Source organism: Lepisosteus oculatus, chromosome 13 (assembly GCF_040954835.1).
Source record: "Lepisosteus oculatus isolate fLepOcu1 chromosome 13, fLepOcu1.hap2, whole genome shotgun sequence".
Classification (NCBI taxonomy): domain Eukaryota; kingdom Metazoa; phylum Chordata; class Actinopteri; order Semionotiformes; family Lepisosteidae; genus Lepisosteus; species Lepisosteus oculatus.
The window spans coordinates 13564615-13672848 of NC_090708.1; the positions used below are offsets into that span (position 1 = coordinate 13564615).

Here is a 108234-nt window from a genome sequence, read left to right on the forward strand (position 1 = left end):
CTGTACTATGACTTCTAATTAATTATGGGAAAGATAATTCATTATTTTGTGACATTTGAGGTGCTATTACAGTATAACCAAACATTAGTTTGTGTGTGTTGAATATATGAATACATGAACCTACATTTTATGTACAGTATATTGTATTCTTCTGCATACAAAGGGTGTGTGCTTTACACTTCTTACTTGGCAGTATGCAGTACTTATTTTAAAGATATGCATTCCATATTGATCCACAAACGTAACACAAATTGATTCTTCATGTTTATACTACTGGGCATTATATCACATAGGTGTGCTTTTAAGTTATTTTTCTTTTATATGAAATTTTAGATACCCTTATTTATGCAGACAATATTTCCCTATCTTTGCCTCATCTGTTTACCATATTTGATTCCATTCATGCTGTATCAGGGTATACAATTAACTGGGCAATATCACTTTAAAAATCTGCAAGGATGAAAACTGAATTAACTTTTCTTCTGTTGCTAGTTGAACAGCATATATACTGCATCTTGTTACAGAGATTTATTCCTCTCTGTAAGATATCAAAAATAAAATAAACATGTAGAAACAGACATAGACACATTGTGGATTGTGAATTCATAATTCAAAGTTATGTCTAAATAATAAAAATGAATGTTGTGCATGCCCTGAATGTTTATTTAATCCGAACATTCCTGTACTGTATATTTTATGACATCCTCTTAGAAAAAGGTTAATCAAGGAGAACAGCAATTACACACTCAATCTGAGCATTCTTCCCTTATCAGTACTCTCCATTTCCTGTCCATTCATCAATTAGCAATCCAAACAAACACATTATCTTGAATGTCTGCAAACTGAAAATGAAACTTTTTTTTTTATTAAAGGGCTTCTTAAAATCTAAATATACTTACAGTATGCTATGTGTGCATCCTTACTGTAGCCACTTCTTCATAAAAAATCTTACAAGTTATTTACTCTACTGTAAAATCCTTTTTTCATATACTGTAGATGATCTTTTACTTCAAGAAGCACTCCACAGACTGTGGGCAGGCAGCTCTTGGAAAGAAACTTTTATATTGAAATTTTAAGGAAGTTTGACTTGGATATGTCACGGATGTCGGAAGGGACGAACCGTGGAATGGCAGGAGAGTGAAAAAGACCCGTACGCGTAGCGGCGAGACGGGGGTTAGCCCGGGCTCAGGTGTTCAGGAAATGCCGTATAGAAACCTACGCCCTCAGGCCACGGACGTGGGGTGACCTGGTGCTACGCGGGTCTCAGGACATTCAAACCTCAATGCTGAGCAAGGAGGAGAGCAGAAACAGGAAGTAAATAGGCTACACAACAAGACACACCAGAAAGACATGAAAAATCACAGGGAACTAGGAACAGGACAGAAGTAGAACGCCCTCTAGGTGTACTGGACGTGACAGGATATTTTTTAAATGTGTCTTGGCAAACAAGTACAGTATGTAGCTACATTTTGTCATACAGTTTAGAGACATACAGCTGAGCCGATATTATATACAACTATTCCTGACCTCTTTCTTTATTCTTTTTTCAGGCACAGTAATGGCATTTAAGGTGTTTTTATGTATATTCAATCAAATTTCATATACTGTACAGTACTATAAGAATAAGAATAAAACAGTCTTTGAAAATAATATGCAACAACATTCATAAACTGTTAGGTGAATTAATTTCTTGAAACTGCAACCTTGATATACCGTCAAGAAGATCCTTAGGACAGAGAATTTTATCTTCAGCACTGAAACAGAAAACAATGTATTAATCAAGGAGTAAGGCAGCACACAGCAACCAACATTCACAATGTTTTCATTCTTTAAACCATTTCATCCCGAAAGGGGTCACAGGGCACCCAAACCATTTGCATAATAACAATCCCAGCTATGTGTAGTGGGATTAGTTTGAGCATGTGCCAATGTGCCATTATAGGGTAGCACAGTGGCACAGTGGTTAACATTGTTGCCTCAGCTCTGGGGCCCTGAGACCAGTTCCTGACATTCTATCTGCATTCTTTTCCTCCAGGTGCTCTGCTTTCCTCCAGCAGTCTAAAGAAATACTACTAAATTGACTTCTGGGAAAGCTCGGTCTCGTCTGGGGCGTATCCTGCCTTGGACGCGTTGCTTACTGGGACAGACTCAGGCTCCCCTATGATCACCTATGAACTGGATGAACCAGTAAGATAATAGGTTGATGAGCCATAATATTTACTTCATAAAGTGGTACAGTATGTATACAAATCAATTTTTTTATCTTTTTAAAGATTTTGGGGTCCTGCAAAATATGTGCAACTTATGTTGTGGATTCTTTTTTATCGGTGACTGCCAAGAAACTGCTTGAGTAATAATTAGCCACATGTACCAAAAAAAAGCTAATGGACCAGTCTTTTAAGTATAAATGCTTTGTTTTCACGCACAAAAAATTGTGTATTGAGGCTACAAAAAAAAATTCGAAACTACTGTAAGGAAAAACAAGAGAATGGCCAAATAAAATTTGTTTTAGATAAATATAATTCATTGTTCAGGAATTATTAGTTGATCTAACTTGGTTTTGTTGTATTTCACCTTCCAAGTAAATGATGCTCCACAAGCAATGGAACTTAATGCTTTATTTTCTTACAGTTACAGACTAAGGGAATAAACAACATTACAATTATAAGGAAACACACAACAACCTATAAACAATCTCCCAGTCTGTCGCTTCCTGAAGGAGGTTTGGTAATGATTTAAAGATGATTATTTTCTGCTGATGAAGTGCTCCACTTTGTTTGGGGGTGCAAATCATAAGATTTGCCCTGAAAAGCACACACTTGAAAATATTGATTAGACTCAAGGCCAAAGTTACTGTACATTAACATATTGTCAAGAAATGACCATGAAAAATCATACAATCTGTCATTAAATTAGCAATTTTTAAAAAACTCTGTATATTACTGCTTGGAACTCGACCAGGACAAATCACAGAAACAAAAAATGATTGGTAAGCAATATTATCAATATTTCTTTAAATAAAAATGAAAATGGATATTTGAAAAAAAACTTACGACACCTCATATTAAATTTTAAGTGTATGTTTATTTGCCTTCAATCATGGAACAGTTATGTATGGATCACATGGCTAGCCCTCAAGTAAACTTTTTTTTTCATTTGAAACTAAATCCACACCCATGAGACGTGTAATTCTAAGACTGCAGAACCAAGTCAAAAAGCAAAAAGAACTGATAAAAAATAAAGATATGTAATATTTTAGGTTACGTTGTATGAAGTGGTATTATGTAATGTTACAGTATATCTGGAAAAACATTGAAAGTTATTGTATTTTGACTTTTACAAAAATGCCGCTGGCATTCTTGTGGTAACAAATTACACTGAGTATGTTTATTTATAGCAGTTTCAGTGCAGACTCCTCACATGTGATGCGACACTTTGTTCTTATTTTAAAACTTCAAAAGATGACTTTCAGAAATAAAGGGTAAAAAAAGAAACTTACGGTTAGGGTAAAATGTATTATTGATAATGTAATAATAATAATAATAATAATAATAATAATAATAATAATAATAATAATAATAATAATGCTTTATCAACCCTATACAATTTCTTGCATAAAGAACTCATCTTTTCACATACCCCAGCTTGCTCACCATGAGACACAGACAGGGAGAGAAGCTTGGGGTCAGAGAGCAGGGTCAGCCATTGTACAGAACCCCTGGAGAAGTTGGGTTGCTGAACGCATTCAGGGTGTTGGGTTGATGAACGCATTCTTTGAAATGAGAAACACCCCCCTGAGAAACACCCCCTGGACCATCAACCCCTTCTGACTTCACACCTCTTGATTGGCCTCTCTTTCTGTCCCCTGCTCCCACCTCTCACTCCTCCTCCCAACCTTTGTTCTCCTGCTACTTTACCTTTGCCTACTGCCCTGTCTCTCTCACACCTGAAGAAGGCTCCACGGACGAAACGTTGTGTTCTCTTTCTTCTTTTTTTCAGCATGGAATAAACCTATTACTTGTTCCTTTGCAGCTTACGCATGCTGACCCAGCTACCCACCTGAACTACATCTGCATCTAGTTTGGTAATTTTTCTGATGGTGCTGGAATTAACCCTTTCACTATGTTAGAAAAACTTATTTTGACTTTTTTTTCACTCAAAGCTTACATTAGAAACCTCTCAAGACTATTTCCATTTGCATAAAACTGCCAGATGTTCTATAAAAGCTGATTTATATATTTATATTTATATTTATATTGTGCAATATACCATATTCTGGTTTGTTGTGTTCTGGACTGTGAGTAACTCTTCTTAGTGCACTTCTCACTGACTGTACTGATTGTATTGTATTATTATTGTATCATTTCGTTACACTGTTGCTGTGTTGTCTGTGTTAAGCTGCTGTTGCACTGCAATTTCCCTCATGGGATCAATAAAGTATCTGTCTATCTATTTGAGTTTATTTTTATGTTTTCCTTCTTACATAAAAGGCATAGAACTGTCTAGCTCCAGTTTACGTTAAGGACTTACATGCGAGTATTGCTGATACTTAATCTAAGATCTGCTGTCTCAGGATGCCTTATTCTACCTAAAACCAGGCTCATACAATGGGCAATAGAGCTTCATGATTGTTCATGCTGCTTTAAAACCTGCTAAAAATATTACTAAGGCTTTTGCTGTATGTTTGTATCACTTTATATCTGTACATCATATTTGTATGATCACATACTATGCATTCACACATACTATTTTATTTCTGAAAATGTATTATCATTATCATTACTATTAATCTACATCTTCTGTACAACAATAGTTGCAGGCACACGTTAAACTGGAGGGTCTTTCATCCATCTTGTGATTTATATATAATTGCACATTATGTAATAAACATCACTGACACTTTATTATCTTGCTAGTATTGTGTGAGATAATGAGCTGGCTTATTTGGACAATGAGAATAGACCTTTTGTTTGCCATTTTCCATTTATCAGCAAACAGATGGACCTGTTGCTTTAAATAATTATGAATAGAAATAGACTGAATTGTATGCAATTATATTGAATTGAGACAAGACTAATCGCACTAGCAAAATACCTAATTATTTTTTTTAATTTACTTTAGGCTGCAATAGATAAATCCTTGGTAATTATCAAGCATGCAGGCGGCATGTGCACACAAGAAACTTTTCATAAATGGATTCATCATGTTAAAGAGCAAGAATTGAGAAGATATCATTTTACTAGGGTTTTAACAGTTACTTTACCTTTTTTTTCCCCTTTAGAAGTTCTAATTTCTGTCCTCATCCTTTGGTTTGTTTCTTTGTTCCCAGAGACAATGAAGTCCACGGCCACAGGAGGGCATCTCATCTCAAAGTGTACCTGGTCCTCTGTGAAATTTTAAGATGACCTGTACTTAGTCAAGTAAAACTGGTAGCTTCACTCACACATTCTGTTTTGAATTAAGGAGAAATACCTCACTATGCATTACATCAACAGTTTTACTGACCATTGCTGACATGTTACTTTTAATTACAATTACATCTTTTGAAGCAGCAAATTTTTGCAAACAACCCCCCCCCCCCCCGCCAAAAAACCTGCAATGTGAGCACTCATGACACTCTGCCTGCTTCTTATGTGATCATGCCTTGAGAAGGATAGTCACGTGCTTCTAGCAAATGAGTACAGATACATTACATCACATTAAATGGAGTTTTTAACGAAAGTTCGGGAGGAATGAAGGCAGCCGCGCTCATTCGACACAGCTGCTGCAATTCTCACTAATCCCGACATAAGCAACCGGTCTCCATAAATATTGTAACGCAACGGGGGCTCAGGCGGGCGCCCTTGCCGCATCTGGTCGGCCCCATCCCGACTGGAGGCTCGAACCCGGGACTTCCGCGTCTCTCTGCAGCGACCTAGCCCCGTGAGCTAAAGAGAGATCTCTCCACAGCCCAGTAGCTGTGGTCCTGCTATCACAGGGAAGGGCGGTGACGTCACCCGCTCTGGTACGCCGGCTCTTACACACAGTGCTTGTCGGCCGTAAGCGTTACAATATCAAACGTCACCCTCTCCTCTTCCTCGTTCGTTTTCTGCATCCCTCCTCCACCTTTGCAGCTGCCCCATTGGCCGCATGGGGGTCCTATCCTCCCCGTCCAACGGCCGGGAGGTTGGCCCTCAGCCAAGCGGGTTACGCCAAATCTCCACATCACAATGAACGATTCTAATTTCTGCCAAGCTTTCGGCTGCTGTCATTCCTCGTGAAATAATAATTCCCAAACAATACCCACAGCCCTCGATCACCCCACTGAAGCAAATTAAAATGCTACATTTATAAAGAAATGCCTGTGTTTTCTTCCTTTCTTTTTTCCCCAAAACTGTTTTGCTATGTCATTGAACTTCCTTAAATCCATACAGCACTTTTCTTCCCAAAGATTTCAATGTGCTTTATATACAGTACAAACCCACTTCAATCATCACTGAATTTACTGCATGAATGAAAAATGGGAAAATGATATGAAAATCAGCAATGTGGGCTGAACAGACATTGTTCTTCCCATAATGTTCCTGTTCAATATTTTTGTCTAAAGGTACTGTACCTACAGAATTGCCCCTTTCAAGATAAGATCACTTTATTGGCTATATACAATTTCTTGTATTAAGAATTTGTCTTTCCACATACCCCAACTAGCTCTCCATGAAACACACAGACAGGGAGAGAAGCCTGGGGTCATAGCACAGGGTCAGTCATTTATACAGCAGTTGGGGTTAAGGGTCTTGCTCAGGGGCCCAACAGAGTAGGATTCCTCTGCCGGCTGCAGGATACAAACCGACAACCTTCCAGCCACAGGCACAGATCCTTAGCTGCAGAGCCACCATAGCACCCGGGGGCAGAGGTTCCACTGAGATGGAACCTGTGGTTCAATGTGGTTCTTTTAAGACCTAGGTCAAATTAACTTATTTATTGTTAGGTTTTTGCATCTATTTTTTCTATTCTAAGATCTATTTGTAAATGTTGGACATGAAATGAAAGTGCACACATTGTGGATCCAAGAAAATGTTGTGCATTCACCCTTTTTAGGAAAGATATCACAAGAAGACTGGTGATTTGAATGAGTCTCATGTAGTCCTGGTAGTACATTATAATACACTATCATGTCCCATAAATTTGTGATTTTGCAGGTTGCTTTTCAACCAGGTAACAGTTGTGCAGTATCTACTGAAAAATTAAAATTATTTTACCACCGTTCAGTTAATGCACTGTGCTCTTTGTATGTCCAGGTGATTTGGCAAAGTAATTACTGTCATTAAAAATGATCAACGAAAGCCAAACTGATAAACATAAATTGCTTTCCTGTATAGTGATTTCCATGACACATGAGAATTATAAATAACCACATATACCTGAAACAACATGTATTTATAGGCATTGCTGGCAATGCTTTAAATGTGTTGCATGTTCCACAATGAGGATTAGCTACTAAAATGTTACCGTTTAAAAAAAACGCATAAACATACTTAAGCAATTGTTTAGTCTTTTACTTTACCTTCACCAAAGTGGATTAAAAAGATCCTAAGAGCAAATCCAATACTGACAATGTGAAAGGTACTGTATGAGCTAGGTTTTATAACAGAGTTTAACCATCACCTCAACTGGTTCACATTACACAATTTAAAACATATGGTTATTTTTACACATTGAATTAAAAATGTGATTTTTTTGGGCTTATTGCTTACAGTATATAAAATGTCTGATCGAGGTGCGAGTGGAATCGTTTTGCGCACAATCAATTCCTTAAGCGGAGCTAATGCAGCAGAACTTAATCTACCTACTGTATGAGTGATATTCTATGAAATGCTCTCCAATCTAATCGATAAAATAGAAATAAAAACTGTCAGATATTTTCTCCCTAAAACGTTTTTGTATAAAATCACGCATTGACCGGTAATGATTTTTCATTGACCAATCGCTCAGATACACCGGCCTAATGTGAATGTGATGTTTAGAACCTTGGACAGCTTGCAGGGGCTCCTTCATCACAGGTTTGTTAAAAACAGCAATTGTCACCGAAACTGGAATTTCGATAGTTTTGCTGATAGATAGATTTGCTGTAACCTGAGCATAAAAGAAAACCACATAACTGCGACAAATTCACAGTTATTATTAAAAAAATGACGAAATTTTCGCAGTCTATCGAAAACACATGGCATAGGTGAATTTATGATGAACGTATTGTACAGTATGGGAACAAGTAATAGGTTTATTCCATGCTGAAAAAAAGAAGAAAGAGAACACAACGTTTCGGCCGTGGAGCCTTCTTCAGGTGTATTGTACAGTATGTCAGGATTGGCCATCAACCTGCAGCTCTCAACCTAACTGAAGCTCAGCAGGGTTGAGCCTGGTCAGTACCTGGATGGAGACCTCCTGGGAAGCTATGGCTGCTGCTGGAAGTGGTGTTAGTAGGACCAGCGGGTGGCGCCCCCCTGCGGTCTATGTGGGTCCTAATGCCCCAGTATAGTGGCGGGGAAACTATACTGTAGTGGGCGCCGTCTTTCGGATGAAACGTTAAACCGAGGTCCTTACTCTCAGTGGTCATTAAAGATCCCCGGGCCTTTCTCGATGAGAGTAGGGAGTTTTCCCGGTGTCCGAGCCAAATTTCCCCCCTGGGATTGGATTGGCCTATGCAGGGTCTGCAGTCAAAATTCCAGGCTTTTAGCGTCTGTGGCTATAGTTGGAGGCAGTTGTACCCGATTGTAAACGCTTACCCTGCTTTACACGACTCTTTCCGTTCAAAAAGCTCTTCCTCCGAAGAATCAATTGATTTTTCACTTGTTTTTAAAACCTATACAGTATGTTCCACACGTCCCAGTTAACCCCGCAAACGTGATAGGACTCGGGCGATCAAGGCATCCCTGGAATAGCTGTTTGATTTAATGTTTCACGAGAGATCTGTCTTTTTGATCAGATTACGGACAGCGCATCTAGAATCTGTTCTAGGAAGATATCAGCAGCCAAGATTATTCTCAAACTAGGATCCTTCAGCTCTCAATGACTTATTGCTTCCTTAAACCTTTTCATGCCTTTCAGTTTTTTACACTTCTGAAATTCTCCCCTCACATTTCCATTCGTTTGGACACTCTTTAAATATCACCGTTCTCCTTTTTTATATCATGACACCTTCTCTCTCTTTCCTTCTCACTTACAGAAGGACGTCCCAAGGCACAACAATCGGAACCCTTTTTATTTACCACTGTTCAGCGTGGAATTAACCTCTAATTGTTATGATTTCGCTCCTATGTCCAGTAGCATTTAAAGTGACTCGAATGCATCACAGTAAGTCATGAATGATCAATCAAAATGACGGCAAAAGATTTGTCAATATCCAAACAACCTATGCTTTATTATTCTAAAATCAAACATGCACAGTGATAGTTTTTTTTTAGAGATGCACAGATCTCGGTTTGCATTCTAGCACAATTAACCTCGACTCGCTTTATTATATTGCCACGATAGAGAACTGCCGCCTCGTCACCTAAAAGTTTTTTCCGAGCTAAACGTACTGCATTCACAATACTCCTATAATAGTGAACATCTGCCATACTAACGGAGCATACTGTAAGTGTAATGTCAACATATTTTATCAAAATGCGCACCTTGACAATCAATAAATGAACGGACAACTAAAACAAATTGAACACCTTTTCCTTGCACAGCCTTCATCCGAAATATAGTGGAGACTGTTACTTAAACTATACTAGTATAATAATAGCAATAGTAACACCTACGAGAGCAGCAAACAAGAAGTACACCGTACAGTATCTCCGTGATTCAATATAAATATTTATTATTGGTCCTACAACTTCTAAACAGGAACATAAAACATTAAATGGAAGGCACTTGGCACTCTCTCCTCCCCTCTAGTCCTCTTGACCTATATTCCAATTTTAGGTCAATTTCCCCAATGAAGATGTTCTCTGAAATCCTCCACCTCATACAGTACAGTACGTCAGCTGGGATGGAGTCGATATAAAAACAGACTGGAGGCACACGTTCTGCTGTTTGTGAAGAGCTGAGCCACCACATGGTGGAGCACAGCCAACTGGAATACTTTCTAAAGCTAAAGCGCCACCTGATACTTGCGGGGGGAAAAACTTTCGCAAACGATAACTGAGATTTCAAACTTCCATCCTGTAATCATCCCTGTTCTCTTTTTTATTTGTTTTCAAGGCAGTTGCTAACAATCTAGTCAAACTTAATGGATTGCAATGCTTCTAAAATTCACTGCCAAACAGTAGCTCAGTTTCTCAAAGAAAACCTACACATTTATGTGAAAGCTGTACACACGGTGAAAATCTGCGCCAAAAGAGTATCGCTATGATAGTATCCAACGTGAACCTTAGCTGCACAGAGGGTAACAGTGCTTGGTGTGTCAGCAACAATGACGGGAACGTAGAGGCACCCTCAAATAACGACCTGACCCCAACCGGACACCTGATTGTTGCCGTGTGTTTAGGTATAATTGGAAGTCTTGGCTTTTCTAGCAATTTACTTGTTCTGCTGCTGTTCTGCCGCTACAAAGTGCTGCGCTCACCCATAAACCTGCTTCTGATGAATATTTCAGTCAGTGATATGCTGGTCTGTGCGGTGGGCACTCCGTTTAGCTTCGCAGCGAGCACGCAGGGACGCTGGCTCATAGGGAAATCTGGATGCGTCTGGTATGGGTTCGTCAATTCTTGCTTGGGTAAGTTGTGACCAATCTTGCATGTCCGTTCGTTTCTGAAAGCGATTGGTCTATCAAGTTATTTTGTGTCCGCTCGCATGAAACTGAAAAAAAAAAAAACAGATATACACGTAGTATTGCACAAATTGCTTGCTCGTTTTATAGATTAAATGTTTTTTAAAGAATACTGGTTCATGTTCATAGCTTGCCTGTGGGTTTCTCCGATTTCCACTTAATTACTTAAACATTAATTGTCGTTAGCTTTCAATTGTACCTCGTTATTATACGTCGTACTGTAGCTCTGTCTATGCCTTACACCAAAATGTCCACTGTGGATTTTTTTGGATTTAGCAGATATTAATAACGTTTCATTTGTACCGCAAAAATTCCTTATTCTAGAGTGTGTTCATTTATTACACAGAAAACTTTATTTTTTTCTCTTAGAAAAGGGCCTTTGGAGACATGAGAGTACATGAATAGACAGAGGAGACATGAGTACATGAGAAGACATACTGTATATACAGTATGGTTACATTTAACTCAAAAGAAAAGCAATTCAAGTATTCCAAAATCCCTATTTATATGCAGACAGATCGTTATGCTTTACCTGCTGTACATTGCGCAAGTATTGTACAAACTGCATAATATGAAGTGGCTGCTGGATCTCTCCCTGTCTTTGTGTATTAAAATGAACTAATGCATTAATCCATTTTTTACTTATCTGGCCAGTGAAATACAATATATAGTAGGTTACCCGAAGGAATATCTAGTATTCGGTACCTGATGTGTTCCCAGCACATTAATGCCTGCGCTGTCGGCTGCTACCTTCAGTGGCAGAATGTATAATCAGAGACAAGAAATTGTTCCTCACTATTTCGCTTATATTCCCGAACGCTGTGTTGTTGCCAGAGTATCAATAAAATCATGACATGAAATACAATCCATATAATTTGATATATTTTTCTGCTTTATTGTAAAGTTTAAGTCAATCACGTTATTCAAAAACGTCTGTCTTGTTAATTGAGCAACCTTTAGAGAGAAAGAAAGTTTTTGAACGAAAAAAAGCTACTGCAATATTGGAATACACTCCTAGAACTCAAAAGGTATTTAATCCTGAATCAAAAAAGATAGCATTTCAGATGTGAGTGTAGATAATATGAGTTATAAAAATGTAATTTTTATGTAATTAGATGTAAGCACTAATAAGATTATACCTTTAGGAGCTGGCTAGGACATTAAAAAATGAAGTTATGAGTGGTGTCATCTAATTTGAAAATAACCTCTCATGGACAGCCTTCAAAAAGACAACTAATTTTCCTAAAGTGCTAGAGTTTGGCATCATAAGCAGTTACTGTTAAAACGTCACCACATGAAATGCTTGTTGGCATTTGCACTGGAATTGCTGTTGGGTATCTAAGAAGTATGTGAGTGTGAACAAAATTACTGAGTGCAATCCAAGACAGCATGGAAAACATTTTCAGAGAAACAAACCATTCAGTTTGAGTTGTCGTTTTAGGGCTACAGCCATTAAAGCAAAACCCCTGTCTGAATCTGAAGGAATAAAGTGGTAAAAGAACAATGATGTAATTCACTACACAAAGATAGCCATGAAATGTTCCAGTGATTATAAGATGCTTCAAGATGGGTTTATTGCTAAAGGGGATTCTCCCCCTTTTATATAAGGAACAATAAACCAATTGTAAAAAAAAACTAACTAGAGGATGAAATGTATAATTATTGAAAAATAACTGCAGCTAAAAAGACTGCTATTCATCACAGCATTAAAGAGGTTAGTTGTCACCAGAAAAAGCCAATCATTATAAAATGTTATAGTGACAGTTCTGCATCACTTTGTATACATGACCTACTGTATACACCGCTTGTGTCTGTTGTGTCTGCTTATACACTACATTGCCAATGGGCTTCCTTTTTAGAATGCTTAACATTGATGTAAAGGGGTGTTGTGCATTTGGATTAGGCGAAAAGTTTAAGGAAAGATGTGTTGTCCAACTAGGAAATTGTAAGGGACACATGCAGATTGAAAACCTTTTATCACCTTCTGTCTATTATTTTGAATATAAAAACGTGTGTTATGGCTCTTAGTTAAGAAAATGGCTGTTTCTTTGCAAAACTCTACAAACATATGGTGGAAGGCTTTCAGTGCAGGGTGCGTGTGTTCTCAATCTTGTTTGCACATTGAAGTCTCACTCATGCTCAAGTCCAGATACACCATTAAATACATACACTCAACACGTAATTAAGCTTTGGTATAAAAATGGTAAGAGGCACATGTAATGTGTGCAAATCTATTGTGCTGTTTGATCTAATTACCATAATACATATGTGTATTATAACACAGAAGCTGCAAGCTCTTTTCTTTTGCTACAAAGTAGCACAAGAATGCTTACCACTACAAGAGTTGAACGGGGTATCAGTTACTAAGTTACACACTTAGTTTAAATAAATAAGGGGCAACACAAGCACTGAAACCAACAACTTTGTTTTTTACTTACAGTTACAACAATCTTATGCCCGTAACAGAGACATAAAAAATGTATTTAAACAAATGTCTTTAAACCAGAATTGAAGAGATTTCGACAGGAGGGTTATTTCATTATCGCAGCTATTTATTAAACAACTTTTGCTTTAGTTCACTGGCTCCTGGTGAGAACTGTACAGTGACAGTTGCACCTAATTAAAAAGCATTTGAAATCCAAAAGTCTTTTTAAACCTTTTAAAAGATGTTGATTTTTTGTATTACTCCAGTTTAAAAGTAATCATTTATATGCTGTTACATTGATACAACAGTTCAATTCAGTCACCGGGAAGACTGTTATGATTGCAAATATTCTTTTTATTAAAGAAGTTCTACAATATAAACCTACAGTATGAATCTTTAGTCTTTATCTTTAATCTCACTGTGTGAGATAACCAAATCATGTGTAAATATTTAAAAAACCTCTATAACATGAAAGTTATAAGGTCAGCAAAAAGTTGACTTTTTTTTTGTAGATTTTTTGTGTGTCTAAAAATATTATTTGCATTTTATCTTATGGTCCAACACATTTGCCCCAGAGAAAAACATTGTGTCTGGGTTTTTGTACAGTAAGTTTACACTGCTTGTTTACACTGCTCTCCAACAACTTGGGAGCTACTGAAGGCCAGGAATATGTTACCACTTTAGGCTTTATCTTATGAGCAACTTTAAACAAACTACAGCATAGTATTCATCCATCTATTTTCTGTAACTGTTTTAACATGAAAGGGCAATAGTGTACCCAGAAATCTAACACAGGGAGCACAGGGAATTCACATTTCACCCTGGGTTAGACACTGGTTTAACACAGGGCACTCACACACATGCATTCACACATGCACACAGGGGCCAAGTTAGAGAGGCTAATAAACATGGCTCTGTGGCTAAGGATCTGTGCCTGTGACTGGAAGGTTGCTGGTTCAAATCCCGTGGCCGGCAGAGGAATCCTACTCTGTTGGGCCCCTGAGCAAGGCCCTTAACCCTAACTGCTCCAGGGGTGCCGTACAATGGGAGACCCTGTGCTCTGACCCCAAGCTTCTCTCCCTGTCTCTGTGTCTGTGTCTCCATGGAGAAAGCTGGGGTATGTGAAAAGACACATTCCTAATGCAAGAAATTGTATAGGGCTAATAAAGAAATGTTATTATTATTAAACCTGGAGAGCATGTCTCTGAACTGTGGGAGTAGACTGGAGCCCCCAGACAAAACTAAAACACCTATGGGGAGAAAACACAAAATCCATCAAACCCAGGACACCACAGTTTTGAGGCAGTAGTTCTAACTCACACAACAACTGACAATGCCCATTTCTAAACACAACATACAGTAATCTGTCCTTATAGAAACATGCAGCATGAGTCCCAAATTACAAAAAAGAAAAAGAAACCATGATATTTTATTTGATGTCTAAATCAATGGCAATCAATGGCTTCCTGTCATTCTTTTTCTCGAATGCTTTTAAAGGGATAAAACACCTTCATTGGAAATGTTTTGTGTACATGATGAGATATCATTTTTTGCATTAACTACTGAACACATCTTTACTTCAAAAATCCATCTTTAAAGGAAGAAGACGGTAAAAGCTTCTTTTTAATGTCTTAGGGCTTTAGTGATACTGCAACTTGTCACCTATAATGAAATTAAATGAAAAACCAAAAGCTTGTGTTAAGTTTCAGCACATTGTTCATATACAGCATCAAGTAAGAGAGAGAGAAAAAAAAACAAAGAAACTTAATCACCAGGATATTTCTTTGGTTTCCTGGAATCATATTTAACTTGTACATGAATCCTTTCATGTTACTGAACACTTTATATTCTTGTACAATGTTGTACTGACAAAATAACATAAACCAAAATGGTCTTCTTAAAAGATTTCTATAGATATTTTTAAATGTGAAATTAATCAGTTTCTAACAAACCTCAAAGACAGTCTGTTGGGGCGTGTTAAGAACTTTAAAATGTCAACAAGATTGTTTTTGTACCATGTGAAGATCAGAAGTTACAGTGTCTTCAAGGAAGTCTGGGTAGATACAAAAATGCCCCAAACTGGCTTCTTTAAACTACCATATCTCTATAACTATTATTATATATTAAATATATTAATACCCCAATTCGTTCCTCCACAGAACTTTATGTACCAACATTAAATGAATGTTTGAGATAGTCATGCCAAAATCAACTTGATTTCATGTCTCAGTGCTATTTAAATTTGATTATGGCTTTATGGTTAAGGGCTTTGGGCTGCTATCATTTTCTAACAGAAACAATGAAAGACTTCATTCAGATTTAATATTTATCAAGGCAGACATCTCCATTCAGCTTCTAGGGATAGCAAAAGGCGAAATTAAAAAAACAGTGAAAAAATAGTTAAGCAGAATTGTGAGAGTCATGAGGGAAAGAGGAGTAACATACAGTAGCAATTAAAGATTTTCGATTTACAGTAGGAACAGAAATGCCCTGTTCTTTATAGCTGTTTTTAATTCTTAGTAGTTTAAAAAATCCTGGAATTAGTCTGTTTTCACTGAAGGAGTGTGCAATTCTGTGTGATTCTATTCAGAGTCTGAATGGAACTACCATCACTTTGAGATTAAAGCTGTTCTGATTTAATGTTTCGAAATGCAACTTGTCTCATTATACACTGGACTTGATAAGAAACAAAAATGGTTTTCTGATTAACATGCTGGATTGTTTTTAATTTTTAGGTATGGTGTCTCTTATCTCCCTGGCTGTCCTTTCCTATGAACGGTACAGTACAATGATGGGCTCAACAGAAGCAGATGCAACCAACTACAGGAAAATTGGTGTTGGAATAATGCTGTCCTGGGGGTATTCTTTGCTGTGGACTTTGCCACCACTCTTTGGCTGGAGCAGCTATGGTCCGGAAGGACCTGGAACTACATGCTCTGTGAACTGGAAAGCAAAGGATGTGAACAATATCTCCTACATCGTGTGCCTCTTTGTTTTCTGCCTCGTTCTTCCTTTCTTTGTCATCATCTACAGTTATGGTAAGCTGTTGCTCACAGTCAAACAGGTGAGTTAAAAAAAAAACTGATCGCAGACTTTGAAAATGTACACTTCACGCGATGCACTGTTCTGGGAGTTTAAAACCAGCTTCAGGAGGATGTCAAACCCTAGTCTTTTCTACATATAAATATCACACTTCCTGCTTCCTCCTCCCCATCTTCACCCTTGCAGCAGCTCCCTGGCTTTTCCTTATAGGGACACACTGTTTTCATTCTCTACAGGTGAGTTATACCAATAAAGCTCACTATTCAAATTCAAAACTTCGGACTTCCAGTTAGTCACAGATTTAAATGGAATATATGACACAGAACTGCACATTGCCTGACATTCCTACTTTATCCCATGAAAACACACTCACTTTGCCTTCCAGCTATAAAGGTCATTATTTATGCACAATGAGTAATTGACACCACAGCTCTTAACCTGATTTTAATATTTCCTCTTCAACTTAAATGGTTTTGAGTTACTAGTTCTCTTGCTTTTGTATTCCACCGAGACATAACATGATGGGATTATTGATCCATTTGTAGACAGCTTGCTGCTTGAAAAATCCCAATGATAGTAGTGCTTGAAAGTCCCAAGAAAAATTTCAGTAGCATGTTGGCTCTCCAGTTAGGTGAGATGACTGTGCTGAAATTTTCCTAAGCAGAAGATACATTCCCCTGCTGTGCTAATGGGAACATTGGTCAGATATACAGTACTGTATTTAGTTTCTTTTAACTAAGTGATTGATTACTAAGTAGTAAAAAAAGGAAAAGAGATACAAAACTAAAGAATTAAAGCTAGCTTTGCAAAAATTCAGGGTAGGATAACAAAACCTGGAATATGACTGGAATAACTGTTGATTGCGCTGAGTGGTTCAGAAGCCTGTGTATTTCTACAGTACATCCTATTGTATCGCTGGCAGGGGAAATAAATCTGCGATACAATTTGTGTGCCAGAGATTATATGTGCATGTCTAGTGTGATAGAGTGCAGCAGCTCTGTGATGTATTAATGCACTTCTAAAGCACTTTCTTTTTAGCTATTCAGGCAGTAGTGTTAAAGATTCCCTAGTGTAACCATGAATGCATTTCCTACAATCTAATAGCAGAATAGAGAAGGTCTGATAACCTTCAGCCAGAAGTGAACTGTTCAGTCAAAAACAAAGGAAGTATTGGCAGATACCTTAAAGTTGTATTCAAGTGGAAATTATTGTTGATTAAACAATAAAACACATCTGAATATCCCTGATTTTTAGGCTGTAAAATGAAAGATAATCAACCAGATAACAACTGATTCTGACATGCACTATGCAGATATTTAAGAAGATCACTCCTTAAATAGTGTGGGTTCTGAAACACTGTACATACAGTACAACACATTTTCAAAAATGGTGCCTAACAAATTCTACATGCTTTAGACACAATTTTCTTACTTAAGCAGTTTGTCTACATTGGGTAATTGATGGAATGTTGAGGGTTAAATCAGTATTGAGCTGGTGTGGTTTTAGTGTAGCTGTAATCTTACATACAACATTTTTTTCTTCATTTTGTCATTCAAGACATGGCTCTTCAGCGACAAATCTTGCTCCCATTCAGCAGAAAATAAAACATGCGGACATGCTTCTCATACCTGCAGAGCTATTCCCTTTTCGACAGGCTACAGCCTCCCCAGGGCCTGACAGGAGAATTAATTCTGATTATCTCACATTTCTGATTAATGTCACTGCAAACCTGCAGGTTCCAGGCAACTCCCGGGGAATTGATCCTCTCCAGACAGCCAAGAGAGCCCTGGGTGTCTTAGCCTGCCCCTGCCCAGCACCACTCAGTCAGTTCTGAAGGTTGCTTGGGCATTCCCAGTCACAGCTGGCTAGAGACATTTTACTCAATCTGAGCTTGAGTGAGCACCTTGGGAGCTCCAAATAGTTATTAAATAGTTAAACTACAGTACGTTGCTGATGCGAGTGCTGCATGTTGCATTGTGACAATAAACGTATAGCACAGCAGTCTTACACTGAACTGTTGGGCTTCCAAGTGTAGAGCTTTAATTGGTCTACAGTGGCTATGAGTACACTTTTAAATTATCTGAAACAGAAACAAACATGCACACAGGTAGTTCAGGTGGGTAGCTGCGTCAGGATTTTAACACCAGTGGCCACTGTTGGATGCAATACAAGACGTACAGTACCTCTTTTCAACAGGCTTCAGGTTGTGGGATTCTATCTCACCCCATTCGTTTGTGCAGTCGGTTCACCTGTTTATGAGCCCTAGATGACACATTTTGCCCCAGCTCGTGTTCAGTTGGGCTCAGGCCTGGTGAGCCGGGCATCCATGGTGTACCTGTCAGATTCTCGCCTCACAAGAAAACCTGTTGTCACGCAGACATTATGAAGATGTGTCGTTTCCTGTATACTGTATAATAATATTTACAAAATTCTGGTCGTTGTACTGGGAAGAGGTGCAGCCATTAATGGCTGGACTAAGTATGATGGTATACTAAAATTTATTTATTATTTGTCTTCTATCAGGACAGCATGGTGGCACAGTGGTTAGCAATGATGCCTCACAATGCTGGGGCCCTGAGTTCAGTTCTAGACTTGGAGTGCTAGCTGTGTAGGATTCCTATGTTCTCCCTGTGCTCATGTGGTTTCCTCTGGGTTCTCTGTTTTTTCCCCCCACAGGCCGTGAACAGTAGAGTGAAACAGTCACAGTGGTAGGTTAATTGGTTTCTGGGAAAACTGGCCCTGGAGTGACTATGTTCACGTCTGTGTCTGTGTGTCTGCCCTGTGATGGCCTGGTGTCCAGTTCAGGGTGTATTTGACTTTCTGCCCACTGGTTGCTGGCATATGTCATGGCTCCTCTGTGACAATGAATTGGATAAAATGAAGGGAGTTACTCTTCTGATTATTAGATCTGATGTACAGTAGGATTCAGTAGTCACTAGTATGTTTCTGCATTAGCATAAGTAGTATTTCTATTAGCATAAGCATAAGTGTCAAATGTGAAATGTCTATGTCGTGCCCTCTTCCAACTGCATTAGTTAAATAATTTGTGGTTAATATGCTTTATAGGAGCAGAGTAACCAGTTGACATAAATATCATTGACAATGGTTAAGCTTTTTATTTAAATTAATAGCTTCAACTTGGGACATAGCCTTGTTGGAAAGCCTGCATGAGGAGTAGGAGCTTTAATGAATACAAGGGCATTTAAAGTGGTTTGATTAATTTCACTATGCTATTGATGTTTCCCATGTCTTTGTTTTTATCTCAACTCTGCAACTCAAGGAGCTAAATTAATTTAGATTGACCTTAGATTCTCTTTACTTTAGTAAAATGTTTTTTTATCACAAGCTGAAATTAAGTGACTGCTATTTTGTTTATTATAAATTAAATGGAAAGTCAATAGTCTTTGCAGTCTATCCATAGGATATATAAAGGATATAATGTGGTAATTAGAAAGTTGCAATGATATTCAAAAGTTTTTGCTGTGATAATAGTAGCAGAAGTATCAAATATGTATCAAACATACAGTATGTGTACTTTTCTAACAAAGAGTACTGTACATATCCTTAAGGTTGCAGCAGACGAGCTAGAATTGATCACAATTTACCTGTAGCAGGAGAAGTACTGTAGAAGTAGACTGTTTTAGCCTGGCAAAATACAAGTAAAAATACTTCTTGTTTCATCCTTCTTTTCAACTAATCTGACTAACTGCTCAAATGTGCGGGTCTTAAATACTGTATTCACAGTGCCTACACTGAACAGAAAATAAACCCTAATTTGCTTCTTTAAATTCAAATGTCTTAATAAATTAGAATCCATGATTTTAACAGGTCAATTAATATTAATCTCAAATCAATTGTCCTGAAGACATAATGTATAGGCATCTTGCTGGTATACTATATATCATATTGTTCTGTTGTTTTGCTCTAATATGAATGAATATAGACATTTTCAAAATGAAATTTGCACAGCTGGAATATTGTAGAGTATCATCACAATTGTGTATAACATTTAACTGCATCAATAGCTGCATCGTCACCAGCAGTCAGATCAGTGTGCAAAACACAGGGATACTGGGAGCGAATGCAAAGAACTACTGTTGTGTGAAACAAACTTACCTTTTAAAAAAAAAAACACATACAGTAATGTTCTGTAAAGTTACATTTTTTACCATAAACATAACATTTTGGATGAGAAATAAAATGAAAGAACTTCACGGATAATTATGTCCATCATTCAGTCTATTTCTCTCTCCTGTGTGCAGTGGTACAGTGCATACAGTCCTGTCCCCGAGAACTACCTTTGATTTTCTAAAAATGGAACAACTGATACTAGAGCAGTCACTTTTACTTCTAACATCTTCCTCTCCTGTTTGAGCAATATCAACCCTGGATTTCTTTGGGTGGCAGTTTTTTAAGATGCTAATACTTAATGACTTCTCACAGAACAATATTAAATAATGGATTCGTCCATTTAAAAAACCCATTTATTCCATAAACAGACAGTTACCGTATGTTAATGGTATATACCTTCTACTGTATTCTTATTACCTCTGCCCATCAAAACATAGTATTTCGGTTTTGGGGTGTAGTATTGACTGGGCTGAAATTAATACACTCAACAAACGTGCAGCTTTTATCCATGAGCACAACTGTTTTTTATTTCTGTACTATTTCTCATACTGTTCATTTTGGAAAATTGCTGTGAAATTACTCAATAAAAGGAGGATACCTACTGTATGAGCCCATTTCATGAGACATCAAGCCTTGATTAAAGCATATTTTTGTATTGGGCTCTCAACAATAACAGCAGCTCTATTTACTAAGTTTGTATGGGCTACAGTGAACTTTAGAGTGGTTTGGGTCATTTATTCAGCTTTGTGCTTCCAAAAGCAGCACTTATATTAAATTTCATCATGTCCAATAACATTTTAATCTTCTGGCTAGATAACTGTTCTCTTGCTTAATTCCAGTAGGACTGCAGAAAAAAACCTGTCTTAGTAATTGTTATGTTGAGACAGATGGAGGTCTTGAAATTACAATTCTTTGATTTCAGCTTTCTTTATGACCGTTAAACAGTAGTTATTGTGATATACCCTGAGTTAAAATAACACTTCTGTGCTTATATATAAAAACGTTACATTTGGGGTTCTTTTATAAGACATTTAACGGTATTATGATTTAATTAGGTTTGTTTAAAGGGTGTAATTAGTTCTGTGAATTATTTGCTTGCTTTAAATGATGTAAGTATAATACACCTTCACATTGTCAAAGTGGATATACTGTATGTATATACTGTATATTTGCCAATTTGTAGAACAAAATTACACTGGTCAAACTGAGCCAGCTAGCTTCCAAGTAGTTATTTTTCTTTCTAGACATAAGAAATAGAATTCATATATCATTCGATATGATTGAGCTATAATAATTTTCTCTTCTATTGCAATAATTTATTTTTCAATAGATAAAATGAAATCGACTCATCATTTACACAGCATATACAGTTTCAGAGAAATTGCCTTTTAAAAGTGACCTTTTAAATGTTTTTTCCTGGCTTGAGGACAGGCTATCTACAGTTCCAAGATATACAGTTATTGTGGACAGTCAAAATTCACCACAATTATGTCCAAAAGAAAGACGTATAAATGACATGATTTGCACCCATATCTTTTCAGCACATCTTCAATAAGTGCTCTGTCACTATCTGATTTTCTCCTGCCACTCATTCTAAACAGGGCTCATCATTATGTGCTCTAAGTCAAGGAGTACACCACTCAAAGACAAATGCCATTTGTACTGTATATCTCGATTTTAACCATAGCTGGACATAGAATGTTTGGGATCAAGATGTTACATACATTTCAAATCAGCAAAAACAACTTTGTATTTCCCTCCCAAAAAAAACAATGGTCTTCAAAGACTGTAGATAAGATTATATAAATAGAAAGAATTTTTAAGAAAAGCAACCATTACTTGCAAAATGTGCCAGAGGATGTTATTCGTTATGGCGTGAACCAAAAATCCCCAAGCAAAAAACACAATCAGCCTCTCAGAACAGTCTCATGGATGTCAGTCTCTGTCCTTCCATTGCATGTTATATCACCCTTGTAGTGTCATATAAAATGACAGAGTCCTGATGTTGGTGAAAGAAGAGTCATTTATTATGCTTGCAAGCGGGAGAGTAGCTTACCAAAGCCAGTCTCCCCGAACAGTTATAAAATTAGTCTTTTTATACAGTGTAACAAACAAAGTATTAGTACATAAATCATATGACTTGCTAACTGTCGGCTCAGTCCTTTCCGTTCTTACGCTGGTCCGACAGAAAAGACCTCCTTATATGGCACTTTGCCAGAACTCAGCATTCACAAAACAGGATGTTACAAGTTCCGCACAGACGTTATGTGAAATCATGAACGGACAACAGTTGCTAAACAGACTTTTAAACAAGACTTTAAAGATATAAAACCCACGAGGAAACTATGAGAAAGTGCATTTAAAACCCAGAAAAAGAGGCACTTCTTTCCCCAAAGGGTTTTGTGGGAGTAAGGAACAAGCTACCCAGCTAGTTGTTGAAGCCGGTATCCTGGGTTTCTTCAAGAAACTGCTGAATGAGATCCTTGGATCAATTAGCTACTAATTACCAAACAGGCTTGACAGGATGAATGCCCCCTCATTTGTTCTTATGAAAAGCCGGGGTCTTATCTCACTTATGTGTTTCATTCAAAATATTTGACCAACAAATTGCAGGAAAAATTAAAAAACACAGTTGAGTTCTTCTAAAAGAATTTTGGAAGTCATACCTGCTGTGCGTTTCAACAGCTGTTTTATTTGTCTTTGCTCCTTTCTTACTCTGCATAATATGAACCTGTGTTTTTTCCATGAAATAAAATTTCAGTCAGATCTGTTTGCTATTTAAATCTCAATCACTTTCCATTTACAAAGTTAACTTATTCCTTGGTCATGCACTGCCATATTCACCTTTTACCTCCAAAAGTACTTATTCTAGCACTGGTTCTGGAGTATTCATCTTTGTTCTAAAGATAAATCAGATTAAAAGACTGATAGAAGAGAATCTCACTCTCAGTCATTTGTCAATATGTATAGTATAAATTCCCTGTCACTATCTGATAGTAATACAGTGCACTTTGTCTAATTTATGATGTGACATTTTGAAATATCCACATTAATTAACATAAGGACTGAATGATCTGGGGATTTTATCTTGTCTTTTCTTGTAAGAAGCTTGAAGCTGTGAAAACATTGATGGGGAGCTTGTCCAAAACTCCTACAACTCTTCTTGTAAAAAAATGAGTTTTAAATTCACTTCTTGTAATAAAACTTATTTTAAAAATAAACTAGAACATGTCTGCTAACTGAAACAGAAGCTGGAATATAAAATTATATAAATATAGGAAATTATATAAATTATAGGAAAATAGAAAACATATTGTAGAGAACAGAAAGCCTTTTTTGAATGGCATGGTAATAGCTGGTGACTGTATAATAACTTTCACTGTTCAGTACCCCAAATATAACACATTATTACAAACATAATTTTAGAAATACCAAAAAGGTTGAATTTCTACAGAGGCATGTCATTCAACATGGTTCCTTCTGTCTTCAACATATAAAACAGTCACTGAAATGATGTAAAACACTGACGTACTGATGTGACCGGAAAGGGACGTGACCTGGGATTCTGTAGGTTTATTACTTAAAAAAGCACGAGACTCCCTTCTGGTTGGATGGAGTGTTATTCTGTTTCAAGATTGCCCGTTTATACAGCTGGGTGGACTGGATCACTAGGTAGTGGAAAATAACAGCAGATGATCTACAAAGGAACCGTGACTTCTAAAGAGTCCTCCTTGAGTTTCTCTGGAAGTGACTTCACTTATGAGCACTGCTTCACTTATGGCCCACAGAAACTTGGAATGACTAATTACAGGAAATGAACATCTGTTGTCAGAAATTAAATCTTCGTTCCGTGAATGATTTACTGTGACTAACCTCTTTGAAGAGTTATAATAGACACACTGTAACTCTTCTGAACTCTCTGATATGAACTGTATGCCAGGAATGTGCTGCTACAGTATGTGAACAAGATTTGATGAGCCACGTTGTACACAGACCAGGACTCCTCATATTTGTGCCACAGTTTTTCATAGTATCAGTATCCTGACCTTAACATACTATAGATAATCCATTGATCAGACACTCCGCTTAGGCTCGTGACTGGTGACTGTCTTTAATTTCCAACTTCACAGGTGGATGGGCATTGTTTATTTTATACCCCAATGCTTAGGTATAAACTCCATGCTCTGCATTGTACTATGTAACATCTTTATACTTTTTTCCAGTATGATCTATCACTCTGTATAAATGATAAATGTCAATGTTTTTGTATAAATTATTTTCACATTATGCCCTTTTGTATTAATAGCCATTTAAATCAGTAGGAGATTATGCGTAATAAATTAGTGCTGAAGAAGCCAATATTTATCCTTTGACACTAACAGCCAGGCAAATACAAATTAATATATTTTAACATTATTAGATCTTAATGTTATACAGTCATTCTAATTATTTCTGTGTTAATTAAAAATTATATTCACAAATATAATGTGCAGACAAATCAATCAATAATGTATTATGTTTTTACTTTGCTTTTTGGCATATAAATCATTATTATGCAGATTGGATAATATTAGAGCTTAATCGTATGAGAGCTTACTCAATTATTGCTGGTATTCAGTTTAATTGTACACTATTGGAAGAGTGTATACAATGGCACATTCAGCAGTTGTGTTCCTCAGCATGGGACAGAACCAAATTACAACAGTTATGATCTATTTTCTATTAATTTGTGTTCTGTGGGCAATATAAATTTAGCATCTCTTCCTTTTTGTCTAGACAGCTTTAATAGAAATACAAGAACAATAGAATAAAGACTAATTGGGTGATTTGTGAGCAGCATGTTACTAAAGTTACAAATAAGAGATTATCTTTCTATTAAATTTAAGTGTCTTGAGGGAAAAATAAATGTGGGTTTAAATTGTTTTGTACAATCTTTTTTTTTCCTATAAAACACCAGTATGCAATGCCCTACAAACTAAAATCTGTTGATTTTAACCATCACTGTTATTTTGAAAAAAAAAATGAAAATGATCAATTTCTTGACTGAGCTGCTGTTTTTAACATACAGTAATATCTATATTTCCCAACAAAAAAAGTTGAAAAAAGGGGAAATAATTAAGACCCAGGAATGCGTACATTTACTCTGTGTTATGCCCTAAGTCTTAATATCTTCTAAAAAAATTAACTTTAGTTCAGTAGTTCGGTTAGACCCTTATGAATGCGAGAGAAGAAGATTAAATATAAAGTATCTGACGAGGCTCGTCTAGCTAAAGGAAAGGCAGCCTATCCAAGGCCGATGCAAGATTTAAACATATAGCCAAGATAAGGCCCTAACATCCCTCCTAACTTCTATTATAACTTGTGTTATAATATAACATAAATCCATTTATGTCCCAGATTTAAACGATTTATGAAGATGAAAATTAAGGTTGTCTAAGGTAGTGATTTTTAGATTCGAAGGGTAGAGAGAACAAGGAGTTGCAATACCTGCATCTTCAGTCAGTGGCAGAGCAAAGCAGTGAATTGTAGACTTCATGATAACAAAACATTTATTAGTGGACAGTGGACCTTGTGATGTTTCTGTAACTGAAAACAATGCGCCCCCCCAGAAACTCTCAGAGGGTCTGTGAATTTGTTCTGTTAGTGGGTGTGGCACCTACTATTTTTTTGCTGGAAGTTTTCTTCCATTGTTAAAAACATCTAAGCTTGCAGTAAATATTACCATACGGTTTATTCAAAGTTATGCTCTCTGTATAGTACGTCTCTAGAGATGGGTTTAGATTCATTTCAGCTTTACATAGTTCATTCAGTTTGAATTGCACTCAACAGGAGATGATAATGATATTTAATTTTTAGTATAAGCTTTAAACTTAAAATTTGCAAATGAGACATGATAAATTATAGACTGGAAACTATGTCCTAAGATTATTTTTAATACATCTATATTATTCATTTGTAATGGACCTTTGCAAGGTACTGTTAATAACACTGCAATATGCATCTACTGGGCATATGGATGGTACAGTCTTGAAGCCTCTTTGAATGTCAAAGACAGAACCCTGGCATTCTTTAGGTTTTTGTTACGTTATGGTCTTCAAATACAGACTACTGTACAATTTCAATTTCATAAAATATATAAAGCTCTTAAAGATGTACTTTTCTATGTTTTCAGACAAATAGCTCTGAGAAGGCAGACATCCAGTGTGATAAAATTAAAAGGACTAGCTGTAACAGAAATCTGGGTAAAACATTTCAGACTCCAGTATGACACAGAAAGAAGAATCCCATAGGGTATAAGGTGGAAAAAATAATAGAAATGTCCCTTGCAGTATTAAGTGAACCATGTAAGCATCTCGCTGAAAAACTATTAACCAATGACACTTTATGCTCAAAGCATAGTGGAGCTCTTATCCAGATACTCTTAATGCAACAAAGCAGATAATCACTCAGATTTACTCAAGTTGCAAAGGTGCCAGGTGTCAAGATAGCTGTGCTTAACCATTGAAATGAAGCAGACACACTGAAAGACATGAAAAAAATGAGACAGTACTTAATGGTACAAAGATAAAAAATAAAAAGTACTTTGATCTAAAAATACTGACAACAGCATAAATCCCCCAAAAAGAATCTGCCTGATGTATATACATTTATAAATATATCATCCACTTATTTCTTGTTCCAACCAATGTATGTCTTCTAACAAAGCAAATTTTTTCACATTAAAACTAGTGACAAAGAAAAGCCATTTAATATGACAGATCATAAATCCCTGAATGTGCAAGGTGTATATCTAGTTTATTCACTGGAGCATGAGTGGTTCTGTGTGCAGAATTTACAAGAAAATGTCAAGTAAACATAAATTAATAACAAGAATATTTATCTATTCAATACACATTCATAATTACCCAGCGATGACTGGAATCAAGTACTGGGTATGCACCAAGCTGAATTTACTAACAAGCAGTTGCAAACTGTCACAGAAATCATTAGTCCAGGTCTGAGATATTACAATACTGGTCATAACATCAAAATGTAACATTGCCAGCACAAAGCAGGTAGACCTGTCAAATGGGTTCACAATCACAGTCTAACACTTGATCAGCAGCCTAGGACCCGAAGAATCCACCAGCATATAGTCATTAGCGGATGTCTCGACCATGGCACTTATGAATGACTGAGTTTGAGACGTCTGTTTATACCCTTGTATGATGTTATGCAGACCAAGAAATAATACTGTAAGAAGCTTTAAATGACTGTGGTGTACAGTATTTTAAGTTATAGGAATGTGTCAAGCATGTTTGATTTAGTTTCTTTTTGTACAGCTATTACATACATCAATAATCTACCACTTTGTCATTTGCAGTTTAGTTTATGGTACAATGTAATATTATATACTTTAAAGTGTACTGTATATTAAATAATGTTCTCCTAGCTTTGTCATACAGTATAACACTATAGCAAGATGTCTCTCTGTGAATGGTATGCCCCAAGAACCCAGAAGTACTCTATTAGACTTCATACACATGAAGGATTATACACTACAGTATATACATTATACACATTATAGGATTCTACACTGTATTCTCCACAGATTGAACAAAGCAAATATTACACAATGAAGAGAAATTATCTACATACAGTATACAGTACATTCACCCATATCATTATGCATACATGAAAAATGGCTCTCCTCTAGTCCCAATTCATCATCTCTTCTGGGCAGCATGGTGAATTATGGCCAGTTGGCTCAATATAGCAGTGGGTTTAACTGCTGTTAAAGCTATATAATATACTGTATACCAACATGTACCTCACATTATTCTTCCACCTCATCTGTCTGTCTCCAAAAGAAGGCCTTGGAAATTTGTTTTCCTTTACTTATGATTCCTCCCTGCTAAAATGTTTTTAAAAGTATAGAAAAATATGTAGCGATCATAAAATAATGCTGGTGAAAGAAAAATTAAAAGTCGGATACTAGAAAAAAAATGTTTTCAAGTAAAGACAAAAGTGAAGTGGCACACCGTGTACACGAAGTGTAACACTAAAACACAGTAAACCAGAATCACTCATGTGGATGTCTTGTGGAGGGCAGTAAACAGATAACATAATTGGCTAGATACTTATTTGCTTAATTTATTTAGTATATTATTTAAACCCAGCAATTATAAAATTAAGGAAGAGCATGTTTTCTTCTTGAAAAATTTGTTCTCACAGTGGCATTTGTTGAGCTGACATCCAGATTCTGAAACAGTGATTTGAAGAGCGCGCACAGCTCTGCTTCATTAGAGGGAAAGTACTGTATAATCGCGGTGGTATTTTCTCTAATGCCAGAGCTTCGTAGTATCATTTCAGCGGTGTTGTCGAATCCTAATGAAAGTGGAGAAACGGCGTAATTCTAATAATGAGATTTGAGAGTAGGGCTGTCTGAACCCTTGCCTCCCATTCATGAAGAGTGAGCCAGGGAGCTGGTGCAAGAGTGAAGATAGGGTGGTGGGAGGGATCCACATATAATAAGCACAAGCAAATAATGAAGAAGTGGGATATTTTACGCAGGCAGGCAAAAGTTTCTAAGTCAGGATCAGTAAGCTGCTGAGATATAAGGTACCATTCCGAGGTAAACAAACTCAAAATCATGAGAGGGAAGTGAAATGCCTAAGAGATGTACAGTAAAATGCTTTACAAACCTACTCACAAAATATTAATTTAAAACTCCATTAAGATTCGTGTTGCATTTCTTTCTTTAAACAAGGAATGTTTAGATTTACTGTATAGTAAGTTGAAGAAATGTTGGGAAACCAGTCACATCTTTTAAGTAAATGCTAATGTTCATCCTATTGACAAACCGTCCTACTGAGTTTTCCACAAGAGAAGAACTGCAGTATGCTGTCGGTTTTTCTTAGCCTTTCCTCTGAAACCTTGTTATTGCAGCTTTCTTGGCTGTTCAATAACTGAAAGATCTTCAGGGTGCAACGCTGGGTTCCACTGATAGCTATCATACAGAACAGGCTGAAATTAAGATTTCAGGGCTCTCAGATGTTTTATTTCTATAATGTTGAACTGGAGGCCTGACTTCTAAAATCTATATAGCCAAGATGGACAGAATCTGACCAGCCTGCTGGGTCTTTTACACTCATCGAAAAGTGAGAGCCATTGGATAATTAATGTCAACAAGGAAGACAGGACTTCAGTTTAATGCTTCATTTATTGGACAAGATTCTAACACCATGCTGGGGCATGTGACCAGAGGCAAACATGACACACTTCCAAGCAACAACAGTGCCTCCACTCGCACCTGCTGTTTCTTAGAGTAATCCAATCCAATTTAAAGCATGACTGTATCGTTATTACTTTATCGCATCTGACAACATAGAACATCAGTACATACCTCAGGTAAACTGGGTCACCACATCAGCAAATTCCTTTTATGGTGAAAACCGAAACAATTTTCGGTCTTTATTTTAGGATGTCTGCTGGTTGAGGGCAGTCCCAGTGTAAAACAGTTTATTAAACTATTGTTACTTTCAATACCGTTAATTGTAACCAGTGAAATAGGCAGTTATTGTAAAAAAAGGCAGTCAGGGGAGTTTTCCAACTAAAAAAGAAAAAATATGATCTACAGTATGCTACAGTAACATGCTGTTGACTCCTGTTGTACAGTGGGTGTATTTTTTTACCTGTTTTCACAAGATTTCTTTTTCACACAGAATTCTTTATACTGTATAAATATCCACTATGTTGTCCGTGTTGTTTATGATGATAAAATGAAAAGTGAAATGCATATATTCTATTATACACACAGGAAAATACACAACTACACAACTCAAGATTCATATGTTATTATGTTATACTGTATGTTATAGCAATGAATTGCTTCTTATTTTATAATTTTATTTATTTTACAGAATGTATTATGCTTTGAGAAGACCTAAATCTGTTATATACAACTCATTGAAATGTTACTGGATATACTAAAAGGTTTAAACAGAAAGCTGGGTGTTCTTTCACTAAAACCTCATTACAAAAAAAAAGTGTCACAGTCATCACAGGACAAGTTAGTATACTGTATCCCATAGCTTTCTCCTGAGTACTGCATTTTACAGGTTTCCCTATTTCTGAGTAATGTATTTTAGCCCAGAGCTGAGTGGAAAAGGACTACACTGTTTTTTTTTTATTCGTAACAACTTGTTAAAACATCTAGGTGAGGTTTAAGAATGAGCACTAAAATGCTGGACTGTATTTTATCATGTGTAACAGCTACCAGTACTGTTATTGCCATTTTACTGTGACTGACTAAATGAATGATGACAACAGACTTAATGCCAGATCATTTCCCATGCTGTAATTGCCACTGTAACAACAGCTGTGACACTTTGCAGTGGCCGTTAAATAGGAGACCATTAAGCTATGTTCCACAATTCCAATTGTGCCCTGCAGGCATGGAAATGGGACAACGGGCTGTCTTCATCATCACTGAGAAATATTTTTTAGTAAGATTTTCACTAAGGAATGATAGTTTTCTCTGCAAATCTTCAGCAGTTTTAACACTCTGCCTCAAATGGCTCTTAGGCCCCTCACACAATTATTTCCAAATAAGGGATTGATAAATAGATGTGAGTTATGATAACAAATATAAATTAGCTCTTGCCATTTCACATTTCCTGGGGGTGGAGGGAAAAGAGCTAACTAAACCACCTTTGCATATTTAACATCAAATTTCACTCTTATTAGGACACATCAGTGTGACAGCATGTTCCTTGTAGGACAGATAGGTCAGCAAAATATTTTCCAGAAGACTGCTCTTCTTCCCCAAATTTTAAACAGCATACAAAAGGCTTAGAAAATCAAGGCAACAAGGCAACATGGTGTATCAATTATTGTTTCAAAAGTGTGTTCTGAGACTCACATGACTTCATGTACTGTAGATCGTGGAAAATTCTTAGTTGAAACCCCAGGCAGGGTTAGGGTTAGGATTTACACACTACTTAGACATTTTTTAAGCTCAGTGCTGGATTTTGGAACCCAAATCAGGTTTAGGACGAGTCATTTTTGGCTCCTATATGAAATTTTGTTTCTGAAACTCTCAGTGGCCTGGATAGCGTGGTGCATCGCGCGTTCATTGTATCCCAAAACTGAGTCGGTTGGATCTAAGTTGTAACCAGGTTTAGGATGAGTGTTTTTTGCTCATATCTGATTTTTTTTTTCTGGAAACTCTCTGGGGCCTGGTGTGGTGCACCATGCCGTAATTGTATCTTAAAACTGAGTCAGTCGGATCAATTGCTGTAACCAAGCATTATTGAATCTCATTCACTTGCAAGAGCTTTGATCAATGGTCTTGATTGTTTCCCACTCATACGTTTTGGTTTGTGGAACATGTCAAAATCCAATGCCTAGAGACGTTCATATATACTGTACATGCTCTTCAGAAATCCTGCCTAGGTCTTTTCTGGAATGTATGATTTTTCAGTAAGGTTCATATGCCACCTTTTTCTTTTATGAGAATAACAGATGACAAATACATGTGAGCGTTCAAGTATTACTTTTACTACATATATACAGTACAGTGTATATCAGTGACTGCAGTTGTATTCAGAGTATTTACCAAAATGTACTTGTTACTTGAGAATTTATTTCTCAATTATAATTTAACTAAATTGATTTTAAGACTGAGTCTATGGGTGGTAGGTGTGCGCAGTGGTAAGCCTTAATGCCTCGCAATGTTAGGGCCCTGGGTTCGAGTCCTGGGGTGCAATTTATGTGGATTATCGTATCTGTTACTCTATGTTTTTTAAGTGTTCATGTGTGTTTCTTCTGCGTGCTCCCACAGTCCAAAATCATGCTGAGTTCTGGGAAAATTGGCCCTGGTGTGAGTGCATGTGTGTCTGTCAGTATGTGCCCTGCGATGGACTGGCATCCTTTCTAGGGTGTATCCAGCCTTGTGCTTGTCGCTGGCGGAGACAGGCTCCGGCTCTCCCATGACCATGTATTGGATAAAGCGCTTAGAAAATGCGAAGATGGGAATATTGTACATCCTAATTATGGTATTTAATATATCATTTGCTTACTGTATAATTACACATATGCAATTATTTACAATTACCTGGTAAAGTTAAAAATTGCATGTGTATAATGTAGTGTATAAAATAGGATAGTGTCTTTGTAATTACAATAATAATTGTAATTGAACAATACCATGTCAGTATTTGATTCCAAGTTATATTTTAAAGTGTGGTTGAAATTATAAGCATTAAGTTGTGTTTCTTGTCAGATACAGATACTGTACATGGCCAGGAAGACTTACTACACAGTACTTTAGCCGAGAGGGGTCAGTACCGATCAGTGAAACTAAAGGTGTTAAGAAACCTTATACAACTTGTCAAGCTTCAAATTACAGTACTGACTCCATTTTGTAGCAACACTAGCATGCTTATTGCCTCAGGCAGCAGGTTGAAATGGTGCTCCTGTGCCAATTAGAAGGTACTGTAGTTTATGATGCCTCTGCCAGTGCTGACAGCTCTAAATGTTATATATAATTTCATTCAGTTGTCCTTCCAGATCGAAACATTAAAAAATAAAATTGATCATGCTATGACAATATTATTTTAACTCCAGTTAATAATTCTTTGTACTGCAAGCCATTTTGGAATATTATCATTTTATTGATATTTTTACCACTGACGTTTTGATAATAGGGTAATGGATAATAATTTCAAGCCATTGGTAGCTGAATAAGGCATTTAAAATACAAGAGCAAGGACATTATATTTTTTGCTAATGATCAGTTTAGAAAGGACAGCAATAGGTTATGAACACAATTTGTTTAAAAAATGCATTTTTTTCAAGAAGCAGAATTCATGATGCAGATGACTTAAAAAAAAAAAGTATCATATCAAATTTACACATACAAAATAATCAGTATTGCACCGTCTATTGAAACAGTAAAATGACAGCCATCAACAGCTCACACTGTTGGTATTTCTCACTGTTGTATGTACTCAAATGTCACCAGTTTTGTTGGCAAAAAGTGAGGCATTTGTCAGTTAGAGAGCTGCCTTGAAAACGTCAGTCCGTGGTTAGCATTCTGAAAAACCTATCTTCAACTTCTGAGTTAGTGGGCAAACATTCTTTATTTCGGAGTCCTTCCAAAATAAAGTTGTTCTTACTTTTTCCCAATGCGTGTCAGCACCATCCTTCAGTGTTTTGGTTCCCTCGATGTGATTGATATATTTTTTTCCACAGGCAGTCAGACTCTTCAACAAGCTCCTGGTACCTATTGCACCTACATGTACTCCAAATCTGGAAACTTAGTTCTTTTTTGCCTAATGGCAGGCATACTGTCTGATGTATTCTTTGCACAATCCTGTAAAGTAAATTGCACTGTGCACATTGCACTTCATGTACCCTGTACCCTGTCAGAAATGTCTGTGTTTACATTGTCTATCTATAGCATTGTTTTGTCAGTGCCTTGTCTGTATTCGCACCATAGACCTGGAGAACGATATCTCGCCCCTCTGTATATGGCTGGAATGACAAATAAACTTGAACTTGATATTGATGTGGCAGAGGAAAGCCTTCAAGGAAAGGACTGACTGTACTTAAAGGCAGCAGCAGTTTCTTAATCTCTGTTTTTTGTTAATGGGGCTTTTTTTTTCCTGCATTTTTTTCTCGAAGGTCAGTGTCATCAGCACCGTTGTGGGACGTTCCCGGGAGCAGCGCATTCTCTTCATGGTGCTAGCCATGGTGATTTGCTTCCTGCTGTGCTGGCTGCCCTATGGGATTGTCGCCCTCCTGGCCACTTTCGGGAAGTCTGGCCTTGTGACTCCAGAGGCCAGCATCATCCCATCCCTTCTCGCAAAGTCCAGCACAGTTTTCAACCCTATCATATACATATTCTTGAACAAGCAGGTGAGTGACTGGTGCTCTTAAGTCATATGGGATAAGAAACTACTTAAATAAGATAAAATAAACTTTCAAGGTACTGTATCAGTCAGACTTCTGAACTGAAGAACTGAATTCTTGGGAAAAGTTTTAGGCTGCTAAAATTGCCGCTTACTGAGGAAATGTGCAACACTGAACTGATATTGATTGGGCGAGATGTATTTTGACGATCATGATGAACATGATCTCATGGTTTATGAAAAGCCCTTTTAATTAATATAACTTTTCCCTCCTTTAGTTTTCTTTTCTGTGTGTTCTTTTAGAAAAAAAAAGATGTACATTAGCTTCCTTTTGCCTAGGTTTTAGCCAGGTTTTATTTAACTGAAATGTCACACATGGTACAAAAATGAACAGAACTAAATAGGGTTTCTGCAGTGTCAAGGAGTGCTGGAGATAAAAATGTTTTTGATGGAACCTGTATTCTCACTTTGTGTTTTATGCTATGTTTTACTATCAATAATGTGAAGTAGTCTCCATCAGATTTGTGCTCCTGTAGTTATTAATGGAAACAAAAAGAGCATGACTGACAGGGAAAATACAGACAGCTGCCGAGGGGCATAGTAGAACTTTATCAAGCTGACACCAAAGGCATCCTCCAGGACATGAAAAATCACTTTGGTGACAGCAATTAGCTCTTCTAATCTGCAAATAGTCAAAGACTTCAGAACCTGACCATATTCTTATACTTTTCCTTCCAAATAGTTTTTATTGTTATTTTTTATTACTGTGGTTATACTGTATTTATTTTTATTAAATGATTTATTTATTATATGATGTCCACAGCATAAAACTGGGACATGACATGACACTTCTTCCTTTGTACAAAAACACACAGTATATACAAAGAGACAAGAGACACTATTGATTCCATGGAAAATGTTTGAAGTCTGAGTTCCAGGTGTGTTATAATAAAACGTGTTATTTGTTCATTTATTTCTTATTTAAACGTGTAGTACAGTAGTTCTGGGGAAATATATACCTTTTCTTTATTATTCTTTCTTATTATATAATAAATGCATATAAAATAATTATAAAAAGAAATATGCATTATACTTTTTTATGACTATTCATATATAAAGTACACAAATAATTTAAATTAAAAAGCAATTTAAAATGTCTAAAATAAATACAAAGTAAAATAGAATTAAAATGCATGATTTGTCATACCCCATATGTTTTATTGTAGATGCTGTGTGTTTCACCGTTGATTTATCAATTTGACAGCTAGTGCGCAGGTAAAACTCAAGTACAAATAATTTTAGCACCAAATTTGTGGAAAATCCTTGCATGTGGAGTAATTATCGTGCAGCTTGATCATCTTTGGCATTAAATGAAGCTTTAATAATGATTAGATTGATCATTAGATTCAAGATAACTTGATTTATCATCAGAGCCCTGTGATTAAATTGAGAAACCATCATAGATAATCAAAATGTATTTACATTTAGATACTGCAGATTTAGGACATTAACATTTCTTTTGAATAGATGTGTCAGATTAATCTTTGTACATTGGTGATGTTCCTTAACTTTATTATAACTGTGTCTTTTCCTTATAATGGTCTTGGAAATGGAACAATAGGAGAAAAACATTGTGAGAGGTTATACTTTTAATCACTGCTTGGAGCAGCAATTAAACAAGCTTCAATTTATGGACAATCGTAGATATTTTTCATTTTTGCATTTTCTTACTTCATTCACCCAGAAGCTAAAAGTTTCCCTAATTTTTCGATAGTTAATTATTAATTTATTAGAAAACAATCATACTTCTATAGCCTACATTTGTCTGTCATTCTTTCTTTCTGTCAGTCAGTAGTTTCATGTGAATGTTTGATTTCATAAAGCGATTGCTTATAAAGTGTGAAAGCATGCACAGGGAACCAGTGGAAAAGAGAAAATTCAGTTCTCACATAATCCTTCATCTACAGTAGGCACAACTCATCTAACATGCATATACAGTAAAACAACAAGTACAGGTTTATTCCATGCTGAAAAGAAAAGAGACACAAAGTTTCAGCGATGGGCCTTCTTCAGTTTCCACCTGAAGGAAGGCCCACAGCTGAAACATTGTGTCTCTTCTCTTTTCAGCATGGAATAAACCTTTACTTGTTCCTTTGCAGCCTATGCATGCTGACGCAGCTACCCACTTGAATTTGTACAGTACATATATTACATACTGCTTTCCCTGTGTGTTCCCTCATAGTCACAAATATAGACTTTATCTTTATGGAAAATGAAATAGAAAAGATTGTCTTGAAATATCTCAGTTTAGTCGAGTCCAAAAGTGACCCCGGTTCACCAAAGGACCGCAGAGAATGGGATGATTCAGAACAGTCCGTTGAAACTAGCCAGCAGGGGACACACAAGCAAGTTTCGCATAGCCAGTGTCAAACCCTGGACTCCCAGAGATGGAGGACATCACAGCTAATCACCAGGATACCATTTTGCCCATTATTATTGAATTAGCACGTGCAATTGTTCTTCTTCAGCTTATATGCCACCTACGTTACTTTTAATCTTTCTGTGCAAGAGTTGAACTGTCTCCAGATGACACTAGCTAATGTTTATAAGTATTTTAGGACACAGTTAAACTGGCCATATTTCATGCACACACGATCTCACAGAATGTCTCATCCTGCCAATCACATTCTACATTATAGGCTCCTGCTCCCTTTTATTTCATTTGGAAAGGAAAGGATAAGAGAGAGAGAGAGGAAGTGAAAAAACACATTTGACCCTCCATAATTATGTCTGAATTTTGAAAGTGTGTATAACTGTACGTCAACTTAAAACATTCCAAATCTAGAAAGAAATTAACAGAGTGCTAGTGCTACAAATGTAAAAAATGATGTACTGTAAATTCAATTTCCTTTCTTTCAGATACCTTTGTAAGTCTTATCTGCTGTGTTTGGTACATACTGTATAACCAAGACATCTCTGGGCCGTTTCTTAATTTTACAGGACATGGAGGGAGTGGCAGTTGTAAAAATGTGATGACACATGGGGATATATATAGTTTGGTGAATCTATTTTATAATAATGACAAGGAGTGTCTCCATGTACTGTAATCACAAAACACTGCGCACCACTGAAGTAGAAACATGTATACATCATCTGGTGGATTTCCTTGACCATTCATCATACACAGTTCATCCATTCATCTTACCTGTCACAAGGAAATGTGACATACAACAGATAGGAATCTCATGATGGATGTGGATATCCCATTTGAAATTAGAACAAACCTGATCAATCTTCTTGTCTCTAATTATTGGTATGCTGGACGCTGGTGTGACCATGATGCTCTTAGTAATAAAAAAATGTGTGTTAATTAATTTCCCACAAGGCATTGTTTTTTTAAAGTCCTGAGGTTGCTGGTTAAAAGGTGAGAGGTGTATGCAGAGGAAGAAGAAAAATACATCTAAAAAGTAAATATGGGATAAGGAATAACTGAAAATTGTCCAACCAAAATCTCATGAATAGTTGTGTGTAACCTCATTTATATGCAGTACATATTATGTAAAATTAACATCAACTGAAATGAAACAAATTAACTAATTGAAAATGCAGTTACTTGTGCTGCTGTGCATACATTTCAATTCACTCTTTCATATTCCTTTAAAGAGGATATCTTTGTAAAGGTGCCAAATGGATGCCAATTTGAAATCAAAACAAATTTTCTCTGAGACTTAAGCAGAGTCATGTCCAGAAACACCATGATAAAAAACAAACAGCTGCAAAATGATGTTGAATTTAATCACATTTTAATTTACAAATATTCAAACTTGTAATCACAGGCTTCTGCTTTTTGCTTTTCCTTTCTAGTTTAGATCAAGAAACAGGCACACAGAAAGACGCTGATATAGTATTTGCCATTTCCTACACCATCAGAAGAAATCATTTAGGATACGAATACATTAAATTACAGTAGAATGACATGTTAGTTTTCCTAAATCAACACTACTCAAATACAATTTGCAATTTAATAATCTGCTAAAGAATGGTAGAGAGACCAGACACTCTCCTCTTTACCTATCTTTACCTATCCATGGCCTGATTATATCAAAAAGACACTGAAGGGATGCATTTTTTATCTGATTTGTCCTAACTGTGCAAGGAAGCCCCCCTAATGTCCTGTTGGTATCCAGGAAGTTGGCAATATTATTTATCTTTGTTAAAAAAAACTTAAAGGACAGAATATATTTTACTTTTCAACCAGTGGTAGTGACGTGGATTTAATTATTCCTTTTTCTTATGCAATAAATTATGCTTATACTGTATATCTGAAATAAATGAAAACAGAGTACTTATTTTTTCAGGCATGTGCTGAGTTAAAACATACGAACCTCATAATGTATGCAAAGTTCTTACTGGGTTTTATCAATGATGTTATGCTGTATGAAACATACCTTAAGGAATGTTTGTACAACACCACTTCAGTTTCTTGCTGTACACTTAATACCAGCGATACTATTAATATCATCAGTACTCTCATTTCTTCTGTAGTCTATATATTGGAATATACATGCGAATTTTGCACTCCAGTGTTTTTGTATGTGTCAGTAAGATCATTCTAGCAGCTATTTAAGCTCCTAGATCAATAAAACTTTCAGGAATTAGGTTTTATTCTAATGGACGTGGGAAATATGTAATCCTGTATGTCATTTTCAGTCTTCAATTCCTCCCAGCCCGTACTATGGTAATTGTGAGTTGAGGCGAGTTGAAGACTAAAAATGCTGTACAGACACAAGTAGCATTGTCCCACTATGAAGAGACGAAGAAACAAGGCTGAGCCTCAGGAAGGGGCCTAGAGGACAGGGGTGAGTAAAAAAAAGGACATTTTTTGTTTCACAAAAAACAAATGTCATCACTGTGTGAATCCATTTTGCATGCTGTCATTACATTCTGCATGCCACAATTCAAATTCTCTTAAAGAGCTAATTGTACTGTAAGTGCCCTCAACTGTGTGGTTGCAATTAGTGGTAACTGCAGTTTATCTCTGTAGGGACACAATTGCTTTGCTAGGTTAAATATTGCTAATAGAAAACAAGTGCTTGAAGACAATCCAAAGTGTCGCACAGCAAGCCAGGGCTCCTCCAAACATTGCATCTTCCCTGAACCAAAAGAAAGAAAATTGCTTATAACTGTAAAGAGCACTACTCTTATCCCCAAAGGCTTTCAAACCATTATTATGGTTCTGCTTAATTAACTGTCACAGTAGGTGAAATCCAAGATGCAGACAAAATTAGGATGTAGACAAAATTTTAAAACGGCTGCCATTCAGATGGAAACAAAAACATTAAGTGTTGCTTTTTTTCTTGATTATGGACTGGGACGTTAAAACAGTCAGAAAGGATCTTTGAAAAATGTTTCCATTGTCTGGTTCCAAGAAAAGTGTCAGAGACTGTGGCACACAACAGCTTTGAATGAATCGCTTTCCATTATAAAAAGAAGAAAAGGTATCAGTATTCTTTATCAACCTTTGTTTCCCCTGCTGATTCATACCCATATGTCCATATTAACACAGCTGCAGGGTGCTTGAAAAGTTTATTCAAGATTTAATGTAATGACATTGTACATCAGCAGATATTCTTATTCTAGGCAACATTAAGGCAAGTGCAAATACAGGGAACAATTGTGATATAAAATAAAGTTTAGAAATGTGCTCACCCTGTAGGTATGGAAACCTTGTTCACAGTGAGCAGGTGCTATTACCAATATACCTGGTCTGCAATTGGCAGTTGTTACAATTGCCCAATACTGTCACGGATGTCGGAAAGGGCATGTCGTGGAATGACTAGGTGAGGAGTAGAGACCCTGTCTATAGCGGTAAAAGGGGCAACACGGAGGTGAGCCCAGGCTGAGGGGGTCGGACGATGTCGGTCAAGAAACCTATGCCCTCAGGCCACGGATGTGGGGTGACCTGGTGACAGGCGGGTCTCACTCCATTCGTAGCCTCAATGCTGAGCCAGGAGCAGAGCAGACACAGGACGGACAGTAAATAGGCTACACAACAAGACACGCCAGAAAGACATGAATAATCACAGGGAACTAGGAACAGGACAGAAGTAGAGCGCCCTCTAGGTGTACAGGGTGTGACAAATACACTCTAGGACCCCTGTAAGGATAAGCTGGGAGCAGTTCTGAGGTCTGTGGGTAGTTCATTCTACCACTGAGGGGTAGGGTGGCGAGTGAATGAGCTCTGGGAGCAGGAGTGTGAGAATGGAGAAAGGGTAGAGAGAGGGAGGAGGCGCAGGACAAGATAGACCGATACTAGTAGCGGGTGATTAGTGCATGAACAGCGCAAAGTTGTTCTGGTCACTTAAAACTAAAGAGCAGGCATCAGCCTTCAAGACACGTGTCCAGAGAATTAGTAGATTCAGTTTGGTTTGACATTGTATTTTAATCTTGATTAATACAGCTAACATATTTTTTGGTATGGTACCTCTGAAATATTTGAATTAGCTCTGATGTAAACTGTTGATGGATACAAGTGCTGTACAGCTCATGGCCAGAAAAGCTGTGCTATTGTCACGCCCTCTGCAGCCAGAGGGCGCTCCTTCTCTGTCCTGTCCCTAGGTTCCGGTCTGCTGTCCTTCCTGTCCCTCTCTTTCCCTTGGGCTATATATTTCCGGGTCTTGCACTCTGTCCTGGCTCAGCATTGACGTTCGGATGTCCTGAGACCCTCCTAGCACCAGGGCGCCCCACGTCCGCTCCCTGAGGGCATAGGTTTCTATACGGCATTCCTGAACTCTTTGCACTATGAGCCCGGGCCTTTTTCCCGTCTCGCCACTTCGCATATGGGTTTTTTTCCGCTCTCCTGCTCCCCACGGTTAGTCCCTTTGGACGTCCGTGACAGCTATGGGGAGAGAAAATTTATATTGGCGATTCAGGATAATCATCTTCCTGATGTTCCAGGAAAACTACATGCTTTTTCATCAAAGAGACTTGTCAACTTTTACAAATAAAATAGGCAGCAGGTGTGGCTAAAAATATGAATAAACAATCAGATGAAAGAAAGACATTTCAAACGTTGTGCTGCAGGCAGTTTCTCACTCCAAGTACCCCTGGTGACTTAAAACCTAAGACAGAGTAAAATGATGGTAGTCAGGCAATGTTCAGAGACCGTGAAACACCTGCTCCTGGATAATTGGTGTGCATGGAAAGAGACCCTGCACTCCTGTCAGGTGAAATTTATTGTTATTCAGTTCTCTTATATTGTATGCTAATTATCTTCCAACTAAACTTTATAGCTCATTAATCCTGACAAAAAGTTCTTGTGATCTGTAAATTTAGAACAGAAAGATTCTATTAGCACAGAAGAACTTGTAAGAGTGTCAAATTAATTGTTAGCAGGATTCCTTAAATCCCTTTACTGGGCATGGAAAATAAACATTTATGTAAAATCTATCATTGATGCTCACCTAATAGAATCTGTAAAGGATTTGGTTTTATTTTTGTTTGGGTCATCTGGGACATTATACATGCCTTTGTAGGCTGTTCATAAACCCTGGGTACTTTGTTGATGTGTTGGCATAACAATGTTTAGAAAATCATTTGAAAAACTGACCTCAAAACAGAACTGGAAAAATCCTTATGGGTTAGTCCATTGAATCTAGTTACCCATTGGAAAAACCTAAGGTGACCAAATCAAAGTTCAGGGCACCTCACCTCACTGGAGATTCAGCAGCAAACCTCTGACAGTTCTGCAGAAGGATAATAAGCAGCACTGAGCTCTACATGCTCATGACCTTAAGCAGAAAACTGAAATGCATTTGAAGTACCAGGTGCTATGAAACAAAACGTTTTTGAGAATGTTTCCTATTTTCACTTTGTTTGCTTGGATGCCCAAAATATCATGCAGTAGCAAATATCTAGGAAAATAGAAATTATTCCCATCACATCACATACTGTATAAGTGTTTCAGCAGTGGCATGTTTAATATCAGTATCATACATCCATTATTGGTTTTGGTCACTTTTAATTTTAATACATAGCAAATTTAGAGTTATTTTACTAAGCTCTTGGAAAACTGAAAAAATTGAGAAATAGCCAAAACCATTGTCCAAATACTTATAATAACCTTTAAGCAGCTTCATGTCTAACGAACATGCTTATCAGAAATTGATTGATCTCATCAATGTTGGTTGTTTCATTTCAAATTGTTTGGCTTCAAACATCATATATGATTTTTTTGCATTTGGTTTTAATCTTTACACATTGCAGCCTTTTGACAAAGGAAATAAGTTTAAAAATGCCACACTTAATGTATTCATTTCTTCTTTGATTGTTATTCAGAGTGCAACATTAAAGACATTGAATGATGAAATCTTGAAAAGCAGCTTTTGGGGCTTCTTGAACATGAATCTATAAAGCACTCCAAATATCATTTTTTTTATCTACAATACGAATTCTTAGCAAAACTATGATTGCGGTCTGGATTGTTTCCTGTTCACTCTGTGGTTTAATTCCAAAAACGTAAACATATTCTGTCTGATCAAAACTCTTCTAATGCCACAAACCTATGAAAGGCTCCTAAAATATAAATATTTACCATTTACCTCTATACATATTGCTGTAATCAGCTTAGAGCTAGCCCACTGTAATGTTTTACTGCTCAAGTTGAACAGGGAAATATTAACAGTTGTTTCATGCTCGACAGCATTAATGCTCGCTAATCTTACACCAAATAGCCATTTACAGCTTGGCCGAATGGGGCAGTTATCAAGGGAACTTCCCAGTCACGGCCAGTAACAGTGACCTTCGTTTCTGCCTTGTGTTGTTTTGGATTAATATAAACTGAAGTGCTCTGTTTTTTTTTTGTTCCTTGCCAGTTCCCAAGAGCTTGCACAGTATTTAAGAAATGAAAAGTTCTGAAAATCAAAATACTATACATGTCACTACCAGATATTGGCTGTGAAAAATTATACAGTATTTAAACCCATTCTTGATAATAATCAATCATTTCCATTGATTATAATAATGAAAGTAATGTTATTTACTAATTATATTAATGCAGCATACTTGTCATAACATGTTTTTTATATTTTTCTAAAACTGTAAGACATTTAAAGAAATATGAAAAGATAAAATCTAAGAGTTAAGCAGTTTTTGATATACTTATCACTGTAACTTTGGCATTCCTTAGAAAAATGTAGTATACTATAAGTGTACCTTCCACATCAACAGTATACTAAGTACACTACGTTTTCTTGAGGAAAACTGCATCAACCCAAGCCGAGACATAAGAAATAATCTTAATAAACAGCATTGAAAAAGTTTCATTTCACCTGCAATGTTGAACCTATTTCGTATCAGTATACAGAGTGCACCAAATTGACAAGAAATCAAAAGCATTTTGTTCAATAGATCAATATCGGTGCTCCTTGATAAAATAATCATATTCTTGTAGTGTGAATAAGACCCTGCAATTAATGCACTCTCCTCAGAAACAGTTTTTCAGGAAGATAGTGGTATACTGTATCTACCAAATTATCCCATTGATAGGTTATAGTGGTTTCAGGTCTCCTCCGTGGTCTGAACTCCAATCCACATTGGTCTCACTGTACTGGCAAACTTAGCAATGCATGTCATTGAATATTATTTCTCTTTTTGCTGCTTAACAAAAATATTAATTCCACCTATTACAGTAATACTGTTTTGTTAGAATAGTGTGTGCAGTAAATCATTAAAACATTTCCCTAATAATTGTTCGTTAAAATACCTCCTCATTAATTGGTAAAATACAGATTTTCGTGTGTAAGTGAGGACTTCCATTGATTTGTGGTGTAAATGTAATTTACCCATTCAGTCAGCGAAAGAAACCTTAACATAAGGAGCAGGAGTAGCTGGGGTTCAATTAACTAAGTCATCGTCATGAACGTATAAAATATACAAAATACTTTCAATATTAAATCCAAACCAATTTCATGTTACTAATGACCTAATGTCATATCATGAAGCTGTATTGTAAGAATGGACTCTTGGGCATTGATTACATTTTGTCACTTACTAACATCTGAATTTAAGCAATCTTTTATCTTCCATGTTCTAATCTGCTGCATGTGTGCTATGTGGAGCATGTTCTCCCCATATTCTTGTAGGTTTCATCTGGATTCCTCCCACAGTCCAAAGATATGTTGTTGGGTAAATAGGCTTCTGGGAAAATTGCCTCTGGTGTGCGCCTGTGAGTACCTGTGTCTATGTGTGCCCCGTGATGGCATCCTGTCTGGGGTGTACCCTGCTTTACGCCCATTTGCTTGACCAGATAGGCTCTGTCTCCCCTAAACCCTGTGTGGATAAAGGGGTTAGAAAATGGATGGATGGGCATGATGTCATTAAAGGAAGTACTGGTAGCTCAGCGTTTAGTCTTGTTGTGTTTGTTGGCTGTATTCCTTCCTGATGTGCAAAGATTTGTCAGAATATATTGGTTCCATTAGCATGAGCTGAATGATAACCGGAGCAAGTCTAACGTATGTACAGTAAACCTCCTCACACCTTTTTGGTGTCACTGGCACACTAGATGCAGAGATTTGTACTAAAAAATACAAAGTTGATAAAAGCCCACTTAGGTCTCCCAGGGTGATTTCAACTGGTACTCACTTGTACTTGAATGACATTTAAGGTTTAAAAATCTGAATGTAACTACATGAGAAAATGTACATTTAACTTTTCACCATCATGCTCCCCAAATAACAAGAGTGTGCAGAAACGTTTAAAGCAGGCAATTCATTGTATTGAAATGTGTTTTTAGTCTTTTTCAAGCATAAATCATGACCCAAAAGTAGGTAAATGCATCCACTTTTTTCTGTCCTTTTTGAGCACTCTAGCACACTTCTGCTATTGTATGGTTCATCAGAAGCACTTAAAAAAAGTGACGCTTTTCTTAGTAAGACTTAAGCATGTGAACGTACAGTAAGTCTTAATATCGAAAATGTAATCTGAACTTGTGGTTGTCTCCTACTGCATATCGACTTTGCACTGATAACTCTTAAAGTCTCTCTAAAAATACTCATTGACATCCATGTACAATATGAGGGATGATGGGAACTCAGGGTCCATAGGGAGCATTTGGCTTCTTTAGGTTGATCGACACATTCTGTGCTGACTTAAGATAGTTCAGGTTGGGAGCTGCGTCAGCAGGCATAGGCTGCAAAGGAACAAGTAATAGGTTTATTCCATGCTGAAAAAAAGGGAGAAAGCAAACACTTTTCGGCCTTGAAGCCTTCTTCAGGTTACCATTTTTGAATTCATTGTGTTACCACATGTAAGTTTCGGTATACACTATATAAGCCTTATAAACTTGAAAAGAATTTAGAAAATCACTACAAGTCTTAATGGTGTCTACATGGACTATTTACAGTACAAACATGAAAACAGTTTCACAATATAACATCTTTGATTAAAGTGGACAAAACATTTAAAATCAAAGAACTGTAACATAATTCATTCAGCTTCCCGACAAATATCTTTTCAATTATTAAAGTACTAGGCTAAGCAACGGTCCTGCAATAAAAATGTACATAACTTTATATGTATCTGAGACGTAATTAGGCGAGCATTTAATCCTATTAGAGAGATTAACAAATAATTAGCATTAAAGCTCCAGTCTGTGAAAAAGGGAGGAAAAACATCTGAAAGATACAGGCTCTACTTGTAGTATAGAGGAAGAAGAACATTAGCCACTAATAGAACATGCTAGAATGATTTGAACAATTTTGCATTTCCCTTTTTATGAGCTTTGTTCTCAAATTAATTTCCAAGCAATGTGGATTTTAATTTGCAAGGTTTTTGTTTTGTTTTTTTCAAAAATTAAAAACATCCCCGTGGTATGAATTTAGTCTTGGGAGTTTTAAAACGAGTGACTGAAATTCGAATTGCAGTAATAATTGCTCCACATTATTACTTCTCTAAAAGTAAAAACCGGATTGATTCAATAAAGCAAAGTGCAGAAAGCCAAAGGAATATCGGAAAAGAATGGACAAAAAAGCGTAAGAATCACCAAGCCATCTGCTCCACTCCTATGTATCACGAATTGAAGATTTTCACATCTTCCGATTTGATCGTGTTTTTGCCTTCTGTCTCAGTTCTACAGATGTTTCCGTGCTTTCCTGATGTGCCAGCGCCCAGCGAATGGCTCCAGCGTTAGGAGTTCATCCAAGACCACGAAGCCGTGCCGTGCTGCTCGCCGGGCTATCAATGACAACCGCAACTTTGTGGTGACTTCTGCGGGTCGCCATTCCACTCTCATCCAGAACCGCACCGACAGCGTGGGCGAGAGGGGGTCCTCTTGGGACGCATCAAAGCCGCCCGTGTTGCTTGTAGCTCATTACAATGGCTGATTGCAGACCTACAGTAGGTGTCGATGGATCCGGAATCGATGTGGAAGCAGTTCTCTCGCTGAAACATGCCAATGAGACCATTTTTAACGGGTATTTTATTTTTTTATATTAAACTGATCAAAACTTAAGGGCCATTTTAGAGAAACGGTTATTTTTTATGTTAAGCAATTAACTAATCCGGTTTAGCATTTTCATGCTTTACACATCTGCAATAATCTATAGGATGTACTGTATATATGTAAAATACAAATGCAGAAGGAGGCGTACACTCGGTGGAGGTACAAATACTGATCAGGGATTATTTATTGGGCATGCGATAATGATATTGATAAATACTGATATAAAATATTGATAAAATAATGATTATGTTAATTGATCTTATAATATAGCTTGCAGTTCCTTTCAGAAGTACTTTTAACACACAATATAACTCTTAAACTTAGCCTAATTAAAATATTATCAGCACATAATATCATAAACCAATATACTATGAAACTCCTAGTTTGAGATGGGAAGACCACAAAAAGTACATATCCTATGTTTATGAATATGAACTAATATTAATACAAATATGAATATAGAGCTATATGCATACTTAATACAAAATATATGCAGATCTGATTAAAAGCTCGAGTCAAAATAAGTCCATATACTGTATAACTTACTGTAAGTTGTCAAGACACAATTTTGTGCATCACATATTCCTAGAAATATGTGGGTATTTGGCTGTTTTGTGAAACAACTTTACCCTTTTTTACAAATTTGAATATGCAAAAGAGATCAAGATGAACCATTTGTCAGAATACTGTAGATAAGGAGACTGCAGATCTCTTGGTTTGTATCGTTAACATAAACATTTTCTTTCATTTGTAAAACAAATATTATTCAAACAATGCTGGGCTATCCTCACCAAGTATATTCTGTGGTGTTCGGTATGGTTAGGCGAATTTAATATTCTGTGTTCACTTTCAGCTCAGTGCAATTCCGAAATGGTCAAAAAAGAACTTAGGACGGGTAGTTGAGAACATGCAAGTTTATTTTAAATGTATTTTATTCTATTCATCAGCTGTTTGTTGGCATAAAATGAGTGATGTGGTGTATCCAGAGAAGGTTAATTTTCTTTTTATAGCTATTGACTTAAATGTACAACAGCTCAATATTAGTGATCCTCTGGTCTGGGAAGCTTCTTGAAAATATTAAGGTCTGAATGTATTTTTTTTTTCCTGTAACATAATCAGAGTTATAATAAACAGTGTTTACCCTTCATACGCTACATACAGATTTTTAAGAATACTGTAGATATGTGAGGGAGTAAGAGGCTTTAAGAGAAATCCATTGATTACGGAGAAAAGCCAAGGTAACAGCTAGAAAGCGGGAGAGAGGGCTGTGTGGAATTGACAATGCATCTGTGCTAGCTGAGGGTGTATAACAACAGCCAGGAGGAAGGGCATTTAGTCTGTCTCTGGGACCAGCAGAGGAAGGGCTTGAAAGCAATTGGTTGAGCTGGCTTACATGCCTGTGGGGTGTCAAGTGCTGGACAGGAGGTATGCGTGGTCATTTGTATGCGAAGCATAAGGAGAGAAGGTCTACACGGCTCAGCTGTAGTCCTGAGTACTCCCAGGTGAGAGCATCCAGAGACCGGCGTGTGTTCTGAGTGCGAGAAATAAGAGAGAACAACCCAGCTGCAGATGTGTCAAAGGGTGCAAATGGTCATTATGGGTGGCGTGGTGTCCCTGGCCAAACAGGATTGAATTTTGTGCTTGGGGGGAAGATAGGGAGTGAAGAGTTGAAAAAGCAGACATGGTTAAGGAAGTGAGTATTGGGATTACATGATATGGAGTGAATCAGGTAGAATTTTCCAGTGATGCTGTGCATTGAAGGAAAGAACTGTGAGAAGAATCAAGAAACATACGATTATCCAAACTTCCCTGATAGTTCTGTCCGTGAGGGTTGATGACAGACTAGTTAAAATGCAGAAAACTAAGGTGACGTGCTGGTAGAGTTGTGATTAGTCGTGAAATGTTGGCACTGTCATAAAATGGTTTAGGTCTGTTCCTCAGATTAGAAATAAATGGAGACCTTATAATTCTGTGTGAAATTTGAAAGTAATTCTTCTTTGTGTTAAATTCAATTCAATTCAATTAAACTTTATTGTCATTAAACTTACACAGGTGCATAGTATAATGAAAAGTGTTTCTCATTAGTCACTCAGGTGCATTATATAAATAGGACAGAAGGTAAGACAATAGACAGTAACACAATAGCAATAACAGTAACTTGTGATAACATAACATAAATAACATGTAATCAAGTAATTAAAGTAATCAAGTAATTAAAGACACTTAAGCACCGTTTTATACAAACTGATCCCAGTATTTTACATTCTGAATGAAATTTAAGTAATAGCACCCTACCATTTGAATATTAAAGTTTTGATTTTTATTAGTTGTAATGGCAAAGCGATAATATAATCTGGTTTGTGAAAACAATAAGGAACTTTTATTTTATCCACTGGAACAAATACTGATTCACAATGAACATTTTACATTAGCAATGTTATTTACAGTCTACATTTAAATAGTGAGGTTTTCTATTGAGTATTATTCTTGTAAACTGTAGTTTGCTGTCTGCATGAAAACTGATTTGTTCTACTCAGAGGATGTTCAGCTACAGTAAGAGACAAAGCTGTCATTTCCTTTGTAGACCAGATAGCAATTCAGTGGCAGCAGAGAGAACAGTGGAACGATACCAAATTTGTAATGTTTTAATTCTGACAGTCTTGCATTTCTTATTGAAAACCTGTCAGTATTCATTTTGTTTGAACTGTTTCATCTGTGCATGTTTTCTGTTTTTTGTTTCTTATCAAGATTTTAATTAAAAGCCTATTAGACCCTGAAAGCTGCTTTAGTAATAATTAAACTGATTTTCAGAAACTTAATAAGGGGATGGAACGTAGAATATACAGTGTATTAACATCTAACTATACATTTATTTTCCATGAAATAATTGTTGTTTGGGTCTTTGTGTGTTTAACTAAAAATTGTTAACATACAACAAAACATTGACAAATATTGACAAAACATTACAGCATTTCCATCAAGACGTCCTTAGGTTCAGTATAAACATTCAGATCTTGTCTGACTGCACAGTAAAATCTTGTCCTTGAGTCCATGCTATAGACTGCTTGACGTTTTTTCCCTGTATAAAATCACACAGTGTGTAGATGTATAGTACCTATGAGACTACATTTAATTACAAATGTAATGGTCTCATTGCAGATCGTGATACATAGGCTGATTTGGGGTATTTTTGTTATTGGTACATAGTAGTCCTGTAAGTGCTTATGTCTTGTGGTCTTGTGTACTGTTGTTTTTATGTATAAATGTAAAATATATTCAGATATGTATATATTTCTCATTCTACATTTATGGAATTTATTTAATGAAAGTTCAGGAGGGATGACAACAACCACGCTCAATCATTCCCAGCCGTCAGTGAATAGCAATCACTCCCTTCGTCCTTCCTCCACCGAACACTATAAATACCAAATGCGATATCTCTCTCCCTCGCATCTGACTTTTGCACCCCAACTCCACCTCTGCAGCTGCCCCTTGGTTACCCTACGAGGGGGTCCTAGCCTCCTTGTCCTATGGCCAGGAGGTCGGCCCTCAGCCAAGCGTTTTAAGCCAAACATTCGCTCCACAATAGTTTGTTACGCTTTGATTTTGGGCGTTGTCATTCCTCGTGAAACTATTTTATAACCAGTGAACCTATGTGTACACTGTGTCCTTTGTGCTGAGTGTTCTGGAGATTTAAAACTGCTTAATAAAAGCTATATGAAAACCAAGAAGTGTCTCAGCTCAGATACAATATCCTTAATCTAGAAACAAACTTTAAGTTTAAGATGTTAAGTGAGGCTTTGTTTGAAACCTGTTAGTTAAGACACTGCACACAATTATACATTGTATATTTCCATATTTAGTGGTGCTGTTAAGCTTTTTTGTAATTAATCTTTCAGGTAAAAAGATTAGAATACTGTGTACAGTTTGTGGGTGTATATAATTAAGCACACACAGACTGCTCTTTCAACTAGAACAGCATTATTTGGACACTGTACAGTATGTCAGGAGAAAACAGAACACAAAAGCACAAAGATGACTTGTGTCTATTCCTCTGTTTGAGGAGACAAATCAAGGCTAAAACACACATTGATCAAGTGAGATGAACTTTATAATAAAAGAGGAGTGGTAATAATAGGCAATGACAGAAACAAACTGGCAGTCTGAACCTTTTGAAACAATATTGGTGGAAACTCCAACGTGATAGGACAATGCAAGAGGCTTGATGCCACCAAGTTTGCAAAACTTAAAATCCTCTAATAAAACCTAAGAGAGCACTCATTTCTGTTCTGTAACTGACTGTATGCCTCACTTTTCTATTCTCCCCCCCCAACACCAGTTTTAGTTTTGTTTTGTATTATGAACTCCTTAAAGACCCCCCCCACAGTACTGCAGCCCCACAGGTAAACGTGGAATTTGTTTTTCCAATCCGATCTAGCAACGCAGGGATCTTACTAAATTAATTTAAGCCCCTCGTAGCTTTTCAAATACTTTTGGACACAAATCCAAATCGTTTAACTCCAGCTGAGCGCTGAGAGTCTGAAAAGTCTGACGGCACGAAAAAATCAGTAAGGTTCCCTGGCTCCTTGCTGTCAGGAGCTGAGCTGTTCACAGCAGAGGCAGTCCACACACTCAACATCTCCATGGCGCCTGGAGCACACACTGGTCACCGTAGTTACCATTATAGAATGCACTAATCATTCTGAGTGCCTACATTCTCTCTGTCCCCAGTACCCCTGTCTGAACTGCTTCCCATTGGGACTGGGGGATCTTTTAATCAATAATACAAGATATAGCACCATGCATACTGTGCCAGTATACAGGTTGGAAAAAGACGAAATGGTCCAAGAGTAGGAAATGGCATTTAAATGTATGCATCATACATCAGTTAAAACAAAAAGAACACATGAAAGGCAATAAAGCACAGACCAGAAATTATTTTGTAAAACAAGTTAGTTTCTAAAATAAGAAATGATATCAACACAACAAAATATCATATTTGATGGCAACGTTAATAAAATACACTTTGTTTTGATCTTCATACTTCTTTCACATTCACAGCTACAAGTTGTTATAACTTCAGTTATGCTCAGCAGTGTGCAAGGTACTGTAACATAATGTTTCTTTATTAGCCCTATACAATTTCTTGCATTAGGAGTTTGTCTTTTCACATACCCCAGCTTTTCTCCGTGGAGACAGACACAGGGAGAGAAGTTTAGGGTCAGAGTGCAGGGTCTCCCATTGTACGGCACCCCTGGAGCAGTTGGGGTTAAGGGCCTTGCTCAGGGGCCCAACAGAGTAGGATTCCTCTGCCAGCTGTGGGATTTGAACCAGCAACCTTCCAGTCACAGGTGCAGATCCTTAGCCACAGAGCCATCACTCTGCCCTTGTATATAAGTCTAAAAGAATTAAAACTACACTTAATACAGACACCCACAGAAAGACAGCTATTTGGTAAGGGAGGATATCTGATGCCATTTAAAAACTATCAATATGTCCCCTGGGGCTGTTTGCCTTGTATTTTTAACTTCATCTTGGAAATGAATGATCAGTGTACAGATGTAGCCATTCAGAATGTGCATTAAAACTAACACATTACGGGGGATGCAATTTGCTTCACTGTACTGTGGCGTACTTCTTCGTGGTGATTCACTGGATAAAGACGATCGCTATGTGGCACTTCAGTTCAATTCAGTTTATTGTCGTATACACAAGTGCAATGAAATGCTTATTTTCATGTATGCTCCAATACAAAGACATTAAGGAAACACCAAAAACATAAACACAGAACAGCAGCAGCAACAACAATTTAAATAACATCCAACTTAAAAAAAACATCAGTGTGAGCCAGCTCGCACTGCTCGTACCTTTATGCTCCTAAAACGCTTGCCAGAGGGAAGGGGGGCGAAAAATGAGAAAACCAAGATGACTGGTATCCTTAGCGATACTTCCAGCCTTCCCGAGACAGCGAGTTGTAAGAATATCAAAAATAGAGGGGAGCTGTACTCCAATGATGGACTGGACTGACCAGATCACCCCCTTTAATGCCTTCTGGTCAGACGACTGTCATGCCCTCTGCAGCCAGAGGGCGCTCCTACTCTGTCCTGTCTCTAGTTTCCTGTGCTTTGCTGTCCTTCCGGTGCCTCTCTCTCTGGGGCTATATATTTCCGGGTCACTGATTCAACTTCGCTCAGCATTGATGTTCGGATGTCCTGAGACCCGCCTAGCATCCAGGTTGCCCCACGTCCGCTGCCTGAGGGCATAGGTTTCTATACGACTCCTGAACTGCTGAGCCTGGGTTAATCCCCCATTCCACCGCTACGCATGGGGTCTTTTTCCACTCTCCTGCCTCTCCATGGTTTGTCCCTTCTGACATCCGTGACAACGTCAGGCTGCTGCCAAACCACACTGTAATACCACACGTGAGCACACTCTCAATAGCGCACCTGTAAAATGTGGTAAGGACAGTTGAAGATAGCCCAATTTTTTTCAACTGTCTGAGGAAGTAAAGGTGCTGTTGTGCCTTCTCTGTCGCTCCAGTTACATGCTGGGACCACATTAAATTATTAGTGATGAAGGTACCCAGGAACTTGAAGCTGCAAACCATTTCAACAGCCACCCCACTGATGTGAACAGGGCTGTGGTCCCCACCCTGTTTTTTAAAATCGATGACCAGTTCTTTGGTTTTGCTGACATTGAGGGAGGGATTATTGTCAATGCACCACTCCACCAGGTTCCTGACCTCATCCCTGTAGGCTGTCTCATCTTTAGCAGTGATTCGGCTCATGATGGTAGTGTCATCAGCATATTTGTGAATGGAATTGGAGCTGTGTCTGGCCACGCAGTCATGGGTAAACAAGGAAAACAGCAAGGGGATGAGCACTGGAATAAGGTAGTTTTCTTAAAACACATGGGAACAGAAGATTGTAAAAGTACAAGATTGAAAATATCCGTAAAAAAACGTGGCCAACTGGTCTAAAACTTCCAGAACTGCTATAAAAAGCCTCTAGGCACTGCTAGAAAGCCTTTTCTGCTGTTAGGCATTGAAAAAAACTTCAGATTAGCCTACGGTTGTAAAACAATGAGCTCTGATAAGAATATAATTGATCATCCCTTCTGTATCAATGATTGACAGCTGCAATGCAGGAAGAAGGCAACCTGAAACTCCCCGAGGAAGTCCCATCCCCAAAAGGCTCTGAATGGCTGAAAACACAATGAATGACAGCGTTTTTCACCAATCAGATCCGCTTTGTTCCAGGCAGGCTTGTTCAAAATTTGCTAAACCCTTTCAATGTTCAAAGGTCTGGAGATGAGTAAAACTAAGCACTTTCTGGATATACTGTATAACTACTCTTTTGGGTGCCTGAAATAAGGTTAAAACATGGGATCTATAATTTTTTTGCTGGTTTTTGCTTTTGCGGTCATGTTTTGCTGGCTTATCGATTACCTATCGACGCTCTTATGCGAAAGTACATCAGCCGATATTGAGCATAATAAGTGTTATGATCGATTGCCGTGGTGTAGAACAGTTCTGAAAACCTTTTTGTGAAACTCCAGTTGTCTATTTTCGACTGATATGAAGTTTTCTGTAAAGGTTTTGTGGCTTTGTTTGTTATGCACGATGAAATGAGAATCGCCTCCTATTGCCAATAATAGACTCCTCAGACACACGGGCGGGATCACTGAACACATTGGGGTTTTAAACCATGGATCCTGATTGGGGACAAAGAGAACTGTCTTTGTGGGCACACAGTCATCCACGCATTTCTTAATAAACTCGGCTGACGACTGTAGTGTACTCATGGACGTTCGCTGATGAACTTTTAAACACAGTTCACAGATTCAAAGCAGTCCTGCAGCACTTCATCTGTCTCCTCCATCCAGTGTTGAGCTGTTCTTGTCGACACATGCTCCCGCTTCAGCTTCTGCTTGGAAGCCAGCAGGAGAAATACCCATGGATGATCCGACTGTCCGAAATGAGGACGAGGGATGTAGCAGTGATCAAGCAGTGACCATGCTAGAAATATTTCGGAAGAACTTTCCGCAGGGCACCTGATGAAAGTCCCCCGCAACAACAGATACAGCATCAGAGAAAGCAGTTTCATAGCTACTAATGGTGACATATAATTCACTGAGTGCTGCTTTCACTAAAGGGAAATTCTGAAAAAATAGCTGAATATAAAAATAAGTTTCCGATCATCAAAGGTTAACAGTATTCGTTTATGAATATAAATACATTTAGCTGGTGGTAGTAGGATAGGGTATTCCACTTTCTTCCTAAACAGCTGTATCTAAATTAACTTGGTCACCTGTGGTTATTTTGGAAACATTTTGACATGCCTATTTTCATGTCATCACTGTTGGAATGAACATCAAAGGCTTGTTAAAAAAAAATCAATCAACCCAAGTGACAATTTGGTTAGTGGTACTGTAGCATTTTTGCCTATAATCTACAAGGTCCCAGGCTCACTTCCTGGCCAGTGTGCTAGTTCTGCTTTTATGAAATAAAGACTTTCTATAGCATTGAAATCAAATAATATGTATATAGTATTTTGGATATATTTATTAATTATATATACCACAGCATTTATATGTAATTAAATGCGTCGGCTGCATAGGCTGCAAAGAGGTAAAGTCTTATTCAATGCTGAAAGGAAAAGAGGCCGTGGAGCCTTCTTCAGGTGTGAATGAGCAAATGTGAGTACTGACAATGGGGGTGTAAAAGACCAACAATCTCCAGTTGTTTACTGCCACAATGTTTCAGCATGAAGTGGCTTTAAAAAGGCGAACAACAAAACACTTAAGATCAGTGGTATTAAATCACAATCAAGCCTGCAGAGAAGGGAATGATGGACTGTGAATGAGAGGAACTTGTTGGCTCCTTCTCGTTTTACTTAACTTCCACTAAGTAGAGGAAGCATTGCTGTGAGCTGCTGTAAGGAGGGTATAAAACTGAAAACACAAATGCTCCCTTTCATTCAAGCCACATCAAAAGGGGCTGCAGAGGAGGAGACAGAAATACAAAGATAAATATACCAGCCTGGTTTGAGAACTTAAGCCGTATTTATTGCGACAGCTTTAATGTGCACAATTCATGCGTTTTATGAGCCAGCGTTGCAGTTGTATTCTCATTATCCATGCTGCTTCGTCTCGGGGTAACCTGATGCTAAAGACTTGGCAAGAATCTTCACTGTGTAATGAGGCTCCTTTGCACTGAGCAGGGGAAAGGCTTCTTCTCTCTGAGACTCCCTTTCGAGGATGCATTATCAATTCCACTGGGAATGACTGACTCGTGCTTTGAAAGACAGAAAATGGTTCTTTTTACAGTTAGAAAAGATGCTGTGCATAATCTTACTTCTTCATTAATATGTCAATATATCAAGAAAATGTTGCACGAGGTGTTTATTAGTAGGTTGTCATGAAAACCTGTTCTCTTTACGTTGTCCACACCAAGCAAATCTGCACTCATGAGCTTCTTTCTGGAGATGTACAGTATAGTATAGTTACACAATATATATGAGTATACTGTATATGGCATCAGTGTCTTTTCTGCAAAATCTCAAAAATAATATAAATATATACGTGACTGAAATGAATAAAGGAAGAGTAAACCTTTACTGTATATTATGATTCTGTTATTATTGTATATTCACTTACTGTAATAGCGGGTTTAATACTAATACTAAATTTATTTTCATGACTTAAAACAAACTTGATTTGCAATGTGATTAATATAAGTTTGAAGTCAAAATAAAAATAAATGATTTATTGTCTTCCATTAATAAGATTAGCATCCAAACAAGCAAATACTTTGTATGATCTTATAAGCTACGTTATGATTTGAACTCTCGTGTTGATAGGAAATTTATTTGTTCTTTCAGAAAAGGGACTGGTCCTGTAAGGAAAATGTCTTTTTAATGCACAGACACGTACAATATACTGTACATTCATGTGATGGACAGCTTATTGCAAGACATACCTTGTATTCTAAAATAAGGAAAAATTTAAGGAAGAGAACAGACAGGAGAGCATCTCATAGCCTACAAACCATCATTCTCCAGTGATTTCAAGCCATGATATACTGAGCAGAATATAACACTCTTGTTTATTTTAATGCATTATAAAAGCAATCCCACCTACAGTACATTAAAAAGTGTTTATGTCCACTGCTGGGAGCATTAAAGTGAAGTCTAGAGTGAACTAGGGTCTAAGTTTTGGACTCAAAATAACCCACTCCTATTAAAACTAAGGTACAGTGTGTGAACAGTAATTGGTGTTAGTTTGTATAATAAATATTTGTCTTTAAGACTAGTGCTTTGCCAATAATTTTACTCAACTGATGATTAAAGGAGCCATGTGATCTCATTCAGTACAGTCTGTCTATTGATCATTTTTAAATATTACACCCTTATTGTCATACACATCGTTTTCAGATGAGATTGACCTGCACCATACAAACAGTTCACTGGAAAAGAAAAGTAAGTTTTAATGTAAATACAGTACATTACAGGGTTACATTTATTAAGGGAAGCTGCAACAAATGAATTTGTTAAACCGTGTGTAAAACTTACAGTATGTACAGTTTATACACTAAAAAAGTATAATATTAGAATCTGGATTTATTGGGAAGATTTGGCTGAAATTCTATCAAATACTTGATCCACCTGCAAATGGCAAATTCAAGTCTTCATGGTATCTTGTTTGCCAAATTCTAATTTTCTTTCAGCCATAATATTGCCCTTTTGTAATATATAATTCATCTTTTAAATACATGTTATATGTTACCAGTGATACTAAAATAGTGACATATTTAAACAGGGAAGGTATCATTCATTGTATTCACAATGCTGAAGCCTGAGCAGGTTGATATTTCAAAGGCTGTAGATGATGGGTTTTTCTCTCCTGTCGAACAGTACACGGTGACTGAATACAGTACTTCCAACAGCATGGAAAATTCAAGGTGGCCTTCTACTGCTGACAACCAGAAAAAAGAAACACAAATGCTGTTTTCTGCTTGCTCTGGGATTCTGCAATTGTACAGTATGTCCCTCACCTTCTCAAGAAGAAGCTGACTTTCTCTCTTCATTCTTCATTGCAAACCCCAGTCACGCCTAATTTCATCACTAATGGAGTCTGAATTCTTTTTCTGGTTGAGATCTTACATAACGTTTGTTGTATAGAGGATATTCTTAGCCACATTTTTCATCCTTTTTATCCAGATGTGGCTGGAGACAGTTATTACACTAACTGTACCAAACTTTCTAACAAAAAGAACGCAAGATAATAAAACTTTTAACTAAAGGTCTGCATTTTCTCGCTTTGTTTTCATTTTTTGTCTGCTGGAGGTTCATATTTCTATGTGCGCCCCCATGATTACCATGATGAAATACAGCCAGTTCGATAAGGCACACATCATAATCCTTGCCGAGAGCAGGTTGGAACACGTGCTTGAATTTCAGAAAAAGAAATTGCCATAGGCAAAATAATTACATACTGTAGATGCTTTGCCGCGAAGATCACAAAAAATAGGTTTCTCTATTACTTAATATTTTTAAAATAAATACCAGTACCTCTTTTCATTCACATTGGAGCACCTAGTGCCACATGTTAAATTCATGTAATACCATGTGCGCATCTGTCTGTAACTGCACAGAAAACTGAGATAAGTCTAACATATGAATGTTCATTAGCACTGTGCTAATGGTGCCCTACATTATGTAACACCTGATGTTACTGAAATAATGCATAACTACTGTAGGAGTAGCTTTGATCGATACAACAGGGCCTGAGTGTGTCCTGTGTGTCCATGCTGTATGACTTCCAAAATTATGGCTGTACATATATCAGCAACGGATGAGACGGGTTGCTGTTTCACTTCATGACAGAGCTCACGTCTCCTAAAGTATTCTAATGAAAACTGATGGGACAAGATACAGTATACTGCACATCAGAGCAATGCCTGTGATCATAATATTTCTGATAAAAGTAATGTTTTCCAAGAGAAAAGAAACTGTAAAAGCTTAAATAGTAAAAATAAACAGTACCAGTGTACAATGTTGTGTTAGAATTGAAATGTATGTATCTGTTTTAATTCCAGAACAATATTTAACTTCTGACATTATGTACAGTCGACATAGTATACTGTATATACCAGATATTTCAGGCCCGAACAGAAAGAATCACAAGAATCATATGGTACATTGTAATTATCTTGATGAATCATATTTTATACCAGAACAATGATTATTAGGAAACAAAATACATTTTTGTCATTATCTTTGCATTGCAAAGTGTCGGTATAATGTACTGTGCTAGAAGCATCAAACAGGAATATATTAGTGTAGAGATAACATAATCCATGTCACAGAAATTGGATTGTGGTAATTCTTTAAATCTGCCTGTTAACATTGTGTATTACAAGAATAAGGAAACTACATATTTAAGTATTGTTTCAGAAATAGCAAAATACTATTTTAGAAAATTAAGCTTAAGTGTTGGTTATCACAGTGAGACAACATTAATTAACATAAAATCTTCTCTGGATATTTATTTACTTTTTATGCAATAAATGTAAAATAATAGTTTTCTCCTTCATAATTTTATAAAGGTAAATGAAATTCTTTATACATTGCTCATATATTAATTTGTGCTTCATCCAAGTATTTACAATACTTCTACAATAATCTCTCTATGAACAAAGGAGCTGGAGTTAACTCTAAAAAATAACTGACTGAGTGTCTTTTCTTCCTTGGAAATCTTTAATTTCTGTAAATAGCAGAGGAAATTGGGATGACCTATATTTTAAAAACAAAGTATATTATCACCTTCTTTTAACTGACATTTGTTGGACATCAAAAAGCAAAGCTTAGTTGTTGTCTGGTAAGATTCAGCAATTATTTTTATCCACATTAATGTCTCTATCAATTCCTTCCTAAGAATATTACTTATTAAAAAAAGGTTTATCAGCTCTGCTATGAAGCTCTGTACTCACCTCATTAAAAACTGTAGTTTTCCTTACAGTTTTCTTCCTTTATTTTAATTAAATTAAATTCTTCTGAAATCCTGAAATTAATTCTTCCTTTATTTTTATGTAAATTAGTATTTGTATTTCTCATTAATTAGAGGGGCCATATAACTTATATATAAGATATAAATCTTACAAGTTATTATTTATATTCCTTACACTAATATAGCATTTTTCTGGACAGTCCATTCGTAGTGTTTTACGGGTAATGGGGCCTCACCTCCACCACCATCAATGTACAGCCCCACCTGGATGATGAACAGAGTGATGATGTCACTTCAGAGATGGAGATTATTAGGAGGCCATGATTAGTAAAAGCAAGTGGGAAATCTGGCCAGGATGCCAGTGTAACACCCCTACTCTTATAGAGAAACACCTTGGAATTTGTAATGACCACAGAGAGTCAGGATGGCACCTTTTTACAGTATTTGTCCCTGACACTATACTTGAACTTGAACTTGAACTTTATTGCCATATGTAACCGGTACATGTACTGGTACAATGGAATTCTTACTTACAGAAAGTCTCTCGATTGTTAAAACAAGTGTAAAAACACAAAGTGCAGACAGTGCATCAAGACAATATACAAACAAACAGTAGACAATGTACAAGTAAAGTAAACAGTTTGAATGTAAACAATGCAGACATGTAAACAATGATTGGACATGTGCAATAAATAAGAAATCATAATGAGGTAGACAGTGTAGGTACAGTCCAAGGGGCATGGCTAAATGTGCTCGCCAATCGCAGTGCTTGTGGATAGAAGCTATTGAGGAATCTGGTGGTAAGTGTCCATATGCTCTTGTATCTCTTGCCTGAGGGCAGTGGGGTGAAGAGCTCATGCCCGGGGTGGTGACTGTCCTCTGTGATGGCCAGAATTCTACCACGGCAGCGGTCCAGATAGAGCTGTTCAATCTCTGTGAGACCACAGCCGAGGACCATTCTCTGCGGTGCCTTTCTTTCTCGAGAAGAGGTGTTGCTGTACCACACGGTGATCCCGTTGGTGAGGATGCTCTCGATGGTGCAGCAGTAGAAGTTCACCAACATGGTACAGGCATCCCCCATTGCTTGAGGCACCTCAGGAAATAAAGGCGGTGCTGAGCCTTCTTCAAGATAGAGTCCGTGTTCACAGTCCAGGTTAGATCTTTAGAAATGTGAATTCCCAAAAGCCTAAAGCTGGTGACTGTTTCCACTTCCATTTCATCAATACTGAGTGTGCTGTGAGTGTGTGGCCTGTGTCTCTGAAAGTCCACTATTAGCTCTTTCGTTTTTTTTACGTTCAAGTCCAGGTTGAACTACTGGGATATTAGGAACCCACACAGACCACAGGGTGAGAAACCTCTATACCTCTTCCAGCAGCAACTTTAGTTTTTCCCATGAGGTCTCCCATCCAGGTACTGACCATTTTTAATTGATTAAAAATTTTATTTTTAAATCAGTCACTGGTGGATGGATAAAGGTTTTGAGTTAGGAAATTGATACATCTTTCAGGGTTGCAAAAACAACCAATTTTTCACTTTTTGGTTTTACAAAAGCATTAAGGTGTTGACATGCAGTGCGAAGTGGCCCAGAGGTGTGGCCTTGAGCCACGATATCTGCCTGTTATTTGAGAAAAACAACAGAATGAGGCCCAGCTGCACTGGGGGAAAGCTCTGAATTACTGGCGCTCGAAAGGAATGAGATTCCATGTGAAGGAAAGACGCTGTCAGGCTCTGCACAGAATTAGCCAATACTTTAGGCTAATAACATGCTTCACAGACAGGAGGTTTTTGCTTTGAGTTTGATGGCGTGGCTTACTAGACTTGTGGGACACAGCGGGTTAAAAGGTAGCTTGAGGAAGTCTGTAATGAGGGGCATTGCGGTTTCTATGCAGGCTAGCAGCATGGTAGTTCATTTGCCAGGCCCAATGATGATGAAGTGAGCTGCTATGGAGCAGGGTTAGTGTGCTGGACCAGGGCTGACAGGCAGCATTAACAGCTGGAGGAGTGGAGCATCACTTGGCAAGGTGGCAGGATATCTTCTCGCCACAGCTGAGAGACAGGAGGCTAGATGGCACTGAATGAGTATGGGGTACTCTCTGCACTTTAAGAAATGCGAGAAGATAGGTGGTCTTTGAAAAAAGAAATGACAAGCCTGCTACCACTGTGTCAGGGACCTAAGGGTTTATTATAGAGAGGTGTCCCTGGCCAAACAAGATCATCTGGGAGGTGACAACAAGGTTTATCATTGAAATAGAACAGAAGCCCAGCTGAGAGAAGAGCCTTTGTGAAGAGAGAGAGTGTGGAAGCATTTGACAGATCTAAAGCAAGAATGAGAGAGTATGAGAGTAAAAAAAAGATCAGGAAGTCAGAATGTATATGAATAATCAAAAGCCTGGTAATGAAGAGTTAGAGAGAAGACGGGAAGAGTGTCAAACAGCAAGAGACCTGTGTGAGAGAGAGAGAAGAGACCTGGGAGGTTCCGCAGTTGGAAGCAGTCCATTCAGCCTTCCACAGAAGGGGAACAACACTGAGCACAGATTCTAGGAGGAATCCAAACAGTACAATAGAGTGGACACAGGCCATCTAAACTACCCAAAGATAGGTGAAACGCCAACCATGTGGAGTGTAGATGAGGAATGTAAAGGAGGAAGGGCCAGCGCTGTCACAGCAATATATTTGTTTGAAATAATTAAATAACACTATTTTTAGTTAGACTTTATAAAGTCTCCCTGTGCTTTGCATCCTCTATTCAGATTATCACTAGGTATAGCATAAAAACTGCATTTGAAATTGTTCGCTTGTGTCATAACCTATAATCCCCCCCACCCCCCTCCCAGAATGTGCTATAATTAATTTCAGATGCTTCTCTCCAGCAATACTCCATAGGTGTCCTGTCACATTTAATCATTTCAATGCCCATATGACTGGAGAAAAAGCTAAGTAAATCAGAACTAAGTAAATCAACACACCAGAATATCCTAATTAATTCTCACTCCAAGGTCTCTGTTTAACAGATGTGATTACTCTTTCATGCTGTTATTTGAACTTAATATATAATATTTCTTATCAAGGGATTTGTTTATTCTGTAGCATCATCCTTATACAGTATGTGCATTGTACTAAACTACTGATGGGGACAATTTTAATTACAAGAAGATGTTGAATCCTTGAACTTTAATTGAAACCTCTGGTCTTCTCATTGTGAGAACAGTGTAGTGGATCTTTGTGTTTCAGAGTAATTACTGAATTCTATTCCAAGAGTGAATGTCACCTTGCATAATTGCAACAGAAATAAACTTTTGACCAACAAGTGATTTCACATATCCTTTGAAATTGTCTCCAGGTGAAAATGGATACCTGTCTTGATACTTTAATTATGTATCATCGTGCATATGTATTATATATTCACACAGAATATGAAAAGATTTTCACCTACTTCATTGATATTCGTGATTGGTCTTATAATACTTTAATTATTATTGCAATAGTTTCTTGTTCTTCTTCCGTCAATTTTGAAATCTGTAAACGACATACAGTATATATAGTATGAATCCTAGTATTACTTTTCCTTTACAGTAGCTTCTTTCATTATGGCAGTGTGTAAGCACCCTCTTTAAAAATTTCCTATCTCTGTTCGCTCTTGAATCCCTCTTCCATGCCAGCGAGATGAGGGGATAAATGGGTTGATCTGCATTTGCAGTGAAAACGGTAAACTTGCCGTGGGTGACAACAGGAGCCTGCAGGTGACCATGCACAGAATCCATGGCACTCTTTGCCCCAGGAGTTGATTTGCACACAAGAGGGAAGATTTATTTCTCTTCGTGAACGTGCAGTATCATGTCAGTCACGTGAATCGATTCCTATCTGCAGCAAGTGGGCACAGTTTGCTAAATTGCTTCCACATCTCTGTACCCTTCTTTTGAGCTGGATTCAGATTAAGATAGATGCATGCGGGCACGTATCCAAGTGTCCTTACATTTTACAGTGTTTTTACGATCAAACAACATTGTGAACGCAAGTCTTTTTTTTATATTTCATTGTAGGTGAAGTCACTGTTTAAACAATTGTATGCTGTGGAATCAGTTGAACTATCAACCTTTAATATATTTGTCTTTACTTACAGCAAATTTTAAAATCTATTGTATTTACCAAAACAGCATTTGTTCACTCATACACTATTTTAACCTCTTCCCACCATATTCCTTTGACTGGTGTTTTCTTTTCTAACGCATCTTCAGTATAGTAGTGTCTGGTGGGAATCCTACTGTATAGCAGGTGACTTTGTCTGTAAGGGGAATGATTTAACATTCTACAAGGAGACTGTAATTATTCATGACAGAAGCTAAACATGGTTTGAAGTAGACCAGAATTCTGTCTGGCAGAACAAAAGTATGATTTCAAAAGAGAAATTGGAAAACCGGAATCCTTTGAGTCTCATGCAAGACATACTGTACACAGATCGTGTCATCTTTTATGTCATGTTCCTTACAAATTTAAGCCTCCTGAGATTTGTAAGCAGCTAAAGATGGAAGTATTTTTTAATAGGTTTTTTTAATCTGTTGATTTTCTTTAATCTATTGATTAAAAAATGCTTTTTTCTCTGTTTCTTTAGGTTGAAAGTCTATTGTATCTAGATGGCAGTTACTTCAGATGACCTTAAACAATCAATATCCCCCCTAAAAATGTGTTTTTTTTAAAGAATTGTTGTTTAAAATGCAAAAATTAAGTTCCAGCAAATTCAACACGCATATAAATATATACTGTGCAATACTGTAGGTCCTTGACTGTGGTAAAGTACCTTTGGCTTTGAAAGATCTTGGCTTTACCTGCAAACAAAATCTATGACAGGGTTGAATGGAGACTTAGATATATTTGACTTGTTCCTGGTTGATTTTTATTTTATATGCTTATAGAGTTAAGTACAACTAAAACACTTACACCAAAGCCAAAATAGTGTAAATCAAGACTGATACAGTTTTTTCATTTTCCGGTCTTTCCTTTTTTAATTTACAGTATGAAAGCTATTTAATTTGCCTCTTTTTTTCTTTTCTTTTAAACAAAAATTAAAAAGCACAAATGAAATGTGTTTGGAATAAGTCAACCATTGTTTTTTTATGCGAGTGTTTTTTTTGTTTTCTGTTTTTTTATTTATTAATATAAATGAGTATATGAAACCAACACAGACTTACACCAACATTATTGTGCAGAAATTGGTTAGGATTGCTTAGTGTTTTTGCAAAATATAATGAAATATCTGTCTTGGTTGCAATATTTAATTTAAATTTAAATGTATTAATTTATTCTTCTTTTTTCAAAGGGGTTTTCAAAGGTGAAATTGTAAAATTGGCCAAATCTGCTTGTAGTTGGTTCATTGATAGAAGGATGCTCAGAATATCTTACCCATTGCACTGTTACTTAAATCGTGACTTTCCTACATCTTTGGGTTTGATAATTGGATGCTAACACTTTTGCCCTGTCTTTGGCACCTTGTCCTGAGATTTAATTTTTGGTTTTCATTTTTTTAAATAGATTTAATCTTTTAACTAACACACTTGAATTTATTGTCTTGATTGTACTAAAGCAGTTCTATTAGAGACGGAAAGTCAGTTATTGCATTGACCTCTGCTTTTTCAGTGTTAAAAGTGTTTGAAGAAGAACAAAATCTCTGTTCTCTTGATCACCAGTCAGAGTTATATAAATACAGTATTTAAAATGGGGTGAGTATCACGTCCTATAATAAATTGAACAGAGTAGATTTGAAATGGCTGATGACTAATAAAAGGACTAAATATTGTAGTATAAATTATGGCTTTAGAGATACAAAAGCAATGTTGTATAAAACATGATTGAATAAAAATGATACTGAAAAAATATAAATGTTTTTCAGGCTTTACTGTTTAAGAACTTTGTAGAAAAAAAAATTAAAACTCTATTATTTTAACAGCCTTTTTTTGGTCAGGTTTTTTTTTTCTAAACCAAATACTTTTACCAAATCACCCATGTGATTTGATCACAATTCAGTTGTTACAGGACATTAGCAAGTGTTAATGTAATGGCTGCCTACAGTATAAAACCTGCTAAACAGGGGATCTCCAGCTGCAGAGCTGAAGACCTCCTGGTTTGAATATGATTTACCCAGTGCGAAATGTACATCTAATGTCCATGTTATTGCTTAAATCAGGGTGAGGTTACTAGAGTTCTACTAAATCGTAGAAATATATAGACTAGATTTTCGGAAACCTTTCCAGTATTCATTGTTTAAATGCCACTTTCATTTATTCACATACAGTAGTCGTATTTGTCTTTATGTTCCATAACCAAAACAAGAGGCCCTATACATACAGTATGTCAACACTTTTAAAGACTTTAAAAGTTTAAATAAAAGTGAAGTTGAAATTAAGGAAAGAAAGTACATTAGCCTGACAAAAAAAGGCTTTTGAAGTTTGTTATAGAGAAAACAAATAAAGAGTTACTGTATGTGGTTTATTTGTGTCATTAAAAAAATGAAATTCCTTTCTTTTGAGTGGTTATATTGTATTGAAGGGCAGGCTTGGATTTGAAAACCATGCCAAATGCAAAAATAATAAAATAATAATAAAGGGTGTTTAAACAATTACAATTAAGGCAACAAAAGAAAATGTTACATCATCTTTCTGGACATTTTTTTTTATGTTAGGCAATGTTTTTAAATATGCAGTGCCTACATATTAGCAATTATGTAGGACTCAAAAATGAATAATTTTGCATGTTGATTTGCAGTTTTCATTTCTTATTTAAAATGTGCATTTAATTGAAATGTCTCCTTTCAAAACATGACATTTTCAGCCTGACAGCATTTTATTTTAGGGTACTCAGTAGCTGTGCATTAAACAGAGAGCTTTGTAAGCCTCCCTGAACGGATCAAATGCATTAGGTTGTTCACTGAGCAGTTACCAAAAAAACAGCCAAAAACAAAACTAATATGTGACTGTTTTCAAAGATTAATGCAACTGTAATATTACTTTGAGGAACAAGGTCAGTTAACAGGCGACTAACCTACAGTAACTTCCTGTCACCTGTTCCTGTGTAAACGCATGTCATTAATTCTCCATTCTTCATTCTTCTCTCTCATCACAGCCCTTGGCCTCACTTCACCACGCAGTATCATGACTACTTTGTCCTCATTTCTAGGCTGTCAAACCTCATTCAAGCAAATAATTCTGTAATTCCTTTGCCTATTCACCTAAACACATGACATTGCAAGGTGCTGTATAGTGTGCATCTTCTTAAATGTTTAAGTTAGGTACTGTAGCTGTGTCAGCATGTGTAGGCTGCAAAGGAACAAGTAGGAATGCACCTGAAGAAGACCCCACAACTGAAACTTTGTTTCTTTTCTTCTTTTTTCGGCATGAAATAAATTATTCCTTTTCTTAAACGTTTAAGCTTCAATGAAAAGGGATCCCACTAAACCTTTCAGGACAGATTTTTTTTTTGTTTTATAGGAGCAAAACTTGGCAACAGCTGAGTTTACTGAAATAAACACGAGACCAGAGTTATTGCATTCCCTAAACATGCAGTTAGCTGACCTTCAGTACAGCCAAGGTATCTTGAAATGAAAGAAATAAGTTGCACTTGGGGAATTGGCCTTTGGGTTTTCAAACAGTTGTAATGATGAAGAAACAGCTGCATCAACAGAATGTCTCTGCGATACCGTGGCGTCTGGAGATGTTTTAAAACTGCCCGGGAGAGATGACTGCAAAAAATCAGAAAGCAGAAATTGATAGATTTATTCCGAACCTTTTGATGGGTTATCCCTGCAGGCACAGGAGACAGGCAATTTGGATATTTTTTTTCTTCAAGACGCCTGAGACTAGAAAGAAGATAAGAAATTCACACTTGGACTGTGTGGAGTATATACTGTACTCCTCATGCTTCAGTTTCATTCTGCCTTCCAAAGACATCCAGACTGGGTGAAATAGTACCTGTAAACAACCCCCCCTGTATTTGTGGATGGTAATGATAACCTGCCCATGACACAGTCCCACCTAGTGCCCTACCCTTCCGGTACTTTCAGTATAGACTCAGGGCTGCCATGGACCTTGTGAAGAATAGTTTCCTGAAGATATACAGATATCAGAAGGAGGAGAAATACTGCATATTAAAATGATGCATGAACAAAGACTTCCTTCTGACACATTTTGGATAAGCAAAGATAGGAAAGAGAAAACATAGAGAAAAATGTGAAAACATGTTTATTTCCTTCATAGCGAATGGCTGCAATGTGTAATTATTTATGCCATATAATACTTTCTGGTATTGGCTTCCCTCAAAATGCTGTGTAGGTTAATTTGTGTCTTTAAAATGTCGTGTGTGTATGTTTGAGCTCTCAGATGGACTGACTGTACAGGGTATAGTCCTGCCTTCCAGCCAGTGCTTCCAGGATAGGCTCTGGGTTGCCTTGATTCTTATGTGGAATCAGGCTGCAAGAAGTAAGAAGCAGCACAGTGCTAGAGCCCCAGCCAGTAGAGATCCTAAGAAACCCAAATACTGTATATATAGCAATGTGCAGCCAACTAATATTTTTTTTAATCTCTTTAAACGATGTTGAATATTGTTAGGGTTGAAAAGAAGAATAAACAGTTTATGATACACGATCTTGACATCTGAATGCTCCCCTCTGTACATCGATGAACCATTTCCCTTTAGAAAGGGATTATTTTTGAATAGATACGGGAATAAGGGGCATTCCTGATAAATGAAGATTGATGGAATTTTGTTTTTTTTTCTTATTTCTCTGTTAAGAATAATGGTCCAGCTGTATTTTTATGACATTAAAACACAAAAATAAATCTTTTCTGCACTTGAAAAATAGCTTTGTCACTCCTCATGAAAAGGCGCTCCTTTGATATGAAAAGAATGCTGGGTTAGAAACTGGCTTACAGCAATTTAATACAAACTGTTATATAAGGTCTTAGTACTTACTGTAGGTAGTTGAATTAAGTATTTTCACGAAGCTTAGCAATGGAGATTGATGACCATCCCTTATCTACCTTATAATAATAATAATTGTTTCTCCTTATTGTAGCAGGGAGTTGAACTCATAACCTCGGATCTCTTAACCCATAAATCCCTTATACGCTCAGGGGCTTACCCACTACTCTATGTCTTCCCCTCTCTTTGTACCTACACCACCCTAAAAATAATTAGAACAGAAAAACAAAGAAGGAAAGACAACAATCATTTCACAATCAGAGCAATTAACTAATAATTGATTAACTCAAAATTCTTTAATGAGCTTATCTGATGTCTTCACTTGTCCTCGTGAACATCCAAGCTAGAGTAAGGCTTCCTGTGTTGATTGACTCTATGGCCAGCTGTGCTCTGGGTGCTCTCTCCATTTCAGCTGTCCCTCTCCACTTGATGTGTATTTAATAGTATCATCATTGCTCTTTTCTCTAGTATATTGTTAATATGTTTATTTTGTACCATTATGATATTACTGTACAAACATGTATCATTTTTCTTTTCTACTGTGGACACCTGCTATGAATTGTTGTTCTTGCTACTTGCCACATGTTTTCCCAAAGGTAAAATTTTAATTTTCCAGATATAAGTTCCTGAGTATATCAATGAAAGCAGCATTCTGAAATGTAAAGTGACTCCTGTTAATGATGGACATAAAGGTACTGGAAGTGGGTGCCCTGATAGTTGAATAAGATATCATTAAGGTGTTACAGGAAGGAACAAGCATTTCCTTTGCCTCTTTAGTACATAAGGTAACAGATTGCATATGGGAAATAAGTTTATGCTTTTTGAAATTAAAATACAATGTACTTAGGTTCTAAAAACTATTCGGCACCTTGTAGCTTGTGCTCTTCAAATTCTGAAAGCTATTCAAGCCACAGTACTGGAATGGGTGACCTCCAAAAAATCAAGTGCTGATGGTCCACCTGTAGAAGGCACTCCTCCACCTGAACCAGAATTTCCAAATCAACACCCCAGTATGGTAACCAAGGACACTGCACTGTAGAAGGTGCCATCCCTCACATTATGTTTGATTGAGGACCTGTCTGCTTGATCATTAAAGATTCTATGTCAGTTTCCAAAAGAGTTAGTGTTAACCTTGGTGTTGTAATTAATCAAGGCTCTGTGTTTGTACAATATGGCTTTTGAAATGCCCACCCCCTTAGAAGATCTGCTGGTGCATAATGGCTGTTATGAGAGTGATGAAAGATTAAAATTATCTTTAACAGCACATTTTTAAGGTCTCCAAGGTCTCTTGGATAATCTAATAATTAGTTTAACTTTGGTTTTGCCAGAACGACTTGTGCACGTAAGAAATACATATTTTTGCAGCTTTGCATAAATCACAGCTGCGTGGCGAATCAGGGTAAACCAGATTCTTCTGGGGCTAAAAACTCGTTCAATTGGCTGAACAGGTGGCCAGAGGCAGTTCTCTGAAAGGCAGCTGTCTGACACTGTTCCTGAGGCTCATTCTTTCTCTCTCAGACTAATTTTTGTTTACACTTGAAAAATAGTTATATACTGAGAGGCAATACAAAACGCAGAAAATAAGCATTGGAACGTATTTGTTACTACTCAGTACTTGGTATATAATTTAACTCTCAGTAGGGAAAACAAAAGAGGAGTAAACTAAGGGGTAGCTGCGAGGTGGAGATACAGTGGAGAAGGGACAATGCAATGGGAGGTGTTTTGTGTTTGATAAATATATCATATTTTCTTTAATGAAGGTGATTATGTACAGCTGTGTGATACTGAATTGTCATTATTTCTCCCAAATGTCACTTCATAATGTCTATTTTATAAAGCACACAATGATTTTCATCAGTGACTCATCTTTGCTAAAGAACATTTAAGCTGTAGCTTTTAACAGGTCTGCAACGTGCAAAATGCCTGCTATTGTCATGCAGCACTCCATAATTGAAGAATTGAGTGTATAGAATGAATACCTGAAGTATCTGTTCCCATACCAGACAGAGTAGCCTCTAGTTACCCGAGACTCTATAGTTTCACAAGAGATTACAGTTGACGTTAATCCCAAAGGTGCTCCATCGATACAGTCTCGGGAAATAAGATGGATCAAGGAAACACTGAAATCTACTGACACAGCAGAAACAGCTAGACAGGCTTTACTAAATGGGACACTGTTGTCATGGTTATGTCAAACCTGATGTCTGAAAAACCAGTTGAAAAGTGGAACCGACCGTGCAGCAGGGCTGCTTATTCACAAAAAGAGAGGAACGATGGTGGCAGCATATTCCTTTCCATCACACCACACTTCCCCACCTTTTTTGCAAACAATATATGCTTCTCCACACAATCATGACTGCCTCCAAGCCTGCTCATTCACAACCTGCCTACAGTATCTACTGCGCAGTATATAAACCCCTTTTATAAAAAATACAGTTTGGTTCCTGCTAAAGTCTCCTTGTCTTCAAATAGTATCTCCTCAACATGGGTTATTTTTCTGTACAGTATGTGAGTAGCTGTACTACTGTATATTATCTCTATTTTATTTATTTTTCATCAAGCATATTTCTTGAGGGAACATTCTTTTCAGTCAACTGATTTTGAAATAGCTATCGGGGTCATGATTATGTTTTCTTTGTAAAACATAAAAAACTTACATCTGCAATGTGACGTAAAGATTCAGTTCCTTTTGCACCCTCAACAGAATCCAGGCAGCCCAGTTCTGAGCACACTGACAGGTAACTGGAATTTCTTTAAGCAGTGCATTACAATAATCCAGCATCAGTACAAAAATATGGCCAATTCTGTCTGCATTTGATTGAGAAAAAAAAACAGGTTGGATCTTGACAGTATTTCAGAGGTGAAAAAATATTTTTTACCATTTTTTGCTACTGTTAAATTTGAGAAAAATACACCCCATCCAAGCCCGAACCTTCTCTAGACTTACACTTAGATGCTCAAAGGCTGCAGATGAGTTTGGAACTGCGGAGGTGTCGTCATCATAGCAGTGAAAACTAATACTGTGCTTCCTGATAATTACTTGTTTACACTTCATTGATAAAGAGTTGCTGTCTAATATTGTTTCTGAGCTCTTTTGTACAATACAAACATGCATGGCAAACACAGCTTCTGGTCTCTTATTTATAATAATAAAAAACTTTATCATTAGATACTTATGTTGTGGCAACAGGAATGTAGAAGTCAAAAAAGGGGTGCAAAAGAAAGAGAACCACTATCTAAAGCTAAAAAAGAAAGCTCTTCACCTAAGTGAAATGGTTTAAACGTTGCCTTGGATTGTCAGAAAAGGGATTAACCTTTTGGCTGTTTAGACAGGAGTTGCAGGTCAAGTTAATTAGGAACTCATGTGGGAGAAAAAGGAACTGTATGGAAATAAGACTATGAAACCACCTTTAAACTCTAATGTGACTGATCAGCTAGAGCAGTGGTTCTCAAACTTCTTCGATGAGGGAACCCTTTTCAGTCGAAGCTAATGCTGCGGATCCCCAGCAACCTTTTTCCTTTCTTTTCAGGATTAGCTATGGCAGTGTTCTACAAAAAACATTCTAGGACTGCTACTCAGAGGCAATTTAGCCAGTTAAGGAAGAAATTATCAATTGCTTTTGTTTTAATTGTAAGCATTGTATGAGCCCATTGCATTTATTTCAAGTCATTTATTATAATCACATGAGGCCAGCAGCCATATCACCCTGCAACTCACAAGTGGCAACCCGCAAAAGCTCAGCTCTGTCACGCCCTCATCTCACCGCATTCTCACACGGAGAACGTTGTGTTCTCTTTCTTCTTTTTTTCAGCATGGAATAAACCTATTACTTGTTCCTTTGCAGCCTACGCATGCTGACGCAGCTACCCACCTGAACTACAGAAGATACTAGGTTGAGTATCTCCAGAAATTGAGTTTGAAATCCCTGCTCTAAATGTTCATCTTCATTGTCTTGTCCTTTCTGTTGAAAACCTCTGTACCCGTGGTGCCTTTTTAAACATCATGGGAGAAGAGACCATTACATTGACCACTCTCTGTGCTGCAGGTGACCCCTATAATAATCTATTGATCATTTATTTGAAATAATGTCATGACAGTTTGTGCATTCCAGTGTTAAATCTTTTTAGATGGTAGAAATGGATCAATGGGTGCAAAAGTAGGTGCAGGTTCAATTCATTAGCTACCCTGCAGGGAAATTGGATAGCCTCGATAATTAGAATTAATTCCACATGGGACTTGATATCAGAAGATCATCTCTACCATGGTCTTAGAAACTGTAGGTTACCTAGAATCCAATGTTAGTGGATAGATTCTTTGTTTACACATATAGATAACGGTGTTGAGAAAAATGATCTGGATGTTTTTTCAACCAACATTTATATGAGGCTAAATGCTCCCTTTATTGGACACTTTGTTACTAGCATCAAAACTTAGAAGAGGTAGTTGATGATCTATGTATTTCTATATATTGTCATACATTGATAGATATCTACTGCATATTGATACACGAGCTGAAAAGAATCAGTCAATTTTCCTCGCATTGGAAGCTGTATGGTTTGAAGAACCCAAGAATAAGATACATACGCAGGCTGTGAATGAGCAGCCTACAGGCACTCAAAATGGTGTGGGAATATCATATTGATTCAAAATGCTCTTGAAATATGTTCATTAAAATTAAACAAACAAGAGTTAAGCAATGAGCAAGGCAATTGACAGATACATTACTGCTGGTCAACGGGTCAATTAAAGATGGATCACTCAACCTTTCTTATCTATTTATGATTATTCCTAACTATCCATTAATCCACCCAAAAGATTTATATATGGAATAATATTTTGTCACCAATTAACAGTATAAAGTACTTTCTTAAGCATTAAGCTTTATGTAGAGTGTATGTTGTATTTCTTTTGGCATATATTTAAAATGCATTGTTTTGTGTATTAAAATACATTGAATGCCTCAAATAAAATTACCCATATGAATGTCTGTCTATGCAGTATTTTCAAACAATACATTTAGAAATTGAAAATAATGGGAGACCACCAACAGCAGATAGGTGCTCAATAACAAGAAAGCTTCTTTTGCCTCTGTTGCATTATTTTTTAGGAAAATATTAACATTGCTATCATAGCCATCAGAATTGCTTTGGACTCTGATTAAGTAGCAGAATAGTGCTTGCATATTGTTAAATTCAGGTTTTGTAATTGTTTAGTATAAGACACCTACTGTAGGTAGTAATTGCATACAGATGTTTAATGTATTAACAATTTATAATGTACTGTGCATTTATTATACAGTATATCCATAAACCAAAAAATGCATTAATCAATGTTTTTTCAGAGCATATATTGAAAATGCATGGATAACGGGTTGCATTGTCTGAACAGTGTCTGAAAGATCAATCCAATATAGTGTACATATATTTTCCATTTGATGAAAATGGTCCAATTACGTATTGTCTATAAAATACGTTTTTCTGTCCAAAGACACTGAGTTTCCTATTAATAAAAAATGTTTAAAATATACTGTATTCTTTCATACCTCTGTTTATGACAGACAGATCGATCCAAACACTCTTCAGTTTGAAAGGCTGTAAGATAACATGAATCATAGTAACACAGGCAAGTGACAGCCATAATAAAAGGATTGTCTCAATAGGAGCTATGGTAGATATAGGCAATAACAAGCACAGCCATGCACATAATTAAGAATTAGGACATGGATAGGAGGGTGTTCTTTGCTTTTCAGATCACATGTCGTGCTTTTTCATTTGTCTTTCCCAGCAGAGGACAACGTATTGTATCACACAGCAAGAAGCACATATTATATACACTAGTTTCAATATGAAACTTATCACAATTGTCGCCAACGTTCACATTTCTAACAAAGGCTTGTGTTCCCTTTTGCTTAGTATGTTGCAGATGAGTCAGTATGTGTGTTTTCAAGTCAGCTTCACTGCTAATGTGAGACCAGTTGTAAGAATACAAATAAGTGCATCTACTGTGAGGTTTGTAAGGTGACTGTAATCACAGCTCCTTTTTCTCCATTATTCCTCAAAGAGCACAAGAGAATGTTAATTCTTTGGGAATATGTGATCTGTAAAGGGAACCCCAAAACACCCCACCATTGGGTGAGCAGTGAAATAATTAAATGCAAAAAGTGTTTTTCATCTAATCTATACTGTATATTATTTGTAGTAATTTGAAGAAGCAATATATAGGTCTGCTTGCATGTCTCCAAAACTGTCTACTTGTTTTATGCATAAATACCTACTAGCACTGAAGGGCACAAAAGCTGGAAAATAAGAACATGATTTTGGAATATACTTATCTGCCAGGTAGTGTATTTCAAACAAAGATTCCACCATGAAGACTTAATAATTCAGTCATCTGCACAGCAAGATACAAATGTTTGCCACAAAAAATTCTTATTGGTGTGCTATGTACTGTATCCAAGGTTATGTAGTAATGCTGCTGTATCTGTGTTTAATCATTGAGAGTTAAGCATTGAAATCCCATACATGAGTGATATCAGATGGGAGATTCAGGTGCAGTTTTTTAGATGGTATTAAATGAGAATCTACTAGCAGCTCATGCGATCTATAGCAAGGTTAGTGTCACAGATGTCGGAAGGGACGAACCGTGGAATGGCAGGAGAGCAAAAAAAGACCCTGTGCGTAGCAGTGAGACGGGGGTTAGCCCGGGCTCAGGTGTTCAGGAAATGCCGTATAGAAACCTATGCCTTCAGGCCACGGACGTGGGGCGACCTGTTGCTTGGTGGGTCTCAGGACATCCGAACCTCAATGCTGAGCGAGGAGGAGAGCGTGACCCGGAAATATATAGCTTCAGACAGAGACACACCGGAAGGACAGGCAACGCACAGGAAACTAGGGACAGGACAGAGTGGGAGTGCCCTCTAGCTGTAGAGGGCGTGACAGTTTGAAGCGGTGAGCCAATATAACTTACAAAGTGTTTGGTTAATGATACTGGCTAGAATTTTTTTCTTTTGTTGTAATGCAGTAAGGCAATATATTTTCTTTCTTTTGACATAAAGAATGATAACAATATAAAAGTGAGACATTTTACTAAATTCCAAATGTATTTTGGCTCCACACATGTACAAATGGTCCTAAGACTAAGGTATTTATGAATGGCACACCTGTTACTATCCAGATGCAGAACTTGGCTGTATGTTCAGTTCAAGTCACTGTCAAAGAAACTGAGAAGGCCAATACACTCCGGTACTTAAAACGTATAGGACAGTAAGCAACAAAGATAACTGGTTTTTAAAAACACTTGCTGGGTCTTAATTTGCCCATTGGGGAAACTCCTGGACATCTGCCTCATCTGTAGAAAATGAAATAGGGGAGCAGTTTAGCCTGATTTTATCCACAGAGACAATTGGAGTAGACATCTCTTTTGCTACCACAGCCTTTTATTTTTGCTTATAGCAAACTGCACAGCTATTTTTGTTTTTTTTTTCTGAATATGTGCCAATTTTTTTTTTTTACACTCTGAGAGTTGAGTTGTTACTTTGACTACTCAGAAACACTGAATGCAAAGGCTCCAGATTTGTTGACTGAAATTCAACGGCTCTCCCTTGCAGAGATGCAAGTTCAGAAATATATGAAAAATTCATGCATCTGTTACCTTTTAGAGCACAAGTTTCAGACCCCCTGGGACTGAAGTTTGCTCCAGATGAAGCAGCTGTTTACTTAATATATTTTCCATGCTACCAAATTAAATGCTTTTTTCCCTGACAAGGCTCCTGGGAAACTTCACCCAAAAAGAGCAGAGTGCTACTTAATAACTAAAATACTCGCCAAACAGTAGAAAATAAGTGCTCAATTGCTCCAGTCTGTCCAGGACTCTCCTTGCCTGATTTATTCCATCAGAGGTGATTGTGTAAAGCTCGCAGATTAAGTGTACTGCAACGGTACCATCATCCAACCACCAGGGGGCTCTGAACCCACAGGCATCTACCTCAGTTATTCAGGGAAGATTCAGGCTACCTAGACCTCGTCAACCAATCCCAGCACATATTCACCACCACGCCTCCCCTTCCCAGCCTAAAGCCTGGCTCTCTGTCCCTTCCCTGGTCGGTATTGTTTTTTTTTACGGCGAGAGGTGTTGCTTCTGCTCACCTCGAAACATTGTTCCCTTCCCTTGTGGCCCACTGATTCTTGCCTTGGTTTTGACCATGACTTTTGGATTCTCCCTCGGGTATTTCTTGCTTTAAGACCTTTTGGCTACCGAGCATACTGCTTGTTTGGACTTTGTATTTGGATACCCCCTGTTTAAATCTGTGCTCCAACTCTGGAGTTCCCTGGATCTGCATAGAGTCCATTTCTTACTATTTCCCTAACATGTACAGAATGTGTTTTTCTAGGAATTATTTCAGATTTACTACTTTGTACTGAGATCTTTGAGTCCAAATAGGCATGATTGTCTCCTGGTTCTTTTTTATTCAAAATGTGAAATGAGCTTAATTTAACCAATTTTATTCTGATCTTAAGCACTGGTGACTTTTTGTAATTTGAAAAACGGTAAAAACATTTCATGTGGAATTTTAAAAATTAAAATAACAAAATTACGTTATTAGATTAATTTTGCTTATTTTTAAATTGATACCATTTTCAATAAGTTAATCTAAACAATTTAAAAGAACTTCTGTCTTGCTTAGTGCAATTTATTTTAAATCACAAAGATTTAAGACTTTAAAGAATCCTTCTAGAGAATGGAAGTACAGTAAAGAGTTTATTAATATTGCTGTTATTTTCACATTATGCCCCTTTAAATTTGAGTATTTTTTAAATTGCAATAAAAAAACACCATTAAGCCTTTGCCTCTGCAAATCAATTCAATGTTAATTTATATTCAAATAAAAAAAATCAATATTTATTTAAAGCATTATAAATCACTTTATAACTAAGTTTGAACAAACTGTATCCCACTGTTGTGCAAAGAACTTTCGGATTTGAACCCAGTGTATTCAGTGTTCCCAATGTACCCAATTTACTCAACGTACCCGGTGTACACACTATACTCAATATTATACTCATTGTAATCGAAATCCTCAGAGTACTCAATGTACCCAGTGTTCCCAATGTAGTCAAACTATTTGATGTTCTCAATGTACCCGTTGTACTCAACATACAGTACATTACACCATGTGCCCAATGTACTCCATTGTGCTCAGTCTACCCCATGTATCCAATATACTTAATGTATTCTGAGTACTAAATATTCTCAATATACCCAGCGTATTCAAGGTACTCAATGTACCTGTTGTTATCAGTGTATGCAGTGTAATCGAAGTGCTCAGTGTACCAAATGTACCTGTCTTTCTCAATGTACTCAATGGACCCAGTGTACTGTATGTACTTGATATTCTTAATGTATCCAGCCTACCCACTATACTCCATATATCCAGTGTTTTCAATATACAGGACTCAATATTCTTGATGTACCCAATGTACCCAGTGTACTTAACGTACCCAATATACCCTGTGTTTAGAATTTACCCAATGTATACTCGAAGTATGTCTTTGCACATGAATTCAATGTTGATTTATATTCAAGATCGCTCAATTTATTTTATTTAAATCGGGTGTATCTTTGGATTCGACCGAGCTGTCACCCACTGTTGTGCAGAACCTTTGGGATTGAATCATATTCCCGCCCCGAAACAGAATTCATTTTTTATCTGAAAAAAACGTGAGCAGTTGTTAAATGAAGCAAGGTCAGCTCTGGTGATGTTCGACCTTCTCTTGTTTTCATGTGATAGTCATTTTTTCTCATGACAGACTTTGTGAAGTACCTGTATTCAACCACAAGGAAAGAATCGCCTGAGGCATGTACATGTGGATGATCAAGTGGATTTATATCCTTTAATGGTATTTAGTGTTTTCTAGACTCCAGGGGTCTCATTCTTAAATAGTCATTAAATACATTTAGTCTATCCGTTAAACAAAAATTTCAAGAAGACAAAGTCCTCTTTGACCGAGGTACATCTTTTCTTTGGTTATTATAACCTCATTGCTTGACTGGACCCGTATCAGTCTGAATACAGTCCCTAACAGGATTTATTTGATTACCAACAGAGATTAGTATGATCGATTCTGGACCTGGTAAAGAATAATTTTTCACTATTAAGACCAAATAGTTAATATTGTTTTCACTAAATGTATAAACACTGCTTTTGATAAAACCCATTAAGAACAAGCTACAACACCAAAGTGAAAAGAACTTTAATTTATTTGGTACTAAATTAAATGTAGATTTCTATCCAGTGTATGCATATTAACTCCTTGTTTTCTTTTAAATTTAAGCAATCAACTTTGTATGTAAATACAGTATGTGCTCCCATGCAGTTTTTGAATAACCTTTTCTAATTGTATCTTGGATTATTTAATCCCTAATAACTTTTTTTTAGGCAGAAAACGATCACCTGAGAAAATGTCTGCCTCCTGAATGTTTCTTTTTTAAGTGAAGCAACTGGCATTAAAACTTGCACTTAATTTCTTCTTAGTGTGCTTTCTTGGTAAAGTACCAGCATTTTATGTTAGTGACTTTTTCTAACTCAAGGCTTTTTATACTTTTAATGTTTTATAAAGTGTTTTTGCCTTAGTTAAATGTGATTTGTTGTCTCAAAGTTACATTTGTGTAGTCTGTATTCTTGTCTGTAGTTTTTGTATAATAGTTGCTATTTAGTAAATATAGACGTGCATTAATGTGCTTGCAGGGCTTTTAAGAAGGCTCAATTAAATGTTTTAATGAGATATTCCTGGCCCTTTTTAAATATATTTTTTTGCTTCACATAATAAGTTTCTTTTATTTTGTTGTATGATACTGTATGTAGCAGAATGAGCTACAAATATACTTAAATGTGGATTTTATTCATGGGGAAAACCCCCGAAGATTTCTAGAACCAAAGGAAACGGTTTCAATCTTTCTCAAGCAGCATGTAAAATTAACACTCTGCTCTGATAGTGTTAACAGTGGGTCTGGTGTTCTGCAGTCCCTCTCGGAATATTACAGAATTAATAGTAGTTTTATTTAGTATTCAGACCATCCTTTTGGGTTCTCTTTACATTGAGAGATCTTGACATGGAATACTGTGGCCAGGAAGTGTTCAACACCCCTGTTGTAAAATCTCAGTTTTGTGATTTCTTCTCATTTTAGAGTTTTTGAAATGTTGTCAATATAAAGTATCTAATAGCATATTCCTACAGGTGCTTGGTGTTAATTAGATTTGGCTCTAATTAAACCGGTTCATTATGCTTTATCTTAAAACTAGAATTCTTTTAGGAGCCAAGCATATGAAGACAGTGTTGGAATGTTTGATATTTACTCTCATCGGGAAATCTGTGTATGTACTTTAATCTACCAAAATCAGTGCGGCATGTTTTGCAAACAACTCTGTTAGCAAAACAATTAATGTCTATAAGTATCTATTAGCATTTTAATTAGGTCTGCATTTCGAGTCATGGTTTAGTTTGTATATTATAAATGATTTATCATAAAGCTCCAGATAAAATCCATGTAATTAAAAATGTTTTAATATACTGGTTTGTATTTTATATGCATATATTTTATTTATCTTGCAATATGCATTTTGAGCTTCACAAACACAAACCACCTTCTTGGTTTGTATAAAGATAAATTAAACTACATCATAAAGCATACAGCCCAAGGCTGACAGGAAAATAGAGCCATCCATCAAACAAAGGCTACTTAAACAACTTGTCAGAGTAATATCAGAGTACCTTAATGCAGTCTGCCACTGTTTAAAACTTTCTATGGACCATGACTGTGAGATGTACTTGAACCATAAAAATAAAATAGCCTTCATTTGTAGACATCCAATAGGTTAAAAAATGTCAAGTTCAATTATAATTCTTCTTTAAGCACTGTAAGACAGAAAAGCGATTGACTTAAATCCTTCTACTGGCTTTCCAAAAATCTAGTAACCTTTGTGGAATTCCAATATACAGTTTTTGACTGCAGAGTTGACCACCAACTTTAATACAAAACACCTCCTTCATTCAAAGCAAAGCCTAGACGGTATTAGACATTTGAATTCTTGCTTACAATTCGCATATTTAACCTTTTATAATTTGTAACTATTCTTATTCATAGTTGTATCAGATAGAATTCTTTCAAGAATCTTTCTATCTCCATTGTATTTTCCCCAAACAATTTTTCAGTATATACAGTACTAATGAAACAGTGACAGAATTCATCCCCTTTTTTCTTACTTGGTCTGCTTAAATCTGCAAAAGCTGAAGAACTTTGAAAAGTGTTAATGTGGTCCAGGTACTGCAATGAGCTCCACTTGTTGGAATGATAACCTGTAGGCACTATGGCCTTCCAAGACTGGAGTTGTGTATGACTGCTCTAGCCCTGGGTTTCCCAGTCCTGCTCCCAGAGCACCTCTCTTCTAGCTTTCAAACCAGTAGCCAAACGCTTCATTAGCCATTAAAAAAACCCAGTCGGACCAGCCTGTCAATTTTTAACTGTTCCATATACACGGGTCATTGTCCCATCCACTTCAGTGGGAAACAGAACTGTATGTCAGCTTGGTTTAAAAATGTTGCTGTCCTGTAGTTTTGGACACTGTCACGATCGCTACTCCTCCTCTTAAGGGCGCTCCAGCCCTTCCTCGTTCTACCTCATTCCCCACACCTGTCCCTTATTCCAGCCCCTCTTTAGTTCCACCTTAAAAGCCAGGCGCAGACGTCACCCGAGGCTTCTCATTGAATCCCGTTTCATGAGAGCCAGGGGTCCTGCTGCATCTGGCTCCGTTATGCTTATAATTTTCTGTTCCTGATCCCCCTCGCCGGTTCCGACCCGGTTCCTGTTCTCCACCCCCCAACCCCCATGGGTTTCTGTCTTTGTTTCTGATTACCCGTTTGGATTTCCTATATGGATTGTTTGCCCCAGACTCACTTCCCCTGGACACGCCCCCTTGTCTCCATCCCTTCTCCTGCATGATTTTATTCCTACTGTGTCTTCACCAACCGGATCATGTCGTCTGCATAGGGCCCTGAAAGAACTGCTACGCGACAGACACAGCTCTTCACTGTTTGTCTGTATAGGTGATATACAGACACAGATAGGAGTAATACTGTGTGGAACATTCCCAAAACCATTCTCGTTGCTGCAACACTTGCCGGCTTAAGTCTTCCAAGGCTCAGGAAAAGTAAACCTTAGTATAAGAGGGGTTTTGAAATCATCCACCTTGCATAGAGTTCACGCTCATTTGTATCTTGTCAAGCAGTTTAAGATGAGATTCAAACATAAAGATGTGTTTTAATAAGCCTAGTTAACGAGCTTGATTGGAATTAAAGCCACAAGATATGGGGAACCAAGACTGGGTTACACTGCTCTAGACAATGCGGTGAAAGCAATGAAAAAGCAAAGCGACCAGAACATCTGGACAAAGACAAAAGTATAGAATTTAAATCAAGGGATGCTATGTTAAAATCGTTCAATGCACTAATAAGACTTCATTTAAAATATTGTGTGCAATTTTGGAATCAGTCCAGAGAAACGTAACCAGATAAATCATCCAGTTTAAAGAAATGTTCCTGCAGGCTAAAAAAAAACAAATGTTTTTAGTAAAAGAATGAAAGTGCAAGATTTTTTTAAATGAAAGATTAGTCCATGATATGACATGACCTATTGAAGTATTGAAAAACCTCAAAGGCACTAACCAAGTCAGCCAAACAAATGTCTTCAAAATGAACAGTGACGCATGAACCAAAAAGGCGTAAGTGGTGCAAACTATGGAGACTCTTCTTCACACAAATGGTTGTGGGAGCCTTAATTTGAACTATTCAGCTACGTCCTTGGAGCTGATAATTGATGGATTGATTTGATTTTAGGTCAATGAGCAAACGGCAAGCAAATGAACTAATATACCAAACAGTCTCCTCTCGGTGGCAGAGATTGGTAGGGCCCCACGCCCCAATTCCCAATGCAAGCAACAGCACATCCGTATACCCACTGACACTTGGTTTATTACCACTATCATCCAGCAGCACATCATGGATTTCCAATAACTCCTAGATCTTTTTAACAAGAGGCAGATTTAAGAGCAAAAGCGAATATGATAAGGAAAATATCGTTCTCCTCCTGATACATTAAGAAATATTTCAGACCACCAGCTGAGACAGAATTAACATGTTTGAAAACAACCATGACACAAATTCTGAGCTAAATTCAGGATATCATCCAATAGCCCAAAAACATGTAATAGAGGAATTGTGTTGGTGTTAAATCAGGACACGGGCTAAAACTCTCCAAACATTTTTTTTCCAAGGACATCAGATTTTGAAGGGACAGTTAATGCTTCACCAAAATGTTAACGGTGCATAAGGTAGATTGATTCAAATGAGAAAACTGCTAAGATTGATTGGACTATAATTTGCAAGTTTAAAATGTGCTACTTTAGATATGGCTTGAATACAGAAAGCAGTTCCTCGGGAACAGGAAAAAAAATCCACTGATAAAGAAATGTTTAAAAATCAGAAAGCCTAAAGAGAGCTCCCTGCTTTGTTCTCAGTAGGCAAGACAGGCAGTCGGTAAGCCTTAATCAAGCATAAGAATGCATGCAGACAGCATGATAGTGCAGACCATAACAAGCACCATTGTTCCAAAGTGTGCACTGTACATAATGTTAAAATAAATAGTTAAAACCTTTACTGTTACTCAATGTCAATATGATTGGTGCCCCTGGCAGTTTGAATTGAAGCTCTCTCTTAGAAGAACTACTGGAAACATGTCTGGGAGCCACGTCCATCTACTTCTCATTGCACTGAGACATGCATGAGAAATAAACTACTGTAGTTCATTTCATATTCAGCCCTCCACTGTTTCAGTAATAGAACTTAGGCTTACATTTGTGCATGCAGTGGGGATATAGTATTCTCAGTAGTCACAGCTTCTGCAGTAATGGCTGATATAGTATTACCTTAACTTGCAGAAGAGCACGGTCATTTGAAATACCATGGCTTGATGTGGATTCGTACTTGCTGAATATGGAACTTTATTGATCATGTCCAGTATGTATTAAGCCAAAGTATTTAGCTGTCTTATGTCCCAGTATTACCTTTACATGTGGCTCCAAACAGACTTTATACAGTAGTAATTTAAAACCAATTTAAAAAAAAGCAATTAACCCCATAGATGTCCACATCCTATTTGTTAAATGGGATTTTGCTTCTGAACAACATTTTACATTGGAGCCTGATCAATGCACATAATTACCATGGCATAGTCTTTGGCAGACTGACCCGATCAAAGGCAAAATCTGATCATACCTATTTACCAATGTATTGTGTCACAGCAGGGAAGAGGTTTTTCAACACCCTGTGAAGATCTTGGTCTGCTAGACTAACTGAAATATGCAAAATATTACACAAATTATAACAACAATTACTACAATAATACATAAGGAATAAACTGATGGCCCTAAATTTTTGTTTTTGTCGTGTTCATGGACCTAAGCAAATGTGCAAATAAGTCTTAGTCGTCAACTTCTCTTAAGTATTGTAGCATAATACAAAGAATTAGCTGCATAATAATTTTAGAAGAAATTCTATATCACTAAAAAACATGTTTTTCTAATGCCAGTTTTAAATGATCAAATACATAGCCTCAAGCTTTTAATAAAACCTTATCATTACTAATTCTATTTTGTTCCTACTGTATTTCCTTTTAATATTTTAAATTCCAAAGTTATTTCCCTTCTGATCGTGGTGTTGCTAGATACTGACTGTTTTTTTTTACTGAGCCTTGTGACAAGCATTCAAAATTAAATGGATTACATTATAACTCTGTTCCTTGATTATTTTCCATTGATTTGCAAATTTATTTTAGGGGGACTTCTCCACAAAAGAAAAAAAAATGCTCACTTTGAATTTCATACACCATACTTAAATATTTGGAATTTTCAGGTTGTTCCTTCACACAGATCTATGCAATAGCATAATTTGGGATTTCAAAATGCAAAGTATTAGAGTATACCGTTAAAAGATGCAAATCACTCAACCTTTTAGGCACAGAACCTGTTACAAATTCATTCATACTCACTTGAAAACGTTAAAGCTCAATTTAGAAATTACGTCATGGATTGATTTTGACTGATTACAGCATAAATGGATCCAGCAAAGCTATTGGAAATGTAAAGGGCAGATGTGAAATTCTTGACTCGGAAAGTGCAAGTTGTCTTCCTTAACAAACGTGATAAAATAAAATTGTTTCTGTTCTGCCAATCATAAAATAATTTAACAAAAAGTCACAAAAAGATTAATTCCTTTTCTCCGTTTGTTTCAGAATCAACAGGCAATTAACTCAGGATTCAAATTGAAAAATCATAGGTTGCAGGTACTAGAAACACTTAAGGAAAACAAATCATCAGGGTGTGGTGGCATTCTACCATCTGTATTTGAAGAAAAAAGATGTTATTCGAAGACTGTTAACAAAGATTTTCCAACAGTCACTCAAGACAGAGGTAACACCCACTTACTGGAAAATGATAGTCACATTCATCCAAAATAATAGTGACAAAACTGAACAAAGTAATTATAGACCAACAAGTATTACTTAAATTATGCGCAAGGTTATGGAAATTCTAGGAAATTTTCTTGAGAGTTAACTTCAGGACATGACAAGGTTTTAGTTCACCAATGCCATTAGAAAATTCTGCATCTAGGAGAAACTTCTCAAATTCTTGTTCTTCACTGAGGAATGTTGACAATAAAGACTACATACAGTAAGTGCTGTTTTTTTAATTAAAAAGTGAACTGTTACAAAGCGAGAGACTCAAGTTTGGAAATTAGAGAAAAGTCTGAGAGACTGTTTTGGGAAAGACTTTTGTGATTTCTTCTCTGGCCAGTAAACAGTGTAGGAACTCAACCATGATAGTTATGCTTGTTGACCCAGACCTGTTTATTTTCTAAGATCCCGTTATGACACACCCACGGGTATGTCACAAGTGTTAAATGACCTTTATCACTCAAAAAAATGAAGTCCGAAAATTTTCAGACTAATACATTAACATGAAGTCAGAAATATACATTGAATAGAATGGGTGAGAAGGAACAGAACTTGATTTGCCTAGTCTTTCTCATCCCCTTCGTGCTTCACTCCAGTGGGTCCTTAACACTTCAGTAGCGTCAGTAGCTCCCCCCAATACCCTAATGAATGTGATAGAGGGAGGAGTGTATTAGCAATTATTTGGCATGACTCACCTGACTGAGAAAATGGCAGTGTGACCATGAGAATGACCAACTCCCCCTCCCATTCATTGTTGAGTGGAATGAGCTAGGGAGCTGCTGCAAGAGTTCAGATGGAGTGGTGGGAGGGGTTCAAGAGAGATGGGAAAAAGGAAGTCCAAAATGAGAGAGATACAATACATTAGGATATAACCTTTCTCCAAAATGTCTGTTCTCTATTTGATCTTAGAGGATAAGTGTGTCTTTCATTTGGAAACAAGTCAACAACTATGAATCAATAACATGTATTAAAATGTAGACAGTAGGTTTTTAAATATTTAGTTTATTTTTGTAATTCCATCAATAGGAAATGGTTTGGCATTATAACTGTTAAAGTACTGTATATAAGTAAATGTTACATTTCACTGCACTTGGACCTATATACTGTAACTAAAATCATCCATTTGTAATTAAAATCCTGCAAAAAGATTTCACTCGGACACTTGTTTGTAATATCTGGATTAATCAAAAGATGAAGAGCTGTTTTTTTCTCATCCTCTTTATTCTTCACTCCACTAGATCCTGGAGCCTGAACTGTTGCTTTGTTTCTACTCATTTTAAGGTTTTTTGTAAAAACCCATAAAATGCGCATTCATGCAACAAGGGAAAATCAAAGAATTTCAGGTGGGTGGATTAACAAAGTCTCTGCCTTTGGGATTCAGTGGAATAAGAAGCTCTACACAAATGCAAGGAATGTTTATTTAAATAAAACATTGCTTATATTTATAATCATGAGATGACCCCTGTGGCACCCCTTCTGACAGTGGAAATGTGTTGCAGTGCTGGAACTAATTGAGTTGTGCATAACCCAGCCAGAGATATGAGCTGAGCATTTGAATGCTGCTGTGTAGTTTTAATTGTAAAAGATATAGCAAAAAACGAATCTTTATTCCATACCACGGGGTACATGTGAAGCATAATTGTAGAAGATTTCTGAAACGTTATATAAAAGTTTGAAAGTTGCAGATATAGCAAGAGACATAACGCTAAAATATCTTCTAAAATATCATTGCTGGGATTCCAAGGATTTTCAAATTTGGATGGGTCTTTCAAATACCACTTTAACCGAATATTTTAAGTGAATAAAAAATTACCTGGAGAAGAAAAGTAATTGAAAATGAATTTACAAGATGATTTAGGAATGGATTTGATTGTTCTAGGCTCAAATTTTAGTTTGAGGATCATTTTCAAATTTGATGAAAGCAGGGCTTTAGAGAACGTTTGCACGATTGCTCAGTTTAAATCCAAGCTAGGGTTTGGGTTAACATTTTCCCAGTATTTAGACAATTGTTAACCTCACGGCTGTAATTTAGGGCCCATGTAAACTTTAGGAAGAGTGATAAATTTCTCCCATATTCATTTTTGTTTTTGGGATAGATATGGGTGCTTATAATGTATTGCATAGTTCAGAAACTGCATTCCAAAACTGAAAGAAATTAAGTGTCAAGAAAATGCGTTCTATTTGGTAAACTCTCTCAGTGTCATTTCAAGTAAAATAAGTGTAGATGCTGTTAAAACTGGATTGATCTTATAACCCTAACGCTAGTGTAGCCAAAAATATAAGGTGATTTAACTACAGTTTAAGAAACATTTTTCACAGGATTGAAAGTTTGCCCATGAAAAAGTATATCATTGACCAAAATGAATTTATAATAGGTTTTAGGAAAGTTTTAGGTTTATTAAGGCATATTTGAGAGTCCTAGGCTCATATTTTTATGCTTAAGGAACATTTTCAAATCTGATGAATGGAAGGCTTCAAAGAAGACTGCAGGATTGCACTGTTGAAACCCCAGCTTGGGTTAGGCTTAGCATTCCCATACTAAGACATTTTATATGCTCAATACTGTATTTTAGGGCCCAGGGGAACTGTAGGCTGAGTGATAATTTGCTACTAAATGCAACTTTTTTTCCCCCAGAGACCTTCTGATGCCTATTTTGAATATTGCAGAGTTCAGTAATTGAAATCCAAAACGGAGTCAGATCAAACGTTTTATGAAAACCTGCTCTGCTGGGAAAATCGTTTTAATGTCATTTAACATGTAACTAGTTGTATAACTCGAGTCAAAATTGAATGGTTCTCGTAACTCATACCCTACATTGGTGTGAAGAGCACGCTCATTTCAATATAATTTTTATGGCATTTATCAGCTGATTGAAGATTTGCTAAAGAAGAAACATTATTGAAGGCTTGCAATTGCCAAGAATAATTTTTTCAATGGCTTTGATTGATTTTGATATTTTTTGGTTTGAGGAACACTTTCAAATCTGATGACTGTAGGGCTTCAGAGACAGATTGCGGGATTGCTTAGGGTTAGCATTCCCACACTGCTTAGACATTTTTTACGCTCAGTGCTCGATTGTGTCCTGAAGAAAGATACAAGATGTTAACTTTAAGTCCTTTCTGCATGACGATTATACTTCTAGGCAACAGGGGTTTATGGCAGGAAAGGGGGTTAACTGATAAGGATTCCAGATGCGAGCTAGGAGAGCTAGGGAACCCCCTGGGGACTTAATCCCTGACCATTTGGCCAAAAAGCTGTGAACTGGCCAAACACGTGACCTCCCCTTTACCATAATAACAGTGACGTCAGAAGCGGAAAGGAAAGGATATATAAACCTAAAGTTCGTACCAGCACTTTGAACAATACTTTGGTTTTGTTGTTTCTTGTGGGAAACAAGACTTCCGCTTTATTGTTCCTTGCATGCAATAAACTCATCTGTTTAACTTCACCTCGGGATCCAGAAGAGGTTTTAGGAATGGATTTTATTGCTTTAGGCTAGATTTTTGGTTTGAGGAATTTACATTTACAGTACTTACAGTACATTATATTTGGAATACTTATTCCCATAGTTGAATGTTGTGGAACATAACAGATAATAATAATAATTGCTTACGCTTATATAGCGCTTTTCTGGACACTCCACTCAAAGCGCTTTACAGGTAATGGGGACTCCCCTCCACCACCACCAGTGTACAGCCCCACCTGGATGATGCGACGGCAGCCATAGTGCGCCAGAACGCTCACCACACATCAGCTCTCAGTGGGGAGGAGAGCAGAGTAATGAAGCCAATTCATAGATGGGGATTATTAGGAGGCCTTGATTGGTTAAGGCCAATGGGAAATTTGGCCAGGACGCCGGGGTTACACCCCTACTCTTTTCAGTTGAACACTACGTGCCTGATAACTTTCTTCTTGTTACGATAAAGTAGAGGTATGTGACTTTTCATTTTAATATAACCTGACCATTCCCTCTTTTGGTCCCCTTCCAGAATAATTGCAGGTTTTAAACTTACCCATGAGTATAGGACCCGTTTTCTGCATGTTTCTTACTTCCTGTAGAATCACTTGGCAGGATAAATTACAGAAATTATAAGAAAATGAACACATGAATAACATATCGGTCTCTGAAGAATAGCTTTCTATTAAGGTAAATGTGTCATTTTGAACCATCTAATTTCTCTGTATTGGGTGGGTAAGTGTGGGTACTGGAATTTATATAAATTATTGAATATGCAGCTATGATCAGTATGCCTACAATTTTTTAACACTACCCTCTATTTGAGACCCTTTTTACTTCAAGACTAAAAGTTATTGAAATGAAAGTGCGCAATATTGGGGCAGTTAAAAAGAATAAGAACTAAATGCCACCCACCAGCTATTTTATTACAGATGTTTCTGAAAAACTATAGACATAATGAAGACATTATAATGAGGCACAAAGGCTGAAAGCAAGCTGAATATTGCTTTTTTTCATTAGCAACTGCAAAAAAGGATATTTTATTTTCCACAAAGGGAAAAATGCAACAGCATTGGTGCCACTTGTGTTTGATTGGCAAAAGACTCGCATACAGAGCAAAAGGCTTCAATGTATCTTTGTGTTTACCTGAATGAGTTGCCAGAAAGGGTAGCTGTTGAGACTATTTTCACTGAAGGATGCTAGAACTTAATTGACACACAGCTCTTAGTCATAAAGGGAGAGCCTAGGTTATGTTATTACCGTAGGTGCAGAACCATGAAAGATACCATCTTATTTATTAGTCAGCACTGATGTTGATATGGTCCTGTTGTAGTTTTACATTTAGTGGGGCCAAAGCACACCTCCAGGCAGCAGGGGGGCTGTATGAATGAAAACTATAAGCATCTTTAAAGATGTTTTTTTTCCACAGGTGAGCATTTCTGACATTAAAAATTAGTATTTTATTCTATTTTTGGAATCCCTTGATTACCCATCACTGATCAAAAGGGTTTAAAACATTTTATATTACAATGTAGTAAAATGTGGATACTGAATAAAATACATAGTATAGACTTTATCAACAGGAGCCACTTGATCTCTTGTCCTGTTCGAAAATAAACACTCAAGGAGGTGAAAAGTTGTAACAAATCACTTAACTAAAGTGTTCTCTTATGACATACTGTAGATAGTGATGTGTTGTGATTGTTAGAGGAATTCAACTGCATTTATGCAGGATACTTTCTTGGCTGTTCTGTGGCTCACTGGTGGTTCTGGGGGATGCCAAGATATATACAGTATATATCTCGTTACTATTACAAGATAGATAGACTGGTGACCTCGGAGTGTGAGAAGTAAAAGAAAACAACAAACCCACTGCTGCTGTGTCAGGGACACATTTGTTGTTTACACAGAGGTGTACCTGGTCAAACAGGATCATCCAGTAATATGATAGAAATCATGGAAATGATTAATGATGGAAACAGTTATGGGTTGTTAGTGAAAATCTGGTGTTTGGTGAAGAGTAAGAGCAAAGAGCTAAGTAATGTAAATGAACATTGCATGTGGGCAGTTGAATATTCAAGTGCCTTGTAATTAATGAATACAGAGAGTGAAGAGCTGATGGGAAGATCTAGTAAATGTGATAAGCATGTGCAGTGCTTGGTGACTAATGGAAACAGAATAAAGCTAGTCAGAAGATCAAGTAACTTGTATAAGCAGATCCAAGAGAACAGCAACTGGGAAGGTAGAGGACCTTGCAGTGTTCTCTGTGAGGGGAGCAGAGAGAAAGATCCGAGAGGAGGTCGGAAAGAACAAGGATAGACCACTTAAAATGTGAGAAGAAAAGGTGACACACAGGCAGTAACAGATCGGAGGGTGGTGACCATCCCAGTTACACAGCTACTTTTCACATTTTAGACCCAGTGATATGAAATATTCATCTACAGTAGTTCTTCATATTTAATTTTCGACTGAATTTTAATGAAAATTAAATGTTACATTTTATTAAGAAACTCAGGAAGATTTTTTTTTCCATTTAAACCTGTGAAAAAAGTCAATTTGTTCCAATTTTAATGACAGATAAGTTTTAGATTTCCCACGTGAAATGGAGAAACAAGAATGATGCGATTCCTGCCAGCCGTTGGTTGAATGCAAAGAAAATCAATGTTTGGTTTGATTTTGGTTGGAGAATTAAATCTTCCATAGCAAAGCAACAACTTTTTAAATCCTCCTCAATTGTCATATTCTCTCTTTAAAAAAAAAAATGTGTCATGGGGGGACCGGGGCTGTGCAGCAGCCTGAATCAAAACTTAAAATGGAAGAATTTAAAGCCGCTTTGATTAAGGAGAGAACTCTACTGGAATATATTACACCCACCATAAGAACTCCGATTTGAGACTTCCTGCTACAAAAAATGTGTACTTTGTTTAGATGGAGTTCTATGAACAGCTATTAGGATGGGCCTCTGTGGTACCACTTGCAAAGTTCAAGTTTAAACACCAAAAGAGGCAGAGTACACAAACAACAATTACAAATAAGCAAAATCAGAAATGAGAGCTCGGAGCTCGTTTTAGGTACAGTGCTGTAAGTGATGTTAACGGACAATTATAATTTAAATGGATAAACTGCTGCAGCTCTTCAAGAAATGACCTGGTGAAGGTCTTGAATACCTAATCTGCCCTAACCTATAATGTTATTAGAGAATTGCTGCGTTGCTTAAATCATACTGAAAGCCATAGATCCACTGTCATCTTTATTAGTTATACGGGAAAAATAAAACATTCTAGTTCTATGTCTGTAAGTAGTTTCACATACAGTTTTAGCAGCATGTTATCAGGTCCTGAGCTGTTATTACATTGCAAGGTGTCAGGAGGTGTCAGCAGTAATATCCTTATGAAAAAATGTACTGGAAAATGACAAGCTTGTGCACAGCAAAATGTTTAATTCTTGTTCTGTCAGGTCTCTGTCAGAAAGAAGCACTGATGTGAATGAGCCAGCATTATGTTTTATGAATGCTATCTATTGAGCTTATAGTTGGTAGGACATTAATTATGCTCATGTACAATGATGTAAAATTGATTCCGTATGCTAAGACATTTCAGCATTTCAACGGCAAATTAATTTGTCAAAACATCTTTGAGTTCTTTTTAGCAATTTCCCATGGCATTTTTAATCTGTATGATACAGAAAACGCTCCCAAAAAGTGTCAAGCAGATTGTATAAAACACAGCAGTAATGTTTTCTCGCCTACATACTGTACCATCTGTCATGACCTTATCTGAGACAAAAGAGTATTCATAGTAACCCTGCAGCTATCTTTTTAATAATGCATTTTTGTTTTTCTTTAAAGATGCCGACTTAAACATTTTAAAAGGTGAAAGCTGCAATATAAAGGTTATGTCTACAATGGCCCACTTCCTGACAGCACTGGTTTACAATCCACAGAGCAAAAGCTTCTGAAAAATGTTCTAACCGTTTTATCTAAAGCATGGTTACAGGGGACCCAAAGTCTATCCCTACAAGCTGTCACGGATATCACTAATCAGACACAAGTCCAGCAAAAACAAATCAAGCAAGACAATGGTAATAATATTGGCTCCTGGATTTAAATGTACTACATTTGCTCTTATAACACTCAGGAAATGTTGTGGAGCTTCCTCAAATAAAGGCTTCTTGGTAAGGTCTGTGTTTTCTACTCTTTTTAACAATTAAAATAATTTTAAACTTTATCATGTCAACATCATGGTGACAATTAAATCATGCTGTGTTGGGAATATTAAAGAATTATCCTTTTACCATTACTTAATCATACAGCTCATTGTAAATGTGTGCCAGGTATGACTGTTTCCAAAAAAAATGAACTAAGCATACATTTTTGCAGAGCAATGACAAAAAGTTATAGAAGCAAACAAGGAAATCAAGGCATAAGTAACAATCTTTGTTTTCTCACCAAAGAATCTTTAAAAACCTGCCATGCTTTAAAAGTACCATATAACCTACTGTAACAAGTTGTCTTCAACTATAATCTGGTTTGAAAGCTATTTATGAAAAAGTTACAAAATCTTTCAGAACTATACAGAAAAAACATTGATTTGTTCATGGTTTCTAAAATCTTACAGAATTTTCCAACTCAAAATGGGTTAATTACCCATAATAAGAAACACTTGGGCTCAGATGTCTCTGCACTGTTTACTTTAACCACTGGAGGGTAGAATGAACTTCTGTCCTTTCATTTTCCTTTTAATTACAGCTTGAAGCAAGAAGCAGATGCAGTATCCAAAACTACCTGTCAGTTACAGCAATAAAATGCTTTAAACTCAGCTAATAACACATCCCTGATAATAATAATATAATAATAATAATAATAATAATAATAATTGCTTTTTGCAAATTGCTGTCTTCAAAACGATGTTCTGTACTCATCTAAAGATGAATTAAGGAGAAAAGATATTGGATTGACATGGTAACTTAAAACACATTTAATATTTGTTGTAGAAAAAGTGTATCCTTAACTTTTGCTGCCTAGCATTTAAGTGTGGAAATACTTAAAATATTTGGAAACATTTAAAATAATCCATTTTAATGGTATAATGATACCTACACACTATTTTATTAGAATAAGAGCAATCACTCAAGGTCATTTCCACTATGCAGCTTTCAAATTTTATCTAAACATCCAGTTAAATGTATCGCATAGTGTTTATTCATATTTAAAACCTAATTTAAACTGTTACAAATAAAAATATATGGTTTGGCAACTGAAGATGTCACCCGTATGATTTCACTTGAAACTGGTTTAGCAGACATTGTTTTACCGTAACATGGTATGTCAGAGTTCTGTCAATATGACAGAGAACATTTTAAACAGTGATGTTCTGTTTCAGCATTTTATTAAAAGTGACACCCGTATGAAACCAATTCCTTTGGGTCATTATCTGTCCTACATACTGTATAATGGATGTAAATGGCATTTTGGTTTAAATTTGACAAGACATTAGATTAAAATGTATCTTGTTCCTTATAGTGTTTATACTATATGATGCACTGACTGGAGTCATTGTTTCACACAGCTTCTAGGCATAGTACACTTTTTTTATTTTATCTGAAGTGATAGGCTGAAAATAATCCAGAACTGATGAAAAAACTCCAGACAAGCAATACGTAGCTCTTTTCAAAAGTCAGAGAATTAATAGTAGTGACATTACTCTTACCCTCTTGGGTATAATTCTGCTTACAAACTTTTTTTTCATAGAAAATGCCATGGTAACATTTTTTCATTAACTTTCTTTCCATCAGTGATTGAGGCAGTTGTTCTTTTTCTCTTGGGTGATCAGCTTGGGAGGCACGAGGGAGTGATTGTAATTAATTCGGAGCTAAAGCTCAAGAAAAACTGCTTTCTGTGAACAAATGTACAGAATGCTTTATAGTTAAGGTGGAATAAATTGTTTTCTTATGAATCCTGAAGTTAGGTTTACAAATGAGCAAAAAAGATCAAGTGATATACTGTAGGTAAATGAGTACATTTTCTGTACTAGCCAGGGATCAGAAGGAAAGGAAAACAGTTGGGATGACAAAGAAAGCAAAAAATGAGACACCAAACAAGTCATCTCATCTTTACCTGAGCAAATAAAAATGCCTCTGTTTTGAGTTGATATTTAATTTAAATAAAACTCCATACTACAGTACATGCCAGACAATATACAATATTGAAGTACTAGAAAGGTATTTAAAAAACAATTTCAGACTTTCATTTAATTTGCTTACCTAAAAGTAGTATAATTCTCTGGTGCCCCCCTAGAGAGAAAAACATAAGCACAAAGCTTTCATTCTTGAGTTTAACAAGCAGTTCCACACTTTCAAAGCTATTAAACTTTCATGCCCTTCTTTTTTGGTAGCTTCTGATTGGAAAGCACCTTTAAAAACTCTCAAGGAATGGCAGTTGCTCTTCCCTGATCTTAAACAAAAACATGGCTAATTCGTTTTGTGAACCAAGTTTTATTGAACTTTCCCAACAAACAAAACAAACCGATGTAACACCTTCCTAGCCCCCACAAACACATCATCAGGGTAACCCCCTCCTCTAAAAAAATTCAATTACGTCTTTGCTCCCAGTGTGTTAATACATACATGTGTACAGTAGTTATGTCCTATTCTGATCTGAATAGGACATATTGTATAAGGACATTAAATATTATATAATTATTTTAGTTTTATTGACATAGAAAGCCAATATAACTGTTGCATATTACACAGTACCAATACTGTGTATTCAAGCCTGACACACAAATCATTAATTATAAAAGGTCATTGGCAAAATCTTACAATTTGAAAATGTTAACCACCATTTTTGTCTGTTCTGATTTACATTTGTTCTTTATATCTACAAGTATCTTCGTGAAAGTAAATTAATGGAAACAACTGCAGTATCGAGTTTTAGACCTCGTATCCTTAACCATTACATTGTTTTTTACCTTAATTTAACTATTTTTACTCAAACAGTAATGTAATAGTTGGATGGATTTCATTTTATAATAGAGGTAAATTCTATGACTGTAACTTGTAAAATATATAGAAGTGGTTCATGAGCAAATCAAATGCTTGTTAGTTTCTACCATGAACAGTTTTACAGTATGCAGATCTTGATATTCTTTATTTGTGGGAAACGTTTTATTCTATGTTAACTAAATTGCACCTATGTTCTTACTGTACCATACACTCTATACAGGAATACATAAATGCACTGTGCAAATATGCACAAATCTTTAAAGAAATACAGAGCAATTGTATTACATAAATAGTACAGCTGTGGACATCATGTGCAGACAGACATACTGTAACACAGAAACAAAGTAAGCAAAGAGACATTATTTTACACCAAAAAAAGTGTGGGAACAAACAAAACAAGTGCAGAGCATGACAGGAAGTGAAACAAATAGCAGTATCAAAAACAGGAGGCTGATGGTAACTAAAACTTTACAATTTGTTTCGTAGATGGTTGATGACAAGATATTTCCACTAACGATTGGGTGGAGAGGCTAACAGGGGGAAGTAAAAATAGGAAAGTTAAAACAAGTTTGACATCATATAATCAAACATTACCTTTCTATTGTGTATCTTGCACTTTATCTCCTACAGAGATATTATATCTCTTTTACAGAGAAATGAAGGCTGACAAATTCATGCTGTCAAAAACCAAAGGCTGTATACTGAGGACTCAAAGACTTCAAATTGTCTTCAGCAGAAGACACTAATTGAAGCCAATGACAGCCAGCGCACATACTACATCAAATATTATGGCACTGTGGTGATAGTTTCACCATCTGATGTTCAACACATTTATACAGTACATTATATAGTGCTATTATGGTAATCCACTAGATTTTTTAGTTTTTATTTATTCTAGAACATAAATATTTCAAATTATGGATTGGTGTCTTCTTCAATTTATCATGTGACTTAATCGAGCCTAGTTTTAACAGTAATAAACACATAACTACAAAATCCATTGAAATTATTCACATATTATAACAATCTATTATAATTAAATGCATCTAACCATAAATTAGTTTGTGGAGAAAATATATCAGTTTATCTAAAAGCATGTAAGAACGGTGGGTGTACTTAAATTAATTTAACAATGTTTTCCACCAAAACAGACATCTTGGTACTCTCGTACCCAAAACAAGTTAAAAACGAAAGCAAATTAAGTGGTGCCTACACAACACTTAAGCTAAGTTATTTCACAGTGTGCTCCTTAGATATGCAGTGGTGGTTAACACAACATTTCACAGATATTTAATCTTTACACACTATATAATATAAAATCCGAAACATTGAAAAACAAACCAAATACTTAATTGCTTCAGAACAGATCTTTAGTAACAGAAAGTGGACTTGTAGTACTGTATATGAATGACGCACATTTTCTCAATGCCTTGTCTGACTTTACCCTTGATGTGCTCGATTTGCTGGGGGGCAGTAGTATTGAGAGAATCCTTTTAAGGTCACCTTTCCAGAAGCCATGATGTCCTGAGAACTTCCGTGGTTCAGACGCTGAATTAAGTTCTTTTCGAACAGAAGTGGATGGTAGTATCCCATAGTACAGGCTTTATTGCGATATGTTTGGTAGTAATAACAAAAATCTGTTTTTCTGCGTGACGGCAGGAATTCATACACATTAAGTTGATCACAGAGACTCATCATTAAGACAATACCTGGAACACATGCAAAAGCAGACAGAAATTTGTCATCTAAGTTCATCCTTAAAAAACTTGAAGGAAAATGATTTAATATTTTATAAAATTAACATTGTTGGATGTATGGTATAGTCAATGTAATTAAGAAAAAGCAGTAGGCTTTTACTCCATTTTATTATCTGTACTAGTATTATATTAATCAAATCTACAGTTGCTGTTTTTATAGGAATATTTTAATGGGCACTAGGGGAACTGACAGCCCTGCAGATCTGCAGGAGGCGCAGCTCATTTCCCTCCAGTTCACAGTACTATCAACTAACTTACCAGTAGAGGCCCCTATGACCTGTAATTAGATGCACTGGGTGGTAGTTAATTAATTAGATTGTTGGCAATGAGCTAAAAGTGCACATTCTCACATGGGTGATAAATTATGTTTGGCATATATAAAAGGCATTGCAGGAGCTGCTGGGGTTGGGTTTAAGTTAGTGGCATGGTGGGGACTGTTTAAGAATCTTTTAAGTACATGGCCTGTGAAATATTGACAATAAACCCTCTTGTAGCTTACTAATTTGGTTGTGAGCATTAATGTCCTCATAACCCTGGAGCTGCTGGGTTCTCTCTAAGGCTGGACTTTGTCACACTATGATAATGGAGGAGAGCAATTTTGATTCTTTCTCATCCCGACCTTAGAGTTTCAAATGAGAAGTTTTATAACATTGCAACAATTGGAGAGAGAAACTGAGGCCACCAGAAACATTTTTAGCTTGTTAATGTTTATAATCTATGTGCTTTACAAAAGCCTAAAGATTTAGGGCAGCTATTTTTATAATTCTACTGATAAAGTTCTTTGAAGCAAGTGCAACCTGTTGCTCAACTGACAACTGCTGTTGCATAATGCTTCTTTATGTAGATGGCAGTAAATGCACAGTAATGTATATAATTTGTTTAACACAAATTAAAAATTTAAAGTTGGCTATCACTGGGCTAATGTGTAGCTCTTCCTCATCCATGGTTACTGGCCTTTTGCCTTTGAGTCAGATATTAAGAAGTGGGTTTCTCTAACAGGATAAGATTCAGTTTATCTATGTTCTTTTGTGAGATGTTCAAAATCTAAGTTGAGTCAAAATGTACAACTAGGTTAACCACTTCTCATAACATCACTGCCATGGTTATTGCCCATTTTGTAAACATTTGACATGACTTTCAAGATACTAACTTTACAAGATATTAATTCATCACAGTATTAAAATATTTATCTGCAAGAAGTTCAACCCACTTTAAAGATATCTTAAGTACTGAGTCGTCATCATTACAATTTCAGCACAATGACATACTGTAGTGTTGTTTATTGTCCTGCTCCACATTACAATACCTTGCATTCCAGAAGAAGGTGGATTAGGCTGAATCTCCTCTGCTGTGTTCTCTTGGATGACATTCCAAAGTTCCCACTGCATCTCCGGGCTTAAGATATAAAATGGCTGATCAGGATAGAGACTCCGATAAGCCTTGTATCTCTGAAAGAAGTTGTAGTCTGGTTTCTTGTACCACTGTAAACACAGAAATGATTTTAAAAATAGAGGAGACAGACTAGTCTTTAAAGATGGTACAAACAATGAGACTTTCTAACTTTGTATTTTTCAAGTATTTCCTCTGTGTTTGGCTAAATTGCCCAAACCTTGCTTTGAAATCGGAACCTTTTCTGTTCATTTCCGAATTAAAGCAAAATATACATATATATGATAATGACAAAAAATATCTACCGTCTTGAAGGCATTTTACCTTTTTTTAAATTGACAATGTTTATAATGAATTATACTTAAAGCACTTAGATTCACTATACTTATTATAAAAGCAGAATAATCCCAACATAAATGGAGTAAAATCAAAATTGCCAAATTCAGATTACTACTGGGTGAGTGAATAGTAATTGATTGGGCCCTGGACAGTAAAGGGCTAATCTTACTTGTGTCTTGGAAATGCCCGCGGGACAGAAACAACCATCATATTTCATAGTATTTCACAAAAAAAACCAAAATTGTTATAGCAAAGATTATATCTATCAAAAATACACAACCTGAGCTTCACAAAACCGTTTTCAGAACCGAAATACATCAAGGCAATCGATCACAATAACACCTTTTATCTGATTACGTACTTCAGCAAACTTCCAAAGTGCATCGATAAGTAATCAATTACCCAGCCAAAAAAACAAAAGCCAGCAAAAAAATATCTCTCTCGATTTTACCTTGTTCGAGGCATCCTTAAGACCAGAAATACAGTATATACACAAAACGCTAACCTTACTCATCCCCAGACCTGGAGGAAACTAAGAGTTATTGGCTATTGGAACTGATTTTTTTAAACTGACCGCCTCGGAACAGCTGGTCTGATTGGTGGAAAATGCTGTCAATCATTGTGTTTTCAGCCATTCAGAGCCCTTCTTTGGGAGCCTCTGGCTGCATTCTAGCTGTATTCCAGCTGTTAATTATTAACACAGCAGGTGATAATCAATCAGATTCCTATCAGTGGTCATTTTTCCACACCACTCTAGAGTTTTTTTTCCAATGCTTAACAGCAGAAAAAGGCTATTTAGTAGTGCCTTATGGCTTTTGTATAGCAATTGCAATATTTTTTATTGACGTTTCAAATTTTGGGGGGAAAATTTCATTCCAGGTCCAGTCTTCACAAAAAAAAAGTAGAATTTATTCAAATTGATCAATTCATTATCCAAGCTAGCAGACACATAGGACAAAGCCTACAAGCATTTTGAGCCTGCTGACGGGCCTAAAAATTTAAAACTGTGACCTCTGAAGACCAAAATAAAATTTAGTCTGTTTTTTTTCATGTTTGTCTGCTGAGGGGCCCATTAAGAGACGAAAGAAATTTGACTGTTCACACGCAAAGGCAAGGGGGTTAGCCGAACCAGGCTGTTGCTATGTTCTGCTGCAGAGATGTAACAAAATATTTAAGGGGAGAGACTTCCAGGCGGAAACTGGCTATAGGGGTCTAGAACAATAAAGCGTTAATCTAAACAACAAATAACAATGCAACATACCTTGACCTAATTGGCTCCAGTTCACTGTACAGTTGTTTGTTCAGTTTCGCTTAGGCTAAGATATTATTTTTGTGCATTGAAATAATAAAAAAATGAATATTCTGCTGAAAAATTAAATAAACTAAAAACTTTGTCACCCCTTTTATAAAACAATATAATTTAATTTGCATTATTTTGATATTTCCCAGTTAAATTACTATGATTCTATATTTTACCATACATTAAATAATTGATGAACTTGCTGTGCAGGCACATTTTATATTTTTAATATTAATTTGTCCGATACATTAAAGTCCATAATATTTGTATACCTTAATTTACAAAATTGAATGAGCAAATTTAGCTAAGTTGTCACAAAGTAGCTAAACTGGTTTTAGCAAAAGAAAAGATATGAAACTATAGAGCGTCTGCAGAGATGATTAGGTTTTCTCAAAATGAATTCGATACTTACCTCATAGAGGTCTTTGGAATAAGGAGCTGGGTCCCACATAAGCAGTACTCCAGTTTTGTAAAGAGGGTCAGTAAGAAACTTGTGTTTTTCAGACACCACAAGCTTTGAAAAGAGAGAGATTTTTTTGTGACAAACGGTATCACCAATGATTTTCATACTGCTTAATTTGATATTAGAATTAGATGATTTTACGTTGCCCAAATTTCATTTTCATCCCATATGAGTGTCCTTTGACTAAGGAAGATGACAAATTCTTATTATATAGACCATTCAAAGCACACTGACAACAGGAACAAAACATTCTTTGATTTACCAAAAAGTCATCTGGATAATACAGACTAGCACATACTGTAACAGCTAGTCAATTTCTCTGTTGAGTTTGGTATTGTATGCTGACAGTGGTGACTTGTGGTGACTTGTAGGATTACAGACATTTTGTTAGATAATTTCTAAAGACTTTTTATGAGAACCGGTGTAGTAATATAAGGCTCTGTTGCAGTTTGTGTTTTGCAAGCGAAGACTTATGATGTTACAATAAACAAAAGCATCATTTAACATTGCTGGCATAGATCAAGATGTATGTAAAGCAGCTTCAATATTCAAGTCTCTACCTGAGAGTTTAATAAGCGAAGAGTGGTTTTCTGTCCAACATCTATACTATAGCCTTCAGTTGGAGCAGCATTAAACCGCAAAACTGCATCATGGCTATCTAAAAGTAAAAAGAAAAAGGTTAGGCCTACTTTACTACTGCTTTACTACTTTACACCACTATTTTATAAATGTACATAGGAAAAAGAACTTATAAAACCATCACACCTGCACATGCACATAAAATATGTTTTCTGGAAGTTTAAACAAATCCTAATAATTGGCTTCATTACTCTGCTCTCCTCCCCGCTGAGAGCTGGTGTGTGGTGAGAGTACTGGCGCATCATCCAGGTGGATGCTGCACATTGGTGGTGGTGGAGGGGAGTCCCCATGACCTGTAAAGCGCTTTGAGAGGAGTGTCCGGAAAAGCGCTATATAAGTGTAAGCAATTATTATAATTAATTATAATAATATCTGTTCATCCCAGAAGCCAAAAATGACAAGCCAAGGAGAAGTAACATGCTTGGAGCAGAAGCTATTCTGCTCTTTCGCTACCTGGACCAAATGAAAACCAGAGTCTTTTGGAGCTCCACATGGCTCAATGTACACTGGAGAAAAAAGCTTGTGAAAACATCCTTATCCAGTTGCTGGAATTTTCAGAGTAAATCTCATTCACATGAAAAACAGTGAAATCTGCAAAAATTCCATACCCACTAAGTAATGTAAACAACAATTCACATCAGAATAGTTAAAAAGGTCACAATATCACATCTTGAACAGTAAAGATGGTGAGGGCACCTAACTATCCAAAATCCTCAAAGCCATTAACAAAGTCAACCCAGTGGACTTTCAAGAACTGTAAGAATTCACATTCATGGGAGACTGAAGGACTGTAAATTTTTGTGATCAAAAACAACTTTGAGCCAGGGAAGAGGGTCATTGTGTTCTTAAGCAGAGTGTGTATGCAGGCTGTTGAAAGGAACGGAGGTAAAAAACCGCCATGACAGCACATCTGCACGAGTGCAGGAAATCAGGATGGAGAGAATCTGGATGTTCTCAGGGGACTGAGCTACAAGTTCAGCTGAAGAAAGGAAACAAAGTGTTGTTTAAAACAGCTCATAAGTACAGATGTGCTAGACTGTAACCATGAATATATTTAACCAGTGAGTTTGATGGTTAACCATGAGATAACTGCAATGAAAACAAATGATTTACAGATATTTATCTTTATTTATATTATTTATATTTATTTGTGCTCGTTCTCTCAGTGTACGTGTAGGAGACAACAACGATTAAAAAAGTGGAAGAAGTATCATCCAGTATACAATATAAAACGACATACACTATACGATATACAGTATAGAAAACAATATACAATAGTAAATTTACAGTAAATGTATGTTGTGCAAAAAATACAACATTCAGCAGTCAGTGGTATTGGGTAGTAGCCAGCTTGGATTCAGCTGTTATTCATTATACTTACTGTACAGCTTGGGGACAAACAACTACTAAACCTGGTGGTCTGTGTTTTTATGTAGATTCTAAATTATAGTTCACAGTTGATGATAAAGAAGCAATTGCTTTTTCTCAGTTCCTTCTTCATTTGAATGACTGTTGAGGTCCCCAGACCGCCCTAAAAATTGACATAATATATTTGTGACTTACCCATGTATTTTCTGTTAATTGAAAAAAAAAAAATAAACAAATATTGGCATACTGTATTATGTGCAAGGGTGTTAACTTCTTCCATAAGCTTTTTTGTAAAGAAGCCCCACTGGTCTTAGTTTTAAATGCATTTCCATGTCTTTTCTGTTTGTGTTCTCCGGCTCACGTTTCATTCTTCATACTGAAGAAGTCCATTGGGTTTACTGTGTCCGAATTCAGAGTACTCGAATCAAGTCCCCTTCTCTTTCAAGCAAAAATATTTGGTTCTTATAATCTATCAGCGTTACATAGTCTTTTCGTTATATAGCATTTGTCTGGTCACACATCTTCAGCCCAGTTCCAGAGCAGCAATCCCTATTTCAGTAGTTCAGTTAGATCCTAATAAATTCAATAAAGGGACGAGACAAATAGAGAGTATTTGATGTCACTTGCTTATCTGAGGAAATGGCAGCCTAGCTGTAAGGATGTGGTTAACGACATCCTTACTATGGTGACAATTGAGCCAGAGAGCATTGCCACAAGAGAGATATGTGAAGGGAAGTCCTAGGTGTAAGACTTATGTGGATGCAGATGTTTGCGAGATTAGGATCTAAACTTCCTCAGGAACTTCTGTTATAAACTCCATACTGTGTGCAGATCGAGGCTGTACACAATATTCTTAATGAGATCTTAATAATGCATGGTATAATTTTAAAACTTAAATTCAAATGTTTTATCTATATACCTTACATTTTCTTTGTCTTTTTATTTCTTCTTCGCACTGTCTAGGTAAGGAAAATATTGTATGCATCAGTATAAACATCTTAAATAATTTCCATGAGAATTCTTTGGGTTTAGTGTTTCTCATCTTGAATTTATCATGTATATTTTTCTAATATTTTATCTATACAATATTCTCACCTTGCTAACATTAAATGTCATCTACAAAGTGTTTCTGAATTCCTGAATTCCTTTTTTGATTTTGTTTTACCATTTCTGAAGTATTTGCTACTCCTGGTATCAAGTGCAAGTCCAATTACAGTTTATTAACCACACCAAAGTCTAGTTTATTCATACTAATTAGGAAGAGGAGTGGTGCTTACACAAATCCTTATGGTTCTGCAATACTATTACCACCCCACATCTGAACATTCTCACTTTATCAACAATCTCTGTTTTTTGTCTATTAACCAGTTCTGAATGTACCTAAAGTAATGCATCTGGAAATTCTAGTTTCATGCAAAACATGTTCATACTGTGTGCATTCAGGCATTCATGGATAGTTCAGATTCATGCAAAGCAACATGTGTTTGTTCCTTCAGTTACTGTGTATTCATACCAACAAAATGAAAGTATTTAAAAAAGAGAACTCATGACAAGTCCTACATACAGAACAACATAGGAACATCCTTTTCATACTTCTCACCTTTACATTAGTGTCAATGTGCCAGTACAACAGGTTGAGCAAGATCAAATAAACTTACATTTTAATTTTAATTTAAAAAACCCTGAATGCTCATCACATTAGCATATGATCAGAATGTTTTTGATCACTATGTGTAGTGCACATTTTGTTTAGTGATTTTAATGAGTATAATTTACTTGAATGCCTAAATCTCTCCATTGTTAATGCTTTTACATGCACTGGCTGATGTTAGGCTCTAAACACTTAATAGTTACCACCTCCTACATTATGTCTTGCTCATTCTGAACATTCATTTTTACAACAGGGAATATTAAAAGTGACACAGAGTTCATCACATCTGTTTTTTTGTTGTTGTATTTTTTAACCTTGTGGAAAAATAATTGACTGTATCTCTAGGAATTAACTTGAGGACTGCATGGTGGCATAATGGTTAACATTGCTGCCTTGCAGCACCAGGTTCAATTCCAAACCTGGGAGGCTATCTGTGAGGAGTTTGTATGTTCTCCCAGTGTTTGTGTGGGTTTTCTCCCACAGTTGGAAAACATACTGTTAGGTTAACTGGCCCTGGTGGGGATGTGTGTGTGTTTGTGTGTGCTGTGTGATGAACTGGCGTCCCATTCAAAGTAAACCTTGTACCTGTTTTTTGTCAGGATAGGCTCCAGTTTCCTCATGACGATGAAGTAGTTTGAAAATGGATGGCTGGCTGAGGAGGCATTACTTTACACAAAGGGTTGCGGAGTGTGGAACAATTTACCCAGTCATTTTGACAATACCCAGGCTTCTTCCAAGAAGAGTCTGGATGATACTTGTTTACCTCCGCTACAAGGAACCAAACAGCAGGATAGCCTCCTCTCCTTTCTTATTTTCTAAAGCATTGAGCATTTTGCTTTTTACAAACTTCTAGTGTTGGAAAATGACTATTTCTTTCCCAGTTGTAATATTACTAAACCTTGGTAGTATAGAGTTAGTGTACAAGACCCTTTTGAATAAAAATACTGTAAAAAAAAATTAAAAAAAACAATCACAAAAAATATAAAACAAGAATCACAAAAAATAAGTCAGAGTTGTTCATAAATATTTACCACTAAAAGAAGAAACGTAAAATAGAGCAGACGATGTTGGTTGCACTTTTTCACACCACATTAATAGTATGTCAATTAATTGACATCCAAAATATTTAAAAAAATCAGAGAAGGAGTTAATTTGAACCGCATAATACATACATCATGGTACATAAGCAGGTTTTTTTTCACTTATGAAATACCTTGTTTGTACTTGTCCTGTATTCGGAGAGGACAGTTATTTCAAATTCAAAATTTAACGTAGACGAACCCTCGTGCAAGTTGACAGTTGCAGGCACAGTGACCATGGAGAATGAGCTGCCTTAGATCAATACGCTTGTCCGTACGATGTTGTTTGCATAGTAACTGTCTTTCTTCGATTAAGAGGAAATAAGACCCTTTATCGGAACACAATATCGCGCCTAACAACAGGATCATTAAACACCTATTTCGGCACCTCATCTTCTTATCCTCGGGAACAGCATAGGGACAAAAATAACTTTGACTGTGACAGCCTCCTATGATGTTAAAAAAAAAACATAACTTGGGAACTACTTACCGATTTCCTCCCCAAGCTTTGAGTTTCTCAGGGACGCTGATGACATTACTACGGCACAACTCTTAAACGGTCCCAGCCTTTCTCTCGGGTTGTCCTTCGGCAAGTACTTCTCCCACGCCTCCCTTGTGAAAGGTCCATCGCCAGCTTTTATCGTTTTCACAGGAACACGGGTCTTAAGTTGGCACAGGAGCTCCCTGTGATTCAACCTGTATTTTTTTCTTCTTAGGAAAAGGAAAGTGACATTGAACTTGTTTACCCTCTTGAAATTCGCCACCGCCTTTTTTTGGTCTGAAGCAAGTTTTGCGCTGTTTTCACCCCAGACAGGCCAGTGCCACTCCATTGTTCTCAAAGGTTCTCCAGTTGTAGTGAGCTCGGGGGAAGACGTAGTGCTGATCCTTGGCGCGGTATCCTGCTTATTTTCCATAAATCTGGTGGAATTTGCACTCGGGCATTTGAAAAAACGGGTATTCAGTATAGACTGCAAATATATGCATGCAATAAGGCAGAGTAAAAACATACATAACGCAAAGCGGTTAAATTGCGTTCGTGCTCTAGAACTGTGCTTCATCTGCGCCTAGAAAAAAAAGAAAATAAGTTGTAGCTAACTTTAACTTCCCTTTCTGGCGCGCCATAAACCAACTCCTGCAATAGTCACGATGTTAATAATTCGCCGTCTAAACTATTTCTTTCCATGTTTGCCGCATTTATCTTGTTTTTTTTTTTTGCGTCGCTTCCTATGTAGTACGCTACTGAATTTGAGAAAAAAAACCGAGCGATGCTGTGTAAACCTCTAAAACGACACTTCTGCTTTGAGAGTTACCAAATGATGACATGATGACGTCATCTTACTGTACTTCATTAGCCCAGTCTTTTATTTAAAAAAAACAACCCAGTTATGTCGGCTTTTATAGCATTCAGGTGAAGGAAACTTGTTTCTCGCAAACTCCGTTACCCCTTTTTGAAATAATGCGAATAGCATCTCTCCTTAACTACAATTGTTGGATTTTGAAAATTAAATAAAAAAAGTGCAGCAGTATTTTAATTAGGCTCTTGACAGCCAGCAACGTACCCTATTCTCTTCTGTTACGTACTTCGACAATAGTAGATCTACATACTGTACATTGAAAACGAAGTAGAAGGTAATTCGCAATATTCAGAAATTAATTTTCATAGGGGAGTGATATAGCCTACCCTTTCATTTATATATCAATGGGAGGTAACCTAAAGTCTGTTAAATGATGTATAAACACAAGCAGATTGTTTAAATTACCATGCTGTAAGACCTAGCTCGTGTTTATGTAGCTAGTTTTTTTCGCTTGGTACTCCACCTCTAAACCTTTTTAGTCGTTACCACTATTCCTGGTGTCGGTTTCTAAAAGAATCGATGTCTGTTCCGATTCATTGGATTCTACACGGATATTAAAAAGATAATTACCTTATTGAGTTCATATATATGGATTCCCCTCTGCTACTTACATTTTTCTGGCAAAAACAGGAAACCTCATGCGTAAGGCGTCGCGAAATACACAATGGCCGTTCTATATCGTGGAATTGACACCAATTGCGTCTGCATTCATAACTTAGTGTTTAAAATTCAACAACGTAAACGTAAATCACTTTCTTTTACTTCTAAGTCCCTTAATTATCATTTAGCACAGCTTTCTTACCACTTAGACTACTTTTTGATATCATCCTTAGACAAAGCAGGAACTTGTACTTTCTAATGACATTACAAGTGGAAAGATTACAGATTTTAATTTTGTGATACATTTTAGAAATGTTTCATCTATGCAAACACCACTAAACTATTCTCGATTGTATTTCTGAATGTTATGTTACACTTAGTTCATTGTTTTGAATACATCTAATTAAGAAGGTGTGTTAGCATAAACTATTAGTAATCAATAATATTTAATTTAGCACTGTAATAAATTGTTGCACTTCTCCCCACATCCTGTAAAAATATAATTCCATTG

The 108234-nt window shown here is 36.7% G+C and overlaps 2 protein-coding genes across 7 annotated transcripts; one reads left to right on the forward strand and one right to left on the reverse strand.

Moving 5' to 3' along the window:
* Positions 1–10149: 10149 nt before the first annotated feature.
* Positions 10150–50506, forward strand: tmtopsb (teleost multiple tissue opsin b). Of its 2 annotated transcripts, none has more exons than XM_006637783.3 (4): positions 10150–10738; positions 15953–16281; positions 34059–34292; positions 46411–50506. In XM_006637783.3, the coding sequence occupies exons 1-4, from the start codon at positions 10372–10374 to the stop codon at positions 46663–46665; spliced, it is 1185 nt and encodes a 394-aa protein (XP_006637846.2). In that variant the 5' UTR covers positions 10150–10371; the 3' UTR covers positions 46666–50506. The 2 variants fall into 2 exon arrangements, with proteins under 2 accessions (XP_006637846.2, XP_015216567.2); XM_015361081.2 differs by having other exon boundaries at positions 15953–16255; positions 46411–46560.
* Positions 50507–55909: 5403 nt separating this feature from the next.
* Positions 55910–107764, reverse strand: LOC102691434 (beta-galactoside alpha-2,6-sialyltransferase 1). 5 transcript variants are annotated; one of them, XR_011191399.1, is made up of 7 exons: positions 106259–107763; positions 101592–101689; positions 100981–101082; positions 98847–99021; positions 95043–95072; positions 86019–86102; positions 67440–67521 (listed from the first exon to the last, which is right to left on the reverse strand). XR_011191399.1 is itself a non-coding variant. In XM_069197337.1 (6 exons), exons 1-6 carry the CDS (start codon positions 106824–106826, stop codon positions 56051–56053), a joined length of 1002 nt encoding a protein of 333 aa, XP_069053438.1. In that variant the 5' UTR covers positions 106827–107764; the 3' UTR covers positions 55910–56050. The 5 variants fall into 5 exon arrangements, 4 of the variants coding, with proteins under 4 accessions (XP_069053438.1, XP_069053440.1, XP_069053441.1 ...); XM_069197337.1 differs by lacking the exons at positions 67440–67521; positions 86019–86102 and adding an exon at positions 55910–56079 and having other exon boundaries at positions 106259–107764; XM_069197339.1 differs by lacking the exons at positions 67440–67521; positions 86019–86102 and adding an exon at positions 94068–94675.
* Between the last annotated feature and the right edge of the window lie 470 nt (positions 107765–108234).

Excerpts from the sequence above, each read along its gene's own strand:
- tmtopsb (XM_006637783.3), top strand. The coding sequence starts at position 10,372 with ATGATAGTATCCAACGTGAACCTTAGCTGCACAGAGGGTAACAGTGCT. Across the intron at positions 10,739-15,952 it reads GTTCGTCAATTCTTGCTTGG|GTATGGTGTCTCTTATCTCC; the intron begins GTAAGTTGTGAC and ends TTTAATTTTTAG. Across the intron at positions 16,282-34,058 it reads TGTTGCTCACAGTCAAACAG|GTCAGTGTCATCAGCACCGT; the intron begins GTGAGTTAAAAA and ends TTTTTCTCGAAG.
- LOC102691434 (XM_069197336.1), bottom strand. The coding sequence starts at position 106,826 with ATGAAGCACAGTTCTAGAGCACGAACGCAATTTAACCGCTTTGCGTTA. Across the intron at positions 101,690-106,258 it reads AAAGCTTGGGGAGGAAATCG|ATAGCCATGATGCAGTTTTG; the intron begins GTAAGTAGTTCC and ends TTTTACTTTTAG. Across the intron at positions 99,022-100,980 it reads ATTCCAAAGACCTCTATGAG|TGGTACAAGAAACCAGACTA; the intron begins GTAAGTATCGAA and ends CTGTGTTTACAG.